This window comes from Lissotriton helveticus, chromosome 3_2 (genome assembly GCF_964261635.1).
Source record: "Lissotriton helveticus chromosome 3_2, aLisHel1.1, whole genome shotgun sequence".
NCBI classification, from domain to species: domain Eukaryota; kingdom Metazoa; phylum Chordata; class Amphibia; order Caudata; family Salamandridae; genus Lissotriton; species Lissotriton helveticus.
Genome location: NC_136062.1, coordinates 380,743,867 through 380,888,045, shown reverse-complemented (window position 1 = coordinate 380,888,045; position 144,179 = coordinate 380,743,867). Strand labels below are relative to the sequence as shown.

General features: G+C 46.3%; 1 protein-coding gene across 1 annotated transcript; it reads left to right on the top strand.

The window, feature by feature from the left end:
• The first annotated feature begins 39,262 nt into the window (after positions 1 to 39,262).
• LOC144826010 (catalase-like) lies at positions 39,263 to 140,817 on the top strand. Its single transcript, XM_078684249.1, has 13 exons — positions 39,263 to 39,409; positions 79,710 to 79,881; positions 87,560 to 87,670; positions 88,476 to 88,606; positions 107,504 to 107,608; positions 116,497 to 116,622; positions 118,078 to 118,269; positions 121,052 to 121,204; positions 124,439 to 124,577; positions 133,953 to 134,083; positions 136,346 to 136,453; positions 138,718 to 138,807; positions 139,982 to 140,817. The coding sequence occupies exons 1-13, from the start codon at positions 39,377 to 39,379 to the stop codon at positions 140,003 to 140,005; spliced, it is 1,515 nt and encodes a 504-aa protein (XP_078540375.1). The 5' UTR covers positions 39,263 to 39,376; the 3' UTR covers positions 140,006 to 140,817.
• The last annotated feature ends 3,362 nt before the right edge of the window (positions 140,818 to 144,179 follow it).

Here is a 144,179-nt window from a genome sequence, read left to right as displayed (position 1 = left end):
TACAAGCAGGAGGTAAAGTGTTTTTCAGAAGGAGATAGTGACATGTGGGCAGGTTCTAGAGGAAAAGTACAAGTAGAGGTACGAGGCTGCATTACAGGCAGATTGTCTTTCACAGCAATTGCAGTGGTCGCTCTTGTGCATGTCCGGGAAGCGTACAGGTACAGGGACAGCAAACTGGTTCCCAAGTTTAGCAGGCCCCTTGCTACTATCTCAGGCACGTGTATGTAGGGCAGGGTATAGCATAAGCATTGCAAATTTCAGGCCTGCCAGTCTTCTCTAGATTCAGACATGCCCATGCCACACTCGCTGGCGGAGGGCTAGCTATTTTGCGGCTGCAAGCGATCCGGAGAACAGTTGGTTTCACACCCAGGGTCACTTGGGCAGCAGGTCCGGGGAGCCTCTAACTAGGACAAGATAAGAGATGACCGCCGGCAATTGCCTGGGGCATGTCCTTTTGGCAGGTACTAGTGGGTAGTACGTGTATACAGTTGGCTAATTTCCTTAGCATAGGTACTAGCGGGCTATGGGATGCAGCCCTGTTAGGGCTGGTAGGAGTGCCACGCCACGATGTACTGCCTGTGTATCTGTGTTCAAGCTTTGCATGGCTAGGCTCTGCCATTGTCTTGCCCGTCAGGTGCTGGGGTTTAAGGCCGGGGCACAATATATTGCGCAAGTATACCATCCATGAATAGAAGCCCTCCTGTGCCATTCCAGGGGGGGGGGGCACTTCCTTTTCACCGCCTAGCGCTGCGGGGTACCCACCTCTCCCTTGATAACTTTTAACCTCACTGGGTGAGAAAGCCTGCCCGAACTTACTTATGTGTGGCAGGACCCGCACTGCTATTCCAGCAGTAAGTGCACCGGTGGTCCAGTTTCAGGTTGGTGGCTCCTGATGCGTGGCACAGTCTTTCCATTTCAGGCACAACACTGTCTGGCTTTTAGGACAGGGGGTCCCCCTTGCCAGCCTTTGCCTCTACCTGGCTAGGTATGCGGGCGCAGGCTGGTTGCCACCCGCTAAGTGCAGCGGCATCTTTCGGGCATCTAAGTTATATAAGAGTCTAACTGCATAAGCAGCATCCCTGTACCAGGTACCACGCTCTGCATTGTTTTAACATGTCTTTCTCTTTGTTATGTCAGTTGGGGAGGCAGACTAACGGCAGCCAACAGGCGGGTATGGGCTTCCGCTGCTGGGTCCCCCCTGGGGATCGACAAGGCTCCCTGGGGTAATTCCCAGGCCCATGCTACCTAGGGCGGACAGGCTCCTTGAAATTTAGAAGTGGTGTTCATGCTTAAGCTGATTGTGATGGGCACAATTTGGTCCTCTAAGCTGTGGTATGGCGGAGGCTAGAAGTGCGAGGTGAACGGTGTGCAATTTTTAGCCTATTTTTCCTATAGACCATGATGTAAGTAAGCAATGGTATCCGAACGTCAAGGACCAGCATCAGTCTGTCAACCGCCTTGCTGTAATGTGATGCAAAATAGGAATAATCTTGCATATGGTTATGTAATTTCCTTCGGTCTCCAACCATAACCTATTTAGTTATCAGAGAGATGGACAGATCTGGGTGGAGGCTCGCTCCTGATGATGGTATGTGACATTTAATCCATGGAGTAGCTGGGACAGCGAGCCCTGTAGCTTACCCCACAGCTTTTCATTCTTTTTTTTCATGCTGAGGGGCTCTGACAGTGGTGTTAATGTGTAGTCCGGACATAAATAGCACTAGGTGGATGATGCTTTGGGAGAGGTGTCTCTGTACCTATGAGGGGAGAGGTGTGGCGCCGCGGCCAGGGCGACTGATGTTGGAATCTGGGGATCACGGTTCGATCCCCAGCTCCGGCGGCAGGTTAGCCCAGCACAATGTGACTCTGGGCAATAACTTGCTTAATCTTCCCGACGGCCCCCAGCGCCTAGAGACCCTTACGGGTGGTTGTGCGCTTTCCAAAATGTGGATTAGGGCGCACGGGCAGAGCTCCGTTTACGGGTGCCTCAACTGAGTTTTAGTCAGAGGTTAGCAATCCGTGTAGTGCCCGTACTGCACAAGTAGCCTGACCCAGTTTGTGTGGGGAGTGCACGAGCACTTTAAACCACGGCACATTATGCACAAAAGGTACTTAGAGTTTAATTTGGAAGCGGCACTCAGTACTCAGGAAACACGCGCCGCCTTGTCTTCATATTTCAGAGATGTGTTCATTCTTAAGCATTAGTGATGGCACTTTTGTTCACCATGCAGTGGTAAGGCTGTATGCCAGAAGTGCAAAGTGAACAGTGTGCATGTGAGCCTATTACCTCAGGGACTAAGGAGTATGAGAGCAATGGCATCCTTACGATAAAGACCAGCTCCAGTCTGTCTACCTGCCATTCTGAATGGGCTGCAGAAATGGAATGTTTTCTTTGGAAAGTCCAGTTATCTACCTCTTTTTCCATCTTTATACTTATGGTACTTTTGAGAGTTGGAGCAGCCGGGACAGCGGGTCTTTAGCTTACCCCACACGTTTTCCTTCAGTAATAGCGAGGTGCTTTCTCTTATACTAGAACTTCCAACAGGATGCCCCCCCTCCTTTATGGGATGCTCACAATGCACTAATAATCAGCTAGATTTTACAGTCAAGTACTGGTCTAAGGCTGTGCCTCTTGTTTGCTATTGGGATGGCTGTGCGTAAGCAAGTTTAGGCTACAATAGTAGAAATTCGTGTTAGTATCCCTTATTAGGGACAATGCTAACTGAGAAAAAGTTAATGGCAAGACATGTTATGTTATGTTATGTTATGCGTTTTTATTTGGCGCACAGATGCTCCAGCTAAGGAGCGTCCTGGCGCCCGACAAGGCAGCTGCACAACACAACTAAACAAAAAAAGACAGTGGAAAAGGCTAAGGGAATAAAAAGGTTTTCACCGCACGGCGAAAGGAAATCAAATCCCTCATAGCACGAATCGCCGGGGGCAGGGAATTCCACAGGACCGCCGCTCGCACTCGAAAGGAGCGTCCTCCAGCTCTACTCCGCTTGAAACGCGGCACCACAGCCAGTTCTAGGTCTGCCGATCTTAAGGGTCGAGCTGGGGTATAGTGGGCGAGGAGGGCCATGAGAATCGTTGCTGGGGACCCCTTCAGAATTTTATAGGCGACACAGAGGACCTTAAACTGGATCCGCTGAGCCACTGGGAGCCAATGCAGTGACCGCAGCGTACCAGAAGTGGGACAAAATCTGGGGAGGCCTACCACCGCTCTAGCTGCGGCGTTCTGTATCCTTTGTAAGCGCCCGATCTCTGCCTGATTCAGACCAACCAGTAAGGAACTCGCATAATCCAGCCTTGAGATGACAGTGGCTTGGATCATGAGTTGTCTGGTGGAAGCATCGAAGAACTTAAGCACTGGACGGAGCCCGCGCAGGATGCCAAAGCAGCATGCTGCCGTGCGTTTGGTATGGCACACAAACGTAAGGGAAGGGTCCAGCCAGACCCCGAGGTTCTTAAGCTCGGCGACTGGGATGGGAGCAGGACCCAAATCCCCAGGCCACCATCTCTCTCCCCATAGGTCCGGCTGTCTGCCAAAAACCATGACCTCGGTCTTGCTGGCGTTCAGCTGGAGACAGTTGGACGTCATCCAGCTGGCGACCGCCCGCAGTCCTTGTTGAAACCTGGGAGCATCGACTTCGGCGTCCCCGCTGATCGTGACCGCTAGCTGGGTGTCATCGGCGTATGACACCATCGTCATACCCCATTGCCTGACAACCTCAGCTAGCGGCCTTACGTACAGATTAAACAACGTAGGGCTCAGCGAGGAGCCTTGGGGGACCCCCAGGTTCAACGGATGGAATTTGGACTGGTACGGTGGGACGGTCACGCTGAAGGCCCGGTTGGCTAAAAACGACCAGAACCACTGGAGAGCGATACCGGTGACACCAGCCTCCTCTAGGCGCCGCAGAAGGATCGGGTGCGAGACGGTATCAAAGGCAGCGCTCAGGTCTAATAGCACAAGCGCTGCCGTTTGACCCGCGTCAAGCACGGAGCGAAGATGCTCCACCATGTAAAGCAGAGCCGTCTCCGTGCTATGACCAGCCCTAAACCCATTCTGCGTAGCGTCGAGGAAATCTGCGCGGCGGAGATGTTCCGAGAGGACAACATTTACATGCGCCTCCGTAACCTTAGCTGGCCACGGCAAGAGTGAAATCGGCCGATAGCTCTCAGGCTTGCTGCCGTCCAGACTGGGTTTCTTAAGGATAGGCCGAACCATGGCTCGCTTCCACCTCAGTGGAACCTCGCCCGATGTTAATGACGAGTTGATCAAAGAGCATAGCGGAAAGATATCATGTACCGCCAGGTCCTTGAACACCTCTGGGCAAAGTGGATCCTCTGGGGACCCAGACTTCACTTGACGAGCCAATGCGACTAGACTATCAGATGTTAAAGTAGGCAAGGAATGCAATCCCTCAGATGGTAACGGCTTAGGAGATGGATTAGCCGAGGGAGTGGCCGAAGGAAAGGCCCGATAAATGGCATTCACCTTTTCCAGGAAGAACTCTGCCAATTTTTCACAGTGCTCAACAGAGCTCTGGTACGTCGTTGTTACCTTTTTGGCAGTAAGGTCTTTCAGTACCTTAAAGATAGCCTTAGCCGGGTTCGAGCTAATCCTGAATTGTGCAGCATAAAATGCGGCACGAGTTCTGCATACCGCCCGATGATACACTTTCACAGTAGACAGGTAGAGAGCCTTCTTCGTGCTATTGTAGGCTTTACGCCAGGCCCGCTCTGCACGCCTACAAGAGACCTTCAGTGCCCGCAATGAGTCGTCGTACCAGGGGCTGGCCTTACCGGCTCCAGATTTACAGCCTACCAAGGGGATAAGAGTGTCCAACGCCCTAGACACCCACTTACAAAACCTGTCATACACCTGATCAGGTGATCCCATGATGTCAAATGGGTCAGCCGATAGGAGGTGGAAAAACTCATCCAGCTTAAGTTTGTTCCAGCGGCGTCTTGGAATCGAGCACACTACTGGCTTGGGTTGAATAGCCGGAGTAGGGCAGTGGATCTGTATCAAGTGATGATCAGTCCATGCTAGAGGTGTGTAGCTGGTGATGCAGGCTTCCGTAAGATTAGTAAAAAACGGATCTAGGGTATGACCCCCTGAATGGGTGGGCTGTGTCACCAGCTGATTCAGCTGGAGCGCCTCAAGGTGTGGAAAAGTAAATTTTGCCATGTTCTGTGTCCCTACGCTTCATCCATCATAGGTTATGTGTGCATGACCAATATGCATATGTTATTCCCCATGTCTGATTAATGACGCAATTACAGTTGTGTCCACCTCTGGTATGTCAGTTTCCAGTCCTCGTGAATACTACGAATATCAGGCCTATGTAAAGTTATATTGCCACGTTTCTCAGTGTGCACGTTATTTCATTATAAAGTCCCCGTTTCTAGGCCTCAACAGGGCCCGGACCACAGATTCAGCTCCTGTCTCCTGAAAGCCTCGCTGAGGAGCGATACAGCCCCCCACCTGTATCCTCGACCCTTCACTTACTTCCTGCCTCGCAGTGCCCGGTGCAGCTTGGCTCTGCCTCTGAGTCTGCCAAGAGTATGTTATGATTCCAGCTATCAGTTCAGTCCTTCTTCTCTGCATTCCTAAGCTACTGAACTGCATCAATAGTTTCCGTCATTGTCTAGCCTATTCGGCTCCACGTTAGAGAAATACTGTATTAATGGTCATTTAATATTCTTCATCACGCACTACGTGTAGAATAATGCATGGTCCAGTCTTAGAATCAAGTTAGCTTTTCCCCTCATGACTTCTAGTTTATATCAACATGTTCCCTAAACATCAGATACCAGATAGGGTTCAGGCACATGTCGCTCCGACCCTCCAGACTCAAGTCTCTGCTCCTAGCACAGAGTTCGTAGCCCCCAGCTTCTCCTAGTAACACGTCATTGCCAGTTTACGCGCACCATTAGGTTAGAGGTCCCGGCTCCTTAGGTAGCCCCCTCCAATGATTCCGCCCATTCATGACATATTCTGTTACGTTTGCATCACATGTCCATGTATACTCCCAGTTACACCTACTTTTACTGTTATCTCTCGCGACTGCTACGCGTCACGCCTTCTGCTCCACCCACTGTTACGCCTACTGCAATGTAATGCTATGTGTTTGCGCTATGTATATAAGTTGATGTATTGTTATTAAAAGTTAGCGCGCTCATCCCAGACCCGGCCCCAGCAGCTGCTGGGTCATCCTATGCAGGTTGTCCCGATCCTGTCCTTATGCTGTAATAAACCTGCAGAAACTCCTACTACCTCGAATCTTGACTCTTATTTTATTGAGCTATCTGTTATTCATTCATACATTCAAAAATAGATCCGGTATTATTTATTTATATACCACATAATGGCGCCCGAACAGGGACTTGCCCTTTCCCCACGCGTCGGTGAAGCCACGCCGACCCCCTGACCCTCTGCAGCCGTGACGGAACCATACCGGCCACGTGCAGATATTTCTGCCTCAAGTATCCCTCAGGCCCACGGAGGAGACGGAGGAGGCGGTCCAGCATCCGAACGAGACGGTGGAGGAACGCGGCGAGTCCCGACCAGAGCCCAAGCCAAGAGTCCAAGGTCCGAGGTATCCGGAGGCCCATCCGTAACTGAAGTCCGAAGTTCGTCGTCCGTCGTCCAGTCCAGTCCGAGGCCTTTCCGTTCTTGCTGCCCGGTGAGTACCATTGCTGGGGTAGTATCTAGACAGGACCAATCTAAATTGACTCCTGGTCCGTGGGTTGGTGGTGCCCAGACTCACAAACGAAGTGTTCACCTAGGTGGATACGGGTCTTGATGCGTCCCTTTATGGGACCGGTATGTTCCGTACTGTTATAGCAGTGCATCCAGTAACTCTAGTCTGTTCCGTTCTCGAGAAATTCTGTTCTGTTTCTGTTCTCAGTATTCCAGGTAATATTCTGTTCGACCTGTCATTTATAATGTTGTTCAATGTATTTCCAATGTCGTGGTATGCCTGAATTGTTTTCCCAATTGTTATTGTTTTTCGTGTATTGTATTGTGTTCCGATTCAAGTTTACAATGCCGCTCTTTTCCAAGTTACGTCAGTTAAAAACTAGAAAGGGTTTATTAGAGGAAGCAGTTCCTGTCCCGCCCAGGGACAGTCCAGGTCATTTTATGTATCAGAAACATGGCATAAGCGCCATATTGTATCTAGATTTATGGGTAGAGTATACCAAACAGTTAGACGAAAAGTATAGATGGCCCGTATCGGGTACATGGGATGCCGAATGTATCATGCGAGTAGAAGAAGCATTATGGAAAAAGAAAGCCAGACAGTCACAGAAAGATGCCATCGAGTTATGGCGTAAGGAAGCCCATAGAAGGACTGAGAAAGAAGTCAGAAAGTCAGAGTTAAGTAGAGAATCCCAGGAACGAGCCCAAGAAAGAGAATTAATCGAGACAGGTGAACAAGTCAAAGCCGAACAGTCAGACAGACAGAGGCATGCCCTCATTAAGGGTATGTATCCTCTTCTTGCCGAAGGTTTGCCAAAAGCGACCCCAGAGGCATCTAGTAATTTCCCGCCACCATTAGTTCCGACCAAGCTACGTCACAAACCGACCGCAGCTGATATTTTTATTTCGTCCTATCTGGACGACACAGTCCCCGAATATGCAAATCCTGTTCGCGCTCCGCCAGTCCCTGTAAACCAGGTAGTTCATGCTCCTCCAGACACCGGAGTACCTGTTACGGTACCCCCGGTCCAGCCCGCCATACAAGTCCAGCCCACGTTACAATTACCGACCCTGCCAGGACGAAGAATGTCAGTCGACGATTCTAGTCTAGGGGCCGCAGGAGGAGGTCTTCCTCAAACCCCGCCGCCACACAAGCGTTTAACATTACTCGAATTACATGCTCAAGCGTTACAGCGCACGCCTAAACATCAGTCTGTTACAGAAATCAGGCAAACCCTTAACGAATGTGTCTATGATCCAGTTCCAGGCGAATATAATATGGTTTTATATTCCTTACGTGTAAGGAGAGTGACCGAGTATCTAGTCACATTACCGAATATGAAAGAAGATCTAGACAGAATATATCGTTTCATCCGTACAGGGGATGATCCAGAAAGTATTGGCGAGATTATGTCTCAAAGGAAAGCCGAGATCCAGCTCATGATATTAAAGTTCCTGATCAATTGTCTAATAAGAGAACAAGATTACCCGTCTAAAGATTCCGCCGAGATGAAAATCCTGACAAGGTGGAGTGATAATATAGCCGAGGGTAAGCACAAGACCGTCAGTGCTATGGAGAGTATGTACAAGAAAATCCGTAAAGAAATAATAAAGATACACGAACAGCGTAAAGCAGCACTAGTAAGCGAGAAAGAAAGTATCTCTGATCCTGAAGAGGAAGAGAACGAGAATCCCGCCAGAATAGCGTATGTAGGAAAATCTAGATTTCCAGATCGCCATTTACGTCTAGAACACAAGTCTATTGTTCATCATCCAGCACCAGAACAAGGTTCTCTAGAACAAGTATTCCAAGCTACCGATCACATTCTGAAATCACGAGTCGGTTACAGTGAATTAAGTACTATGCACGAACAAGAACTAGCCCGATCAGCAGTCCGATGGATTACTGATTCTACCACTTTTCCAGACGAAATAGTGGCACAAATGTTTCTGAAACTGCCCCCAGCCGAGCAACGACTGGTGGGTATGTATATGATCCAGTATCTCATTACTCTGTATGAGGGTCAACACTCTGATCCAGGTCCGTTACACGATATCCTGAACGAGTTACTCCAGTATAGATGGAGAGGTCTAGGTACCGATTTAGTTAGTGTCATTCTAGAACAGCGTCACAAGTATAGAACGTTTCTGAATCCGCATTTTGTTCATGTTTCACCCCCAGAAAGCAAATCATTCTACATAGACAGACAGAATCCGTTACGAGAAGTCCACCCAGTCCAAGGGGCGGGTGGCGAAATGCAACGAGTGTTTGTATACACTCCGATTTCAAAGATGGAACTTCTTGAAATGAAGAAATTAATTCCCTGTCATGACAAAGATCCAGCAGGGTTCCATAGAGAATTAAAAGACATGCTCCGTATGGGAGAATACACTTACCCAGATATCATTAAAATGTTAAAGGTCCTGTTACCCGCAGGGGTGTATGAAAAGCTAAAGGAAAAAGAATGGGAGGTGGGAGAGAAAAAGATCGATTGGACAGTTCTAGAAGCAGAAGACAAGGCACGAGTACCAGGTACCGGTCTTGGAGATAAATGTAAAGAGTTACCAGAATTATTGATTCAAGTTTTACCCAGATTATTGACAACGAGAAAAGAAGACTGGGATGCAATCTCAGCCTGTAAACAGAAACAAGATGAAGATATTAGTGATTTTTATTCTAGGTTTGAGAAATGTTTCAGTATTAACAGTGGTCTCAAGACAAGTAGTGAGTCATACCCTCACCTTTTCGTTACTAAATTAGTCGAGAATTCAAGTCCACAAATTAAAAACCGAGTTCTGAAAGTCGAAAGCACCTGGCAAGCAAACACCCCGTCCCAGATGCTCCAGATGCTCCAGTATCACCAGAATAGAATCAGGGAAGAGCAAGAACACGAAAGAAAACGTATGAAAGACACGAAAATGAAAGTGCTGGTTGCACAATCTATTCCTCAAGACAGTCAGAAGAGGGGTCCGAATCAAGCCAGTCATCCTGCAGCTCCCGTTAAAGGGAACTGCAATTATTGTAAACAGCCAGGTCATTTTATAAACGAGTGTGCAGTTCTGAAACATAACATAGCTACTGGTAAGACTAAAGAAAGACCACGTCCGCCTAGACAAGAACAAGTTTCACAGATTCTTCAGTCACAGAATGCACCACAGACAGTTACAGTACCGCAGCCTATTGCTGCAACACAGCACGTTACATCGCAGATGTACCAGTATGCACAGTCTGAGTATCCAGAGTACCAGCCATATTCATGAAACAGCCTAGAGAGGGAGGTAGGCTTGCCTCTCATCGAGATACCTGTAGATCAAGAAGGTCCCTATGTTCACAGTCAAGTATTAGGGAAAGACAGAAAGTTTTTGATTGATACAGGGGCAAGTAGGACCACAATTAGTCATGCCGAAGTTCCAGGGGCTCCGCTCTCAGGCTCAAGAAATGTTTCCCTTGGATTTTCAGGAAAACCTATCGTTAACGAGATATCAAAGCCAGTTACTCTAGAAGTAGGTCCATTGTCCCGTACTACTGATCTGTTACTTACTAAGTCATGTCCAGAAAATCTATTAGGCATTAAGACACTGAAAGAATTAGGTGCAGTTATTTGCTGTTCCCCAGAGGGAATACGTCTGTTCCTACGTGACTTCAAGGGTCACTATGTATTACGAGATTTTGATTCAAGATTGTCTAAAGTTCCGCAGCATTTATGGGCGCAAGGTCCAACTGATGTAGGTTACATGCAAATCACACCCCATCGTGTGACTCTCAAACCAGGTGTAGTGTTACCACGAATCAGACAGTACAGATTGCCACCTGAGGCTGTAGCAGCCTTATCCAAAATTATTGACGAGCTCATGGCTCAAGGAGTAGTTGTAGAAACTGACTCCAATGTATGCAATTCTCCGATCATTCCAGTCATGAAACGTACTGATCCTAATGCACCTCCAGTATATCGATTAGTGATTGATTTACGAGAGCTTAACAAATGTATTATTCCTCAGTACCCAGTTGTCCCAGACATTTCTTCCCTGTTAACAGCTATTGATTCCGAAGCCACGTTTTTCACTGTCATAGACCTCAAGAATGCATTTTTCAGTGTTCCAATTCATCCAGACAGCCAGTTTCTTTTCGGATTTTGTTTAAATGGAAGGAGCTATATGTTCACACGCGCTCCTCAAGGTTTCACAGAAAGCCCTAGTATTTACAGTCAAGCACTCAAGAGACAACTAGACAACATTCACATGCCAACTGACACTGCCCTACTCCAGTATGTCGATGATCTACTGATCACAGCCCGTTCTGAACGTGACTGCGAGCGAGCATCACTTACAGTTTTGTATTTTCTAGCCGAGATGGGGCACAAGGTGTCACCTTCGAAGCTTCAATTCTGTGTCCAGCAAGTGGTATACTTAGGACACTTGCTGTCCAAGAGGGGTAGGCAGTTGACACCAGACCGTATCCAGTTAATAGCGAGTCTTCCCCAGCCCAGAACCCAGAAGGAGGTACGTGCCTTTATTGGCCTTACTTCTTATTGTAGACAATGGATCCCCCAGTATGCATTTCTAGCCAAGCCACTGATACAGTTAACGACACAGGAGGCAGCCGTATCGACTGTCCTCCCTTGGACATCTGAACATACACTGAGTTTCAACGAGTTAAAGAAAGCTTTATGCCAAGCTCCAGTTCTAGCTACACCGAACTACAGTAAGCCTTTTACACTTTTTGTTACTGAACGCGAAGGTACAGCATTATCTGTTCTCACACAAGATCAAGCAGGACAATACAAGCCCTGTGCTTATTTTTCGAGCACATTAGATCCAGTCGCCCAGGCGTTGCCTGCGTGCCTCAAGTCAGTTGCAGCCACAGCACTAGCTATCAGACAAAGTGATTCCATAGTTTTAGGACATTCCCTGACAGTACAAGTTCCACACTCCGTAGAAGTTCTTTTGAACCGAACACAAACTCAGCACTTGACAATTGCACGTTTAACAGGTTATGAATTGACACTGTTCCAGCCACACATAGAAATTAGACGCTGCAACGTCCTGAATCCTGCTACACTGTTACCATCAGTTAATTCAAATCCAGCCACACATGACTGTGTGGAAGTAGTTAACATTACGACAAAGCCAAGACAAGACCTGACAGACATTCCGTTACCAGACCCCGACCTGACACTTTATGTGGATGGTTCATGTATGAGAACTAGTACAGGAGAACTAGTCGCCGCGTATGCAGTGACTACTGACACTGAAGTTATTGAAACACACCATATTGATACCCTGTCCGCTCAAGCAGCAGAGCTAGTCGCTCTGACACAAGCCTGTATACATGCCAAGAACCTGAAAGTTAATGTTTACACAGATTCACGTTACGCATTCGGAGTTGTACACGACTTCGGAGTGCTCTGGCAGGAGAGAGGTTTTATGACTTCTCATGGAACCAAGATTCAGCATGGTCTCCTTATTCAAGCCCTGTTAGATGCCATACATTTACCGACATCCATTGCCATCATGAAATGCAAAGCACATACGAAAGTTACTGACATTATTTCCCAAGGTAATGATCTAGCAGATCGCACAGCCAAGCTTACAGCACAGAATCCAGACATTCCAGTTAACATAATACATACTCCAGATCCGATTACATGCATGACAGTTAAGGACCCTACACAAGATGTCATAGATATCCAGTTACATGCTACTCCCGACGAAATCAAGAAATGGTCTGAACAAGGAGGGGTCCAGACAGATCAAGGATGGTTAACGAAGGGTAGAGCCACATGGTTTCTCCCCGATTCTATGGTTCAAGTCATTATCAATACCGCACATAGTCCAGCACATTTAGGAGAAAAAGCTATGTTAGACAGTATCCAGAACATTTGGTTCAACAAGCATTTACGAGCTGCAGCCAAGCAGAAAGTCCGTACCTGTATGATATGTTGTCAGTTTAATCCAGGTAAAAGTGTCCCGGTGGAACAAGGTGGTTTCCAGCCCCCTGACCACCCTTTTGAGGTCCTCCAGATGGATTATATTCAAATGGAGCGATGTCGAGGTTTCAAGTATGTCCTTGTAGTTGTATGCGCTTTGTCCAGGTGGACAGAAGCATATCCAGTCCCAGATTACACAGCCGCGACCACTGCCAAGCAGTTGGTTCGTGAATTCTTCCCTAGATACGGACTCCCTAGAGTCGTATATTCTGATAACGGCCAGCCATTCTCCTCTGAACTGATGAAGCACGTTTCCCTGTTGTTAGGGTACCAGTGGAAGTTTCATTGTGTACGCCACCCTGAAGCAGCCGGTCTAGTCGAGAGACATAATCAAACCCTGAAAATCCGTATTGCCAAAGTTTGTAAAGAAAAAGGTGTGGACTGGCTAGTAGCTCTGCCAGTTGCTTTGTTTTATATGCGCATGGTCGCACATTCCAGATCAGGTCTGTCCCCGTCTGAGGTCGTATTCGGCCGCCCCCCTAATATGTGGGGTACTCCTAGACCCCGAAGTATTACCGATGTTTCATGTAATATGCTGACAGATTACCTAGCTTCCTTGATGTCTGCCCTCAACTCATGTCGTTCACAGGTTGCTGCCGCATTTCCAGACAATACCGAGGTGGCACCGCATGAAATCGTTCCAGGTTCCCTAGTGATGGTCCGGAATTTTGACCGATCAAGTCCGCTGGAGCCTCGTTGGAAGGAGCCCCGTCAGGTCCTCCTCACCACCCGTACAGCCGTCAAGTTGGAAGGCAGAAAAGGATGGATCCACCTTTCTCATATTAAACTTTTTAAAGGATTGAAATCCGTTTCTAAAAACATTTCCCAGGATTCGAAAGACTGCCAAGACATTGTTTTAAAGGACTGTCCCGCAAAAGACATTGACACAACCCCTTCCCTGTTAGAGAAAACTCCGCAGCAGGAGTATAAGTTAAAGCTCAGGTCTAGTAAAATAAGTCAGTCAGTTTGATTGTATAAGTCCTCCCCTAGGTGAAACGGTTAGACTGTTTCTGACATGTATAAAATAGACCCCCATAGTGAGAGAGTCAGTCGAAGTTCAATTCAATGTATCGTTTTTCTGAGTTTCGTATTATTCATCAGCATCTTGATTTCCTGCACCAGCTATGCGTTCTATCTGTATTTTCCAGTTCCTCATGTAAATATGTCTGCTAATGCTACAGTAGAGCACACGTTTAGTGATCTGCCTCCTCACGAATATTCATACCGCCTCGCTATGCGCAACAACACATTTATCCGTATGTTACATTACTCACACCAGACCAGCAATGCCACTAATTGTTGGGTGTGTGGTCGACTCCCCCCTTTCCAGACACCGAAGGGAGTTCTGCCACTCTTTCCTTATCCATTCTCACATAATGGTTCGTGTGGAGCATGGTCCACGTTAACGCCATCCTCAACAGATATGTCTTTTCTTAACAGTACATGTTTTTCAGACAAGCAAGGTTTCCCCCACAGAACAGGTTTAGATCTAGAAAATGAAGTATATAATTTAGGTAATTATTCGTCGAATTTTATGGTCCTGAATGTTCAGTCTGATACTACTCCAGGCTTACCTGCTATTTCAGTACTACCTGTCAAAGGCGAATTATGTGTCCGTAGTTATGGTTCTGTACATGTAGGACATAGTGAATGTACTACTGTTATCCAGTATAGTGACAGTGGGAAATCTGTTTTCAAAGCTTCACGTCATTCTTATTTTATTTGTGGTCAGACCGCATATGTCCGTCTGCCCCTCGATTGGGAGGGAACCTGTTACATTGCCTTCCTACTGCCACCTGTTTTCCTAGCCCCATCTGATTATCACAGAAACACACATCTAGTACACATTAGACATAGAAGGGAGTCCCCAATTGTCGATTATACTGAAACTACTCTAGAACAGTATACAGATTTCAATAAAGGCTTCTTCTTCTTTGTAGGACCTGTCCAGAATAGTAAACTGATCCGTAGGTTAACAAAAACCCTTGAAGCTGTAGTAAATGAGACTGCCTCTGCTCTAGGTAACCTAACCGAAGAACAATCTGCTATGAGATTTGTCGTTTTGCAAAATCGTCTCGTCCTTGACGTCATACTGGCCGATAGGGGCGGGGCCTGTAGAGTCATCGGATCTAGTTGCTGCATTTTCATTCCAAATAACGCGCCGTCTGTTTATTCAGCTATAACCAGACTCCATAAAATTGCCCATCTGTTACACCAAGATCCAGGCACCTGGACATGGTCCGGTTGGTTCTGGAATATAATTTCCGCATGGGGATGGAAAGTCCTGTCCTTTCTAGGTATTGCAGTAGCGATCATATTCAGCTGCTGCCTCTGTATACAATGTGGCCCTGCGATTTGCAGCATGTGTGCTACCTCTTGTATTCCTAGTCCCAAGCCCCGTTCTAAATCCCGTTCCAAGACAATTCGAGACGAGCAAATGGTACTGTATGAAATGATAGATGGTATCATGAATATTGATGTTTCCTGATGGAAACGTAGTGACAAGGAGGGAATGTGGAAAAGTAAATTTTGCCATGTTCTGTGTCCCTACGCTTCATCCATCATAGGTTATGTGTGCATGACCAATATGCATATGTTATTCCCCATGTCTGATTAATGACGCAATTACAGTTGTGTCCACCTCTGGTATGTCAGTTTCCAGTCCTCGTGAATACTACGAATATCAGGCCTATGTAAAGTTATATTGCCACGTTTCTCAGTGTGCACGTTATTTCATTATAAAGTCCCCGTTTCTAGGCCTCAACAGGGCCCGGACCACAGATTCAGCTCCTGTCTCCTGAAAGCCTCGCTGAGGAGCGATACAGCCCCCCACCTGTATCCTCGACCCTTCACTTACTTCCTGCCTCGCAGTGCCCGGTGCAGCTTGGCTCTGCCTCTGAGTCTGCCAAGAGTATGTTATGATTCCAGCTATCAGTTCAGTCCTTCTTCTCTGCATTCCTAAGCTACTGAACTGCATCAATAGTTTCCGTCATTGTCTAGCCTATTCGGCTCCACGTTAGAGAAATACTGTATTAATGGTCATTTAATATTCTTCATCACGCACTACGTGTAGAATAATGCATGGTCCAGTCTTAGAATCAAGTTAGCTTTTCCCCTCATGACTTCTAGTTTATATCAACATGTTCCCTAAACATCAGATACCAGATAGGGTTCAGGCACATGTCGCTCCGACCCTCCAGACTCAAGTCTCTGCTCCTAGCACAGAGTTCGTAGCCCCCAGCTTCTCCTAGTAACACGTCATTGCCAGTTTACGCGCACCATTAGGTTAGAGGTCCCGGCTCCTTAGGTAGCCCCCTCCAATGATTCCGCCCATTCATGACATATTCTGTTACGTTTGCATCACATGTCCATGTATACTCCCAGTTACACCTACTTTTACTGTTATCTCTCGCGACTGCTACGCGTCACGCCTTCTGCTCCACCCACTGTTACGCCTACTGCAATGTAATGCTATGTGTTTGCGCTATGTATATAAGTTGATGTATTGTTATTAAAAGTTAGCGCGCTCATCCCAGACCCGGCCCCAGCAGCTGCTGGGTCATCCTATGCAGGTTGTCCCGATCCTGTCCTTATGCTGTAATAAACCTGCAGAAACTCCTACTACCTCGAATCTTGACTCTTATTTTATTGAGCTATCTGTTATTCATTCATACATTCAAAAATAGATCCGGTATTATTTATTTATATACCACAAAGGTCTGCCACAAAACTGGACACCGAGGGACTGGTAGAGTTGTCAAAGTGCAGATTTAATTTTCCAATGATAGAAAAATTGGAGCACCCTGTAGCCAGATTACTAATGGCATCAGGTAGCGCCGCTCTAAAGGCCACTTCGCTCCCCGGGGGCCGGTAAATCAATAGACCCGACAGGGTGAAGTTTGATGTAATAGCTACCTTGAACAATGCGCTTTCACAACCAGGGATTTTTTGCCCATGCCACGTACAAGAATAGCCGGATTTAACAGCGAGAGCTATTCCTCCGCCTCTAGAAGCTCGGTTTAAAGTGAATACCGAGTATTCCGACGGGAAGACCAGATTAACAATGGCCGTGTCGGCATCCTGCAGCCAGGTCTCCGTCACGCAGAATAGATCAGGCAACTCCTCATCTAGCAGATCGTGAATATCTAGATGATGCTTAACAAGCGACCTGGCATTTAGATTCCATAAGCTGATAAAAGGCTGTGGGCTAATGGCCACACGGGGGGCCTCCCTACAGTTCCTACTTACGGGGGCAGACAAGATGAAACATCCGCACCCACACGAAAACGGGCCGCATAAGGGATCAACCCGAGGTGCAGTACAGGTCGCCCAGGACCGATTGATGGCAACAAGACTGTCTCTGGTATAGCACAACATAATGTACAGGGGAACGACCAGGAGGGGGCCCAGAGTCCAACCATGTCCTGCGCGTCCTGTCGCGGACGGGCGCAGACGGGCAGGACTCTGGCACGTCTCCGGCCACGCGAGGACGCGCCCGCTCCGCGATCCCGCTACGGAAGGGAGGAGCATTTAGTAGGCGTCCCCTCGCTGACGCATGCGCAGTCAAGCGCTGGCGAAGGAAGTTGCTCTGCCCCTCTCCGCGATGGCGCCCACCCCGGGAACCAAGCCCGCCAAGCGGCGGTGGGGGACACAAATTACTGTGAGGGTAAGAGGGAGTTTTAAAAAAGCCCCGCTGTCTACACACAGCACAACATGGGGACAAAGGTTGCAGGTAGGAAGGAAGCTAAGTAGAGGGGGGCCCGGGCGGCGACGGTTGCCGCCGGCCGGGCTGTGGCGGAGTTACAGGGCAATCCGGAAGCAGAGAAGTTCAGCGCTGGACCTCAGCGGGCACATAGGGGTGCCAGAGCCTGAGACCTGGGGCCTCATGGGAGGTTACAGGAACGCGTGTCGGCACCCCATTTGTCCTTCGGGCGGTTGTGGGCCTGTGCAACCGGGGGTTTGCCTAGTACGCCCCGCAAGGGGCGTGAGTATTATGTTTACCATAAGGGGCAGCACATGGTGGTTCGACACGGTGCTGCCTGGCTCATCAGGCGGGCAGGTGGCGAGAATGCGGCGTGCCCTTGGATTGCCCATAAGATAACCCACTATGATTACATAACGTTGTATGTAATAAAATAAACCTGCGACAGTTTCTTCCCAATGTAACACTGGTGTCCAGTGTGTTATTTGCGGGATGCATGCTAAGTGTGGGGTGGGGGGGTCCTGTCGCCCTGAAGTATCTATGTGAGTGGGAACACGTAAACCACGTAAATAGTGGAGTGAATTGAGACCTCTGAGGTAGCATGATGAGAATCCCAAGGAAACCACCTGATAGTCTGATAACACAATCAATACAGAGAAGATGCTCAATTCTAAGACATGTTGATAACAAAAACTTCTTTCTCAGAATTCAATAGTAACCACCACAGAAACATGCTTAGTGACAAGTCTAACTTACGTCTTTATCCCTCACGTTTTTAGAGGCCATTACATAGAGGAAGCTGAAGATATAAGCACTGACAGTTTTGCAGGAGCTGCATTATAGCACTGCCAAACCACTTGTAGGCCAGAGAATTTGCCCTAGTCCAGTTTGCGTTATGTCTTTTTTTTTTTATATATATTTTAGCTTATGTAGTAAAACGACACATAAAAAACAGAAAAGGCAAACCCAGCAAGCCACCGACTGCACCACTAGGAAAACACCACGAGTCTGAGCTGTTACACCTCACCACAACTTGTAAAGAGTGAGCAAAAAGCATGAGTGTTACGTAAAGCCAGGCCTGATACTTAAAAATAGATAGCTACTGCTCAGGAAAAAAGCCATACAGATGCCGGGCTAATATTTTCAGACTCCATAAAGTTCTCCAGATCCCGAATGGGCAACCCAAAAGGTCACTTTTAAAACACTAGGCACCAGTGCAACTAAGGACAGGGCTGCCAGCCCACCACATCATATGTTAAACACCAGCGTGCAGAATAGATTACCTACAGGATAGACTACAAAGTACAGAGCTTAGTAACCTGTGGGTTGGAGATGGAAACTATACGATGGCAAGAAGAAGCTCTATCAGCTGCTGGTGATGAGAAAGGCTGCAGGCTATTTCACAGGTCAAGGTACCTGCTCTACTGCTGCAGGTTGCGCTGCTGCTGTGCTGCGCTGTCCATTTTAAAATCCCCGTTTTTTATCTTGGTTTAATTTTAATTTACTTTCCCCTGTTTTTAGGCGTCTTGCCTGGGAGTGTTTCCTCGCCCTCTTACCTGCACTTAAACGGTAGAACCACCGCTGTTTGGCGGGTCCTGGGTCCCGGGGTGGCTGGGTGGCCGCCATCTTGCCTTGGGCTTTCATTTCTTGCCACGGGCGCCATCTTGGAGCGTCTCGCGCTCGTTGTGCTCACCCGTGCGCCTACTTAAGGCGGACTCGTTCTCTGGAACCTGGTCAAGGTACCTGCTCTACTGCTGCAGGTTGCGCTGCTGCTGTGCTGCGCTGTCCATTTTAAAATCCCCGTTTTTTATCTTGGTTTAATTTAAATTTACTTTCCCCTGTTTTTAGGCGTCTTGCCTGGGAGTGTTTCCTCGCCCTCTTACCTGCACTTAAACGGTAGAACCACCGCTGTTTGGCGGGTCCTGGGTCACGGGGTGGCTGGGTGGCCCCCATCTTGCCTTGGGCTTTCATTTCTTGCCACGGGCGCCATCTTGGAGCGTCTCGCGCTCGTTGTGCTCACCGGTGCGCCTACTTAAAGTCGTCCTCTCCCGCGCAGCGGGATCGTGCAGTGGGACGCCGTCGCTTAGCCGGAGTCGTGCCTGAGTCCTGCCCGTCTGCGCCCGTCCGCGCTAAGGACGCGTTGGGCGCGGCGTGGCTCAGGTATTTGGGTTGTAGTACTGACCGCTTAGACCTACAGGATGATCATCTATTCTGCTACTACTTTGCAGCTCATAGGGCGGTCTCTCCCCAGATGCTCTTATGCACCTCTGCATCCGCTTTGTGGCCCTCATCAATGCCCTTGTGGCCAGTGGGCAGTGGACTCCCCGGCTAAAACTCGCAAGGAGGCTATACCATCTGCCCCGCGTACTCATCGTCGGTCCTCTACCTTACGCATCCTGAGCCTTAACGCTAGATCCCTAGTTCAACACCACCTAGCTGTTAGAGACCTGATGCGCGAAGAGGCCCCCGATATCGTGGCTATCACGGAGACGTGGTTGAAGGACGACGACGTGGCCATTATTAATCTGGCATTTCCCTCCGACTATTCGGTCTTCACTTTAAATCGATCGACTAGAGGGGGAGGCATCGCTCTTGCAGTTAGAGCCTGTTTTTCATGTCGCTGGTCCGCTTCTAACATCGCAGGCTGCGAGAGTGCTGCTTTCAAAATTACGGTTAACCCTCAGTTCTCCCTGTCAGGAATGGTAGTTTACCGTCCGCCGGGAAGTGAGGTGTCATTCAAGGCGGCCTTCCCGGATGCTGTTAGTTCATTGGCGATGGGATGTGCGAATTTCTCTATTCTGGGAGACTTAAATTTGCATTTTGAGAATCAGAGTATTCCCACGGTGCGTTGTATACTAGCCGACTTGGAGGCTCTTCAACTTCATCAATTAGTACAGCATCCTACGCACACTGGTGGCCATACGCTAGATCCGTTCTTTACTAACTTGTCCAAGGCCACAGTTACAGCTGTTACTCCGCTCGGCTGGACGGACCATTCTTTGGTGGTCATTGAGGTCCTCGTGCCAGGAACTTCGTCACCTGCGTCGGCAAGGATGGTCTCTGCACGACATTGGAGTAAATTGAGACTCGAGGACTTTCATAGAGTCCTCGCTGCAGTGCCGCTGGGACCGCTGGAGGATGCAGATGTTGGCTATGACCGGTTCTGCTCGTGGGTTACCACGGCTCTGGACTCCCTGATTCCTATTTCTACTAGGAAAATTAGTTCGCGGGAGTCCAGCCCCTGGTACGATAGTGCACTACGTGCACTCAAGGGCAGTTGTAGGCAAGCAGAGAGGGAATGGCGGAAGGTATATGACAGTGGTAGGAAGATTATCTACCTTGCGGCCGTAAAAACTTACCATCGTGCTATATGTAAGGCCCGGGCAGCGTTCTACGCTGCGGAATTTGGCAACAGCCCTAATCCAGCTAAAACCATCTTTAAGGTGGTAAAAGATCTGGCTGTGAAGCGGGCCTCGGCAATTACTCCAAGTTCTACGGCACACTGCGAGGCTCTTGCCATGTTCTTTCTGGAAAAGGTTCAGAACATCTACCTAACATTCCCTGAAGTCAGGCCACCGGTAGGTACCCCAGATTATATGGCTGGTGATTCCATGCTGTCTGTGGTGCCTCCGTTAACAACTAAGGGCTTTGACACTCTGGCCCAGCGGGTGAAATCCGGGTCGCCCGCTGATCCGCTTAAGCCTGCCCTTTTCAGAGACCAGCTTTTCATGGGTCGTACCTCGATCCTCTCTCTGTTGAACATCTCACTAGCCTCAGGCATGGTCCCTGCCAGCTGGAAGCGGGCTGTGGTTTCGCCCATTTTAAAGAAACCCTCTTTGGACCCGGAAAAGCCGGAAAGTTATCAGCCCATTTCCCTGCTCCCTTGGCCGACCAAAGTGTTGGAGGCCCATGTGAATAAGACTCTTTCCGACCACCTCTCCCGTCTGAACATCTTAGATCCCACCCAGAACGGTTTCCGTGCTGGACATAGCACAGAGACCGCCCTTCTCACCATGGCTGAACATCTTCGCACAGTGATGGATGGAGGACAGACGGCGGCGCTGGTATTACTCGATCTGAGCGCCGCCTTTGATACTGTCTCCCATCCAATCCTGCTGCAGCGCCTGGTGGAGATAGGAGTGTGTGGGTCTGCCCTCCAGTGGTTTCGGTCTTTCCTCGAGGATCGTTTCTTCAGCGTTGCAGTGCCACCGTTCCAGTCCAAATTCCATCCACTGAAGCAGGGAGTACCGCAGGGATCCTCGCTGAGCCCCACGTTGTTCAACCTTTACGTGAGACCGCTGGCTGAGGTTGTCAGGCAATGGGGTATGACCATGGTGTCGTATGCCGATGACACTCAGCTAGCGGTTACGATCAGCGGGGATGTAGACCTGGATGCTCCCAAGTTTCAGAGTGGACTTAGGGCGGTGGCAAGCTGGATGGAGACCAACTGCCTCCAGCTCAACGCGAAGAAAACCGAGGTTATGATCGTCGGCAGACGGGCGGACCTCTGGGGAGATAGGTGGTGGCCTCCGGAGCTTGGGCCGGCTCCCCTCCCGGTGACGGAACCAAAGAACCTGGGAGTGTGGATGGATCCCACTCTCAGTTTTGAAGGGCACACAAAGAAAACGGCGGCGTGCTGTTTTGAAATCCTCCGATCCTTGCGCCCAATTCTCAAGTTCTTTGATTCACGCACCCGACAGTTAGTTATACAGGCGACTGTTATATCACGCTTGGACTATGCCAGCTCGCTTCTGGCGGGTGCTAACCAGGCCGAACTTACCCGACTTCAGCGGGTGCAGAATGCCGCTGCAAGGGCTATCGTGGGTCTCCCCCGTTCCTGCCCTGTCTCTAGTACCTTGAAAGCTCTACACTGGCTGCCAGTTAGAGCCAGAATCCAATTTAAGGTACTTTGTTTAGCTTTTAAAATCTTAAAAGGTACGGCTCCTCAAACTTTACTGGACCTCCTGACCTGGTACGTCCCCACTCGGCACCTGAGATCTATGGGCCAAGCTCTCACCATTATCCCTAGATACAAGTTGTGCCGTGTTGGAGGCCGGTCTTTCCGGGTTAAAGCGGCCGAACTGTGGAATTCCCTTCCGGTGGGGATTCGGCTGTCGGAGGATCTTTTGTCCTTTCGTAGGGCGATTAAAACTTTCCTTTTTTAAATAAAAACCTGTCTGGATTTCTTTAGCTGTTGTGTTTCTGTGGTTGTTGCGTGGTTCCTTGCCGTGCGCCGGGACGCCCCTTAGCTGGGGCAGCTGTGCGCAGTACAAATCCACGTAAATAAACATAACAACATAACAGAGGTGAGAGGGGTGAAATGGTCCACGGTGCACAGTTGTCCACCTACATCTGGAGACCCACTGAAAATACCGAAGGGTTTCAAGACAGGCAGGAGATGAAAGAACTGATGCCTGGAATCTACAGTACAAACACACATTCTGAGCAGAGGACTAACAGGAATGCATAATGGAACACGGAAACAGAGCCACAAGGCCAGCAAACCATACTTTGCAGACACCAACCAGGGCCATAAGTGAGGAAAGGGGATGGGGAGCTGCAGGGCCTCGAGGAAGGAAGGAGGGTGTCGGGGTTACAGTCCGCAATGCACAGGGTTCAACAATACTTCAAATTAAAGGGCACACCACTCAGTGAAAGTGTTTGGGGACTATTCCCCACAGACTGTTAGTTAAGATGCAAACTGCCTGCCGTTGACAGCTGCTGATGGCCCTACGAAGTCAGCATTGCAGAACGACGCGTCCATTCACTATCGACCTACCTATCATTATATCATTATTAATTTTATGTAATTCTATTGGAGAAAACATGTGTATCACAGAAATGGCGCAACTACCCAACTTAGCAGACTAGTGTCCTGAACAGAACATATTTGCCAGTGGGTCTCTCTCTGTGGAAGTGGGTCTTCTTAAACCCTGTGTTCAGAATCCCGTTTTTTTCCAGCTGGTCAATGAGTGTTATTTGCGGCAATACCCAGCGGTAGCAGACGACCCTCTATCCATGCGTACTAGGGGTTATAACCTTGCAGATCTCATGGTGGTGAATATCATGGTTATACATCGAGGGTCAGATTTACAATAACTGGCGCATCCCTGCAGAGCAGCAGAGATGCGCCATTTATTTAGCATGACGTTAGGAACCCCTTACGCCACCATGGATGCGCCGCATTTACAATGCGGCGCACCATGGCGCAAGGAGAGACAGATGCTTGGCGCATCTGTCAGCCTATAGGTGACGCTGTGCTGGAGTCATGTTGCAAGCGTGACGCAGCTCCAGCACTGCTCAGGGGCATCCTATACTTGCAATGCTGCGTCACTCCTTACGCCTGCTTGTAGCAGGCGTAAGATTTTGACGCAGCATAGACGTAAAAGTGACTCCGTGAAATCTTGTAGATTTCACTGCATCACTTTTACAGGACTTCCTTGATACGGAACGCCCACCCTGAATACATTATACCTGACGCAGGTATAATGTAGCGCAGGGCTTTACAACGTGACACATCTCACTAGATATGTCACGTTGTAAATCTGTTGCATAGTGACGCATGGTTTACGACGCCGCTGCGTCACAGAAGTGACGCAACAGTGTCGAAAAGATGACGCAAGGGGCTTGTAAATCTGCCCCCTAGTCTTTATATGTGGGTGTAACTGTGCGGACTTACTATGGAGGAAGGTGCAGCTATTATCAAAGCCTTGTATTGCTAAGGATACTAGGTACTTTTCTTATTTTCTACCTCTTAATAGTCAGATCAAGCTTGCTAATGGAGCTTAAACAATTTAGTAGAGCAAGAGCACGAAGGGGCAGATTTATGATAACTGGCGCATCCCCAGGGATGCGCCAGTTATTTTGCGCCGCTGCTCTGCCACCCATGGTGCGCCGCATTTACAATGCGGCGCACCATGGGGCAAAAACGGCACAGATGCCTGACGCATCTGTGCCGTAAAGGTGGCGCATTGCTTGAGTTGCGTGGCAAGCGCGACACAGCTCCAGCAAGGCTCGGTTTGCCCCATCTTTACAATGCTGCGTCAAGACCTACGCCTGCTTCAAGCAGGCGCAGGGTTTTGACGCAGCATTGGCCTGAAAGTGACTGAGTGAAATCTTATAGATTTTACTCAACCACTTTTGCGAGGCGCACCTGCCCCGGAACGCTCACTCTGCGCCGGAACGCCCACAAGTGGCGCAGGGCTTTACAACGTGACGCATCTGCCTAGATGCGTCACGTTGTAAATGGGTCGTAGGGATACGCCACGTTTACGCCGCAGTTGCGTGACGCAAACGTGGTGCATTCCCAAGATAAATCTTCCCCGAAATGTATAATTTGTTGCAGGGATTGGTCACAGTAGCCTTTAGGAGAGTGTAGGGCAGCCTCTCATACATGAAACACCCAGACACCGGTGGTGGAGATCTAGCCACGAGGTATGTGCCTCGGTCACGGCGTCAAATGGGCTAAGCCAACTGACACAACATAGCATAGTGAACTGATGGAGAAACTACATTTAAGATGTGAGGATTTTTTGGGAGGAAGAAAAGTAACAATAACAAAAAGAGCATATTTTTCCCAAGCGGTACTTACAGATAACGTTAATATTAAGCATTGTGAAATTGGGTTATGTTTAATTTAGTGGAACTGTTTGTCTTTCTCTGTATTTGCACGTTAACTACACAACCTGTGTACACCAAAAAATAAAATAATTACATATAGTGAACTGGTGTTGCTTGAAGAAGCAGATAGTCTAGATCATTCAGCAGTGTCTAATTTCTGTGTGCTTACAAACATACACTTAAGTGCATCATAGCAGAAATCCCAAACACAAACTGCACCTGGGATCCTGCCCCCAACCAGGGAGCCGCGTCAAGTGGGAAGGGAGCAAGGTGGCCGAGGAGAAAGGATCTCGGTACCGTGTCAAGGATTGCACTAGTAACAATGACTAAAGGCAGGGTGGCAACTTCGTAAATTTGTGAAGTAAGTAATAGATGCAAGAGTCACAGGGGTGTGAAGGGAGATTCTGGCAGAGGTAAGATAGTAAAGGCACAGAGGCGGTACACAAAAGATAGATCGAGGGAGATAGTGCGCAGTGCGCTAGGGAGTTTTGAAAACTTCCAAGCTTGAGCTTGGGTTTCTACCTAGAATGTGTTTTACCGACATGACCGGTACTTTCATTTTAACCGTAAAGTAAATTAGTCACAACCGGTATTAGTACACACTTTAAAAAGCAGACTTAAAAAAATCACTTGCTGGGACGGTAGACATTAATGTTGTACTCGTAAAACATACACATGGACTATTGAAAAACAGATATATGGACCCTGAGGATGCGGTCCACTCTGTCCAGTATCCTGCGCACCTTTGCTTGCTGACTTATTTATATGGTAATTCATGTAGCAGTATTTGGGAACAAAGTTCCGCTGCTGTGCCCTGTGTTCCTTTGTCTGTTGCTCTCAAACCGGGGGCTTCTTCCTGCAGCCCGCAGTTCTTATTTTGTAATGTGTTGTTTTTGTTTAGTGCCTAAAATGTGTACTTATTGGAGAAAGTCCCCAAAGATGAGTTACCACTCAACAGATAGAACAAACAGCTCTCATGGTACATGGAAGTGTGGTGAGGTTTGCAGTCTTTGTCAGGCATGACGGCCTTAGATTTCAACTACATGCACCGTGGCAGAAAAATCCAAGCAATCGCTTCTCACAATTATGACTGTGCCACACCAAACCCCTTGAGTAAGGCGGTAATACATGTTGCAATGCAGACTGGGATAACCCCCCGCACTGTGCCCAGTCCAGTACACATGCAACACAAACCAACCAACCTTGTGTTCCCTAATAAACAGCCAACATGCATTGTCGTAATAGTGGTCGTTGTTGGCCGCAGTTCATTTGGATTATATACATATACTTTGGTCATAATTTGCCTGGACACGGGTCATAAATTATCATTTGCGTAATGACATATTTTGGAACCTAAATCATATACTCAGCATGTCATACATATTATTTTATGGTACATTTGATCTGGTCTCTGAATACACAGCAAATGTGAACAGATAACAAGCAGAGTATAACGTTCCAGCAACTCCGATCACAGCACAACAACTGGTCTTTTCTGGCTTGCTCAAATAAAATGCAAGCAGTTACACAGCACCCACAGTGTAACACTAGCTGGAAAGAAATAATAAAGTAGTCCCCAAACAAAGAGATAAAGATACCAAAGCGTAAAGATACAGAACTTAGGGGCATATCATCAAGGACTTACAATAGACTTATCGCTGCTTTTAGCGTCCGTTTTCGGGCGAAAAGCGGCGATAATTCTATCGCACTATTATCAAGCAAGTGCTGAACTGCTTTAGCGCTTGCTTGATAATGTTAGCAACCTTTTTCAATTATGCCTAGCATGTCATCACTAATGACATGCAAGGTAGGCGTTCCTGACTTAGAGTCCATGAAAGCGGTCGCTGACACAACATCGTCCTATTAACAATGCGGCCCGAATCCAGCGACGCGATAAAAAAATGTGCGCTAAGTGCGTTTATCGCATTTCCCGAATGCCTAAATGAAACATGACTTAGCCATACATTGCATGGGAGGTGGATAGTCAGGTTACGACCACGCTTGCCTATTAGAAAACTTTTTTTATCGCACTGGGTTTATCGCAGGATTTCTACCGCTAAAACCCGCTATCGCTGGCTTTCACTTCGTATCTTAGCGGCACCTTGATAATGATAATAGGCTGCTAATGATGCGAGGTGAACCAGCAATAGACGGCGATAAAAAAAAAAATGCGCTACACGCGCTTAGCGATATGTACGCATTTTTTTATGATATCCCCCACAGTCACTGCTCTGTGGGAGTAGAGCAGAAGGAGGGACAAAAACACAGGACTGATCACTAGCAAGCAAGGTTTTTTAAAGGCCACTGAAACAAACAAATGAAAAGCAGCCGGTTGGGTTTAAGCCCACAAATAAGTATACTAAAATATACACAAGGTCTGAAAAGCTAAACTTAAAAACAGCTTAGCACCGGCAAGGGAGGGCACTAAAAGAGTTTAAGCACCATGTAAAAAACTATAATATGCTTACAGATAAAAGACTAAGGGTGAAGTACTTCTCACCCGTGAAAGCAACTTTACTATTAGGACCCGTACCCTCCAGATCTGCCCCCGCCTCCCCCAAGACATGGACACAGACATGCATAATTCCCCACATCGCAATAACCAGGAGATTTTGTGGGGTAAAAAGGCCATGTTTAATCAGTACATTGAATAAACATGACAAGCAAATAAAATGCATATCTGATATTTATAAACACATTTTACAAGATTCATTATGATCCTCTTACGTTTCCAGCCCTAAGGGAGGAGCCCCATCTGGCTCGCATCTCGCACTGGGTAACCTACGCCAGGTGCCGTGCACCTGCCCCTTAAAGTGGTGGGCCCGCACCCCTGGTCCTTGTCCGGTATTACCAGGGCCCACCCCTCTACCACCCGGCTGCACTGGGACGCCCAGGAGGCTCGAATTCTGTCGCCCTAGCCTCCCCAGCCGGTGGTGACTTCCTCCCAGCGGAGAGCTTACCATATCCCCCCTCAGAGCTGGCCTATGGAGTCCGCCAATCGGCCTCCCCTCAATCACTGTTTACTGCTCGCAGGTCCCACTTCCGCCACAAGGGTGGCCAAGGCCCTCAGGTCTGCCACCCTCCCCACCTGCGATCGAAGTAAACAACCAAAGTTCTTTGCTAGAAGTATCTGTGCCTGAGTCCAACAGCTGTGCTGTATGTAGCGCAAGCGGCCCGTCACTGAGCACATCCTTGCCAGTTCTCCATTTAGCCGGCTTAGTGGCCGTTCCACGAACTGGGCCGCCTTCTGGGCCCCATGACCTGCCTGACGACATGCCTGTCCAGGCCAATCTAGTTGGTGAAAAATTATGCCCCAACCATGCAAATTCTGCCAGTAAGGCCTCCTTGACCGCCAGGTGTCCCCGGTCTACCACGGCCATCTTGCGCAGAGCACGACACGAGCGGCCCATTCACTGAGCACTGCCTGCCGCATTCTTCCCTGGGTCGCCTCACCATGTACGGTGACCGCACTCCATTCAGGTGATACCTCACCCCACCGGTGACCATCTGGTGCAGGATACAACACAGGCGGCCCGTCACTGAGCGCAACCTGGCCGTCCAGTCTCCCGGCTTCGCCGCTCGCTATAGTTGTATCGTATCGTAACGCACGAACGAGTGCCCCCAGCACTTCCACCGCAGTTGCGGGCCTTCCCCTGCACAGGAGAGAATAAAAGAATTAAAACGCTCGATGGCCACCCTGACAGCATTCCTGGCCCAAACATTCTTGTCAACAAGGAACGGATCTGATCAGCCTCCGAGAGAATCAGATTTTTTGGCAGAAACTATGTAACTCAACGTCCTTCTCACTTGGATAAATCTGCACATATTCCGACTAAGGAGGGAACGAGTTCCACGTGTGATTCCCCAGCGAACGTGGCCTGTGGCCTGAGGCCTCCCATCCCAGTCACCCCCCCAGTCAAGTCCAGATTCCTGGCTAATTCCTCTTCCAGCCAAGGGGGAGACCCGAGCTGCTGAAAGCGGGTTTCACTCTGAAACAGTCATTGATTCCCAGAACTTAGCGTAAATCGGGTAACGTTGTCTGTGGCTCTTTGACTATGAGGGTAAGATGCCCCTTTATGGGGGGGGGGGGAGGGGGGGGTCGGATGACCAGATGACTGCACTAAGGGGCCTGGATTCATTATTATCCAAAAGAATGCTTTCCTATCCCGAGGACCCCCCCATCTCGAATGGGCTAGCCTCCCACAGGTGAATTACCCCTCTGGCAGCTGTGCGGCGGTGACGCCCATCCTGTTTGACTGTCTGCTTCGACATTACTAATATCCCAGGGGAAGCCACACCGGAGGAAACTATGTACCGCTACTGTGGCAAATAGGTTAGGAAGGCCTGTCCGTTTTCAGAAACGACTGTACACATTGAAATGCTTTTGATATGTCTGCCTCGTGCGGTCACTCCGGGAGGCACCTTATATGCACTTACCAACCACACCCCGCCATCGGGAGCAGGATGTGAACAAACCATGGCCCTTAATTACATCCAGGTTTTGATGACCGAAATTCTCATAAATGCCGACACAACGGTCACCGTAATTCAGCCTGGGTCCATTAAAATTTTTTAAAGCACAGTTTTTGAAGAGATAACTAGTCACTCTTTGCCTTGCAACACCCATGCCTCCAAGATCCCCTCCTCCGAGGACATCGCTCGTTCGCCCCACCACAGAAATTTAATGCTGTAAATTATAACACCATACAATCATGTCTTTTTCTCTTGTTAATGTCAGAGGCGTGTTTAAATGTCCAAAATAGGCACCCTGTGGACAGGCCCAAAGAATATCTACATGCCTATGACTGATCTACTCCTGTTAGCAGGAGAGACTTCACGGTACAGATTGTTTACAAAACTGTAGTAAATGCGTTAGTTAAGAATGTGTAATGATGGGCTTCCTGGAATCTATGAAGCACGTTTCACCCGTGGGCAACCCAGGGTCAGTGTCTGGGAAGTGACAATGGAATCCCAAACCAACGGGGTGTAAAAAACCCTCCAGCTATACCTTTCAGGGATTTAAACACAAAATGCGGGGCAATGGTCACCCTTATGCGCCCAAAAGTTTTTGAGAAGGCGAACAAATCACCCCACTTAACATGGTGTGGGCGGGTGAGAGGGACATGACCCGGACATGTTAGGGAACCTACTTTGAAATGAAACTATTCTCAAGTGGATTTGAACTTGTGCACGTTACCTAACCGTAAATTGGAGTCTTTTCGAGCGTTCTCTTGCAAGGACTCTGCCACCTGCGGGTCTACTTGAGGCATTAATGAGAGTTTTGAACGCACGTACATACATTGCCTACATTGCCTGCACCACGCTGTTAGAGTAATGACTGTGTGCCCATTCAACCCCGGGCCTCTCGGCTGGAACTATCCCAGAACCTAGGTGCAGAGCAGTGTAAAGTGTGATGTTCAGGATCATATTTCAGTTATTAGGTACCTGGACAACTCAAAGTTGACCTTTGCGAAGGAAATGTGCATTAATTTCTATTTACTCATAGAGAGGAGAGTGGTACAGCCTACACTGCACAGGTGGGCCCGCCTCCTGGGCACCAGCCAGGCACATTGCTTTCGTGGGCCGGCCCAAAGACAGACATCACCATTTTTAATTAGCCGAAAGGCACCATGCAAGGAGTGTCCCTGCCGCCCCGTATTCACAACATACTCGGGGTGTCACCCTGCGTCTGCGCCCCATGGCACGCGCACCTGATGTACCCAGTTTCAGCACCGAGCCCTTCGTGTGTCTTAGCTATACATACAGGCCTTGCTGCTGCCGCCTTTGTCCTCCAAATGCCAGAGGCTGTATTTTTAAAGCCTGGACTGGTGAGTTCGTTTTTTCCCGCCCTGCGCCGCGGCGCCAAATACACAACTGATATCATATTTTTTCCTACGTCTGCGGTGAGTGCTCACTAAATCTGCTTCGAAGCAGAGCGCTCTTATCCGCTACTTTCTTAAAGTTTAAGTATTACTGCAACTGCATACACTGCAGCCGAAAACAGCACCTTGCATACATTTTTTAAAAACACCAGTGCACAATAACATTTCACCCAACTCTGAATAACATTTTAAGGGTTCTCTGTGCCCACTCTTGAACTGCCCTGCTGTGAACACTGGATTTGAAATCGCAACCTGCCCCACGTTAATGCAATTACCTGTTCGATGATTAACTCTTGAAGCATTTCATATTTGTTATGTTAATCTGCTTCCCCCTCAAACATGTATTTGGAAAACAAATTACCGCTCTTTCTGGAAACATTACAGCCCTTTCAAGCATATCCATTCCTTCAAACGGTTTACTTATTAGAATACCCCATTGTTTTATAACGCGCTACGGGATTTGAGGCACTGTAATTAACGCGCGATAAACTTCTTAACCATGACCAGGTTATCTTCGCTTCAGGATTCACCACGTGGCGCTGGCCTCAAATAACCACCCCAGCTTTCGCACAGAGTTATGTGTGACCCGTCTGCGCAGTTCAAACGCCCCGAATGCTCCTCCTTATGGGGCCCAGGTATACCAGAAGTGACCACAATCTCCATGCTCGAGCCCAGGTCTCGCCCCCCGAATCAAGGGTCCCCGGATGTCTGGACATTAACGAAAAAAGGGGGCTCGTAAACTTACATCGGTATATAAAGTGCCTTGAATGGGTCTATGCCAAAGGCTCGAACACCGGTCCCGAAATTAAGTCGGTAGATCCGACCGCTGAGCCATATCCTCCCCCTTTCAGGCGGGAAACGTGGCGGACGATTCAGAGCAGGGCAGGCCCACCCCGACTAACACCAGCCCGGCACAGCCAGTCTCGCGCCAATCTTACTGGAGATATGTCGTGTTGTTTCACGGGCCTTATCTACGCCCACCACACATTAGCAAGGCCAAATACTGTACCCGATCCCCATCAAGGGGCAGCGCCCCTCCGTCTTCCTTATGATGCCTGCTAAATAAGGGGTTCACATTCTCCTTTTAAATTTACATTTTTTCCTGTCCACCTATCTGGCCGGGGGAGTGATAGAGTGCACTCCCCGCACCCCTCAGCCCGCCCACGTCAACCAGGAAGGAGCCTGCAGGCCCAGGGCGGCCTGCCGGCAGCCGCAGACCAAAGGACCCCACTCAATACCGTCCCTCGTCCTGGACCCCCCTCCCGCAATCCGCGGCTGCACACAGGCCCCCCGGCACCCCCGACCCCTCACCTGGCGAGATGGACGGCTGCGACCGACGTGCTTCTCCTCCTCGTCATCTCCCACCATGCGCTCGGCAGTGCAGGACCTCCGGCCTCGCCCTCTTTACTCCGGACGAGGGGATTCAAGGAAGATTAAAGTGCAGAATGGTCCTGGAGCCCGAGGATCCACAGCGGCCAGTTAAATTCCAAGGCCGTGCCTCGTGGAGAAGGCAGTAACGGGGCAGCACGCAGTCTCGGAGTGGTGGAAGGAACAGAGACCCCGGTCTTGTTTTCGTCTGTCAGATTCCTTCTGACAGTGGTGAGTTTTTGGATACCGAGGCAGTAGCCTCATCACTCCACAATCATTTTGAATTTTTTAGTCGCTGTTTAGATTGTCTTATTGATGTGTGACGCTTTGTCACAGTTGAGGTTGCATCACATGGTCATCTCAGTGATGGGCCGCGGGTAGCGGTCGATTGAGTATGCAGAATTGTCAGCATGTTTCCTCAGAGGGTCTTGTCTTTGTCCATCAAGTTCCTTCTGATAGTGTTGAGTTTTGGTTGCTTGCCGAGGCTGTTATGCCATCTGGCAGCGGTGGGTTTTGTGTACCTGCCGGCGTTTGCCTTCAAGCAGTGCTGAGCTTTTGGATGCTGCGTTTCTGTTTCAGTTTCGCAAGGTTAGCGCTTCAATGGGACGCGGGTAGCGGTCAAATGGGTTCGTAGAGATGTCTGCGAGTTTCCTGATCAGTGGGTTTTCCTTTTGATCTAATCCTGTGTAGAATTTCCTGTTGAGTTTGAGGAGATGGTCGTCCAACATCTCAATCCCTAAGTCTCTGTGGAGGTCTGCTGTTCGTGTGAACATAGGTGCACCTGCTGCAATCCGTAAGGCCTTGTTCTGTACTTTCTGTAGGTCCATCCGAAGCTGTGGGCGGCAGCCACTCCAAACTGGTGAAGCGTATGTCATAGTTGGTCGAATTATTGCAGTGACTACTCGCACCTTGCTCTGCATGGGCATCGACTTAGTCTTCAGGAGTGGGTATAATGCAGCCAGTTTGGATGCTGCTTTCTGGCAGGTCTTCTCTATGTGGTTTCTCCAGCTGAGTTTAGAGTCCAGAGTCACCCCCAGGTAGGAGCTGCTGTTTTCCCATTTGACCTCGTCCCCGTTAAGGAGGATCTGTGGGTGTTTCCTGTTCTGCTTCCTGGTAAATAATGTTGCAGTGGTTTTGTCCGTGTTCAAGGTGATCTGCCAGTCGCTGTACCATTCGGAGAGTCTGCAGAGCGATGTCTCCAGGTTCTTAGCCACTTCCTTGTCGCTGAAGGATTGAGAGATGACCGCAACATCATCTGCGTAAAGGGCAAGATCAGTCTTCTTTAGGTCCGTGGGGATGTCGTTTGTGAATATGTTGAAGAGGAATGGTCCTAGGATTGATCCCTGAGGCACTCCAGCAAGAATTGGGCGTGGCGATGAGCATTCTTCTCGCACTGCCACGTGAAAGGTCCGTTTTGTCAGGTAGCTGGACAGTAGCTTGACCAGGTAGCTGGGAAACTGGAGCTTGATAAGTTTATAAAGCAGTCCCTCGTGCCATACTCGGTCGAATGCTTTGGCTACATCCAGAAAGACTACTCCAGTAGACTTGTTGATGTTGAAACCATGGCTGATGATGTCCACAACTCTGAGGAGTTGGTGATTGGTTGAGTGATCTTTCCGGAACCCAAACTGTTCTTTAGCAAGGAGGTTGTTGCTTGTCGCAAAGTCCACGAGACGGGCGTGGATGACTTTTTCAAAGAGTTTTGATAGGCCAGATAGCAGACTTATGGGGCGGTAATTTGCAGGGTCTCGCAGTGGTTTCCCAGCCTTGGGGAATACGACGACTCTTGCTTCTTTCCAGGTGTTTGGGAAATACTGGTGCTGCATGCATGCGTTAAATATCTCAGCAAGGTGATCCACTGCAGTATCTGGTAGCATCTTGATGGCTTGGTTGACTATTCTGTCCTTCCCTGGTGCCTTGCCGTTTTTTAGTGTTTTTGCCAGGGCCAGTAATTCGCCCATTGAGCATTCCTCAATGTGTGCAGTTTCTGTTTCTGGTGGGTGCTCCCGGTGATGCTTGGCGACCTCTTGCTCTACTTCTGTTGCCAGTTTGCTTGCCTGGTTGGGCCTGAATGATGCCTCCAGCGTGTCAGCGAAGACCTCAGCCTTATCCCTGCTGCTGCATGCCAGGTGAGTCGTCCCTTGTATCGGTGGGTTTGGTTCCTTCTTCCCAGTCAGGCGGCGGGTCATTCTCCATAGAGAGTTGTCTGAGTCCTTTAGGTTAGCTGTAGCTGCTTCCCATTTTTCGCCTCTGTGCTGGCTTATTTGCATCTTCAGCTGTCTTGTCAGTTCGTTATACTTCTTCAGCAGGTCGGGGGTGCGGTTCCTTTGCCACTCTCTGCGGGCTCTGTTCTTGGCAGCTATTGACTGCTTGATGCCCTTCGGGAGATCGTAGATAGAGCATCGTTGTAGTTTCTGCTCTGGAATGCTGCGCTCAATAGCTGTGTGGATTGAAGCTGTGAAGTGGTGAATCGCCTGGTCAATGTCTTCAGTGCTTCGCAGGGGACCTGGGACCAGTGTCTCCTCCAGGCATCTCTTGTATAGGCACCAGTCCGCCTTCTTGAAGTTGTGTCTGGTGCCCTGCTGCTGGTCTACAAGTACGTCTCCAACTGTGATCAACACTGGGTTGTGGTCGGATGTCAGCGCTGTTAGGGTTTCAAGCTCCATAGACTGGGAGAGATTCTTCATGACCACAATGTCCAGAATATCCGGTTTATGCAGTGCAAAGCCTGGATAGTGTGTTGGTTGAGTCGGGCCGGCCACTACAAAGTCCTCCTTCTTTGAGTGGGCAAGTAGGGCGTGTCCTTTGCTGTTTCCCGTCCGAGAGTTCCAGCATTTGTGCTTGGCATTAAGGTCACCTCCAATTAGTGTTGGGATGCTGGGGTCCAGTAGAGCATCCAGGTCCTTTGGGCTTAGCTTGCCTGGGGGTGAGTAGGCGGCGATCAGCCGCAGCGGGCCTGCAGATGTCTGGATCTGTATGCCAGTTGCTTCAATGCTCCCAACTGGTGGTAGAGAGATCTCATGGTGCTTCACTTTTGTGCTGACGATCACCGCTGTTCCTCCGCCCTTGGCTCCAGTGGTGCGATCTGTGCGGTATACCCTGTGGTTTGCTAGGGTAAGCTTCTGGCTTCCTTGGAGGTGGGTCTCGGAGATAAGCGCTATATCCATGTCCATGGTTTCCATCAGGTGCAGGAGTTCTGCAGTTTTCTTCTGAATGCCATTAGCATTCCACATCACGAAGAGGGAGTTTCTTTTAGATTTTGCTGCCATTGCTGGTGTTTTCTTCGCCCTGGAAAAGTCCGGCGATAAGATTCGCCACCATTGTCACCATCGGGTGGATGTTCATATCTGCAACTGTTTTTGCAATCTTCGCGATGAGTTCCTGCCAGTTGATGGCTGAGCCTATTTCACAGGATGGTCCCGGTGCAGTTGTTGGAGGTGGGCTGGTTGAGCCTGTTCCACAGGATGTTCCCGGTGCGGTTGCTGGAGGTGAGCTGACTTGTTTCGGTACCATGACGTCCGCGTATGTCCTTCCATCCACGTGTGCATCTGTACTGTTGACGGTTGCATTGGGGGTTGGGATCCTGTGTTCCAATGCAGGTCTGCGGTTGTAGGTCTTCCTGTGATGCTGGTCTGTTGCTGATGGTTGTTGGGAAGACCTTTGTGGTTGTGGGGGTGGCTTGCGGTGTTCAACCTTCTTTGCGTTCTGTAGGTAGGGACAGCCGCGATAGCTCGCTGGGTGGGGCCCTGCGCAGTTGGCACACTTTGCTGGTTCGGTTTCCCGGTTCCTTGTGCATTGGGTAGAGGTGTGTTCGCCTCCACAGCGTACACACTTTGGCTTCTGCTGGCAGAAAGCAGAGGTGTGCCCCAGGCGCTGGCAGTTGTAGCACATGACTGGTCCTCGTTTCCCTCTAGGTGCTTCTGTGGTTACGATGCAGCCGCAGAGACGTGTGACTAATGAGAGGTCTGCTGGTTTCCCGTCGTGGCTTGCTGACAGGGTTACGACAAAAAGGGGGAATTTCTTGCTCTTGTCTGCAGGAGAGGCAATATGTGCGATGTTTTTGACTGGAAGCCCGCGTTCAGCTAAGTCCCCAGTGATGAGCTCAAGTGATGCATTTGCTGGGAGCCCCCGTATTACAAAGCGCTGGGCTTTTGCAGTGGTCATTGGAAAGGTATAATACTCCATTTTCTGAACGGTAAGTGTGCTGGTCACGCTCTTGTAGTCCTCTGGGGTGGTGAGCATAATCTTGGCGTGGTCTTGCCTGGGCTTGATCGTGTAGGGGGAGTCGCAGTGTTCATCCAGCATCTCCACGAGGTCCTTGTGAGTGGCTAAGTTCTTCAGGATGATGGGGGGGATCCTTAGTCGCTTGGTGGGACCTGAGGAGGTCTCGGGTTCAGGAGCGGTGTGGTCTTGAGGGTGGGCATCAGCGTCCTGGGTAACTTGGAGAGCCAGGTAGCGGTTCGAGGTTGTTATTGCGCAGCTTGCGGGGGGAGGGCGGGCAAGCTTTTTTACTTTCTCTGGTGAATCTGGGCACGATTCGCGCCCCCTCTTCATTTTAATCAGCCATTCCATGTCGCCTTCGGCGGCGGTGCTAGGTTGAGCCATGGCGACTGCCTCCGTGGTCATGTGATGCAGCTGGATGGGGTGGGGGGGGGGCGGTTAAGGGGTTCGGGCTCTTTCTCCTTCCCCTCTTTGGCGCGCAGCCTGGCCCCGGTCAGGCCAGGGAGACGCAGGCCCAGCACCTTAGAGGAGCGGGAGAGAGGGCAGAGCGGGGTGGGCCGGGCTGGGCCGGGTGACGGCGTGCAAGATAAATCAAGCAAATTAATCAGGCAGCGGAAAAGATTCAACAAGCAGAGCGCAGGTGAGCGACTGGAATCTGAAAAGGAAAATCAAACAGGCAGCGGAAGCGATTCAACAGGCGGAGCGCAGGTGAGCAGCTGGAATCTGAAAAGTAAAATCAATCAGGCAGTGGAAACGGTTCAATGAGCAGAGCGCCGCAATTACCAGGTGCAAACTGTTACTAAAATCACGTTGCAGGAATTAATTGGGCACAGTGCAGCAATACAGGACACAGGAACAAGCTAAGGAATTTAGCCCGTCAAGCAGAATTCAGCAAGTCAATTTGCAATCAGTAGCAACAAGAAATACAATCAACAAAGCACTAAGCAGAGCAAGCAAGGTAAAAAGCTGATTAAGCAGTGAAAACAGTGAAAACAGGCCAATTCTACCACAAAGGACAGAAAATGGCGCCTACCTGGTGTCTGAGGTATCAGCTGATGCAGTCATCGGCTCCGGAAGCTCCACCGGGCAAATCGGGTCCTCTGGGGGCCGTCTCGATCAAAATCTGGAAGCAAATGGCGGCCAGGGCGCAGCTCCGACTCCGAGTCACCAACTCAGCTGATCATCCAGATGTCCGGCATTCCGGCTTGCAGCTCCGACGTGCGCCATCCGAGGTCGGTCAAAATGAAATCCCCATCGGGTCGAGAAATCAATCAGAGCGGGAATCAAATCCAATCAATCCATGGCGAGAAAGGTCTCTCTCGGCGAGGGAAAAGAATCAATGAATGAATCGTTGAATCAATAATCAATCAATCCAGAGACCCCGGTCACTGGTGCCTGACCCTAAATAGGCCAAAGGTCTCCGCCCCTCGCCACTCCGGATGTGCGACGCCGCCCGTGACCCGGAAGTCAAAAAGGGGGGAGGGGGGGCGCCCGGCCGCCGATTGGCCGCCCGGCCGCCCAACCATAACTGTGGGGCGGGGACCGGAGGTGCCGGGTCCTAAGTGCGCGCCTCGCGATACTCTGCGCTTGGCAATATCAGCTGTAAGGTGGAATTTCGAAAAAAAAGAAAAAAATACTTTCTCATTGTGCATAATATTCTCAAAGAAGCAGACAGAATATACTAGATTCTCCAGTCCTAAACATTTGATCATTTTTGGGACATCAGGTATCAGCTGACCTAAAGAACCGCAAAACATGGGATAAAACCATTAGTGACCTCCCATTGCAACTCTTGGCGCAAATCTCTGGTACACACAATTTTTAATCCCTTGTAAATTCATTTCTGTAAATAATCTCTTGTGAACCTACAAGTACCTTGTAAATACTGTCACTATTGTCTATTCTGCGCCATTCTTTACTGTGTCTCTTGTCACTTGCGCCGTTCACTTTGTGTTACACCAGCATTTAAGTGCACAAGTTTTTTCGGTTTGCGCGTACAACCAGTGTAATCAGTGGTGATACTTTGGTTTTCTAAATACAGAACGCTTCTAACATATCCTGTAAACCCTTTGTATCTCCCTGTTTTTCCTTTTTGCAACTATATGTGCATGCTATTTTGCCTGTCGAATATTATCTGTTGAGACATTGTTCTTGTAACATACATTAATCACCCAGGTCCCAACTGGGTACATGGGTGTACTCCAGTTGTCTGACCCCACATAAAAGAGAAGCACAAACTAAAAAAAATGCTTACAAATAAAAGACGAAGGGTTAAGTACTTCTCACCCGTAAAAGCAACGTTATTGTATATTAGGTGCAAGGTGGAATTTTCTCATCGATCATGATATTAGCAAAGAAGCAGAAAGAATACACTAGATTCTCCAGTCCTAAACATTTGATAATTTTTGGGACATCGGTATCAGCTGACCTAAAGAACCGCGAAACCCGGGATAGTGTTTGCATTGCTGCCGTGTAAAGGTTTTCAGTTATCAGTCAAATGAACCTGGGTCGTTGTTCTGTTACCCTACCCACCATCAGTACGGTTCCAAAAAATGAAATTTTTTAAGGTGAGAATGAAAATCACCATTGTCAGCAGAGGGTAGTTAGGCCAATGTGTATAGTCCGGGGTCAGGCGAGGACAGGTCTGCAGCCCTGGTCCGAACCCGCGTCCCCCGTGTCAGTGCTCATGTGCCAAGAAGGATTTGGCAGAGTAGAGCTGGGAGTGGCCGCGCCTCAGCAGGAGGAAGGGCCGGGCGAGGGTGGAGCAAGAAGCCCCGGTATATAACGGGCTGCTTGAGAGCCGCTTCCACCGCAGATTAACAACTTTTTGTGGTGAGATCGGGGTTGTTGCAAAACGCTGTGACAGGACCAAGCCTGCTGCGCCATGTCGGTGAAGATGTGCCAGAACGCCTCTGGGGTGAGTAGCACGCGCTGGCACCACGCGCTCCCCGCGCGCCCTTCGGGACGCCGCGTGGCCACCTCTCCGTGCCAGGCGCGCCCCGGGGCGCTCCGCGAGACCCCCGCGCGCTGCAAGTGAATGCTGTAACTACGCACGCGCTGCGCCACAAGTATACTGCTGCGCGTTGGGCTCAGGACCCCTCATCACCCCGTCCCTCGGCTCGCATACTTTGCATAGGTGCTCTCTTGGTGGGTGTGTCAGGTCTTCATGTTTCCCCTTGTTAAGTGCTGTAGACTCACTCACAGTGATGTTATTTCTTCACAGTTTGTAACTCTGCAATTAATGACAGGATGAGCCGGTTAAAAGTAGAGAAACTAGAGGAAACAAATCTTGGGCTGGGCGTGCCGATCAAACTTGAAATGGGGCAGTGGCGTCCCTAATGCAAGCAATGAAATGAGACTCCAACCCCCTTGTTTGGTACGAAAAAACTACCACTATTGGGGTCCAGTGGCACCCTTAGAACCCTGGGCCCCGGTGCCAATGCACCTGGTGCACTGCTAGTAGCGACGGCTCGGGACTAAGGGAATGTGACATTGGATCATCTCCGGTGCGAGCCTCACAAATTAAACACAGTCTCAATCTGGGCCACTCATCAATGCCTCCGTCCAGAATCCCTGCGGTGAGTAGAGTGGCCGGCGCCAGAAGCACTGAAGGGCCACGCACTCACGCAGTGGAAATGCTGCATGCACATACGTTTGGTCTGCTCCAATACACTGCAGTATTACTCGCTGCAACACGTCGTGTAGACTGAAAAGGATCTGCTTGACACACGGTCGTACTTGGCTGCTGTTGGGGCAGCGTGGGCGGAGGGTCCCTCAGCCCAGCCCCATCGTAAGACATCCATCCTGCCCCTAGACCTACTTGTATACTGCTGTGCCACATATGGCTAGACCAGGCCTGCCTCCCAGGCTAGGGCGTTCGACCTTGAATCGGGGGAACTGGGTTCGAGTCTCGGCAATGACGCTGGAAATTCTGGGCAAATCCCTTAATCTCCCCGTGCCTAACGAAAATGAATGTGTCCTCATGTAATGCAACTGGTGCTATGTAAAGCACTCTAATACCCAATTCGGGTCAAGTTCGCGCTATATAAAACTCTGTGTAAAAAATAAAAAAAAGTTATTCTGTGGATTTGTGTCTCACTCTCTTTCCAATCACTCAGCAGTGAATTATATTGGAGAGTATCTGACAAGGCTGCAACTGACATATTTTCAAGTGATGGTGAATTATATTGGGAAGATGTTGCCTATCGTCTCCAATGGCGTGTTTCCTGCATCAAGGAGTTTTGTTGAGTCCTTTACTATTTGTTTCCTATTTCTGGGGTGCACGCTCGTCCATCGCTCATTGTAAGGGGGCTGTGTAGTTTGTGTGTGTGTGACGATTATGTGGTTGTGACGCAATGTTGTGCTCAAGTGGGTGCACGTATGACCGATGTCTATTAGGATGGGTCACGATTTGCTTTTTATCATCCAGTCCTTATGAAAAATAATATTGCCGTCTATTAGCTGAAAAATCCTAGGTTGGCCTCAATAAAGAGAAGCATTTCATGCCCTGAAGGGTGGCAAACCTGAGCCCCTTCAACGAGGGATACCTTGTCTCCTCGCACTAACGTGTTGCTTTGTTTGTACTTTTATGAGAGGTACAGAGGGCCACAGTCGGATGGTTTTTAATGTTTGGGAAGTAGGTACCGGAGTGGGAATGACTGTTACAAAGACAAAACAACTAGTCTACGGAATGAAAGTCTTGGATAAGAAGGAGAACATTTAAAAGTTTAGGAATATAAAATTAGAGGCTGAATGTTAAGTTGGAATCCCCAGCTTGCCTCTTTGGAGCAGAACAAGTACAGCGAAGAGAATATAGAATAGTTCATGAGAGGCCTCAACTCAACACATCGGCCTGCGTCAGGAGCCAAAAAACACAAGCTGGTATGCTAGAATTTAGAAAATCCCCCTCCTCTTCAAGACTTGAAAACCGAATTTAGAAAAGCTCTAACCTTCCCATTAAAATTTAGATTTTTCCACCTGTAACTATAAATTACATTAAATATTTGTATTTATTTGTTTGAAAGTTACTACATCTATTTATTTGAAGTATACTTGTTTCTGCAGTTTTTATGTATTTTGAGGCTGAAATTATAGAAATTGTTTAAGCCGGAGGTCCCCCACTTACAGTAATAAGTCAGTGGGGGTGCCCAGATTCAAGTTATGATTCAGAGGGGGGCCACACAAGTCAAAATGTTCAGTACCCTATAGAACGTGTTCAGTAGCATTGCATCTCGCTCAGGGGACTTGAAAGTCTAAAATAGATGCAATTATATAGATTTGTATGAAGATCATTGTATGTCCTACAAACGTGGACATTTGCGATCTTTGGCAAATGGTGTAAATGTGAACAAAGAACTTTGCTCTTCCATTTGGTTTAACATTACACGTTCATCTATGATCCACGTACACATTCATATAGTTGAATACATTTAATTCAATGGCGGATTTGCCTCTCATTTTATTGTACGGTAGTCATGGCAGAAATGTGAGATGTTAAAATCCCCCCATTGAGAGTCATTTAAGGGCTCATATAGAGAACGTTGTAAGTACAATAAAATGTGTTAAATGCGTGATAAGCACTTTGCCACACATGTATAATATTTTCCTAGTTTAATTTAAAATATGACCATACCGTCTGACGCTGTGGGGCAAAACCTTGTTTTAAATTTGAACCTCTAACTGTATATTCCATTTCTGCACTGTATTTCCTCATGTAAAGCTAAACTGGTAATTCCAGGGGCCGACTGCACTAATGACTGACCCCTCCTGGGGGGCTGGACACAGGGCAGGGCTCCCGGCCTGGTTTACCACCAGCAGGGTGTCTCTCATGCCAGCGTGAAGCATGGGTGGGCATCCTGCAGAGGTTATGCAGTATTATCACACATTGTCCATCTTTCTCTAGTTCAGAGTTAGGCTCTCCTAGGTTGACAACAAAGTGATACTTTCCAGTAAGGAGCCAGCAACAACCCCGTCCTGGTGAAAAGTTGAGGTGATAGTATTGGCTTCTAACTAGTGGAAGCTGCCTTAACAAAAATGAAGTCAAATGCCCGGACTTTTTACAAATCATACAGTGCACCATCTAAGGCTCATTATATTCTAGTTAACAAAGATGGCCCTGGAAATGTGCAGTGTAAGGACAAATTAACTTTACGGTATGCGGCGGCCATATGGCACTCATCCCGATTTTTACACCATTCCTAAATGCTACATATTGTATCAAACTAATAATTTATAAATCATTTAATACCACCCGTTTTGATGTTTTTAAGCACTATTATTTGTCAGTTTATGGATATACTCAGGGCCAGACTAGGGGACAAAAAGCTGCCATGGGGAAAATGTTCAGACTAGCCTAGGATAGTAGTCCTCTACTCGTTCTCTCTGTCTCCCATCTCTCCTACCCTCAGATGGAGATCTGAACTTTCTCTCCTACATCCTTCTTCCTCCTTTTTTTCTCTCTTGTAGCACCCCTGATCCTTCTACAGTTTAGATGCCCTGGCAGCGGTTCTCGACTTTAAAAAATGGCCTTTAGTGAGTCCTGCCGGGGAAATGCCCGGTAGAATAAAAGGCCTGCACTCACTTAGGTTTGTTTCTCTACTGCTGCAACAGTTATTTGTTTTATGGATTATGAATTTGCTACATTGTATAAAAATAGGAAGCTAAGAGGGAGTAAGAAAATGAACACAGAAGCAAACGAAGGAAACCCTTATACCAAGCCATACATTGAAGACACTGAGACCCTCTGAATAGGCGACTGGGTGGGAAAGTAACTGAGCTGGTCCTGAACCAATAGCCTCCTTTTCGGCCGTTGTTATGAGGTGTTTTCTCGTTGTGAGGACATTAGGGACGGATTGAAATCTCGGCGGACGGGTTATTCCATCGCAGCAGTGACATATAAATCCCATTATATCCTATTTGATTTATATTTCAGAGGACAGGATGTTCGTCACCATTGTAACGAGTAACCTGTACGCTGAGATCTAAATAAGGCCCTTAGTTAATACATGCTCTGTGTATGTCCCTAGTGAGAGGGTGTTGTTTCTGTGTGCGCTGCATTCAGTTGCACCACAGTTAGGGTCCTCGTTGTATTGAGTGTCAGAGTGTGTATTGTCAGTGAGTGGGACTCTTTATCACTAAGTGTGGTACACTCCCATCATTTGTCTGACACATGAGCATTACTCTCCTATTAATATAAGACCCCTTTCTACAGATACAAGAAGTGTGATTCCTTCAATGTTGGCCTGACTGTCCCTTGTTGAAGGAGGTGGAGGTTCGCTGATACGTTTCGGTGTGAGCTAGAGGTGTGTGTGCCTATAGCAGGAGGGACTCTTTGATTAAGAGATGCATTGTAGTGCATCCACACTGAGTGTGACACGTTTCAGAGTTATTGAACGATGTGTACCCCAAGACAAGTCTCGAATACTCAGTCTGTCGCTTTTTATCTAGGAAAGGTATCAGCTTTGAAGCATTTCATGATATCCTTTGGAAAGTAACTAGTACTTTGTACTGGATAAGAACAGTGCTTGCTGTCCTTCCGTGTTTTCTTTATTGTACCTGCTCTGTGGCTGTCCATCCAGTCATTCCTCTCCTCCTGGTTACATTTCTTGTATGTTTGAGGTTATACTCTAGTGGTGCAACGAGGTGTTTTAACACCGATTAGTTTACGGTGCAGGAAACTGCAAACACGACGGAACATTTCAACATTTTCGCAGAGGATGGGTTTGTTCCTCTAACCTTGACAGCCTCATCTTTCAGCTACGTGTTGGGTTCAGCACTTCCTGTACAGAAGGCTTGTGCGTTACCAAATGTTGAGGGCGTCTGAGTAAACTGACAGCTCCAAACCGGGCTCCATATATTGCGGGCGAGCATCTACAATCTGAGTATCACTTCAGTACAGCTCATCAGCGCCTATACTGTTGACGGACGCGGCCTTGGCGCGGCCTTGGGAGGGGAAACGGCCACTACAACGAGGCCGTTTCAACGAAAACTTTAACCACGCATGCATTACAACGCATGCGTGGTTACAACGACAGCCTTTATGTTATGTTATGTTATATTATGTTATTGGTTTTTATTGTGCGCACAGCTACTCCAGCTAAGGAGCGTCCTGGCGCATGCTTTACCACGCATACTTTTACTACGAGGTACGTAGTAAAGGCATGTGTGGTAAAGGGTACATATAAAAAAGGGGGGTTGGGGGGGGCTTCCCCCCCCCCCCAAAAAAACTTACCTTTAGACGTGATGTGCAGGCAATCGGCATCGCAGAGGAAGGAAACGGACGTTTTTTTTATTTTACTTATGACGTCACCACGCTAAAATACGTGGAAAAAGATAGGCGTGTAAATAGCATTCCGTTGTAACGTATGCGTGGTAAAGGCATGCGTTACAACGGAGTTCGTTGAAAAAACATACAACCCCTTGGGAGCATCCTTAAGCTTTGTTTCTGTCTCAACTGTTGCAGAAGTTCCTTCTATTTATATTTTCCCTTTGGAATGAATGAATGTTCATAAAAATAAGATTATGACCAGCCTGTCACATGATGTACACAGGAGAATATTAAGAATGAGTCGAACTCAGAGGTGTGGCGCCGCTGCCAGGGCGACTGACTCCGGCATCTGGGGATCACGGTTCGATCCCCGGCTCAGGCAGCAGGTTAGCCCAGCACCATGTGACTCTGGGCAATAGCTCGCTTAATCTTCCCGACTGCCCCCAGCGCCTAGAGACCCTTATGGGTGATTGTGCACTTTACAAAAGTGGATTATTATTACTGTCTTTGCACCGAGGTACTACTTACTATGGTGTTTTGGCAACACTACTTCGCATTCCCAATAGAAATACCATCTGGTTAAGGTTAGGGAGACCACATCAGGTGACTATGGACACTGACTCTAAACCTGAACTTTTCACCAACAAATCATTCATTTTGGGTAATCTGAGTAGTTTAATGGGAGAAAAACTACACTAAAACAACCAGAACACATTGCACTATCACACAAGTCTACGACTGGAAACTGGGTCTGCAATGACCTGCAGGGAGCGGTTTACCCTAGCTGGGTCCCCCTTATATTACCGCTGCTGCTTTTACCTACTAATTGGCTGAATGCACCCATGACCAAAAAGTTACAAATGCACTCAGTGGGAACGTAAACAGAAAAGTAAGTGGTTTAGAGGAAGGAAGGAGCAACTTGAAGAGCCAATAATTATCTGTCCCTGTAATTATTTCTCATGAGACAGATGCAGAAAGATCCATAGTCTGTAACTGGTTTGTATATTTCAGCTAAGCAGGCTTACCGGTTTTGCTTTTGGATTTCTGCTGCAGCAGTGAGGAAGCAGGGTTCCAGTAGGTGGAGTTCATGAGGGCTGTAGACACGTTGGTGGGTAGGTCTGCCTTTATGAAGTGTGCTGTGCAGGCACCTCATACCGTCCCTGCCTTCCTGCCCCTAAATGCATAGGCTGCTCCTGTGTAACAAATACCCCAACTCCCTTGATGCTGGGACACCTCCTCGCCAATCCTCTCTTGGTGGTAGTGGGTTCTCCTGGACCTATTCTATCCTACTTTCAAGATTTTTAAAGTGCCTGGTTACCCAGAAGTGCCTCCCAGCACAAGAACTAGTCACTGGCCTCCTGTCAATGCACCAATTCAGACAGAGGAGCAGTAGCAGCTCCTCTGCTAAGGCAGGAGTGTCGCCCTGCTGCTTTTTAGCAGTGAAATAAAGATAAAATATAATGATAATAACTCGCGCTATCATTTTTTCTGCTACTTCCGCGGCTTTGCTTGAGAGGGCGGGGGTAGGGGAGGAGTGATGGCACCCTCCTAAGTGCGCATTACAGCCTGCATGGAGAACACATCCAGATTCCCAGCCAGCGTCTGAGCATCGAGACTCAGTGCTCAGACCAATCACAATGCTGGTAAGGCAGTATTGTGATTGGCTGACTGGGAGGCTGGGTGTGGTTCCTATTCAGGTCAGCGAGAGGACTACGGAGGTGTGGTAGTGATGAGTAGCTATGTGTTATTTTATTTTTTGCTGACCACTTCCCCCGCATCCTCCCATCCATCCCTCCCCCTCCCCCCACCTCCAATCCGTGCTGGCCACTTCTGCAGACTAGTTTATAGCAGTTTCTTACATTTTAATTCAGACTCAATTTGCCTCATCTGTAGCCATGGAGAGTTTCACAGATTTGGGGCAATGTATGCAAATGAACAGCACCCAGCTCTGGCATTCCTTATCTAACATTAGCCTACCTGCTTTTAGTAGCTAGCTTTAGGGAGCAGAGCTAAAAGGGCTGGCATGGCAGAGCTCTGCTCTTCAAGGGGTAGGACATTAGCCTGAAATGTATTAGCTGCAGATAGGTTTTCTGTCAAAGGAGTATTTCATGGTTGCAGAGATAGCAGTGGAGGGTTTGAGGAGTAGGCACTGTCACACCCTGTTTAGGGGCCAATGGTCAGACAGGGCTCTACTGTGTCCCAACCATAGTGCTTTTGGTCATTGGGACCTGGTGTCCTGAGATTCCCTTTGATAATCTCAAATCGGGCAGAGTCCTCCTGGCGTGTAGAGCATGATGGCTCTAGACAACATCACATGCTGCTACTACGCATGAGCTTTAAGGCTGAAGATGTAGAAGACCACTGTTTATCAATAGAGGATAAATGGGCAACTGGAAAATATAGTGATTTGATGTTGGTGACCATATCTCGTATGCAGTTATTCAATCTCTGGATAACAGAAATAAAATGATCAAATAAAGCCCTGAAGTCCGTAAGAATGAAACGCGTTGACTATGACCTGACACAAGGATTTTAAATAACTTATCAATAAAGGAGTTAATGAAGTAGGAGTCTGCAATATATGATAAATTGGTGTTCACAATCATCCATGCACTTTCAGCTTTAGTATTTCTTACTAATATTGAAAGTTATGCTGAGTCAATAGTATATATATATATATACATATATATATTCACTGAAAAAACCATAGGTTTCACACCAGTTATAGTTATCTGGAAATTTTACTCGCATAAAACCATTGAAATTCCCACGTTATAGTTAGTTGGACTCACTAACTTGCGCGTGCAATGCACTGCTGATGACGTCACATATTACATCACTCGTGACATGGTCAGTGACATCACTCATGACATCACTGATGACACCATCCAGTGAATTTGTCTTTCTGAAAAATAAGTAGGTTTTATATATGTATATGTAAAAGTTGATGGAAGAATACATGTTTAAAAAAGTGTCTAAATGACTGTTTTAAAAAAAATTATTGATTGGTTAACTGGCTTATTAAGTGCATCTTAGTGAATACATATATTAGTGAGTAATGTTTAAATATATGTATTAGTGTTTCACTTTGTGTATAAGTGGCTGCATGGGTTGGTGAGTAGCTACATGTGTATGCATATGGGTTATTAGATGTTTTTTTAGTATCAGTATGAGTGTTTGTATGGTTTGGTTGGGGGTATTACTTAGCACATAGATGCATGAATGACTGACTCGCTCTTTGTATGTGTTTTGAAGACAGCATATGTGCAGGACTGTATGGGTGGATGAGTGTATATGTGTGTGTTAGTGAGTGAATGACTGTTTCACTAGTGTCTTTATCAGTAACTACATATGTTTTAATCTAGTATATGTGAATATTGATGTATATAAGTGAGTACATGTGAGTAAGAGATTGTAAGAGTTCCTGTTTAAGTAAGTATGTGTTTCTATAAGTGATTGTTTAAGAGAGTAAGTATGTGTAAGTTTCCTTAGAAGTAAGGTGGTAGTGTATGTATAGCTGTATAAGCAAATAAATGGATGTTCAATAGTTTATTTGCATGTGTGAGTATGTGTGAGTATCTTTTGGATGACTGTCGGTGTGTAACAGGATGTATAGGTGTATCACTACATATGATGAGGGAGTATATGTATGAGTGACTATATAGAACTGTTGGTGAATGAGTGGATGTGTATATAGATGGTGGAATTATTGAATTGGTTGTTGTAACTGGTATGGGTATCCATTTTTTTGAAAATTTTTGTTTCTATTATTGAATGTGTTTCAAGGGTTACATTACAGTGAAAGGAGGTCTGTCACTCTGTCACAAGGATGGTGCCATCAGTGATGTCGTGAGTAATGTCACTGACCATGTCATGAGTGATGTAATATGTGACGTCATCAGCAGTGCATTGCACGCGCAAGTTATAGTGAGTCCAACTAACTATAACGTGGGAATTTCAATGGTTTTATGCGAGTAAAATTGCCAGCTAACTATAACTGGTGTGAAACCTATGGTTTTTTCAGTGAATTTAATAGGTTTTTTAAATGCTAATTCCTAACTATAACTGGTGTGAAACCAATGGTTTTTTTCAGTGAATTTCATAGGTTTTGTAAATGCTAATTCCTAACTATATATAGGGCCTCAAACCAATGTTTTTTTCAGTGAATTTCAAAGTTTTTTTATAGTAAATCTCTATAGGTATGAAATGTAATATTTTTCATAATGAATTTTATATTGTATATTTATGTAATACTATTTTTTTATGTGTATTTTTCGCTTTTTTTTTTTGCCTTGGTGCGCTCCCGGGGCGTGTACCGGTGAGCGCACGGGTAAGCGCAGTGTTACGGCGCGCCCCGGTGCGCGTACCGGTGAGCGCCCCGTTAGCGCTATTGCCGCGAACGAAAACATCATCGTGACGTATCGCGTAGCCGCGTAATGCGTCTTATGACGCACGGTGTAAGCGCACCCGGAAGCGCCCGAGCGCATACGATCGCACAACGTAAGTGCCGCCGGGCGCGCACCGGGGCGCGTAGCGTAAGCGCGTCGGGTCATGTGACCTGAAAATAACACTTTTCATTGGTTCAGAACAGTTTTGGTTTCCAAATGATGAAAGCCCGGGTCATGTGACCTGAAATTAACACTTTTCATTGGTTCAGAACAGTTTTGTTTTCCTCATTCTCACTTTGTTCTTTGAGTGAGGAAGACCTGTTTTCATTCATTAAGAAATGGCTACAGTAGCAGCAGCAGCAGGTGCATCTGCACGACCACCACCACCACCACAAGGACCATCACAACACCACATTGGTGGTGAAGAGGAGGAGGATGAGAGGAGGTTCCTGCCTGAAGACAGTCCCCCTTACAAACCGAGAGAGCACATTGTGTGGGAGTTTTTTAAATTCCCAAGAGGTCAGAAAAAAGTCAATGCAGCAAAAGTGACTTATCTGATCTGTGGCACTGAACTTTCCAGGGGGAACACTACAAAAAAATATTATTTTGGTAACTACACCATGATTCGCCACATGCAACGCAGGCGTCCTAACAACTATTCTGCGGCAGAGGTGAAAGAACTGTCCCGAAATCTTCCCCAATCTTCTTCAAGAAACTCAACAAGCAAAGAACCCACTCCATCAGGTCCAGAGACAAGGGAGATGGTCCCAAACATCCAGACCAAGTTTGGTGGATACAAAATCATTTGTATATTTTGTGGAAAAACAATTACCTATGGTGAGCAAAGTACTACACTCATCAACCATGCTGGTGATAACCACAAGTGCCCAAAGAAACCTTAATCTTTTCCTTTTTTTTTTTTTTTTTTTTTTGCTCCAGTTGAGCTGTTTACAATTCCCTGTTTTTTGTTTCTCCCCATAAAAAATATAAAATTGTTCATAAAAGCCAAAAAAAGTAAAAAATGTTCAAAAAAAACAATAAAAAAATATAAAACAAAGAATAAAAAAAACAGTTCTTTTCAGAACTACCTCCAATTTATAAAAAAAGCTAATTTTTAAAAAAACTCTGTCATTCTTTTTTCTCCATGGTACGCTCCCCGGTCCGCGTACTGGGCGCTCCCCCCGCGAAAATCGGAAAAAATAAATTCTTGCCTCGCGAAGCCCTTTTATGGCCCCCACATCAAACCTATGGGGTCAGGGGGGGGTCTACCCTGCCCCCTTTTGGTCATTTCCCCCTTTGTTTTTGCCACCTCTTGTGTCTCAATCCTACCGAGACACAAGATGGCGGCTGCTCCGGACTGTTTGGAATGTTGACAGACACCCGAGAGCCAATCAGCTTTCCGCTCGCGAACTCGCGTAGCGCGCTGGTACGCGCCCCGGTGCGCATACCGCGGCACGCTTATAGATATATATATTTTTTTGAACCTAAATTACTCAAAATCCACTGGAGCACATATCTTGAGACATAGCAAAGGCACATCGGGCTACCAGTCCCTACAATTTTGCCAAGTTTGGTGGAAATCCATTCAGCCGTTCGGGCTAAAAGTGAGTCCAACCGCCCTATGGAAATTAACATGGGGAAAACACGTTTTGGGACCCCCCTTTTATTTCGGCCCCCGCTTGAGGAATCCCCCCAAACTTTCAGGGAAGGAGCAGAGCGGAGCGGGCCATCTTCTTTGAGAAATTTGCGAAGATTCGTCCACCGGCGCCAAAGTTATTCCCAATAGAATGTTGCGGATTTCCTATGGAAAGTAGATCCTAACTAGAACTACCTACTGGCGACTGCCAGTAGGTTATATATATATATATATATATATACATATATATTCAAAACCACAAGTTGCCCTGTTTGGGAAGCCACACTCGGGAGGGTTAAAGCACAATTGCTGCCCGTGGCTCTGTGACAGTCTGCTCCACGCCAACCCCTTTGCTTGCCAGACGCGTTTCGGGCGTGGCTGTCGCCCTTTCTCAATGGCTGCACAAATGGAAAACAAGACTTCTCTTTACACACCTGCCTTTATTCAAAATTATTCAGTCCCGCCCATGTGGGCTGTTGCAAGGCATTCTGGTTGATGTAGTGCCTGCCCAAAAGACCATTGCAGGTGTAAGCCCCAGTGGGCGTCTCAAGGATTCCAACTTGTAAAAATGTTTACCCAAGTGGGTTGGAATGGCATGAAGAGGCGCTGACACAAGTCCAATATGTACAGGCAGCTCAGGCCCCTCTCGTTCGTTTCGCCGCTCTAGTTGCTGAGCAACGACGATCCGCCTTTCCAGCGGCGGGGCTTCCCAGCGACCGGACCAGCCGCTCAATTTATTCAAAACCACAAGTTGCCCTGTTTGGGAAGCCACACTCGGGAGGGTTAAAGCACAATTGCTGCCCGTGGCTCTGTGACAGTCTGCTCCACGCCAACCCCTTTGCTTGCCAGACGCGTTTCGGGCGTGGCTGTCGCCCTTTCTCAATGGCTGCACAAATGGAAAACAAGACTTCTCTTTACACACCTGCCTTTATTCAAAATTATTCAGTCCCGCCCATGTGGGCTGTTGCAAGGCATTCTGGTTGATGTAGTGCCTGCCCAAAAGACCATTGCAGGTGTAAGCCCCAGTGGGCGTCTCAAGGATTCCAACTTGTAAAAATGTTTACCCAAGTGGGTTGGAATGGCATGAAGAGGCGCTGACACAAGTCCAATATGTACAGGCAGCTCAGGCCCCTCTCGTTCGTTTCGCCGCTCTAGTTGCTGAGCAACGACGATCCGCCTTTCCAGCGGCGGGGCTTCCCAGCGACCGGACCAGCCGCTCAATTTATTCAAAACCACAAGTTGCCCTGTTTGGGAAGCCACACTCGGGAGGGTTAAAGCACAATTGCTGCCCGTGGCTCTGTGACAGTCTGCTCCACGCCAACCCCTTTGCTTGCCAGACGCGTTTCGGGCGTGGCTGTCGCCCTTTCTCAATGGCTGCACAAATGGAAAACAAGACTTCTCTTTACACACCTGCCTTTATTCAAAATTATTCAGTCCCGCCCATGTGGGCTGTTGCAAGGCATTCTGGTTGATGTAGTGCCTGCCCAAAAGACCATTGCAGGTGTAAGCCCCAGTGGGCGTCTCAAGGATTCCAACTTGTAAAAATGTTTACCCAAGTGGGTTGGAACGGCATGAAGAGGCGCTGACACAAGTCCAATATGTACAGGCAGCTCAGGCCCCTCTCGTTCGTTTCGCCGCTCTAGTTGCTGAGCAACGACGATCCGCCTTTCCAGCGGCGGGGCTTCCCAGCGACCGGACCAGCCGCTCAATTTATTCAAAACCACAAGTTGCCCTGTTTGGGAAGCCACACTCGGGAGGGTTAAAGCACAATTGCTGCCCGTGGCTCTGTGACAGTCTGCTCCACGCCAACCCCTTTGCTTGCCAGACGCGTTTCGGGCATGGCTGTCGCCCTTTCTCAATGGCTGCACAAATGGAAAACAAGACTTCTCTTTACACACCTGCCTTTATTCAAAAATATTCAGTCCCGCCCATGTGGGCTGTTGCAAGGCATTCTGGTTGATGTAGTGCCTGCCCAAAAGACCATTGCAGGTGTAAGCCCCAGTGGGCGTCTCAAGGATTCCAACTTGTAAAAATGTTTACCCAAGTGGGTTGGAATGGCATGAAGAGGCGCTGACAAAAGTCCAATATGTACAGGCAGCTCAGGCCCCTCTCGTTCGTTTCGCCGCTCTAGTTGCTGAGCAACGACGATCCGCCTTTCCAGCGGCGGGGCTTCCCAGCGACCGGACCAGCCGCTCAATTTATTCAAAACCACAAGTTGCCCTGTTTGGGAAGCCACACTCGGGAGGGTTAAAGCACAATTGCTGCCCGTGGCTCTGTGACAGTCTGCTCCACGCCAACCCCTTTGCTTGCCAGACGCGTTTCGGGCGTGGCTGTCGCCCTTTCTCAATGGCTGCACAAATGGAAAACAAGACTTCTCTTTACACACCTGCCTTTATTCAAAATTATTCAGTCCCGCCCATGTGGGCTGTTGCAAGGCATTCTGGTTGATGTAGTGCCTGCCCAAAAGACCATTGCAGGTGTAAGCCCCAGTGGGCGTCTCAAGGATTCCAACTTGTAAAAATGTTTACCCAAGTGGGTTGGAATGGCATGAAGAGGCGCTCACACAAGTCCAATATGTACAGGCAGCTCAGGCCCCTCTCGTTCGTTTCGCCGCTCTAGTTGCTGAGCAACGACGATCCGCCTTTCCAGCGGCGGGGCTTCCCAGCGACCGGACCAGCCGCTCAATTTATTCAAAACCACAAGTTGCCCTGTTTGGGAAGCCACACTCGGGAGGGTTAAAGCACAATTGCTGCCCGTGGCTCTGTGACAGTCTGCTCCACGCCAACCCCTTTGCTTGCCAGACGCGTTTCGGGCGTGGCTGTCGCCCTTTCTCAATGGCTGCACAAATGGAAAACAAGACTTCTCTTTACACACCTGCCTTTATTCAAAATTATTCAGTCCCGCCCATGTGGGCTGTTGCAAGGCATTCTGGTTGATGTAGTGCCTGCCCAAAAGACCATTGCAGGTGTAAGCCCCAGTGGGCGTCTCAAGGATTCCAACTTGTAAAAATGTTTACCCAAGTGGGTTGGAATGGCATGAAGAGGCGCTGACACAAGTCCAATATGTACAGGCAGCTCAGGCCCCTCTCGTTCGTTTCGCCGCTCTAGTTGCTGAGCAACGACGATCCGCCTTTCCAGCGGCGGGGCTTCCCAGCGACCGGACCAGCCGCTCAATTTATTCAAAACCACAAGTTGCCCTGTTTGGGAAGCCACACTCGGGAGGGTTAAAGCACAATTGCTGCCCGTGGCTCTGTGACAGTCTGCTCCACGCCAACCCCTTTGCTTGCCAGACGCGTTTCGGGCGTGGCTGTCGCCCTTTCTCAATGGCTGCACAAATGGAAAACAAGACTTCTCTTTACACACCTGCCTTTATTCAAAATTATTCAGTCCCGCCCATGTGGGCTGTTGCAAGGCATTCTGGTTGATGTAGTGCCTGCCCAAAAGACCATTGCAGGTGTAAGCCCCAGTGGGCGTCTCAAGGATTCCAAGTTGTAAAAATTGTGGTTTTGAATATACATATATATATATATATATATATATATATATATATATATATATATATATATATATATATATATATATATATATATATATATATATATATATATATATATATATATATATATATATTTTTTTTTTTTTGGGAGAGCGCACGTTAAATATTAATTGTGCCTGAACTTACCTGGTGTGCCGTTTTTTCCTTGATACCGAATTTGGAGGTGAAGGAGGAATCATTGGTGAAATAAAGTGTGGCGACTGCGGCCACCTACGGCGCCAGCGTTGCTAGGCTGAGGATCGTTGAAGCAGTACTGTTTGGGAGATATATATATATATATATATATAACCTTTGTTTTGAAAATGATATCCGGCCAGTTCCGGTTGGGAGGGCTGCACCGTCACACAATTGTGGATTGTAGCACTAAGACTGTCTATGTGCCAACAAAGGAACAGTCTTTTGGAATGTAATGTGACTGGAGGTGGTTTGTTCGGAGACTCACTGGAGAGTTTTAAAAAAATTGCACAAACGATGTTGTGAGGTGGAACCTACTCAAGGACATCAATTAAAGCGAAGGTACTACGAGTCCCAGAATGCTGGACTTAATGTGAGGCCCACCAGAGGGTGAAAAAAGACTGAAACCATCGCTTATCTCTGCCTCATTTTTATGCAAATGCCCGTGAACAAGGAGAATGGACTCCGAAACGCATAGGGTTTTCTGTTAATTATCTGGACACTGCATCGGTTTCCTGAAATAAAGAGCGCTGCATGTAAATGTGGTACTTGCCTGATTCCGGAGTGCGTCCTCGCAGGTGGGTAACCTTTGCTTTGAATACATATATGTATACGCTTACACGTCAACTGTACATTGTGTTTTTCTGACTATACATGATGGTTCTGCAAGGATGGATCGGAATGAAATTTGGGCACAACAGTGTGTTAGAGTCCTTATTTTACTGTGAGAAATATACTTGAGTTGATTTTGGTGTAAGGAAATGTTTAATTTATGTTGGGACTTAAGGATGGAGACGGGTACAGAACTCATTGCATTCCCTTCTGGGCTTCCTGGGTAAGTAACACTAATGCTGATATGCAGACCACAGCATCAAGACTATAAAGTTGAAGTCACAATAGTAGAATCTTGATCACTACCCATCTGGGGCCGTATTACTCATACATTGCATTTTTCCTTGTGCCGGGCGCACCATTTAAAAGGTGTGCCCAGTGCACTCAAGAGAAATGCGCCGCATCATGGGGAATGCGCCGCCTTGTGGGACAGCGTGAACTTATTATTGTGAAAAACAGAGCGGTTGCTGTGTATCCACTCTGTGTTTTCACAGTGCAGACGGCAACCCACCTGCACTCAAATGGGATTGGAGCTCCCCTTGCAGGTGGGCGAAGTGAGCGACTGAACCTTCCTGCACAGGGTTGTCTGGCCGATCTATGGGACCCTCTTTTTCTCTCCACAGGGATGCGGTCAGGGGGCGCACTGACAGTACGCCACCTTAAAGGGTGCGCACTGTCATTGCGCCTCCTGAGAGCTGCTTTGCCTCTGTGCGCACATTTGCAATACAGCATGGACACAATGTCAAAGGTATTTCCTCATTTGCATTAGGCCACTCCCCCATTCAAATGAGGGTACCGCCAATGAAGATAGTGCTGGTGCTTTATCATTTTATTTTCAAGTGTCTGTGCCCCCTTCTATAATGCCAAAGTGCCCCGCAAGCACGCAAAGCGGGCACAAATGCCCGTAGCACCCCTGAGGCACATCTATAATTCGGCCCCTGGTGTGTCTTGCCTGCTTGAGGACAGAAGACAGCGTCAGGTAGTTTCCCTAAACTCTTCATTATTTCTAAGAATTACATCTCTACTTCATTTGTACTGCTATGATGTGGCAGCTTGTCTATACACATGCTGTTCCTATGTTTTCCTATTCTAGAATTCCCTGCTCCTCCCCACACTTCCTGTAGGCCTGGGAGAACTGTGCCCTGCAGGGTCCTAGTGTCCTCACAACATGACATCATCCGACTGGCAACCGCCACAATTGATATGAGTACTTACTCCGCACATCTGTGGAAAAAATGAGAACTATAGCAAACACTCAATTAGTGCCAAATCTCTCCTCTAAAAGTAAAACACAAATGCGACTATAAATCACATATATGGAATCAGTTTTTTTGTATATAAAAAACATTTTTATTTCATACTGATATTTTGTTTTAGATTACTTTCATTGACCTATTCAATTTTTTTTTTTTTTTTGTTAACTCATTGTTCAAAAAGTGTTTGTTTCAAAATCATATATAAAGAAACATATATAAAAACTTTTTGGACAATGAGTTAAAAACAAAAAAAAATAAATGTCAATGAAAGTAATCTAAAACAAAATATCAGTATGAAATAAAAATGTTTTTGTATACAAAAAACTCTGATTCCATATGTGATTTATAGTCGCATTTGTGTTTCTCTGTTAGAGGAGAGATTTGGCACTTATTAATTGAGTTTGCTATATTCATTTTTTCCAAAGATATTATTTCCCTACAAATAGCAAACTAAGTACTTGTGGGGGTCCCCTGTTATCCAAATAATACTTACTCAGCACATACATTATAAGAAGCTTTTGTTGACTTTAAATTCTGCTCAGAAGGCACTTGAGGACAGTGAGAACTATTCCAAGATGCAACTGCAAGTCTATTTAGCGTCGAATATCTGCAAACAATTTAGTTGAAATTCTCCATCTGTGTTGGCATAGGTTGTGTTCCAGCTAAAATGGCCACACCCTCCTAACAGTTACATTCTTTTCTAAAACAAATGGTTGATGCTTTCAGACAGATGCTCAGAAAACGAGAAAATCTACTAATTGAGAAAGGGTTCAGCTGCACTCCATAAAATATGGAGCAGAGTTTGAGGGTTTTTACTTCCCTATCTGTAAGCTTACTCCATCTGTTTTCCGGCCAAAAGCTTAGTAAGGAGATAAAATGGAAAAGTAATTGGAAATATTTGTAAATACCCAAAAAGCTATTACTCTGTGGTGTTTCTTGACATTTCTAATAGCTTTCTTTGGGGATACTCATTTTCTCCTACTACATTTACTAATATTACTATAGTGTACATGTTCACCAGTCTACTGAATATTCTGCACTAACTAGTAAGTACAATTTGTGGTTAAAAAATTCCACAAATCCGAATTCTCTGGAATTAGGCATTGCCACTGCTAATTTCACTTTTTGTAGTTGTAGTTTGCACTTAGGACCACAAAAATCTTAGTGAATCAAGCCCTGGGTTTGTTTTGGTGTTGAATTCGACCACCCCACTGCACTGGATTACCCATATAAGATGAAGTGCTGTACCACAGCACTCCAAGCATCTCTTGGGTCAGGAGCTCAGCTCTCCCAACAGCGCCAATAATTTCATCAATACACCTATTGATTAATATTCAGAAGCTGCTTCCCTGTGGCCATCTTGTGGGTTTACAGCAATCAGCAGTTCCTTTGCCCATCTGACCTTGTCCTAGAAGTCCTGGCAGGGTTTTCATTTTAATTGGGGTTAGAATTTTTGGAATGTTGAGAGCTCCATTGATGAGGAAGGAGTGGCTCAGGGAAAACAATGGCAGATATAGCTGGTCTGCTCCATTTTGTCAAAGTTTGTCTTTCTGTTTCTCACGTTTTAATTAAGAACATTCTACACTTAAAGTCTAATTGTCTTATAGCCCTTCTGCCTCAGGCTATACAGGTAATGTAAGGCCCTCTCCTGCTGTTTAGGTGTTTTAGTAACAGCTGGTAAAGTAATTAGTAGTGGGCTATAATGCTAATAGTAAAGTGTGAACGAGAGGATAGATGGCCCTGAGCAAGGGAATAGCCAAAAAATGGAAATACCCCCTACTTTGAACCAAAGCTCTTATGGCACTAATGTAGCAAAGCAAGTCATCTCAACACTTCCCAGAAGACCTCTCTGGTCTCTTTCATCCAAGCACCCATCCATTTATCCTCCCATCCAATCTCTTATAATCACCATTTCACCTTTAATTCCTATCATCCATTAATTTTATTCTTTCAACCATCCTTCAGTTTTCAACAAAATGGTGAAATACCTCTCATCCATCTCCAAACCTCTCATCCATCCATCAACCTTTTCACTCTTAAATTAATCTACCACCCCTTTCACTCATATACCCATTATTTCACTCATCTATCCTTACACCCATCCTATCACTCATTCTTCTATTCATTTATCCATCCACCCTTTCACTCACCAATCTATCCACCCTTTCACTCACACAACCCTCCTACCTTTCACTTACTAACTCACTCACTCACCAACTCACCTTTTCACATTAATCATAAGCCTTTGTCTGCCGAGTTGCATCCATTTCCAAACCTACCTACCATTTCGCTGCTCCAGCACCTGCAAAGATGCTGGAAACCCATCTTAACCAGCATCTTGCAGCCTTTCTGGAAACCTCTGGCCTCTTGGATCTCTCGCAGCATGGATTTCGGAGAGCGCATAGCACGGAGTCGGCCCTTACAATTGTGCTTGACAACATCCGCACAAGAGTAGATAAGGGTCACACCACTCTCCTTATCCTGCTAGATCTTACGGCTGCGTTTGATACCCTGTCTCCCTCAGTGTTAACATCTCGACTGAGGGAGATAGGGGTGCAGGGGCCCGCACTTAGATTGCTGGCCTCCTTTCTCGACCAGAGGGAACAGAGAGTTAAGCTGGGGGAGTTCCTATCTCCATCCCTTCCTGTGCATTGTGGGGTCCCCCAGGGGTCGGCATTAAGTCCGTCCCTTTTCAACATCTACGTGACCCCACTTGCTAGGCTTATTAGATCTCATGGGATGGAGGTAGTCTCCTATGCCGACGATACCCAGATATTGATGTCTCTCGCCCAACCCACCAGCTCTGCTGCCTCCAATTTTAGACATTGTATGGAGGCAGTTGCTCAATGGATGATTTGCAATTCATTGAAGCTTAATGGCGAAAAGACTGAAATTCTGGTGTTCGGAGGAAAGGAGGACTTTTGGTCGGCAGAATGGTGGCCTACATCGTTGGGCGTGTGTCCGACACCCACTACCCTGGCCAGGAACTTAGGAGTCATGGTTGACCCTACCCTGGGTATGTGTCAGCAAGTAAAGAGGACCATTTCCACATGTTGGGGCATAATAAACATCCTGCGGAAGATCAAACATTATCTGTCCCCTCAAGCCAGAAAGCAAATTGTAATTGCATTAATTGGCTCAAGACTTGATTATTGTAATGCCTTATATTTAGGCATTAACAAGGGTCTGTTAATGCGACTTCACGAATGCCGCCGCCAAGTTTGTATTGGATCTACCTAAGCGGGCTTCTGCCTCGGCTGCCAGAAAGTCACTGCATTGGCTTCCAATCGAGGCCAGGATCTCTTTTGTCCCTATGTCTGATCTATGGGGCTTTGGCTACAAATAGATCTGGAGGCCTTAGGGACCTGTTGGCTCCTTATGCTCCTTCCAGAACTCTGCGCTCCGCCAATAAATCTTTACTCTCAGTCCCCCGTGTCCGTAGAGCCAAGTGGGGTGGCAGAGCTTTTTCAACGCTGGCTCCAAAGCTGTGGAATACTCTGCCAATTGAGATGAAATCCCTCACCTCCAAGCAAGCCTTTAGGAGGGCTCTTAAGACGTGGCTATTTGCCAAGGCCTACTCTTAGTTCTGGATTTGCCTTTTATGATTTTTTTGGTTAGGCGCCTTGATGCCTTTGGGCTTAGTCGCGCGTTTATAAATTTTATTTCATTCATTCATTCATACCTATCTATACATCAATCCATCCATCTTTTCACACATCCATTCTTATTTCCATCATTTCACTTTGATCCAGCCATGCAACCTTTCACCCACCATCCACCCTTTCACTCAGTCATCCATCCTTGCACTCATCCATCCACCCTTGAAGCCATTCATCCATCCACTCTTTCGCCCATCTGTCCATCCACTCAGCTATCCATTCGCCCTTGCACTTATCCATCCACCTAGTCACTCAACAGTTCACTCATCCATCCATAAATCCAACCATCCATTTCTCCATCCATCTACTCATCTAACCACCTTTTACTCAACCATCTACCCTTTCAGCTACCCACCCATCCATCCATGCATTCTTTCACTCATCCACCGATCCATCCATCCATCCATCCATCCATCCATCCATCCATCCATCCAGTGACTCACGCACCCACCCACCTTTTCACATTGACTAGGAGTCTGTCTGCCTATCTGTAGATAGAAGAGGCCCACCAAGCACCCCACCCCCGCTCTCGCTTCTTAAGGAGGGGGTTCGCGGCGCCTCTGGCCCTGTGCCCTCTCTGGAGGACCAGACCCGATGAATATCCATTACCATAATGTGCACAGATTGACCGCGAGATGTGGTTCAAGTCAACTGCTACTTGGTTTGGCGAGGGAAAGTGTCTTCTGAATGCACAGTATCTGTAAAGTACTGTCTAGGAGAATAATTTTAATAGCAATGACCATGCAGATAACACAAAATAACATGTTTTTGGCGCTTGAAAATCAACATTAATTACTACCAAACGTTATCACATTCATTTTACTATCCACAGAAGAAGGAACGCGTGGGTGGTCCTGCAGGGAATCTGTTCGTACGCCCGGAGTATCTATTGCCAGTTTTGGCAGCTGCTACATTACCGACTGAGCTACTTTAACAGACTTTATCAACTGACCGATCAGAGCACCGTTAACTCTGCAACAAATTCTAGACCTTACTATGCGCTGTGCAGCTGACTTGTTAACCTCCTGAGCTATTTCGTCTGTACAGGAAAGCGACGCCTGCTTAAAACACCCCTAACTCCACCTATCATTGTAACCTAGCGGTCCATTTTCCTACTGATACACTTATCTAGCAGATATGGCTGGTTAGATATCTCAGCGGGCTGTGCCCCTACTGTGTACGTCAGTATAACGCTTGCTTGTTACAGGTTCAGACTTTGTTGTGGCCATGCCAGGTTTTCGTCCTTCTCACAACCATTAAGTTGCGTCCTAACACTTAATTGTTAGGGTGACACCCAACTACAGAATTCTGGGAACAAATGGAATGTAAAACATGAGGTCGCATTGTGAGCGAGTGCCCACCTCTGCCCATGTTCAGTGTGAGAAATGCGGTATACTGGTGTCAGCTAAGACCTGTTCCTCTGTAAAAAGTTAGGGACTCAGCATGACCCTGCCAGATGTGTAATTGATACGGGTCCAACTTAGCTACATTCCCGCCTTTGTGTCTCCACCAGGAAAAACATTGCTGCTTATGGCTCCCAAGCCACGTTTACTCCCCCCCCCCCCCCCCCCCTCACTCATAAGCAGCACACACTCTGTGGAAGAGTATTGACCGTTTGGCAGAGCTATGCACCTACTTAGGTCCCACCCATTCCCTCTTTGGCACCGCCATCCAATTGGTCCGCATCCAGTTGAGCTGACAAAAGAAATGTGAGAAAAGGCGAGATTGTTTTTCGACTCAGCCTTTTCTTGGCTCCATGTCGCACCCTTTCATACTAATATTTCTACTTTCAAATATTGTCCTTTTGAGATGGCCGGTGGCTTCACCTCATTTGGTCCCTGGTGATAGGTAAGCAGACTAGAGCTTCGTAATGTAAAGCTTGTTTTACGAATCCTGCCACCATGACTTAAAGAACCCGAACTAGCCACAGGCAGAAGGACACGAGGAGAGCAGAGTGGAATTTACAAGGAGCATAATGTGCACTGCCACGTCTTTAATGCATACTACCATCTGGAGAAACACCATCTGTGATAGGTGGGAGGAGATACACCTCCTATGATAGCTGGACAGTGGAGAAACACCTCCCATAATTGGTGGACAGAGGAGATACTCCTCCTATGATAGCTGGACAGTGGAGAAACACCTCCCGTGATTGGTGGACAGTGGAGATACACCTCCTGTGATAGATGGACAGAGGAGATACACCTCTCGTGATAGCTGGACAGAGGAGATACATCTCTCGTGATAGCTGGACAGAGGAGATACACCTCTCGTGATAGCTGGACAGAGGAGATACACCTCTCGTGATAGCTGGACAGAGGAGATACACCTCTCGTGATAGCTGGACAGAGGAGATACACCTCTCGTGATAGCTGGACAGAGGAGATACACCTCTCGTGATAGCTGGACAGAGGAGATACACCTCTCGTGATAGCTGGACAGAGGAGATACACCTTTCCTGATAGCTGGACAGGAGATATACCTCCCGTGAGAGGTGGACAGTAGAGATACACCACCCGTAATAGATGGAGAGTGGAGACACACCACCCGTGATAGATGGACAGCTGAAATACATCACTTGTGATAGGTGGATAGTGGAGATGCACCTCCTGTGATAGGTGGACAGTGGAGATGCACCTCCTGTGATAGGTGGACAGTGGAGATGCACCTCCTGTGATAGGTGGACAGTGGAGATTCACCTCCTGTGATAGGTGGATAGTGGAGATTCACCTCCTGTAATAGGTGGCACATCTGGTAGAATCCTTCGCCTGAACAGATGTGGGCCGTGGTCTTGGATCTCCTGTTATTATTCCTGACCCCAAATTCAACACCTTATGCACAAGTGAGTAGCCGGTCACTGCTCACACCTCAGATTGGCTACTGTTTTTCATATGTGTCTTGTGTAACAGGCGAGTATTAAATCTGGATCAACTGGCACTAAGCATGCCTTTGGGTCACAAACTGTGGGAGTCTCTTTGAGACCGTCCACTTATATTACAGTCTTTGTGGTCCCCACACCAGCTCAGCGCCTAGAGTGAGGCCCATGGACGTGTTGACTACCACAGTCTCTCATGTCCAACCACCCCCTAATTAACACGCCCTGTCATTACACTAAGTGCTGTTTAGTGGCCAAGGAGTGCCTCATTCTTGCTATCCTTCAGCAGAATTGTGCTGAGTGGCACCAAAGGTGGACGAGTACCTCACACGTTGTAAAATACAATTATGTGAACTTTTTAAAGCCCTGTTTACAACGGATTCTATTTTTTGATAGAAAGATCACCAACACAGAGTGGATTGGTAATTACTGTATATATGCCTGCGAAGATGCTTATTCCAGAAACATGAACGTGTTATCGGACAATCTGTTCGTGTTTTTTATCCAGTGGAAGTCTCTCTTGCACCTGGACATTTTGGAGAATGTCGTACCTTCGTTAGGAGCAAGACATCCCTACTCATAGAAAACGTTCTTAAAATATAAATTTAGTTTTTCATTTGGGGTGATTCTCTGTATGCGTTGCAGCCTGTGGCTGGTTGGGATGCCTTTTATCATACAGGTCCTTCGGCCATGGTGTGACTGCCATGCTCTCGTTGGCTCACTTGGCAGCACCTTCAGTAACTCCACTGGGTAAGTGATAAGAATGATATTTTGGTTAGAGAGGTGAGAAAATTTAGGAAAGGATAATAAAAATAATAACGTAGCTACTTCAAATGACGTGTCCCAGGGCTACGATCTAGACCTTCACAAGCCAAGAACACAGCAGGCAACTCAAAGTCATCCAGATCTAAATAGCCACCTTAAGTTTTTCCTGAAAGATTCCGACAGGGCCTGATGGACTGCAAGGGGAGAGAGTTCCAAAGTTTGGGCGCTAAGTATCTGTAAGAGCTGCCACGAATGCAAGCGGCCTTCACTCTGGGAACACTAGCCAACAAGGCCCCTGCAGAGCTAGAATTCCTAAATGGTACATAGGGTTTATTAAAGGCTTGGCGGTACCGAGGGCCTTTGTTGGCAAATCCCTCATAGTAATCGCACAGGGCTTTAAAAGAGGGTCTCAGCCAGTGCAGTATCTTGAGCACAGCCCTGACAGAGGCATGCTTTGGCATTCCGCAGCGTTCTGCACGCCTTGGAGTCTATTTACACAGGACTGCAGATCAGATCAGTACAGTAGCCAAGCCTGGAAGTAATCCAGGCATGAACTACAGTGTTTTTGCCAACTCTGGCGAAAAACAAAACCTTTTCTTAAGAGCTATGAGCAGTCAAACATTTTCCTTTAAGTGCGATGATTTGGTTGCCCAACAAAAGATTCTCATCAAACCAAATGCCCAAATTCTTGACCTTAGGGTTAGGAAGGGGTATTGGGCCCAAAATGTTTGGCCACCAAGCAGAGGTACAGATAACCGGTTGATTGCCTAAGGTGAGTACCTTGGTCTACCCAGCATTTACCTTGAGATAGTACGAATCCACTCACCTGGCGAGCTCTGCGAGACAATGGCATAGAGAGGAGGCCATATGGGAAGACTTCTGTGAAAGAGTAATGATGCCCTGAGTGTCATCCCCATAGGAGATGATCGTGAGCCCATAGCGTTCGATCTCCTCAGCCAAGCGGTGCATGTAAAATTTTGAAAGGCTTGGGCTCAAGGAGGAGTCCAGCGGCACTCCTAGCTGCAAAGGGAGCACTTTTGACTGAAAAGGTGTTTGAGAGACCCGATAGGTGTGCTCCTGCAGGAAAGAAGCGACTCACCTCAGGGCTTTATGGCTGATGCCGTAGTTCCAAAGTCTTTCAATCAGGATGTTATGGCACACAGAGTGGAATGCAGCACTGAGATCCAACAATAGTAGTGCTGCAGATTCACCAGCATCCAAAATTTAGTAGATTGACTCTGTAGCTAGCAGCAAGGCTGACTCAGTTGGGTTTTCACCCCCTATTATAGTACTGAGTCCAATGAAGCAGATCAATAAAGCTAGAGAGCTGCTCTTCACATGCTTCCTGATGTTCTAAGAGAAAAGTGGTAGCAGTGAGATAGGCCGATATTTTTTGGGCTCTGTAGAGTCTGGCAAAGGCTTTGTAAGGAGGGGGACCACCATGGCATGCTTCCATGCCAGATCACCCGGCCTGAGGCTAGTGAGCCGTTGAGAAGCTCAGGAAGATACTGGGTGGACTACCTCCAAGCCCCACTCCAAAATAAAGGGGGATGCTGGATCAAGTGGGGAGACAGACTTAACTTTAGCGAGGAGCAACGCCAGCCCGCAGGTACGCTGGTCTAGAGCTGCCATCAGGGGGGTCGAACCAAGTGCTTAGGCAAGGAGGCATAAATATTTGCCTTCCTTTCAAGGAAAAAATTTACTGAGGCATTACAGCCCTCCTCTGCTGGTGGAGTAGAGGTAAAGATTAGAAACAGCGAAGAGAGCGACTAGACAATGGTGAAAAATGTGCGGGAATAATTCTGTGTGGACTGAATTTTATTGGAATAGAAGTCATGACGAGATTGCTTGATACAACAGTGACTTAACTGCTGCCATATAGTCTGCTTTACACTCTGGATCATAGGCTTTGCGTCAAAGACACTCAAGGCGCTTATACTTCTTTTTTATGCTAAAAGTTAATTGTTAAACTAGTCAGCCCATGGTTTTTGTTAATGAAAAGCTTGGTCAACTAAGGAAGCTATTTGATCCAATGCCTCGCTGATCCAGTTGTGAGTTGGCCATATCAACACAGCTGTCAAAAATGGGCCGGCTTGTGACTAGCACATGTCTGAGTTTAGAAGGGGTCATTTTGGCACACTTGTATACCCGTACAACAAAAGCTGGTACACGACTGACGGGTGACATGTTGTGGGGAATAGAAAACGGGATAGCATAATAGTCAGTCTAGGTAAGCGGGAGGGAAGGGCCCGTCACTAGACTGGCAAGATTTGTAAAATAGGATTGAGGGTGTGTCCATGTCTGTGTGTAAGGGGGGGGGGGGAACATGTTGAAGGCAGCCACTGCCGGTGGAAGGTGTAACTGCAGGGCGGTGACGTAGGGAGGGGGAGGGGCAGGGTGGGGGGTTGTAATGTATGGATTATGGACTTTAATTTCGTTGCGCACACTGCATTGCACTGCAACACCAAATGGTGTTGCAGTGCACACAAAGAAATTCGTTTTACTTATTTATATGTTTACTTACCTGTTAAAGTCCGTAACCCATACATTACAACCCCCCACCCTGCCCTCCACTGTTCCCTCCAAGCTGCGCGGATGCGCCGCCGCGCACATCTATCGCCTGGAGCGCGCATTGTAAATTACTAAGCGCGCACAGGCAGCTGAGGAACTCCGCGCCGCCGATTTTAAAATGCGTGCGGCCGCGGCGCGAAAACGGTCAGATTGTCCCTTTGTGTAACTAATCATGTAAATCGCGGCGCCTGTCAAGCGCTGCGATTAACATGATTAGTTTAACAAAGGCACACAATCTGCCCGGCTGTTCAGTGTTGTGCCCTATTAACAAATGAAAGGAAGCATGTCTACAACCACGTCGTGTTTCTAGACTTGCTGCCTTTCATTTGTGTGCCGCGTGTTACGTTACATGTTAGGTACAGCTTTAGATGGAAACGAATCGCCAGCCACAATTGTGGCCGAATTGTGCGTCTGAGTCCAGTGTTGTTTTTGACGACCTAAACTAGAAGGTAAAACTAGAGTTTGATGTATTAATGGTCTACGTCAGTACCCAAGCTAGTGCTGGGTGTTAAATCCGGAAGAATGGAAGAAATTGCGAGATACGTTAATGTTATGTTTGTGATGAACACAATTTCGAAACAAAACGTTATTTGCTCATCATTACATTAACGGATCCCTTCCCGGTATCTGTCTTTACGTGTAGCATGTTATTGGAATTGCTGTAATTCCTCTGAATGAATTCAACGTTGCAATTGTATTTATATAGCGCTTGCCTCAGTAAAGCTGGTTCTTGTAGCTGCAAATACTCAAGTGGCAGGGTTTAGAAGACGCTGGAGGGCCCTGTAGAATGACAAGACCTGAGGAGATGACCAGACTGCATACATAAACCCAAAGAAGATTTTAACTGCTGTAAAGCACCAGTAATGGAAGGGCACGATCAGGCACTTGTGTGTCAAGTTCAGTAGGTCGAAGACAGGCATCGGGCTTCCTGTAATTTAACTCAACCAGCGCTGAGCTGCAGCAGCAATTACTGGGGGCCTGGTTTATCGAGAGCAGCATTGTTACAGCAATGTGATGTAACACTAAAATCTCACGCTGCCCAGTGAAGATTTACATTGGCATTGCCACAGTGTCCGCTGTAAGCAGATGTCTGGGCTGTATTTCTTTCTGACATTTGACTTCTATTGGGTGGGTGGGGGCACAAATTACAGCTTTCCAAACTCTGCCTGTATGTGACAGTCACTCCGTTTTTTTCTACCCCCTTTTGTGTTGCGTACAGCTGGACAGGGCCCTGCAGCCTGCTCTTTATAAAGTGCTTGACAGGTGCATATGGATATACGCTGGGTTAGGGGCAACTAAGGCAGCTGGAGTGAAGCAAAGTGGCGTTACGTATCCACACCCTGAGGGTAAACGTCCCCATCAACTAAAAAAACTTCCAACTGAATAATTTTTACCTCAATTGGGGTCCCAATCATTGTATTCTCTCAAGCACACTGGCAATATCATCTTGCTTGATTTAATCCAATTGGCTATCAAAAGAAACCTGCGAAGATTAGGCAATTATGGTGCAGGTATGTTTTTGTATTGCAAAACCAAAGGTTCAAAGAGGTTTATCATATAATTTGCAAGTGGGACATGAAAAACTAGAGGTTGTAGATGACGGTGTCTATTTAAGCAGAAGCTTTTTGATCACCATGTTCATCAGGTGCACTTTACAAATCTAAGGAATAAAGCCTTGGCCCATGAAGGTGCTCTTCAAAATGTATATAAATCAATGGAAAGAAAACATTTTAACCATTTATTACATGTTTATAAAAACAAAGATACCACATACTCTTATCAATACTCTGGAATATACTCCTAGTTTTAACTGGTATTTTTTAAATCTATCAGACGGAACGATCTTACGAAAATGTTGTAGCTTTAGCTCTGCTATATGGTTACAAATTGTTAGCCTAGAACTTGGGCTCTCTAGCTTCTTCGTGCAAGCACTGACAAATATAATCCACTGGCCAATAATTTAGCTCCTGTGCCCCCTGAACAGAGAGGGCCGCCTGGACAGGTCTGAGCACCATCATGCTTTATACATCGTGCTTTTGGACTTGCTGCCCTTACTTTTAGGTAACACATAAGTTTGAAATCGTTGCTTAGCTTGTGTGCCGCCCGGCTGGTGTTTTGCTGCTTCTTTCTGTCTCTGCATCCAGATATAAAATACAAGTAACATTACACCTACAGCAGTAAAATCTTATGACGGTACCACTGTTGGTGTCTTATGCTCTTCTAAACCCGAAGTGTTCTTGCCTGTGTGACAAATTCATGTCATGGTGTATGTATCCGACTTGCAAACCTGCCTTAAGAGCCTTAACGTGGCGCTGTATGTGTGAAAATGCGTTTTTTTCACTTTTTTAAGCAAAAGTTTAGAGTAATGTTTGGCGCTGCTCCTCCACGGTCGGTCTGGTTCCTGGCGCACATAGTCTTCCCTGCAGCGCACATAGACCTTACACTGCCGCCCACAGAGGGAAAAAATTAGAGGGAACATTGCCCATGACCAATGTACATTGTTAAGGGGTGATTAAAAGCGGAAAAAACATGGCCGCAGAGTGCACTTGTATTTCTGCCCTTCGAGTGTGCTGACTCTGCCCTTGGTTTTGGATGAGCGGTATATACCATGCTTGGGTAAAAGTCACGTAGATCCCAGACGGATATTGGGCCAACACCTTCACGGGGGTACAAAGTTCGCAGGTAGGGAACGACTGAGCAGCTTCTGAATTTTATTAAGACCAGATCACCCTCAACGTCTTTTTTTAGGTGGCCTAACCAGCCCACCCTTCTAACAGACATGATGGTACCGTCCAAACCTAGGGGCAGGGGCCTGTTTTTAGTTAACCAGTGCGTGGCTTTGTTAAGTAAGTCTTGTTCCGGGGGCGCTAGGTGGCGCACTGGTGAATGGAAGCCTCCTTGTAAGGCTCCCACATCCTGACGACCGATATCCTGCCATTGATCCTTTTATCGGCATCCAATCGGGCTGAAATTGCCCTCGCCTGTTCAGGGACATCTGCGGCGGCTCCGGTGCAAGTTTGAGGCGGATCGGACGTTGCACGCCGCCAGTGGAGCCGTTTTGCTGAGCGGCGGGGATTGCCGCCGGAGACACCAGCGCACTGGGACGGCCTGCCTGGCGACGCAAGACCGGGGCTCTGTGGGCGCCAACTAGGCCCTGAAGGGCGCGAAAACGCCGGAGAACTGCGGAGAAGGGCAACGGACCCGGTTTCTCGTTCACGGAGGCGCACTGCCGGCAGAGCAGGTACTGTCCTGTCCCTCTTGCTCCCGGGTGGCGGCTGCAGACCCTCTGCCTGTCTCTGCGGACCCCGGTGCGGCGCGTCTCTGTGTGGCGCGCATCTCGCCTCTGCCATCTCCCCCCCAGGGCTGCCGGCTGCGTCTGGGTGACTTTCCTGATACCGCCGGGCCCTCTGGAGCCCCAGCTTCTTGATTCTTGGTGCGCGGCCACCCCCACTGGGCATCTACACTGCCTGTGACTGGCGACTCCCAGACTCATCACCGCCGACGGACATCACCACCGCTCCGGCCACTGCGCCACTTCCTTGTCCTGCGACGGAACAGTGGGATGTGAGGACTGCTGGCTGGGGTCTGTGGTTGGAACATCCTACTACACCATAACCCCCTGCCCTGGCATTGTAAGGGCCTTACGCACACCTCACGGATTACTTTGGGAGTGCTAATCTATTACCCTCTACAACGTGTGTGCTTGGGACATACTTGATCGCAGCACACAGTGGCGGTGCCACTCCCACGCTCCCTGACACTCTGGGCCTGCACCTCCATACATCTGCTTCTTCCTCCTGCCTGGCACATACTCCTGCACGACTTCCACCTGTCCTGCGACGGCTCACTTCTTTTACTGTTGTGTCTGGCTCCTGAAGGTCGCACGGAGGGACGGCTGCACCGTTGTGCTTCCGGAAGACTGCTGACTTTTACGCCTGGGGAGCGTGTTGTGTCCTAAGACGACGACCATTGCCAACACATATTTGCGGCCTGTGACTCCCCCTTCCTTACCACGTGCGAAGGTGTTGCTACAAATCTGAAGGCGACTGGTGAGTAGGGGCTTCACGACCTAATCTGCCGACCCACGGGATTGTCGAGACGGTGAGACTTCTGCTGCCATCCGACTCACGGCTTCCCCCGCCATTGCTGAACAGCTAGGATGGGACGACCTGATACGAGGCAACCGAAGCTTACTTTTGATGCAGCCAAAAAACTGAATCGCAACAGCCCGGACTCTCAGAAACGAATGGAGACCAACAATCCCTCTGCTAATCAGGCGTCCACCTCCACGGATACCCAAGAACTTCTTCGTGAAATGCGCCAGGGCTTCGCGACCATCGCGGACAAGGTGGACAGGATGTCGTCTCGTATGGATGCTGTAGTCCACAAATTGGAGGTCCATGAGGGGAGGCTGACGGAGGTGGAACAGCGAGTGTCGGACGTCGAGGACACCTCTGGGCAACATACGACACGTCTAGCTCGAATGGATAACTTATTGCGCACCATAGCGGCTAAGAATGAGGACTTAGAAGCGAGAAGCCGGCGTAATAATATACGCGTCGTTGGAATTCCGGAATCCACCAATGTGGGTAGAATGGAGGAATACGTGGAACACCTGTTGAGGACAGCAGTGGGACCGGAAGCATTCTCTCCCCAGTTCATAGTGGAGAGGGCACATAGATCCCTGGGGCCGGTGCCCAAGCCGGGCATGAAACCAAGACCCATCATAGCTCGGCTGCTAAACTACAGGGACAGAGATGCAGCTCTCCGAGCGGCTCGCTCTTCCAAAAAACTAGTGTGTGATGGTAACGAATTCACGCTTTATCCTGACTTCACACCCGTGGTCCAGGAAGAGCGGCGCAAGTTTTTGGACGTTAAGGCGAAGCTTCGTGCCCTACAAATTGATTACGCGTTACTCTATCCGGCTAGACTGCGGGTCACCTACCAGGCGCGCCAAAAGTTCTTCACGAATCCGCAGCAGGTTGAAGACTTTATTAAACAGGTAAAACGTTCGGCTCGCCAGCGCCAGGGGGAGGCGGAGGACTCTGCTCGCGAGGATGACCAGCTTGAAGATGATGAACACTGACCCCGCTGCATCTACACCATTGGATGTTGTGGGGTATCCTATTTGTGAGTACTGTCATAGAATAAAGAAAAACCAAAGGTGATGATGGACGGAGCGTTGACAATACAAACACTCACCCCCAGTCAACTGATCTGGGTTTAATCCATCACCGTTCTTTAGCTCACTTCGCCACCCCAGTTCAGACATGGCCATATGCAAATCAGTCTGACCCTGTGCCTGATGGGAACAGTCCAGCCCGAACTGCCAAGCCATGTCTTCCCTGGACCGGAATCAAGCTTCCCAGGACCGGTTTCTGGCATTACAGCCGTCTTCAGCCGGGCTTGCTTGACTCCAGTGGCAAAGTGAGCAAGGGACTCACGTCTGAGCATACCCTGCCAACTTAGGGCGAACAAAGAAAAACCAAAGGTGATGATGGACGGAGCGTTGACAATACAAACACTCACCCCCAGTCAACTGATCTGGGTTTAATCCATCACCGTTCTTTAGCTCACTTCGCCACCCCAGTTCAGACATGGCCATATGCAAATCAGTCTGACCCTGTGCCTGATGGGAACAGTCCAGCCCGAACTGCCAAGCCATGTCTTCCCTGGACCGGAATCAAGCTTCCCAGGACCGGTTTCTGGCATTACAGCCGTCTTCAGCCGGGCTTGCTTGACTCCAGTGGCAAAGTGAGCAAGGGACTCACGTCTGAGCATACCCTGCCAACTTAGGGCGAACAAAGAAAAACCAAAGGTGATGATGGACGGAGCGTTGACAATACAAACACTCACCCCCAGTCAACTGATCTGGGTTTAATCCATCACCGTTCTTTAGCTCACTTCGCCACCCCAGTTCAGACATGGCCATATGAAGGGATAGTTGATGAGGGGGGGCTGATCGATAGTTGGAGACACTTACACCCTGATTTGCTGGAGGGCACACACTTTACGTCTTACACGGGCACGTGGGCAAGGCTAGATTACATCTTTGTGTCCCGGGGCTTGGCCCCGAACATTCTCGCCACTCGACATTTACCTAGAACACACTCCGATCACTGCCCTGTTTTCCTGTCTTTGGATCTGCCTGGCTTTCACAAACCCCGTCCACCCTGGCGACTCCATCCCAGCATCCTGATTGACACTGTCTTCTGCGAAGAACTTAGGACTGACATAGCAGATTTCTTCCCCCGGAACAAAGACACGGTGGACAGTGTGGAAACGGTGTGGGAAGCTTTTAAAGTCACGGTGCGGGGGTGGTGTATAGCTAAGAGCTCAGGGGTGCTCAAAGATATACAACGAACACTGCGTAGATTGGAGGAAGAGCTTCGAACTTTAGAAACTCGTATGGTGCAGGGGTTAGATGGGGAGACGCACAGTGCGTTCAGAGCGAAACTATCAGAGTACGAAGCGGAGGCACAGAGGGAAGTGCACTTTAAGGGAAAACACTGGCGAGCCCGTGCTTATGAGGGAGGGAGACCGGGTAAAGCATTGGCCATGGCAGTGAGACTGGCGCGAGGTTCGAATACTATCTTGGAGTTAGCTGCAGCGGATGGGAAGGTACACAGAGACAACGATGGCATACTCAACACACTCCAGGCACACTACGAACAGTTGTACACCTCACGGGCAGCTGGGGAATTTGACCTGGACGGCTATCTGGGGGATATAGCACTTTGCTGGATTAGCGATGTCCACAGACGGTTTCTGGGGGCGCCACTCGAGTTGGAAGAGGTACGAGATGCCATCATGTCCCTGAGCAACGGGAAGGCGCCGGGTCATGATGGTCTCCCCGCGGAGTTTTATAAATGCTACGTGGAGATTATGGCTCCGGTGCTCCGTGAAGTATTCAATGATGCCATGGAAGTAGGGGTACTCCCGAGGTCGATGCGAGAAGTCATTATTACATCTTTACTTAAACCTGGGAAGCTTGCCACCCAGTGTGACTCATATCGCCCTCTATCGTTATTGAACTGCGACGCCAAAATTCTCGCGAAGGTCCTTGCGACCAGGCTTTCCTTACTTATGACCACGATCATTTTGCCAGATCAGTCCGGCTTTGTCCCCACGAGATCCACGTCACATAACCTCCGCACGGTATTCTCCCTCATTCAAACTGTTCATCCGGAGATTCCCCTTGCTGGGGTTTTTTTGGATGCCTCAAAGGCATTCGACTCTGTGGAATGGGGATTTCTATTCGCAATCCTGCGGAAGATGGGATTCCCCCCTGTTTTTGTGGCCTGGGTACGGTTGCTCTATACCTCTCCAATGGCGAGAGTATTTGCGAATGGACAACTTACTGCCGCTTTCGCGATCACGAGAGGGACTCGACAGGGGTGCCCCCTTTCCCCGTTACTTTTCGCGATTGCTATTGAACCACTGGCCTGTCGCATCCGACAGCTCCACAAGCCCAGCGCCTTCAATTGTTTTCAACGCCAACTCTCAATATCATTGTATGCCGATGATGTCACACTTTACGTTAAGGACCCCCAGGCTAATCTTAACTCGCTGTTGCGGGAGTTTGTTACCTTCGGATGCCTTTCAGGTGTCTCTATCAACTGGAGCAAATCCCAGCTCTTCCCGCTGACACCGGCGGTTACCGAATTCCCGCTAGATTACCCGCTCGAGTGGTGCACTTCGGAACTCCGCTACCTGGGGATCCAGATCTCCAGAGACAAAGAGGAGACATTGCGGATGAATTACGGAGTGGCCATATCCAAATTGACGGACTCGGTGACACGGTGGATTAAACTGCCCTTGTCTATGGCGGCGAGAATCTCCCTAGTCAAGATAGTGGTACTACCGCGATTCTTGTATATGTTCCTCAATATTCCCTATCACCCTGGCGCATATTTTTTTAAAACCTTACGCTCGGAGCTTATCCGACTGGTGTGGGGGGGGAGGCAGGCTAGGCTCCGCTGGGCAATATTGACACAACCCTATGGAGCGGGGGGCTTCGATGTCCCAGACTTCGAGACATACTATTTAAGTGCACAGGCTCACTACCTCTATCATTGGCTACGCCCAACTGCTTTCATGCCACAGGTGGCAGCGGAGGACTGGATTGCGCACCCGCTGCCACTGGAGGGAGTGGTGCACGCCCCCACAGCCACGCTGGAGATGCATTCCAACACTGTGTCCTGTACAATAGAGGCGTGGCGCAAGATAGGGACGAGATTGCAAACCCCGTTGCTGTATTCGACTCGTATGCCACTATCCTACCACCCACAGGTGACCCTCTTGCGGGAGGTAGGATTCCGCCGAATGTGCAAGAGGTTGGGGGTTGGGGTGTGGGGGGACCTATTCCGGGATGGGAAGTTCCGATCTCGAGATGACTTCTTTGGAGATGGCGAACATACCCCACTGGAACTCTTCTACTACCTACGACTCAGGGAAGGCCTGAAAGCCTTATTACCTGATTATCCTCATGAACCCCCCAGCTTAGCCCCGCTCACTGTGGTGTTGAGCAGCCCTGATGGCGCACACCTGGTTTCTAAATTGTACAAATGCATTCGAGAGGAATTACCAGTAGTAACAAGTGCGGCTAGAGGGCACTGGGCAGGTGATTTTGGAAGGGATATCACTGATGCCCAATGGCAGTACTGCTGCGAATTGTCAGGAGAAGTGATGTCTAGCTGCCGCTTTAAAATCATCCATTACAAATTCCTCCATAGGATGTACTACACACCGGCTCGGAAATTCCGGTTCGGGCTTGCCGATTCAGACAGATGTGAGAGATGTGGTCGGGAAGGAGCGGACTTCTTCCATTTATCATGGACCTGCCCGCAAATACAGGACTACTGGACACGGGTCTGTGAGGGCCTGTCCCACATGATAGGTACTGCGTTGACCCCTGACCCGATGTTATTCCTTCTGGGCCATACAGCGCAGATAGCACGGACGGTTAGGAAGTTCACTAATGTAGCGCTACTGTTGGCACGGAGACACTTAGCATGTAGATGGGGCCGAGGTCGCGCTCCTAAGTTTAAGGCTTGGCTGCATGATATGATATACTGTCAGGAACAGTACAGTGTGTTTTCAGAACTGGTACCTTTGCGCTCGAGACCAGCGGACATTTGGGGTCCCCTGCAGGCCTACCTTATCGCTGACACATCACAGGGGGGGGAGGACGCTGAAAATATTGACACAACACACGCACAGACTATTTGAATTACCTGTTCTCGTTTCACACCATTTGACCTGTGCAGGGAAGGATCTATTGGAGGTCTGTTACAATGTTTGGGACGTACCCGATATAGAACCCCCTCTCCAAAAAGCTATATATTTCTTGTCTGCTGCATTGCCTTTGAAATGTTGGTAGCATGTCTTGCATCGATGTTCTCCCTCCACAGGTACTGTCTGGCGCCACTGCATGGACTTTGCCTCCCTGACTACTCTACTATTCTACCTACCTGCATCCCAGCCTCTGATGGAACTGCATTGTTCTTTCACTAATATGTAATGCCTCTATCCCCCTACATTCCAGACTACGGCTGTACTCTCCCGATTCTGTTCTATCCTATTACGCATGCTTGATTGTATATTATCCTCATTTACCCCCCTAAGGTACTGGTCTGAGATTAATGTCTTTTATCTTGTGTGTATTAGCTATTGATTGACCTTCACTACACTCCCTGGATATGGGAGTTCAATGCCTCTGATTGCCCTACTACAGGTGTATCGCTGCCGGCCTTGTATGGTTGTAGGCGCACTGCTGTGTATGAATGCCTGGATGTTAATAAAAGTTTATAATCCCAAAAAAAAAAAAAAAAAAGTAAGTCTTGTTCCCGCTCAGTTTTTCCACGTTTGAGTGCTGGGACTCCCGCAAGAACACAAACAAAGGGTACAGCCTCCGGGGGTAGCTGTATGTGTGTTGTATTGCTAGGCTCTACTCTTGTAGAGATATATTTTAAGGGGCTGGATTTGGGATTAACTTTAGGGGCATTAGGGGGTGGAAGGGTAAGGACTGGGAGGTGAGTTTGATTGTTACTGCTTGGACCAGATGGGTTGGGACAAATTGTTGTTACAGACTTTTCAGTACGAATTTGATTGGCCTTTATACATTTCTCATTCCCAACAACCTATCCTGTAGGGTGGAAATTTTGACAATCAGGGGGGAAATGAGTGAGCTAACCAATTGTTCGATGTGGGACTAAAGGTCTGAATTAAGGGATGTTACCAATTGGTCTATTTTTTCTTCCAGTTGTGTAAAGGGGTTAGTAGCAGTGAGTGGGGAGCTAAAACACAGTTTTTGTTGTTTTGATTTATTCCCTGTGGGCTTGACCCCATCCCACTTCCTTTTATTAACTGAGGACTGGGGAAAAACTGTGTTTGGTGTGTTAACAATGAATTGGGGAAGATGTACCAGAGGGTTAGCGATTGGAGTTGACAAACTGGTTCTTTTAGCGGGGCAAAGGGAGGGACTTTTAGTTACATTTCTAGGTTCCACAGAGACATACCTTGTTTTACAAAGGGAGTTTAACTCGTCCAACAGCGAGAGTTGTTGCGCTATACCATTGGTTGGATCGGACGGTTGGTTGGTGGATATGCTGATCTTACCATGTTTATTCGTTAGGGCGGTGGACGGAGATGGCCTACAAAGAACCGGTGACCCTGAGTGCAAATCTCTCCGAGATTGATTTATTTGTCACTCCATTGTGATTCATTGTGGGATGTACAATGTTAAGCTGTAACACGACCGCAAGAAATTATGAGGTTAATATTAGTTTTAAATCCTGTCGGTAATCCTTTGCTGAAATGTCAGGGAGATAAAGTTTTTACCTTGGCAGTATGATGGAGTCAAGGGGGGTGGCCCCGTCCCGTCCTCCTCCGGCGTATGAGGGCCACAGAGGGCCCGCCCTTTGCCCGGGCTTAGCCCGGCGCAGACCCACGCGCGATTCTGCGAGGCGGGGGCAGTTCTCCCTCTTATGCGCCTCCTGGCGCTGGAAGTATGGGCGTCGTCGGCTTCCGCCGCTGTGCAGGCTGGGACTTGTGGTCTGTGTCCCTGGTCCCCCTCTGCTCGGCGGCCGCTCAGGCGTGGTGGTGCGGCAGCGGGAGGGAGACGAGCAGGCAGGACTGGCGAGCAAGGAAACAAAATGCAGGGTCTCTCGGGGAAAGATCAGCAACCCCCCTTTCTTGCAGTTAACCCCTCGCTCCACAGGGGCAGTTCTCCCTCTTATGCGCCTCCTGGCGCTGGAAGTATGGGCGTCGTCGGCTTCTGCCGCTGTGCAGGCTGGGACTTGTGGTCTGTGTCCCTGGTCCCCCTCCGCTCGGCGGCCGCTCAGGCGTGGTGGTGCGGCAGCGGGAGGGAGACGAGCAGACAGGCAGGACTGGCGAGCAAGGAAACAAAATGCAGGGTCTCTCGGGGAAAGATCAGCAACCCCCCTTTCTTGCAGGTAACATTTTATTTTTCGCTCCCCTCCCGAACCGAGGGTCAGGATGGGGCGGGGCCTACACAGTGACAGCAGCAGGGAGAAGGGTGGACTGCCTTGTGCACTTTTCAAAGTGCGCATGTCCCTTTGGCCGGCCGTCTTGTGACGGACAGCCAGACATGCGCACTGTGAAAGCTCTCGCCCAACTGCCTTCTGTCTCATGACAGCTGAGTTAGAGCAAGTGGAGAGCTGCAGTGTCCCTGGGTGCGGTAAGAGAGGCCACACCCTCCAATCCTGGCGCTTCTCTCATGCTATTAGAGCAGCGCCAGGATTGGTTAAGGCAGTTGGCTGGCGCCCGCGTCAGACTGCAGCAGCGGGAGTAAGATGACATACTTAGCAGAGGATGCCATGTTTAAGGTAAGTGATTATATTACTTTTACTCACCACCCTTTTGTCCGCCCAACCACTCCCCATGGATGCCAGCCGCGACTGATTTCAAGGTGCTTCTGCCTAATCCTGTTACCCTTATACCTAATCCGGTGGCCTCTTGTCATTGCAGTACACGACATGTGCATTGACTGGTTTTGTTCCACATTGTTTGCTTGCAATTTGAGCTTTAGGGTTTTCTGTGAGGGCATTTTTGCTGGTTAATTTGGACACCATCTCTGCTTGCTTTCTCCTTTTTCTGTGATATCCACTGAGTGAAAAACGTCATCTCTCAGCCAGTTTGACCTGAGCCTAGTAGGAGTGAGGTCGTCTAGAATGTGGAAGAATTTCGCAGGTTTTGCCAAGAGAGAATTTGATGCTCTGCTAATTGGCAATAAAACAGCATGTGTACAAATTCTCTTGCAACAGTGCCCCTGCGCCAGTCTCTTCTCTTAGTATGTACTCTGTGCCTCATTGTAAAAAAGTGCACCTCACCCTCTTGCAGTACCAGAGTGGCATGATCTGCCCTTCAGAGGCAAGTGCCTGCCCAGGGAATCTTCAAATATTGGATATCTTTAGACTTTTGTCTTTTTTTTTTTTAGTCCTATTCACCATGTTCCACACCACCTATTCCAAATGAAACATTTTAGAAAGAAAAAGAATCTGACATCTTTTTTTTCATAATTATTCGATAAAGCTAAGCAGAAGTATATAAAAACGTGTTGAACATGAGTGGACAAATCTTGGATTCTGACCAATTGTACTTAAAGGTGCGCTAGATTGTGTCGTGTGTGTGTGTGTGTGTGTGCTTGTTGGTTCTTGTTTGTCTGTGAAGCATTGGTGTCTAGGGTGGTGGGCTGAGGGGCGGTGGCGTCCTTGGGATGGCCATGGCTGGTGAGAGCTGCATGCTGGCTAGCAGTTGTGATGAGTCAGCATGTCCAGTGTTCAAGGGCAATGAAATAAAACCTGAAAATGATTAGAGTTCAACAACCCAGAGAGGTTGGCAGTCAGAGCTGACTGGGCCGTTCTCTATATTGCAAAAAGTCAATAACCGCGCCAGCAGCACGTTGATGGAAACTTGAAACCAAGACTGGCCAAGTAAAGGAACTATTCGCTAGGTCGGTTTTTTGAGGTTACGTGTTTTATTCTCACCTTGTGTAGCTAAGTCATGCACATCTGTCTCTTGAGATAGAACAGGGATACCTCTGCCCCGGGCATGTACTTCATTATGCCGGATTTTATGTCATATGCTAGGAGGTGTAAGAAATGTATATTTACTAAACTAATTTATCTCACACGAATAGAGACTTGTTTGATACTACCACATGTGTAACAAGAAGCTACTAGCTCGAACTTTCAAATCATTGTTACATAGTTTAGCACAATTCTAGTAATAGGCAAGACATGATTCAGACAGTATGGATTTGTACATCTTTTTTTCTCCAATCGTACCAAGTCTAACATAATCTCTAAGTGTCAGGCCTGGTCCACACAGAGCCACAACAGCCAGTGTTTTTAAAAAAAATAGACTCCTGTTTATGCTATTGTTTACATCAGTTACAATGCTCCATTACATTTATTTGTCTTTTTTTATTGATGCAGAAACCTTCGGTCCTGACCACGGGAAGCGGGAACCCTGTATGTGATAAGAATAATATTCTGTCGGTGGGACACCGAGGACCGCTTCTGGTTGAAGATGTGGTCTTCACAGATGAGATGGGGCACTTCGACCGGGAGAGGATCCCCGAGAGGGTGGTCCACGCCAAAGGGGCAGGTGAGTCCTCTGAGAGGAGGGACGAGTGCCCTCTGGAGACAGGCAGTGATGGTGCTGCTGCAGGTGGTGAAAATAGGAACATTAGCTTTATCTTTAGTTTTTATTTTTATTTCATTGGAGGTGGTTTTTCCTACCTATGGAGAGAAACAACAAACTTTACTTGTGCCAGGGCATTATAATCACACAGGGTGCAGGTTACAGAAGCACAAATAATAGACGTAAGCAGTGCGGAGCACATAACCTAAGCCCTGGGAGGATTGTCCACAAACCTTGCACGAGTAGCGTAGGAGTGGTAGCTTGATAGGGCATTATCTATGTGTCCCAATGAAAGAGACCCTTTACTGCTTGCCTTGGCACATAGTAGAAAGACATGTGTTGGATGCCACTCCAGTGAACGAGCTCTTATAATGTGACATTTCATTAACATGCAAAAGCAAACGAACGAATGAATTTGACTAAGTGAAAACCATTGCCATAAAGTAGCGACTAGTTCACATTGGCACATTTAGTTTGTGCCAGCATCCCCTAATGCTTCAACCAGAGGGCTTCACTTTTTAACAGAATTCGAATCTTATTCATTAATGATTGAAACAGTAACTGGGAGCATAGGTGCCATTTATAAAGTCAACAAGTAAATTTCTAAGAGTTCAGCAGAACTCTGCCAGAAAAGTGTCCGTGTTGCTAAGGAAAGCCACATCAAGTTTCTTCTTTAATCTGAAAAGAAAAAAACAATCCATGTTAATGTGTAATACGGAAACAGCCATTACAACGCAACTAAAACAACGCACTACCATTACAATGAAACTTTTACAATGCATGATCCATTACAACGCATGCCATTACAACGCAGCTGCTATTACAACGCATGCCATTACAACGTAAGTATGGTTAAGTATTTAATTAAATTTTAACCCCTACACCATCCAACACTTATCCTACTATTACGCCCCCCTGGAGTTAGAATAGTAATTTTAACCCCTACACTTTCCAAAACTTACCCTACTATTACACCCCCCTAGAGTTAGAATAGTAATTTTTACCCCTACACTATCCCACAATTACAGTACTATTACATTCCCATTAATTGAAAAAAAAAATACTTACCCATACTTACGTTGTATGGCATGCGTTGTAATAGCAGCTGCGTTGTAATGGCATGCGTTGTAATAGACCCTGCGTTGTAAAAGTTGTGTTGTAATGGTATGCATTGTGAATGTATGCGTTGTTACGTCATACATCTGTAATATTCATCTAAAGGCACATGACCTTAGCTACTACCGCCAATGGGAGGTAAGGCATGCAGGATTTGATATAATTCCTTTTTATACCCCTCATGAAGACCTACGGAGTAAAGTATTTAAAAAAATAAAAATAAACAAGTTGCCTTTATCCCTGTGTGTCATCCATCAATGAAAAGCCTATGATGAGGAACGTCCTTGCTGCCTGCTTGTCCTAGCTACTCTTCCATTTTGGGAAGCAGAGATAGTTCCACTGGAATATATGCTGACACTCCAAATCCTAAACTTCCTACTACACAAGATTCAGACTCTCTTTGGGTGACATCAACAAGTCATCTGAGGCCTGGGTGAGTAACAGAAGTATATGTCCAAGCTCATTGTCGCAATCTTGCGTGCGGAGACCATACACAACAATTGAAAAGGAGGCTCTATCTGTTACAACTACAGCTTGTAACTAGGGTGAACATGCCTTGTAATCCACTCTGACTGGGCAGGCAACGCACTACGTATTTAAGGCCTCGCAAGCAGTCTTGGGTGAGGAGATGATGCCTTTGTTCTCAGATCAGGATATTATTATTATTATTATTGCACTTATAACGCACAGCAGCTACCCACAAAGGGTTTCCCGGCGCAAATTTGTGGAGTTGTGTAAGTAGGGTTAGGTAAAGAGGAGTGTCTAGATGTTAAACTTGCTGCAGGACAGACTGATAGATTTAGCGGCTGAGAGTTGGCTGGAAACCTTTCTGGTCACAAGATTAAGACTATATTGTGTTGAGTGATTAACTCTTGAGTAGGTTGTTGTTCCTCCTTAGAGCTAGTAAGGTGCTATCGTACAAAACATGAACACCTGACTCATGTGAAGTATCCAGATGGTAGCATTTTGAATGGTCGAATCGAAAGTTACGAAAACAAGTTGTGTACTATTACATCTCATATTTGTATTAGCCTGTGAGAAGTTGGCCTGATGTGCAGTGCTCACTATTCTAGTGATCACTATATATCAGTCCAAACAACCCTTATTGATGATTGGTTGTAAGTCAACCTTATAGACCAGCTATCCTAGTAGCATGGATACGAGCAGTCTAAGGCTAAGACTCTAGAGAGCGTGTTAAGCCAGCTGTTTTACCATCACATTACCCCTTGAACACCAAGTGAAAGGACACCACACAAGTTGTTATGAAAATAAACAGTGTATTTATGTATAACAAGACTACCCTGGCTCTTTATGAGACAGGGAGCTAAGCACACAACAAAACTCTTACGAAAATACTTTAAGTTGCACAATTTACACAAATGCCCGAGGGGCACGAAAAACCATATACTCTAAAAGTGGAATGCGAATTACTAGCAGGTAAGTAACGATTCTCAGAGGCTTTAGAAACGCTAGGCCTACAATACTGAACACTCAGGTTAGGAGCAGGAGGCCTAGGGACACCACGTGCAGAGTGGGAACTCTCACGCGTAAGGCGGGAAAAAGCCTATGGAAGCTAGAATTCACAAAGTTAGTGTTCTCGGGCGAACCCGACTAGGTAGGTCAAAAACGAAAGTGGATCTGGACCCTTGGATAGTGAGGCTATGCTGAGGCACCGAAATGCCGAGTTTACCTAGCCCAGGGGCTGCGGCTGCATAGGTCTGAAAAGACGTCGGGATTCTTCGTTGACGAACCAGGAGCCTGAAGGAGAAGTTGCTGGCAGGCGGCCAGTGAAGAAAAGTTCGAAGAGATCCAAGCCTGGATCAGGGAAGAGGAAAACCTGAAAGCAGAGGGGACCAAGTTCTTGAATCACTAGCCAGTGATTAAGTGGGCACCAGGATGGCACCGGGCGAAGTCACCGCAGTCAGGTGAGTGGGCGCTGCTGGGCTCTGCAGTCTCTCGGACCAGGAGGCGTTGTCGGCGACCAGGATGGTGGTGCGAGCTGTCCCACGAAGGTTCTTGCTGTCGACGTCGCTGGACCCAGGATTGGGGCAACAAGTCTTGGCAAATGCAAGGCCCACGCGGTGGACCTAAAATGGCGTCTTGAGTGGACCAGGAGGGTCCAGGGTGCCTCTCTGAAGAAGGGAAGCAAGGGCCAGTCTGGAGCAACCAGACCAGCAGCAGTGATGTCGTCGGGCGTCGTTAAGAAGGCCACAAGCCAGCGGGCTAGTAGCCAAACAACGCGGTGAGCAGCAAAAAGCAGAAGGGCCCCACGCAGATCGTGGAGATGCTGGGAGGCTGAACTTCGGTGCTGGGGCTGCTCAGGGTCGGGGCTTCTCGGACCCCAAAGCACTCACCAGAGGATCCCTCGGCGGTCGTGCTGGAAAGAAGTCGTGCAGTCTTGAAGATGGCCGGTCCCTCGAGGTCTCGTCGCACCCACGGTTCTCAGCTTAGCTGTAGAGGTGGGTAGAGGTCAGAGGTGCCAGGGAAGCCGGTTCTCGTCGAGCTGGGCAGTCGGATTCCGGAGGAAGGACTTGCTGCAGACCGCAGTGTTCTTAAGATGGTGCCTGCGGATGCAGGGTGACTACTCCTTAGTCACAAGGGAGAATCTTGAAGAAGAAATCTTGAAGTCCTTTCGTAGAAAGTCGTGTCTTGATTCCAAAGATGATCTAATATGGAAGGGGGCCTGCTCCTACCTTTATCTGGGAAAAGGGGGCTGGCACGCGACTAAGTCCTGCCCTATGGGTGGGACCAGGAGGGGGGTGGTTACACCCCTCTCCTTTGGCGGGCTTTCCCCAGCTCAGGGTCCGGTGTGCCCCTGGAACTGGTTCAAGCCGGCCTATGCACAGTGAGCACCGGGGTGCCACTTGCAGTCACCTTACTCTGAAGCCCTGCCTACCTAGAATACACAAAACCCTGTCTGGGACGGTGCTGGCACCGCCCCTGGCAGGAAACACTTTGTCCTTGCCTCCTGCTCTGGGAGGACTCCCAGCAGCCGGAGGGCAGACTTGTGTCTCGGTGGCAGCATCCATTTTGTGGAGCTAAGGCTCTGTCTGACTTTAACCGGGGTTACAGGCTACATACATGTCGTGTCCCTCTAGAAGGGTGGAATGCTAACCCCGTCGCCAGAATTGGCGAGGGGTTAGTATTCCAATTCGTATGACACCTTACTCGACATGTTTTGATAAAGCGATACCAGAGTTGGCATATAACCGCGAGGATTATAATGCACTTAAGAGTATATGGTATGCGATATCATGGAAACGGCTAAGGGATAGATCCCGAAAGCCGCAAACAGGCTCAGCTCATGCCAGAGCACCATCTCACATGATTCCAAGCACTCTGCCTTCAGGATTGTCAAGGCCTGCCATAGGAGTGACAGATAGGAGATGTGTGCCCATTTAGGTTTAGATATAGGTATACTATATCTAAAGCAAAGGGTGATTACACCACCTTGCCCCAGCTGTCAAGCAGCCAGTTGTGTCAGATTTGGATGGCCAGCCAGGGGTGGCATAATACATGCTGCAGCCCCTGGTAGGCCCTGGGTACACCTATGCCCTGGGTACCTAAGGTACACTGTACAGGGACTAATAAGGTGACTCAGTATCCAATTGGATATGTACCTAGGGTACATGGAATCCATTTTAACAGAGAGAGCAGTGGGCCTGAGGTCCTGAATAGCAGGGCCTCAGGTCAACTAAGTCAGAAAACCAGCAAAACACCAGGCAAAAAGTTGGGGGCAACCATAGTCAGGGATCTACCTTCCTACATAGCCTTTATCCAAAAGAGAGCCTACATATCAGGTGGTAGGAGTTGGTCCGATTAGAGTACAGAAAGATAAAGAATCAGTGAAATATAAATTGCAGAGCAGTGGACCATAAGGTGTAAAAAATGATGCAAATGTTAGTGTAGGTTAAATTTGCATCGTTTCACAAATGAGGGCTACGTATATTTAAAGTTGAGTCATTTGAGTGTTTGTAAGACATGCTCACTTCTACTCTGCCTTGTGCCTAGGATCAAGTATTAAGATGTTCTTCTAGAGGGGAGGTTGTAGATTTCCAGTCCATGATAGTTGCTCATTTTCTCATTTAGCTTTGCACCTGCTGTAGACCTTCTACCTTCTAGGTGTTGTATGTAAGCAAAATTCAGTGGATCCATTAGTACCAATGATTAAGCTAATCCCAGTGGCACTTTGTTGCAAAAATGCTTGTTCTGCTGTCATTTAGAGTTCTTATGCAACTTGATGGGTTTTTGCCTCACCTCCTTAAAAGATCTAATCACCCTAGATTTGGTATGTCAATTTCCCAATTTTTAAGTGGCGCATCTGCTGTGATGGTAGCATGCAGGACACAGAGCTTTATTAAAGGACTTGGGTAGTACAAGACATTCTCCTTTCTTGTCATTATCTTCAACCTTACTTTTGTCCGCATCAAAAGATCAGCATTTCATGGTCAATCAATCAACTTGGATTTATAGAGCAAAGCTACGGAATCCAGGCACTAGGTTCTTGATGGGATCAGTAAAAAAGCCAGATCTTGAGTCTTAATTCCGGCAGATATAGGATGATGTTCGGAGGTGAAGGGGAAGGTTGTTCCAGGACTTGGCGGCAAGGTAGCAAAGAATCGCCCTTCACTGTAGTTTCGGCAGATGCGGGTAATGTGCGCAAGGGCAAGGTAGGTGGAGTGCAGGTGGCTGGATAGTTGGTAGTAGTCCAGCTGGTGGGTGATGTATGCTCGTCCTTGGCTGCAGGGGTCTTGTAGGCGTGAATAAGCACATTGAAGTGGCATCTTGTTTTGCTCCTCATTTTACTCTTCAGTTGATTTACAAGATTTCAGATAAAACCTGGCAAATCCGCTCTTAGCCAATAGCAGGCCATCCCACAGTTTACACTGCTCGCAAACCTAGTATGAGGTACGAAACAGGAGTATATTCAAGGGGAAGGCAGTAATCCATGGTTTATGCTCATTATCTTCACCAGGGAAGCATTAAGAGAATCTCTTGTGCTTCTACTGTTCATGTTTGAGATCTCTCATGTCAATGAAATGTGATGCTCACACCTGCCAAGGTGTGCAGAAGAAGATGAAATGGATACGTGTTGGACCGTGCCAGGATCCACAGTGGGAAGTAATGCTACGGGTTCAACGAATCCGGTTCTGTATGTTGAACCATCATGCTGCTACTTCTGCCCAAGATGTAGGGCTGCCACTGATGGCCTAATTAGTTGCATCGCAAAATAGATATTTGCAGGGAGTCTCGGAGGCTCCTAATTCATTAATATGAATGAGGAGACACTCAATACCTGCAAACATAGAGATGGAGGCCTGTGCAGTCAAGTAAACCTTCGGCCCTGTGGTTGCTTTCCCTGTATGTCATCCTTTTTCATAAAATTAGAATGTGCCCCATAAAGAAAACAATATAGACACCCAAGGAGGACTCCCCAGATAACATGCCATTGGACCACTGTCTGTCCCCTAAAGATCAGTGCTGTGAATGTTTTCTATGAATGTTAGAGAGCTTTTTCATCAAATTGTCCTTTTTTAGCTTGTTTGTGTTGAACCCACGAGTGTTTTGCAAGACACATCAAGACCTTCTCTTTGTTGCCATACATCAAGATCATTCTGTCTCCCATAGATGTTGTGGCATCCTAGACCCGCTAAGGTCACAACCATTCCTTTCCAATTTGTGTCTAACTTATATTCTCAAAAGCTTGCCTACAGAAACCCATGAAAATGAAATAAAGAGGAATTCGAACTGGATATACCAAGCTTTTTAAAAGGAGTGTTAACAGCGATACACTTTTAGTTCAAAGAACTTAGGGGCATATTACCAAGTGTCTTATCGACACTTTAGCGGCACTTTTTGCCGCTAAAGTGGCAATATTTTTATCGCCTTATCAGCAAGCTGTCGCTAACAGCAGTTAGCGACAGCTTTCTGACAAAAGCGACCGGTTTGGGTGCCGCTTTGCATGTCAGCGATATTTATCGCTAATGACGTGCAAAGTAGGCATTCACGACCAACAGACCTGAGAAACAGCCGCTAATGGCCTATCGCCTATTAGCAAGGAGGTCCTGGCCCCAGTTAGTGACGTAAAAAGTCGCGCTAACCGGGGTCATTGCCAGTTTTGTGACACCTGCTAATATCGGGAGTTAGCAGTACCTAACATGGGGGGGTGGATTATGCTGATACGACCACAGGGTTGTATCAGCAAGGTTTTCCACCTTCCCCATGCAACATCACTGTTTTTCTCCCGATGTTGGCCCTTCCCTCCCGCTATCGCTGGAATATATATCACCATGGCCCTAATTGTTGCTAATACAGCGTTAGCGTGGTGATATATTCCAGCGATAGCTGGCGATAGAAATATTTGTTATTTTTCGCAGCTTCTTGCTAATATGCCCCATTTATTTAATTATGGAGATAAAGGCAACAGAAGGGAGCTATTGTAATTATAGTGTGTATGCAACGTCAGCTGATGAAACGACATGCATTGGGCCTCCAAATATACCCATGCCAGTTTCTTTTATTTCAGGAGCGTTTGGCTATTTTGAAGTGACGCACGACATCACAAAGTACACAAACGCCAAGGTGTTTGAGTGCATTGGGAAAAGGACACCAATTGCTGTTCGCTTCTCCACCGTGGGTAAGGCTAAAAAGTGAATAAATGGTTTGTTGTCTCTTTTTACTTGCATTTCCTTCTTGCACTTAAATATTGCCTTTAATTACACGTGTTGTATCAGATGTATTCTGTTATGTTACGTTAAGTTAAGTGCAATATCACCCGCGAGAGTATCCTGGCGCTGACCATTCTCAGATGTTTCTGTGGGCCACCATTATTCAAGAGGGCAGAGGTGTGATCAAAGTGGGATGGTAGGTGGTGGTTTCGTAGGCTATAGTTAGCTAATCAAACAGGTTAGGAACTGTGTTTTGAAAGCTTGAAGTGGAGTAACTGCCTTGATCTAGCGGTGGTTGTGCCAGCCCCCTCCACGCTGTACCTCAGTCATTGACGTGGAGATCTTCCTTGGTGGAGTAACTGCCTTGATCTAGCGGTGGTCGTGCCAGCCCCCTCCACGCTGTACCTCAGTCATTGACGTGGAGATCTTCCTTGGTGGGTGTGACGTCAAGGCACTCTTTTCCTTCCACTGTCGACCAGTGCTCACTCTATTAACATCCTGTTGCAATGTTGCTAGTTAGTGATGCCTCTAGTTGTCATACAGGTGATTGTTGGGGCTAAAGCCGATTGGGGGAGAGCTGGACAGGTGCTCTAAGGTGATGGTGACAGGTTGATGGTCAGAACCTGAGCACTCTTAGACTGTTACCGGCTGGGAACAGGCTGCCCCAGGATGCTTTGGTGATCTCATGAGCTACCTTTGCTTTGTGGTGGTCCTGTCCAGGTTTTGGGGGTACCTGTGCTCTTCTCTGTGTGCTGATTCTTTTTGTTTTCCTAGCTGGAGAGCGGGGCTCCGCCGACACCGTCCGAGACCCCCGCGGGTTCGCCGTGAAGTTCTATACCGAAGATGGAAACTGGGATCTGACTGGAAACAACACCCCCATCTTCTTCATCAGGGATGCGATGCTGGTCAGTATGGGATCTCTGCACATATGAGTGGTATCAGGTGTGCTAATTGTCTCTTTAATAGGATTTTGTTATACTGGTATAGGTTTGGGCCCTAATTATGGGTGCTGTAGAAGGTGTCGTGATCTTTATGGCACCCAGAAAACGTTTGTACTCCAGAAATGCTGTAATTTTTCCTCTAATAAGGGACTCCCAGACCTGTGTTTCAGTTTGTGCTTCTAAACAGCACAATTTCTATTCTACTGAAGCGGGTTGCCATTCAGACTTCTTTCTGTGTGATTTTCGGACCTAGCTGGGTGGCATTAACGCACCTGAGTACAGTCCATAAGGTGGTTTTGTGCGAATCAGCTGACGCCTCTGTGATGTGCACTAACTTCTTTCGTATGATGTCACCTGTTTTGTCGTTCAGCAAAAGCACCACTAACATGCAATTACTGGCTTTCTGTGATCTCAGATGATGTGATGTCCGGCAGCAGTCTCCTGGGTGTGTATTTAGTGGCTTTGTGACATCTGATGGTTTGCAACTCAGAAGAAACATCACACAACTATTTTCTAGGTATGGCTTGACAGCAAAGCTGTTTGCGGATCTTGTATGATCATCAGAAAAAGAGCTTTAAGAACTAGTCCTGAGAGAGAGGATTAGGCGCTGACTACATGAGAATCTCCCACTCTGCAATCTTTTGATTGGGCGAAAGGCGTGTGCTGAATTAGAGTGTTTGGGTTACATTTTTTGCTTTGTTTAAAAGTTTACACTACATCAATACATAAGGCCTAAATAGGTCTTTGGTGAAATGCCAGTGACCAAGACTAAACTGTGTGAGAAATATAATGAAAAAGGTAATATGCTTGACTTGTTTACTGTGAACACATATGTTAAATGCAATGGGCATTTATTGGCGGCTCACTATTACACTGTGCTAAATCCTGGTATTTCATAACATGGAGACCTACAAATGGCTACAGTAGGGGAGGGTTTTGGTGTTGGTTACTCCCTCTGGCAAACTCTGAGAGTAGAATATTTTCACTGTGGCCATATATATATGTTAATATAATATATTGATTAGTCAGCTTTAATTTTGCACATATTTGTAATTTTGTGGCTAATTATCTGATGTTTTTGTTGTGGGTGAGTATGCATATGGGTTAGTAATGGTAACAAGCTAATGATAAAGGCACTAGCCCTGATGGTTTAATTGAGAAAAATATGTCAGTTGCCCAATCTGGTTATTTTGTAAAGTTACGACACAGGCAGAAGGCCTCACTTATCGTTAAAGACATATATTAAAATCAAAGGGCTTTTACAGGTAAATTCTTATTACACTATGTTAAAGCCTGTCTGATGCCGGCTTCATGATTCATCCAGCCACGCGACTAGCCTTCTCTCAAGTCTCCTGACTAGCAGCTGTGGTTTCCTGCTTTTCCATACATGCGACTCTGCACGCCATTGTGATCGTCTTGGGCCTGCTACTTGTCCCTGGTTTCCAACGACCTTGCGCCCAACCACCCCGAACTTCTGACGGTGGACCCCAGACCACTGTCAAATTATGGTAACCTGGCTCTGATGATGGCCTAACACCACTACAGGCCGAAACGCCGTCGACTTTAACAGTGGAATTCTCGGCGCCCCCCTCAAGGATATGCTACGTGATTACTTTGTATTCATAATCATTTATTGCTTGGCTATCCTTATCTGTATAATTCTAAAACTCACTTGTTCTTTGTTGTGCTCTTCACCGTCGCTGTAAATACTACACAGGCGCGCAACACCCATTGGACTCAAAGGGCTTCAGCCCCCCCGTCGTGTGTGGCAGCCCGGGATGAGACAGCTTCCCGGGCACACACACAGCTGCATCTGAGCACTTCACAGGTCTTTAAATGACCATTTGTATGTTAATGAGGCCTTGCTGTTTCACCCATTCTAAGAGCCCCTGCAGCTCCACTTTGCCTATTGAGTAAAGATGTAGCCCCCCTGAATTTTTTTCTTAGCCCCCCCCCCGAAATTTGGCTCTAGTTGCACCTCTGATACTATCTCACGTGTCACTTGCGCCGTCACAGTCCTTCTCGAGCACTTGTGCACAGTATCCAAGGGGTTACATGTCATTCAGTGTAACGCAGTGCAACTCTGTTTGTTTGATCATATGAAACTGAATATGTCAAATGTGTAACTGCACCAATACAATTTGTTTCACAAGGAACCTCGTCTCCCTGGTTTTCTCCCCTTCTTGATTTATCTCTTAATTGTGCTAATTGTAATTGACCTCCTATTGACACCCTTTTGAGACATTGTTGTTTGTTACAAAAGCCTTTAGACAGGCATTTATTTACATAAAAGCTCACAGATTGCCATGGCAGGCATGGATTTTGGTGTTGGTTACAATTGTTATCCACTCCACCAAACCCCAGTGATAGATGATTTGCTCTGTTAGTCCCTAGAATGCGGGGTAGTTAATTGTTTTTTCTTTTGTTTGGGCTTGCTTATGTGTGGTAAAATGACAGAGGGGGGCTGTGAGAATAGAATGGTTTGGGCCATCCATAGTTCCCCGGGTTGGCATCAATGTAGATAATGTGCTTGTAAGGTGAAAGGTTTTTCCTGAATTCTTGTAAAAAACAAACACATTTTTACCTGGAAAAATGAACTTTTTGTTCCACGTGTTTTCTATGGTTGTTTGAACTATAGTTGTAAAGAGTACACCCCTGCGATTTAAACATTGAAGAGGAGGTTTCGTTTAGTCTTGAGAAGAAAAATATGTTGTGCCATTTCCTGCAAAATCAGGGACTGCAGTCAGGGCGCAGTGCCCACACGAATATTGTGAGGGTGTTTACACCATAAGTGTAGTGACATTTTGCCTTTCATACTAATCGTCTGATGCTCTCTTGCTGGTGTCATTCAAACTAGTAACCTGACAGTAACACTGCCTAATATTTGCAAGACCTCGATTACCGATATAACCGTAAGCTTAGTTCCTCAACTCTCAGGCCCTGATATTGGTGCACTGTGATGGGTCCGAGTAATTACTGATGACATCTACTTACCAGGACAAGATAGAAAACTATCTGAATTGCGTATTACATGCAGCAAACTACACCCAGAAAAAAGATATGTCTAAATGCTTTGATGTTATATTTGCATCTAAGGAATCGCCTCCTAGTAGAAATCCCAAAAATGGTACAGCTAAGTTTGTCTTAGTGTCTAAGCTTGCCTAGATGAAAACATTGATTACGTCTGATCACATCATATTTCACTTTCAGTTCAAAATACTTTATTTCGGTCAGAATGCCCTAAAAAATGCAAACAACTGCAGCCAATCATTTCTAGAATTATATCATACAAGCAATCACAATTAACTTTACTTTGTCAAACCCACTCAGGTCAGTTCAGTCACAAGTGTCGTGAGTTTGAGTGAGTCGTAGCGGTGCCCTTTTTATCAATTCAACTTTGTGCCCATCATTTCTGCTTCCATTTACTACTAAAAACCTGGCTATCTTCTTCATGGTGTGTGGAATGGCGCGTGCTTGTCTTGTACCCAAGAGCGCTGCTTGTTTGTCGTTGACTTTCCAACTCTATGTAATGCTTTGGGGTGAGCGCGGACTCTTTAAAACATACAACTAAACTGCACAAGCAGTCTCATTTAGACCCCGGTGGGTGACACTCCTGGTCGGTGGAGTTGGAATCTATGCTTCTTCGGAGGTTCCGCTGATGCGGGGGCTATTCTGATGGTAGAAGTATTAGTTGGGCGGGCGCCATTTTACTTTGACCCCACCCCTTCTTTTAACAGCAAACTCCCAATGGCCCTGCAGCCCAGGCATTCATTTTGTTACGCATCATAGTTTGATTTTCATGATCGTGACTGACTGACATACCCGGCATCTCAGTCCCGAGTAGGGAAAACTAGTGACAGTTGTCCTAACCTAAACAGGGTGGGCCACTGCCATGATTATCAGATGGCCGGGTAGCAGACAGCCTGTACAGTTAGCAGGGCGGGTGAACGAATAATTTACGTTAGTTCTCTGCCTCTACTAACATACACATGTCCGCCTGAGTGTTCTCCATATCACTGTGGTTCTCTTTGTAGTTTGCATGTAGTGTAATTCTGGCACTGATTTTGGCTCCCAGCAAAGAGGGGGATGATGCTGTGAATTATTCTAAATATTAAGGTCTTGCCTGCCTCCTGATCACGTGGCACAGCGCAATGCCGCCATTTTCAATTCCAGTCCTTTAATGGTGCTTCTACACATTTATATACAGCAACCCTACTTTTATCTTGGTACCTGCTTGGCACAAGTACTCTCTACGGTTTGTCAGTTGCAGTGCACTCCAGGTCCGAGAGTCTTAGTACTCATAGCTGAACAGTTAATCCTACAGCATCTTTTCTTGCCAAAACTGTCTGGCCTTGTTGGCTTTTTGAAGTGCTTTGACCCTGTGAGGGTTAGAGTAAACAAATAAAAGTGTTTTCTAATTTGTCAAAAGTGATTGAAGGACAATCCCACAGCTCAGCACAACAGTTTTGGCCCCTTGCCATGGAACTTGCATTTCCAGTTCAGATCCTAAGTGTACATTTGATTCAAACCATTTGCTCTGGTTGTGAATCAAATATTTGTTTAATTTAAAATGCTCTGGTTGACTTGAAAACCCAGGTGTGTGTGGGCAGGGCACGGTCTCACGCCAGCAATTGCAGGAATGCTGGCCGAAGCACAATTGTCTCTTTTATCGCTTTTACACTGCTTTGAAACTTGCCCACCAAGATAGTATTCTCGTAGATTATTCAGACCGCCACGAACCAGCGTCTTCCTCCTATAACTGCAGTAGATTTCTGTCTTCCGCTGCTTCTCAAACATCCCCAAGAAATCTCTGTAAATCGAGATTCCCGTGGGTGCCCCTCCTCTGCAGCATCACTTCAAAGAAGTATCCTTGCTCTTGCAGGCATAATACAATGTGAGATGTGAAGTGTCACAGGAATATTTCTTTTTCAATTTCTTTCTCTATAAACTATAAAGAAAATATTTTGATTTGCCAAGGAACTGCTGGGCATATTACCAACAAGTAGCGATATTTATCGCTAAATAGGCTTAGCAACGATTTGTTTATCGCTGCCTATCGCTGGATATGTTAGCGGAGAAAACATGCTATTAGCAAAGTTTTTCTCCATTGTGCTAAAATATCCAGCGATAGCGGCGAAATGCGTGAATATCGCTGAGAATACAGCGATATTCACGCATTAGCGACGAAATGCTCTTAGCCATGTTATCCACCTCCCATTGGTTAACATGGCTAAGAACTGGTCTGAGCAGGCGTTCGTTTTTGGCGATAGCGGGTATATTTCCATCGCTATGCCTGCCTTGCTAATAGACGAAAGCGACGTTAGCAACTGCTTTCAGTCGTTAACAGGTTGGGTACGCCCACTTTGCATGTCATTAGCGATAAATATCGCTGACGTGCAAAGCGGGCCCCAAACCGCTTGCTATCGCCTAAAAGCTGTCGCTAACATTAGTTAGCGACAGCTTGCTAATAGAGTGATAGAATTATCGCCGCTTAGCGGCCGAAAACTGCCGCAAAACCATCGCCACCCTTGGTAATATGCCCCTGCTTTCCTTTGCTGAAAAAAGAGCGCATGCTTGCAACTTTCCACGTACCATTTACATACTTTTCAGGGACAAAATGCAATGTGTGAGTGGGATGGGAAGAGCGTTGGAGGAGGTTGTTAACAACTACAGAGTTAGGATTTTGTGGGTGTCTCTAAACCTTCCAGTAGCCATGCCTTGGCCGCCCTAAAGATGTTTTTCGTACTGAAGATGAATCTAGGTGTTCATGAAAGATTAGACTAGAAATTCAAATTCTTATCCCATCATAAGGGGGACTTTGGTAGTGTCAGCCATCACATGGCCTGCCTCTGCAGCTGCAGCACTTGCTGGGGTCTATATTGGGGCGGACACACATTGCTACCTACCTGGTCACACAGCCCCACGACCACATGGTTCAACCTGGATCCAAACTCAGCTTCTTCAATGCTCAAGCCAGCCCCACTCTCCACCTCACTGTCTCTCCTTCAATCAATCCCTCTCTTCTCCCACTCCGATCTATTCCTACTCTCTCCTCCACCCATCTCTCCCTCTGCATCTATCTCCCTCTCCTGCTGTTGTAGCTCTCAGGGAGCTGGAGAAAGTGGTGCCAGGAGCTGCTCTGAGCCTTCAGAAACCACCCTCCTGCTCCAGCCCTCCAGGTAAATGCCTGAAGGAATAGATGGCCAGTTCGGCCCTGCATGTCATTCCTACTAGAGTGATAATTCCCTCCGGAGCTGAGCATGTGCCTGGAGCAGCCTCGGACTGGCGAGGTGGGCAATTGGCCATCGGCCGATGGGCTCCGGCTGAGGCTAGTTCGTAGGCTTCTTATTTGTCTACCAAGTACTCCGCCCCTGGTGCGCAACATGAAAGGCTGGTTAGTCTTAACAAACCCATACTCGGCGGACCCTATGCACATGAAGTCAGGCCAGTGGGTTATGCCAGAGGCAGAATGACAATGGCTGCTCCATCTATCACAGCAAGAGGTGTGGCTGCCCTCTGCTCCCTCCAGGTGTGACAGCTGCCTCAAGGTGCTGCTGAGGGGCAGCCATTAGCACCTGCTCTGCAGGGCACTGGGCAGGAGAGAGGACTAGAGGGGTGGTGGGGGTTGGTGTGGGCCCGTGAGGGAGCTCCACAGTTTATTTGTTGTCCCCCTCCACTCCATGCAACAGGCGGAGATAACCCAGTGTCTTCTATTCGAATTTGTCTGCCAGATATCATTACTGCAGTCATTCGGGACAGGTTGTGTGTCCTTTAAAACTGGGAAACCAGTTTCAAGTCCCCGCTTCAGATCAACATCCTGTGATTCTGGGCAAACCACTTAATCTACATGAACCTAAAAAAAATATGACTCTCTGTAATGTTATCTTGTGCTCAGCAAAGGGCTCCATTGCCTCTGGGCCAAGGTTCTGCTGTTCTTACTATCATCATTCCCTTTTTGAGAACATACACGTGATGCTACCCAAAAGCAAAACAAAAAAAAAATACAATTTTTAGCAGTCCCTAGGTTTTGGAGGGCCTCTCTTCAGTACTGTAAAAAATAAAATAAATATCGAAAAAGCCCAGGGTGAGTCTTAAAGGCAGTCTAGTTGTATCCGAACATTAATCAAAGCATCCACAGGAAATGTATGGATAAAAAAGCAATTAAAAGTAAGTTCCTGGTATTTTTGATAATTTTGTACTTCCCAAGTATATTTTTTGCATCGGGATCATAATTTACTATTTAGGTGCTGGCCCAATAACCTTGGAAATACTTGTATTACTGCCAATAGTTGCCATGATTTAGCTCCCTGATCCTTACCTAGCAGTGTACTGCAAAAAGTTGTGACCTTTGAATGCAGACCACTATGTGTTGGCTGCCCGGGCACCATTGTGGCCCCCAATACAACCCTAGCCTATGCCTGGGTTCACCTTGCGCCGGGATCTATGATAATATCAAATCCCACTATCCGTGAAGGGTAACATATATATCACCTAAAAGTAACCAAAACAACTCTGACCAAGAATGACGTGTACCCTGTAGCAGAAATGCGAATGTATCTGTATGAAAACTCAGTAAAATACTTTGAAATCAAAACCATGATCAGTTTGTTTTTTTAATGTCAGCATTCATTTATTTTTATTTATTTAAAGAGTTTTATATAGCGCTGGCTAGACCTGGAGGTATCAGAGCGCTTTACATGAGAATCAACAATGCAACATAAAAAGTTCAACAATTACACAATAAATCCCAAATAGGCAATACAATTAGGAGAGGAGAGAATGGGTCATAGTGGTGGCTTTTACATTGAACAAATCCAAGTTGTTACAGATTTCTCTGGGTTTATCCCCTTCGCCGCGGGGCTAATTCCCCCAGTGTGGAGGGGTTAGGGGGGCCGCGCGCGGTGGCGCTGAGCTCGTCATGACCACGCCCGTTTTCGTAGAACACTCAGCACAGCAGGGATTTATCCCCGCGTGGGAGCGCCACAGCGGTCATGACAAGCTCACCTCGTCATGAGCACAGCGCCACTGTGCCTCATGACGAGCTGCGCTCGTCATGAGCACCGAAGGTGTTATAGTACTGTAGATGAACAAAGAAAGTGAAATCAACAAGAATCAACATTGCACAACCCGGCAGCATCGTATGCGCAGTAAGAAAAGAGTTACGAGGCTTGGGGGCAACGCAGGACAGCTCCGCCTGAGCATCGGCTTTCTTTAAGTACCCTCCTTCTTTTCCTGGGTCCCTGTAGCGGGTTAGGCTGTTTTTAGGTCTCGCCTGTCGATGCGCATGCGCATCGAGCTTGCGAGCCTATTGCGGCTTAAACAAGCTTTAACTAAGAAGCAAGGAATCGTGGCGATTCCTTGCAGTGCCCGTGACTTTTAAGCTCAATGCGCATGTGCATTGAGCTTAAAAGCGCGTGCACAGCCGCCCGCATTCCTCCGACACCTTTGAAGTGAAGCTTAGCTTCACTTCAAAGGCCCGGCTTCTTCACACCCACATGCCGCTCTGCCCCGCTCCGCCCCCTCTCCTGAGTCATCCTGCCTGCCCAGACTTCTCCTCCCCCCTAATTACATCCCGCTTTCACTTGTTTTTTGTTCCGACTCGACGTGCACAGCTACCCTCCCCCCGCCCCCTCCCGCCACGCAATGCCGAGAGCTTGTTTGGAGCTGCAAACAATCTTGTCATCTGTTTTGTTTTGATGGGTCCCCGTCTAGGCTGGCGTTTCTAAAAGGCTGACTTGGTTTTTATTTTCCTTCGGTTAATAAACAAAATAAAGGTAGAACTACCTCCATGCTGCTTATGCTGCCTCTTACATAAGGTCTAGCTGCTAGGGCTCCTGCTTTTAGCCTCTACCCTCTTCTAAATAGTGCCTCTTAGAGCGTGTCATAGGGGCTCGCTCCCTCTGACAGCATTCCTTGCATCTCTTAAAGGGGCAGAGACAGCTAGCGTCTTGCAACCCGATTCGTTCCGCGGACGGGACTCCAGCGGAGCTAAATAACTCCCTAGTGCCAGTTCAATTCACAGTTGCGTCACATCATTCATCACATCATTCATAGAAAGACTTGTCTTGGAAAACAAATGCGTCATATCATTCACAGAGACATGTTTTGGAGAAAAAAATGAACCATTTCTAAAAGTTTACCAACTGCTTTATCCCGCTTTCACTTGTTTTTTGTTCCGACTCGACGTGCACAGCTACCCTCCCCCCGCCCCCTCCCGCCACGCAATGCCGAGAGCTTGTTTGGAGCTGCAAACAATCTTGTCATCTGTTTTGTTTTGATGGGTCCCCGTCTAGGCTGGCGTTTCTAAAAGGCTGACTTGGTTTTTATTTTCCTTCGGTTAATAAACAAAATAAAAGTAGAACTACCTCCATGCTGCTTATGCTGCCTCTTAAATAAGGTCTAGCTGCTAGGGCTTCTGCTTTCAGCCTCTACCCTCTTCTAAATAGTGCCTCTTAGAGCGTGTCATACGGGCTCGCTCCCTCTGACAGCATTCCTTGCATCTCTTAAAGGGGCAGAGACAGCTAGCGTCTTGCAACCCGATTCGTTCCGCGGACGGGACTCCAGCGGAGCTAAATAACTCCCTAGTGCCAGTTCAATTCACAGTTGCGTCACATCATTCATCACATCATTCATAGAAAGACTTGTCTTGGAAAACAAATGCGTCATATCATTCACAGAAAGACATGTTTTGGAGAAAAAAATGAACCATTTCTAAAAGTTTACCAACTGCTTTGCTTGTGGCATGCCCAGTTAAGTTTCAACGGAAAAGAGAGCGAGTGCGTGTGAACTGAGCTTCCGAACGCGCGCTAGTGATCGTATTCTCGAGTCATTTATTTATTTATTTTTGCGGCTTTATGAAGCGTGAGCATTGCCAAAAGGCGTTAACATGCTTTACAAAGAAGAGAAATAAATTATAATGAGTGATAATAGATGAGCGATAAGGAGGTGTCGAAAATGAATCTAAGGCAATAATCAGTTTTACATTTAAAAGTAGTTAAATATATGGGTGCAGATTTCATTGAAGCTTAAATGAACTGTTGGTTCTAATCGCAATTCACATATCAACAAAACAATAAATGGTAGATGGCGATAACAAGATGACAATTTGAGGGAAGTTAAGCATTTTAATGTAATCTCTTCAATCAAGCCACTTCGTCTAATTCATGACATTGCTGATTTAGGTCAATGACGACTTAACGTCAGTTTTTTTTTCTCCCCCAAAAGATATTTCACAAATCAGCAGCGAGTTGTTAGGGGTACAAAGGAAATCTTCACACTCTTTTTATACACTTCACTTTTGTGCTAGAAATGCCTGGATTTGACAGACACCTTCCATGGTTTCGTGTAGTGTTTGCTGTAGTGTTATATTATGTTGTTATATATTTATACAGCGGGATCACCAATTCCTTGGCGTCTTGGCGCTCTGTTCAAACCCCAGTCTGCAGCTGTGATTCATCCATCACAGTTCCTGCATTGCAGATTTTGTTGCACGGCCACATTGCTGTGGATAGGTGATTTGGCATAATAAAATCATGTTTTAAAAATATTATTTTATTCTGTGCCAATTGATTGTAGTTTGCACTCGCCACAGGCAGCACAGTCACACACCCAATGCCACTCACACACGCAACGCCACTCACACACGCAACGCCACTCACACACGCAACGCCACTCACACACGCAACTCATCCACGCAACCCCACTCATCCACGCAACCCCACTCACCCACGCAACCCCACTCACACACGCAACGCCACTCACACACGCAACGCCACTCACACACGCAACGCCACTCACACACGCAACGCCACTCACACACGCAACGCCACTCACACACGCAACGCCACTCACACACGCAACGCCACTCACACACGCAACGCCACTCACACACGCAACGCCACTCACACACGCAACGCCACTCACACACGCAACGCCACTCACACACGCAACGCCACTCACACACGCAACGCCACTCACACACGCAACGCCACTCACACACGCAACGCCACTCACACACGCAACGCCACTCACACACGCAACGCCACTCACACACGCAACGCCACTCACACACGCAACGCCACTCACACGCAACGCCACTCACACACACAACGCCACTCACACACGCAACGCCACTCACACACGCAACGCCACTCACACACGCAACGCCACTCACACACGCAACGCCACTCATCCATGCAACGCCACTCATCCATGCAACGCCACTCATCCATGCAACGCCACTCATCCATGCAACGCCACTCACACACGCAACGCCACTCACACACGCAACGCCACTCATCCACGCAACGCCACTCATCCACACAACGCCACTCACACACGCAACGCCACTCACACACGCAACGCCACTCACACACGCAACGCCACTCACACATGCAACGCCACTCACACATGCAACGCCACTCACCCATGCAACGCCACTCATCCATGCAACGCCACTCATCCATGCAACGCCACTCATCCACGCAACGCCACTCATCGACGCAACGGCACTCACACACGCAACGCCACTCACACACGCAACGCCACTCACCCACGCAACGCCACTCACCCACGCAACGCCACTCACCCACGCAACGCCACTCATCCACGCAACGCCACTCATCCACGCAACGCCACTCATCCACGCAACGCCACTCATCCACGCAACGCCACTCATCCACGCAACGCCACTCATCCACGCAACGCCACTCATCCACGCAACGCCACTCATCCACGCAACGCCACTCATCCACGCAACGCCACTCATCCACGCAACGCCACTCATCCATTTGCAAAACGAAAAAAGTTAAACTCTTCTATTGCGAGACCTATTGCATTTTCAATGCTTGTTTTTGTTGCATTTATGAAACAAGCCGAGCTCTGGGCTCTTTTCATAACAGTGGTGGTTTGATTTCGGTAATCACATGCGAATCAAGTGCTAGTGACATGTCATCACATAAGTAGTTTTTGTTTAGTTCTCTGTTCATTTTATTGAGACAGTGCTTGTTCACAAGAACTCATTTTATGTTGCGCCTCTGGCGGTAGGTCAAACACAAGGCTATTTGTTATGAAAATGGAGATTCATAAAGCTGGCGAGGCGATGAACAAATAATCATTATAACTTCTGGCTCAGTTTCTAAAACCGCAGTATTCATTGGGAGGCAGTTCTCGCAGCATGCACAGCTACTCAGCTGTCAATCATTAAAGTGCGTGCAGAAGACCAGATCACTTCTATTCTTGAAGTTAAATATTTTGTCACATATGTAATTCGCAGGTCTGGAATGATTGACAGGTGATCTCTGGACAGTTAGTGATGTGAGCAGATGAGGGCCACGCTTTCCATTTCGAAGCAGACGGTCCAGCTGCCGAATTACTTGAAGTTCCTAATGCTATGGTCTTACTCCACTTCTGAAACTCTACTTCCAGCCAGACTTACTTCTGCACTTCACGGAGTGTTACTGCAGGTGGCCCTTAGCCGAGTGCAGGATGTCGAGCCTTGTTGCTTTGTTCCCATGTTTTCACCACAAAGTCTCCCTGTGGCTCCAAGGTGCCTGGCACTGGCTGTTCTTTAATGCACCATGGGGGTGTCGCACGGGCAGCCGAGAAGTCAGGAAAGAGAGTGCTGACTGTGGAACAACACCATTGCCTCTCCTGTGACGTGGTACACTGCAGACCCTGCTTCACAAGTTGTTAAAACAAAGCTGTGCATGGGTTGGACACCCACAACTTTCATGTGCTTTCCTAGCATCCTGCACACCTAAGGTCCAGATTGATGGTGCCACAGCTGGGCCCTCGATCTAGGGTCTATCCCCCAGTAGCATCAAGCATCCATTTTGCGATTCCTTAATAGCGAAAAATAACGATTCGCTATTAATGAATAGCAAAATGCAATGCATGAAGAAATCACTAAAAAAATAGCGATTTCTTAAAATTCCTTAATAGGGAATCGCAAATTGCGAGTCGCAATTAAGGAATACCTCCCCATTCATTCCTATGGGCCTAAAGGCCCATAGGAATGAATGGGAAGACATTCTCAATTTGCGAATCGAAATTAACTAATCGCAAATTGAGAATGCGATTTCAAGGGTGCAGGGGTGTCCAAAGGACACCCTGTTACACCCCTGAAATTGATCTGTGCACATATGTTGCGCACACACACGCCCTTAGGGCATGTGTGTGCGCAACATGAGAATTTGAAAAATGCACTTTAGTGCATTTTTCAAAGTTTTTGCAAATTACCATGAAGTTGTACTTCATGGTAATTTGCAAGCCCTATTAGCGAAATCGCTATTTTTTTAACTTTAATGCATTGCATTTAAGGAATCTCAATTTGAGATTCCTTAAATGCAAGTAATTGCAATTTTGCGATTTCTTAATTTGCGATTTTTGCATTTGGGATGATGCATCCCAAATGCAAAAATATCGGTCGCAAAGGGGCAGATTCTGAGAATCTGCCCCTTTGCGAGCGGATTTTACCTTGATGAATCTATGCCTATGAGTTTTGTTGACCATGAGGACAAACTAGACAATTAGGCTAAAAGCTGGCGGAACAGGCAAATTGATCATATCTCGGTTTTTCATGCCGCGCTGGGCTTCATTCCAAGACTATCGGGCGCAGATTTCTTCTGGGATCGCTCCTATTTGGTGAGCATCAAAGATGAGCGAACTTTTCAGGTCATGAACTATGTCTGAGCATGTTTTGGCTTGAAGCCTCTGGCTAGGATGTAATTGGCTCTGCCCTGCACTGAGATCTGAGAATCCATCTTAGGTACCAAGCGGGGGCCTGCAATACCCCATCAGCAGAAGCACCTGGCTATCAGCCTCATCAGACATGAACCTTTTTCAGCAGACAGCTGTAATGTCAGATATCGAAGTCATGGTGGGATATGAATCCTGTCAGACTCTCCTCTGAACTCTGCTGTGGTCAGAGAACCTGTGACGTCATTTACTTGCCCAGATTCCGTCTAATTGTAGAATGGCTTTTGCTATCCTGCCCTTTGCACTTGAACATTGTTTTGCCTCTTGAATGTTCTTACTCCTCAGTGCTTGGTCACTATATCACCCTCACAATTGACGTTCCCATGCTTTAAAGTGCTTACATGTGTGACACATACTTTGTCATCCAAACACCGACAACAAAAGGCAGTGAGGAACCGAAACCCCTTCATATGCCGATGTCTTCTGAGTTGCATCCGTGGGCAGACAGATGAGTCCCCTTGCAGGATGGGTCGGCAACGAGAACACGAGTCCTGCTGATACGTGGTAGCATCACTGCCAGTTGGCACCACCACCCCACCACTTGTCACCCTCTGCAGTCACCATGCTGTATCACCCTACTGTCATCAATGGAGCAGAGGGTGGTGCTTGAGAGGTTTTGTGTCACCCTACTTGTATAGTAAAGGATCCCTGCTCACCAGGTAGTGCTACTCTACTCTTGGTAAACCAAAGGGTCAGACTGATTTGCATATGGCCATGTCAGGGGTGGTTGAGCGAGCTAAAAAATGGTGATGGATTAAACCCAGATCAGTTGACTGGGGGTGAGTGTTTGATTTGCTCAAACGCTCCGTCCATCATCCCCTTTTGTATCGCTCTACTCTTGGTGGCACTGCTAGCTGTGCACACTTGTATACAGCTTTGCCCCGCGTGTGACTTTGCTTCACCTTATAGGGTTTTTTGCGCCTGAAGCATACATGCACTTTTATTCACACTGAGGCTAACATCTCTTCAAGGCTGTCAGCTGCTAAGATAGCCTTTTCTCAGAGATGGTCTTACACAGGTTATGGAAGAGGTGTTAGGGTGGAGCTCTTAAATTAGAGTAACTATAAGACATGTACCCGAGAGAACAGCAACAAAGCAGGTCTTTTTCGCTTGTGACTAAGAAAAGTTCAAGCCTCATTTAGAGATTGGGGGGGAGGGAGGAGTCAGTGTATGCCATAACAAGCATGGCGGAGTACCTTGTCTGTAAAAATGACTCCCACTAAAAGACCCCCATTACCCTGAAGAAAAGCTAACAAAAGGGCATATAGATTTTTTTTACTCCAAAAACAAACTTCTGTATTGAGCTTGTTTTTGTAAAACAAAATTTTGCTGAGTGACCTCATGAAACATGTGGCCGCTCTGCAAACTTTCAGTGCCTTCGGCCGCTACTATGAAGACGCAGAGATCTCTTCGGGGCAGGCAGATATCTCTGAATGTTGGGGCTGTAGTACTAGCTGTAGTGCAGCACAGTACATGCTTCCTCTGCCCTGGTTGCACAGAATGTTGCCTGCAGGCTCTTGATGCAGCCTTCCATCTTCTGCGCTACATCTGTGGACAGCGGTGCATTTCTAGAGTAATACGGGTTGAGTTTCGAATCTGGGGGAGAGCCACGTGTTGCTGGGGTGGCTGGGGCATCCCACCAGACTCCTGGTGGTACCCCTTGTTCTAAGGGCTGAAATGTCAACATTTTATTCTTTTATGTAACAACTTCCCCACCCTCACTTCCCCTCCAGCCTCGGCTGTGAGGACACAATCCATTGTGATGCAATTGCAGCGTGATGGTGTTGCATGATTTCGCAAAAGTGGAGTTGTGACACGGTGGCGAGGGTGGTTGACACAAGTTGACCAGCTCAGAAAGCAGCAATTCATGCTGCAACAGGCCATTTGTCATGAGGTATCAGAATGTGCCTACTCATTGCACTGCAAGTAAAGTTAGCCAAAACATCTGTGAAAAATATCTAAAAGCAGCATATTTTCAAGTAACGTATTCGATATTCACTTTTCTGATATGCTGTTTCATGCCTTTTAATTGAAAGAGAACATGCAAATGCATTGAAGACACGTGAGTGCATTGGTTTTCAGTCTTGCTTCTCAGCTGTGTCCTATGGCCACAATTAATTAACAAGCATTGGCAAAGTCAGCAGGTTTGGCTGCCAAACTTTTGGTTTTGTCAGTGCTTGTTTTGTCATGGTTTTGCTTGTTATATATCACTGAGAAGCCCTTTTAGCGGTCATGCACTTTATAAATAAATAAGAGTAACTCAACCTCAACTTCCTTCACACCGGTGTGATTACCACAGCTACATTGTTCGCTTTCTTTTCAATGGATTTTCCAGTGCCCTGTCTCTTCCAAGAAGAAGAACAGAAAAGGATGAGAATGAGATTTGAGAAACATACACTGTGATTAAGAAGATCTATCGCTAGCAATTATAATCTATATAGCTATTCCATACAAGGATTTAAATAAAAACAATACATTTGAAATAAAAAATGCAAGTAGTGTTCTCATGGTCCTTTTGGTATTTTTCTCTGTTATAAAAATGTACACAACAGTTAAAAATAGGATTGCAGTGCTATCCCATCCTCTTTTCCTCAAGACAAAAGGAAAACAAATCGGTTTAATTTTGTGTCCTGTTCATTCCTGGGTCACTAACTTACTAGTCATGGTGACATATTGTGCTTCCAAATCTGAAAATTATGCAAAACATTAGGACATGAGGATGCAAAATAAGGATTTGCCTAGGTAGGGACACTTTTGGATACAAGATGCTTCTTCACTCTGCTGCCTACCCCTTTCCTGCAAAAGACATGTCTAGGATGATGGCTACCTCCCTCCTTCAGGTGACCTTTCAAGGATGGTGGCCACCCCCTTCCTTCAGAAGACCTCGTAAGGATGGTGGCCACCCCCTTCCTTCAAAAGACCTCCATTAGGATGGTGGCCATCCCCTTCCTTCAGAAGACCTCGTAAGGATGGTGGCCACCCCCTTCCTTCAAAAGACCTCATTAGGATGGTGGCCATCCCCTTCCTTCTGAAGACCTCGTTAGGATGGTGGCCATCCCTTTCCTTCAGAAGACCTCGTTAGGATGGTGGCCACCCCCTTCCTTCAGAAGACCTCGTTAGGATGGTGGCCACCCCCTTCCTTCAGAAGACCTCGTAAGGATGGTGGCCACCCCCTTCCTTCAGAAGACCTCGTAAGGATGGTGGCCACCCCCTTCCTTCAGAAGACCTCGTAAGGATGGTGGCCATCCCCTCCCTTCAGAAGACCTCAAGGGGAGGGTGGCCATCCCCTTCCTTCAGAAGACCTCGTTAGGAGGGTGGCCATCCCCTTCCTTCAGAAGACCTCGTTAGGATGGTGGCCACCCCCTTCCTTCAGAAGACCTTGTTAGGATGGTGGCCATCCCCTTCCTTCAGAAGACCTCGTTAGGATGGTGGCCAACCTTGAGATGACCGCCTGAGGATATTGTAGTCTGTATAGTGCTTGAACCCACTATGTGGACCTCTTCTCAGGTTTACACTTTGTTCACTGCAATATATAATTTTTCAGAAACCTCTCAAGCGGTGACTCCTTCCTTCATTTCTCCCGCTCTAATTAGTTTTTGGGTGATGGAGTTGGTGCCATATGTTATATGGTGTTCAGTACCCATATACCCTCTGTGGTATTAGTGCGTGCTCACTAAGATTGTACCTAGTCTACCTTTGTTTCTAATTACAATTAAATATTACAGCATACTTGGCCAATCATTTCCCTGCCAAACTACTAGGTAAAGTATGTCCCACACTTTCAGTAATATTATAAAAAGAAATTCAGTGACCATTCTCCTGTTCACAAAAAGGAAGTTAAGTTATATTGTCAGTGTGAGCGCGACCTCTTCCCAATCAGGTTTCTTGAATCACTAGTCAGTTCAAAAAAATCTGATGAACCTTTTTTCCATCCACTAGCTCACTTCTCAAAACAGAATTCGCATACAAATGGCCTCATTGTGGAGGTTTATGATCTAATAAATTGGGGAGGGGATGTAACTAGAGCAGTCATCCTCGAAGCTGGGGTACCAGGTTCGAGTCTCGGCAATGGCGCTCAACAGCCTGTGATTCTGAGCAAATCACTTAATCTCCCCGTCCCTAATAAAAATGAATGTGTCCATTTGTAACGATACTGGTGCTCATGTAAAGCCCTCTGATACCTGATGTTGTGGGTCTAGTGCGCGCTATATAAAACTAAAAAAAAATAATAATAAAAGTAAGATGTAGGTTTTAAAGGTAAGATGGATTTTTTCAAGAGAAACTGCTAGTAATTTGAACTAATCTGGACCTTTGTGATGCCTGTACTTTCTGCCATTCAAGGCCTGATTCACAAAGGTAAACTGACACTTTTATATAAGTTCACTCTTTTTCGGTATTCATAAACTACGATTTAACAGTAACTTTATGATTGCAGAGACTCCATAGTCAGGCAGAGAAATATCCCACAGTCAGGACATACACATTAAAAGAGAGGCCGGTCCTATATTCTTATTTGAAGTGTTCTCCGCCCCGACTGTGGAGTCTCCACAGGCGTAAAGTTAGTTACTATTAGATCATAGTTTGTGAACAACCGAAACAGTAAGCCTACACAAGTCTCAGTGTGCCCTTGTGAATCTAAGCCTGAGTATTTCCATGGGGTGACCCTTAAATGGTGGATTGGCTATATGCAGTCTATTCAGAGGATGCCTTTTGTTGTACCACCACGGGTTCTCCATCCTAAAGGTCTCAACACTCTTGAATAAGGGCAATGGGAGTCCTGCTTTTTTCTCAAACTACTCACAGCAGGAGGGCTGGTCAGATCCTAATATTGTCAGGTCTTTCCTCATCTAGTTGTGATTTATGTATGTTTTTCTTTACTTGGTTGAAATATTGTCTTCACCTGCTATATTTATGTTTTTGGAATAAATACAAATGTTTGTTTTTGCAGCATTCTACAACAAATATATGGCTTGAGTCCTGTATACATAAGTGAATATAACTTTTTCTTGCAGAAGACCATCACAGACCTTTAAGTGTCCTTCACTTATTTGGGGTTGAAGTACTAATTTCCCTCCTGTTATCTCTTTTGTTTTGCTGCTTTAGTTCCCGTCCTTTATCCATTCACAGAAGAGAAACCCTCAGACAAATTTGAGAGATCCTGATATGATGTGGGACTTCTGGACTCTTCGCCCTGAGACTCTGCATCAGGTTGGTCAACTAATTACAATTATTTTTTACTTTATTCTAAGGAAATGGCTCTGGAAATATAATTTTTTCAACATAGCTTAAACTGCTTGGATGATTCAAACATGTATAGAATTAGATGTGTAAAATATGCAATGCAGAATTTGTGCATATGGGCTTGTGTATGTGGTTCATCATTTTAACTTATTGAAGTACATCCTTTTTTGGCTCGTGTGCATACTTATGTATAATGTTTGGGCACAGCGGGGTCTAATGTGCATGTATATCAATGTAATACATGAAGTGTGTAAAATACACATTTGTAGGATTAGAAATAGTACCTCTACCTACACACATCCTGAAAAACGTACTTTTGGTTTCTTTCAATTTCATTTGGCAAATTGTAGAGTGCAGATAAATTGCCGAAGATTACAAGGCACGAATACAGTTAGTCTGTGGGAGGAGAAAAGTTGCATTGTCCCAGTCCTAAGAGGAGGCATTACAAGAAAGTGCCAACTCTTCAGAGCCTTACTGAAAGGAAGCTGGGATTGCATACGAGACATAGATTAAGGGAGTTTTCCAGTGCTTTGCTGTAGCCACAGAAAAGGCTCTCCCTCCCCATCTGGCCTTTCGGAACTTAGGAACAACCATCCCATTTTCCCTTGCAGAACTCAGCTGTCTCAACAGCATGTATTGTTGGATAGCGGAGACCTCTACCATAGGGGTAGCTGCTGGTGGTGGTATTAGGTAACAAAAAAGCCTCCTGGTTCAATGACGACCTCAAGAACTCCAAAGAGAACTGCCACACCCTCGAGAAAGCCTGGCGAAGAAACCCAACCACAGACAACATGACCGCCCTCAAGGACGCCACCCGCAAACACCATCAGCTGATCCGATCCACCAAGAAATCAGCATTCAAGGATCGACTCGACGACAACGCCCACAACAGCAAGGAACTCTTCAGCATCGTCAAAGAGCTCACCAATCCCAGCGCCGGCACCAACGACATCACTCCCTCTCGTCCTCTGCGACTCTCTCGCCTCGTTCTTCCACAGCAAAATCACTGACATACATAACAGCTTTGGCGACCAGTCCACCCCCTTAACACCGAACTGAAGCACCCCACCACCACCCTTTGCGCCTGGAACCCGATCAGCACCGAAGACACCACCCGCTTGATGAACTCTATTCGCTCCGGATCACCAACCGACCCCTGCCCCCACCACATCTTCAACAAGGCCGACTCTACCATCGTACCCCATCTCCGGGATATCATCAACTGCTCCCTCAACACCGCTACCTTCCCGGAAAGCTGGGAACATGCCGAACTCAGTGCCCTCCTGAGGAAACCTACAGCAGACCCCACTGAACTTAAGAACTACCGCCCCATCTCGCTCCTCCCTTTCCCTGCCAAAGTCATAGAGAAGGCCGTCAACAGTCAGCTCGCCGTCTTCCTCGAATCTAACGGCTCCCTCGACCCCTCACAGTCCGGCTTCCGTGCCAAACACAGCACCGAGACCGCCCTCATCGCAGCCACAGACGACATCTGAACACTACTCGACAACGGGGAAACAGCCGCCCTCATCCTCCTGGACCTCTACGCAGCGTTTGACACGGTTTGCCATAGCACCCTTATACAACGCCTCAGCAACGTCGGGGTAAAAGGAAAAGCACTGGATTGGATCATATCGTTCCTCGCCGGAAGAACACAGAGTCCGCCTCCCCCTTTCAGATCAGAGGCCACCGAAGTCATCTGCGGCGTACCACAAGGATCATCGCTCAGCCCCACCCTCTTCAACGTCTACATGAGCCCCCTTGTATCCATCGCACGCCAACACAACCTCAACATCATCTCCTACGCCAACGACACACAGCTGATCCTCTCCCTCACCAAAGACCCAAACACCGCCAAAACCAACCTACACGAAGGGATAAAAGACGTAGCCGAGTGGATGAAGAACAGCCGCTTAAAACTGAATTCAGACAAGACGGTAGTCCTCATCCTAGGGTCATCCCCCTCCGCATGGGACGACTCATGGTGGCCACCGGCCCTAGGCAGCGCGCCCAAACCAATGGACCATGCTCGCAACCTGGGATTTATTCTAGACTCCTCTCTCTCGATGACCAGACAAGTCAACGCCATCTCATCATCATGCTTTAACATCTTACGCATGCTCAAAAAGATCTTCCGATGGATCCCCACCGAAACAAGAAAGACGGTCACCCAAGCACTTGTCACAAGCCGTCTGGACTACGGAAACACCCTCTACGCCGGAACCACAGCCAAATTACAGAAAAAACTCCAACGCATTCAGAACGCCTCCGCCAGACTCATCCTAGACATACCCCGCCACAATCACATATCCGGTCACCTGAGAGACCTTCATTGGCTCCCCGTCAACAAGAGAATAACATTCCGCCTCCTCACCCACGCACACAAAGCCCTCTACGACCTAGGACCCAAATACCTCAACACGCGCCTGACCTTCTACACCCCACCCGCCAACTACGATCGTCCAATCAAGCCCTCGCCGCGATTCCACACATCCGAAGAACCACCATGGGAGGAAGATCTTTCTCCTACTTAGCGGCCAAAACCTGGAACTCTCTCCCCACCCACCTCCGCCTTACACAGAACCACCTCTCATTCAGAAAACAACTCAAAACTTGGCTATTTGATAAGTAAGGAACCCCCCCCCCCCCGTCAAGCGCCTTGAGACCCTCCGGGTGAGTAGTGCGCTATACAAATCTTGACTTGACTTGACTGGGGTAGCATTGTCCAAAATATTATTTACCACTTCCTCTGTACCTGCTGATCTAATGATCAGAGATTTCCTAATGTAGGGTTTTGAGCCCCAATAAATTTTGGAGTGACAGCTTATGCCACAGTACTCTGGCTTTCAGCCATCTATGTTCTGTCAGTAATCGATTGTAGCACTGGTGCATGTCTGTGCTCTCCGTGCTAATACCCATAGAAGCCACTTAGCGTGCATGCAGAATAAGGGGCATCAGTTCTATCAGATGTTCCATTTGATCATCAGGAGGAAGGATATAGATAGAGGGCTTTGGCTATTGAGAACTGATCTGATAACCCTTTCCCATATGGATGTCACCCTTACCAGCCTTGCGCAAGTAACACTCAGTTACCGTCACAACTCTTGTAATATGTTTAAAAGAATAAAAAGGTTAAAACTCCCTTCGCCATGAAAGGGGAGAGGCAGTAAGAAACTCGCTTTTGGCAGAGTAGTTGTAAGAAGACATGAACTGGACTCTCTGAGTTACAGCATGGCAGAGCATTGCAGAGGCACGCTACGACTCGCTGTCACGACGGAAGAACATAGGGCAGTGAGTATTGAAGAACGGAGAACGAATTCTATGGTAGGTTAGTGCGTCAATAGCTTGATGAAGCCTACCCAGTAGGAGAGGACGTTTCACTGTAACTATACCACAGGGAAACCAGGAACCGTACCAGAGAACTGGAGATGAGATGCACACTTCTCTATCTGAAGGTAGAATCGGAGTTACCAAACAAAAAAGAGGAAATCCGTAGACCGGTACAACAGCATGTTTTTAGTCGTCTAATCCATTTTGCAATAGGAAGGCAGGAGTTGGTGCAAACCTATAGTTGAGTTGAAAACCAAGGTCAGTCCAAGACAGCAAGGGCCAGTATAAGTAGTAGATAAAAGAGGAACCAAGAAGCTGATAAATGGAAAAAAAGGTGACTGACTGGACATACAAGTGTAAACTATAGTGTCAAACAAGAGTACAAACAACTGATGTTGCCAGACAGTCTTCAGCGTCCACTAATTTGGTAGTCATATCCTGGTCCTCAGGTCGCTGTAACAGTGTGTTTGGGACGCAACGCTGAAAGATGTTGCCCTCCATTTCTGCAGAATCCCGCTCCCCGTTTTTCTTCTCCTCCATGTCGTTTGTTTCCTGACTATCTTCCTGAGAGTTATGGCAAAACCTAACAGGTAGCTGATAGTACTTGGTTCCAAGAACAATTTTCAAAAGTACAAGACAACCTTTTTGAACTCCATCCAGTTGTCCTGGTCCAGGGAAGGGGTATCAAGCTTATAAGAGATAAGAGCCCTGACCCTCTCTTGCAAACTTCCTTGTCTGTTCATGGAGATCCCAAGACGCCAACAGATTACTTCTGTACCTGCTTCTGTGAGCTGTTTAACAAGCCTTCTGTAGTGAGAGTACAAGCGATCACCTGTGGGTGAAAACTAGGACACTGAATATTCCTTTATTGTACTGTGTTTGTAGACTTGTACCATGGAGTCAGGCCCTTCTTCTGGACTTTTTCTACATCCTAGCTTGACCAGGCAGATCCCTTTCATGAATTTTATTATGGTTGAGCCCAGCAGCTCTGGCACAGTGCCAGTGTTAGCCAAGAGTGGGAGCAACATAGAGTCACTGGGGTAACAATCGCCCCTGCAGCCCCCACTATGCGGGGGCGGGGGCAGCTGCAGAAGGACCACTCACTATGAACAGGTGGTGGGACTCTTGCATAGGAGTTCCCGACTGGGACCTGAGCGTGGGGGGCCCCATCCAGGTAACTTGCATGGGGGCACTCATATTTCATTCGCCACTACATAGTCACGCCACAAGAAAAAAGTCAAGAGAATTCTGCCCTAGTGTTCGGGCACATTATTGGTATCCTGCTCCAAAACAGAAGTCACTCAAGAAAAGTCATAGGCATGGAGATGCCTAGCTAGCATCTAAGAATATCCAACCCTTGCAGTCTTGGTGTGAGGTAACTCCAACACTGAAGACAAGTGACATCCATGTGTATGTAGCAACAGAAAAAGATGATGGATGGAATGCTTACCATTGTTAAACATTCACCCCTAGTCACAGATCTGGATTAAATCCATTGTGTTTGCTCATTATGCCACCCCAGTTTGAATCCAGCCGTATGCAAATCAGTCTTGACCATGCTGCCCGTGGGAACAATCCAGCCCGATCTACCTGGCCAGGTCCTCCTTGGATCTGAAAACATGCATTCTGGGACCTGTTTCAGTGTATCACCCCATATCCATTAGGTGAGCTTGAATCCAGTGGCATACTGAGCGAACATATGTATGTACCACCTACCAATCTCTACTGAAACAAGTTCTGAAGTAGCAAGATTAAGGTTTGTAATCCCAAGTGGTGCTGTCTGGGCTCTCAATAGGCTCTCTTGGTCCAAGCAGTCCACCTCTTCAGGATGCAGACTCATCTGGAGTTTCCTTTTCCTATACCCCCTCAGTTGCCAAACTTCCTCAATTTCCCCTTAGACCTGAGTGCAGGTTTTGCCACAATGCCTTTAAATTTCAAGTCAGATATCTTGGATACCCTGAGGGCAACTGAAGGCTAGGCAGTCTGTCTTTTCTATCAGCCCTCATTACCAGGGCATTTCCTGCCTATGTTTGTGCAACTTCCACCAATGCAGGTGAAGCTGCCATCCTGAAGGTTCAATCACAGGCACAGCTCTCTAACGCAACTGGTACTAGAAGACGTGGCCGTTGTGCCAGTCCCAGGTTAAGGCAAGTTGGCCCTTTTACCGGGCGTCCTGCGCTGAGAGATTTGGGTGCGTTACTACAGAGGAACTGATCAAGTGCTTTAAATTAAATTACAATATCACTAGCGACATATATGTACAGACTGGCAAGTGAATATCCACCCCTAAATGCGCTGGGCGATTACTGCATTTTTTCGTGATTGGACAAACATGACCACGTCGAATAAGTAAAAACTTTTTCGATTAAGGAGAATTTTTTCAGATCAGTCTACTCTCACTGAGGATCCGGTAGGATTCTAGTTGTGGATAATACTTGCTAACTAACAATTCACCAAAAACAGTCTTATATTTTCTGTCCCCTGGTAGCTGAGAGTTTGATGTGGGTATCTGGAAAGGTCCTGAGGAAGGTGGTCTAATCTTCTTTACTCCACCGAAACGCGCGTCAACCTTGTGCTGAGCCTCGTGCTTTGAATTTTAAGATCTATTTCTTCACAGAGGTTCTTTTGTTACACAAACCTCTACTGTGTACAGATGCTGGGTGTATGAAGGTTTGTGTGATAATGTATGCTTGTGTGGCTGTGGTATGGTTGTATTGAAGTCAATCCAGGGGTGTTTGATTTTCTTTTGCACTTTTTGTGAATAAGATTTGTGTTAATAAGAATGGTATTTAATGATCATGTAAATGTTCTATGAATTTTGTACAATTTGTCTCATGAAGAAGAAATATATATAAAAAAAATAAGAAAATAGAAATGATAAAAGAAATTAAGTTTTTGATACAATAAAATAATGGAAAATTCCAATGTTTTGTGTTACTGTTGTATCTACATGTTTGATACATTTTATATGAACAATGTTCTAATGTAAAGAATCGACAGGCTACGAGGGAGCTTATTTAGTGTTGTGTAGTTTTTCTATCCCCTCTTTTCCCTAGCCTTAAATAATTGATTGAGGGGGTCCCCTATTTTTGCAGTGGCCCTTTCACCCCAAATCACCAGCAACAGCTTCCTCTTCACTTGGAAGTAACCAGCAGTCACAGAGGAAATGAGTCAGAGGAAATGAGAAAACGACACGTCCGTTCCAACAGAGATAAATAACTCACTACTCGCTTAGTCCCTGTCTTAGGGTACTGCCTCCACACCACTCGGGTCTAGCGTTTCTCTCTCTGCTACCATTACTGGATCCAACAAACCACCATTACAAGGCACCTTGAAGCAATCAAGAATACCTTTGATCTATAACATCTATGCCCACCTCCATCTAGGCAAGCGTTGCCTATGGCATCCTAAAACATCTGCAGTAGGAAGAAAGCATCCTCCATTTCACAGCAGAAGAGCAGGTGCTGGCCACAGAAAAGGAGTACTGATGCTACTGCCAATGAGAATTCTAAGACTTCCTGCAACACGTGATCCGCATTACAGGACACAATGCATATGAGCACCTTTACGCATTACAGACACAATGCATATGAGCACCTTTACGCATTACAGGACACAATGCATATGAGCACCTTTACGCAATACAGGACACAATGCATATGAGTACCTTTACGCATTACAGGACACAATGCTTATGAGCTCCTTTACGCATTACAGGACACAATGCATACCTTACAGACAACTCGGAGAACTCTGCGACTCACGAATTAGCCTCATATCAGAGGAATGATCATGGTAGGTGCTGAGATTATTATTACAGCCCCTGGCACTGAAGCCTCCTTCCACTGTGGCACCACTGTAATATTTACCCACATAAGTAAGTAGTGCATTGTGTCCTGAAGAAATCTCCAGTTGTTTGCAACATATCAGCCATACGTCAAAGTTGGCGAGTGAAAAAGATCCACCAGTTTCAGTTTTGCATGAGTTGAGCTACACAAAGAATACTTGTTCAATCAATCAGTAATCTTATAAAGCACAACTAATCACCTGTGACTGACTTACGGTTCTGAGTTGGGGTGGGGGATGTAGGGAGGGGGTCTGCGTTTTAGTTGAAGAGCCATGTCTTAAGGTCCTTCTTGAATTGCGGCAGCAATGGTGATTGCCGGCGGTGCAAAGGCAGGTAGCTCCCTCCAGGTCTTCGCATCAGTTAGGAATGCGGGCTATCACACAACTCACATAATTTTTGCTTCCACCAACCACAACTCTCTTCATTCTCCTTTTGTTTTTAAATATGGCACAGATGATGCCAAGAGTGTCTGTTTAGTTGTGGGATCCAGCAAAACCTGTGTGTTCTTGTGAGGTGCAAGCTGCCTGTTCCTCAGGTTAGGGAGGTAACTTACAGACTTCCAGTGATGTTATTATTGCTTGACTTCTCATTTGTGGCACAACTGTATACATATAATGTGGGAGAAGAAAATATAGGTACTGTAAAAATTGTGGTCACCACAAAACTTTGCACGCCCGCTTTCTGGACGTATGCATGACTTTTAAACAGAATGATGCCGACAAAGAGGGTGCTGAGGCTACCACTGCTTGACAGATTACTTCTTGTATACCCTCGTCCTCTTTCTGTATGGAGTCCTGTTGGGTACCACAACAGACTCCGTTGTGCTTATAGTACCATTGGCGTCCTATAGGAATGTACCCGCCATTAATTCTGGGTAGTTATACGGGATACCTTGCATGCGTGTGTCTGACAGTATTCGAGCCTCGGGCTGGAGTCCACATCCTGTGATTCTGGGCAAATCACTTAATCTCCCTGTGCCTGAATGTGTAATGTAAATACGGTGCTCATGTAAAGCGCTCCAATACCTTCGGGTTGAGTGCGCGCTATGTAAATATGCAAACAAAAAGTATACTCATGCGAATTCCTATAGTAGTGATACACAACTTTGTCAGGAAGATCTGCATGACTTTTCTGCTTAGACCCAAGCTATCAAATGCTGCCTTTACCCCCTCCCTATAACACTGCTGTCAGCGGTGGTGCTGAGAATGCGAAAATGATAGGACATACAGGTAGGATACAGTTGCCTTCTTCTGGGCTCACTTACTGTTAAAATGGATATGTCCTTGTTTAATATAACTGGCAGTCATGTACAGTGCTCCATTACTTTCGGGTTGAATTCCAGTTACATAACACTGTAAAAAAAGATAAATGAAGGGCGATCGATGAGTGTGAAGCGTGTAAGAAGTGTGACAAGAACGACAAGTGTTTTGTACAAAGAGCCATAGGAAGAAGAACCATCTTTAGTTCATCCTTGCTTGGTGGAAGTGTACCCCACAGCATACATCTTAGAGTAAGTGTCACCAGGATAATAAAATTATAAATTTTTCATTACTATACTATTCTAAATGAGGCCCTTGGTTACGAAAAAAGTGCAATATAAGCCATTTAGGGAGAGTTCACCAAGCATCAAATATTTGCTCATCAACCATTCTCCTGTGTGACCCACGCCTCTTTATTTCAGTTGACCTTCATGTTCACTGATCGCGGAATTCCTGATGGCCATCGCCACATGAATGGATATGGGTCTCACACCTTTAAGCTGGTAAACGCCAAAGGAGAATCCATCTACTGCAAATTTCATTACAAGGTATGTATGGATTGCAAGCAGTACCTGTGTTATACAGAGCCTAAATATATATATTCTACCAGTAGCATGACAGGAAGCGATTTAAAATTTAGTGGAGGCCATATTTACATGTACTGTTCTGTTGTTCAGCACAGGTGCAAACAATTTCCAACAATTTCACATTGAATTGAAAGCGTACACAAAATATAGGTATTTTATTCTTCTAATGCAGTTGTGGGACATTGTGGCTATCACATGTCAACGTGGGAGAAAATCAAGGGGCCCGATTCACAGAAATAACTTAGGACAAAATCCTAAACCCACTACTTTTGGTATTCACAGAAGTAAGGATTTTGTCTTAAGTTTATCCTAAGACAAACTTAAGACAGACTTAAGTTAGGATTTTGTCCTAAGTCTGTCTCAAGACAAAATCCTATACCAAAAGTAGTAAGTTTAGTATTTTGTCTTAAGTTAGTCCTGTGAATCGAGCCCAAGGTAATTAACCCATAAGTGTGTGTGCGTCTGTGTGTACACATTTCATTGGGCCCGCGGTCAAAAACGTTACACCCCTATAGCTTTTAGAAATACCTAGGGGCGTGGGATAAAGATGGAAAGTAAGCATTTCTTAAAAGATTGAATGCCATGAAACAGATTTATTTCGGAATCGTTAAATGTCAAAGAACATACAATTTAATTTTGGGGGTGTGGCACATAGCTTTGCAGTATTTTGAGGGCAGCGGAAGGCGGTGTCCCCAGCTGTACAGGTGAAGTTGGCTCCTTCAGGGGGAATACCATTTGGCAGCAGGTATGCCAGCACAACGCTGTTGAGTGGACTAGGCACACAGTTTAGGGTGGGCAGCCTAACTCAATTTTTTCTGGTGCTTTTTCTATATGGAACTGCCATAGGATTATTGCATGTGGGTACTAAACAAATACTTTCTGGTTGGGGGTACAACGAAATGGTTGCCCTTACACCACAGACCTTTCTGCACACTCAAGCAAGAAACACTTTTCAAGGTGACAGGAAACTCTTGATTTGGTGTACCATCTACACCAACAGCTTGGCTCGCAGGACCCAAGACTTTGGCTATGTACAACTGATAGTTTATCGCTACTGTTTACGTATCATTATGGTTGATTGTATTTGCCTTTCCAGAAGTTGATTGCATGCTTTCTGCGTTTTTGTGGTCACACAAGATTTTAATACCTTAGGTATCTGTAATGCAAGTTAATATCCTGTCTCAGTTACATTTATTTTGAGGGTATCGGTGTGTGATCTGTTTTCAGAAGACACTATATCAGTTCAGCCCTGAATGTGAAATTAATGCAAGTAGTTCTACAGTTGTCCTGACTGGTGTGCAAATGTACTCACGGTTTTCAACCACACGAGGAAAGAGCTTGTTCCAGGTTTTCAAAACCCTGTGGTATGATAGGGAATTTATTTTTCTAAGTGTTGCTCTTTCTAATTCTTTTCAGACTGATCAAGGTATCAAAAACCTTCCTGTTGAAGAAGCAGACAGACTAGTTGTCACTGATCCTGATTATGGAGTACGTGACCTTTTTGACGCAATTGCTAGCGGAAACTTTCCTACCTGGACTTTTTACATCCAGGTCATGACATTCGAGCAGGCAGAGAAATTTCCATTTAATCCATTTGACCTCACCAAAGTAAGTACTGTTCTGTTTGCTTTCCTATTTGGTTATGGCTTTTCAATTTGGGGTTTAGAACTTTCTTGGGCACTCGAATGACATCTTTGTGGTCATAAAGTAATAATATGTCTTCTTTCTGTCAAACAGAAAACAAGGGAACCCTACTCACTACTGAACCAGGGTGATTAAGCAGTGTAAGAAACAGTGGTTCCTTTGGAGCTAAAATGCGCAATCGCGATACAAGGGTTAGGGTGATGTCAGAAAGAAAGAACCACATACACCAATGGTTTTGTTGAACACATATTTACAAGGTTTCAAGTATTCTTTCTACAGAAAGCGACCATTTCTAAATTTATACAAAATCTACAGCAACTATATACAATATTATGTGCTGAATCAGTGGTTCGCTTTCATCTTTACTGTCAAAGGTGTTTCGTCCCTTTATAGAGTGTAGTGTTTCATCAGGACATATTACTATAGGGACATCTGGGAAAGGAAAAATAAAACCATGTGAGGTCAGCATATGGCCCATATACTGGCACAAATGCGATAGACTGGATCATGTAGGCAAGAGGAATTCATAAGGGGTACCTGAATTTTCAATTGCTCAGCTGCTTGGGGGAGTGTGCCAAACGTGGGTAATGGTGAAAAAGGAGAAGGTACTCACAGAGAACCAGCTGGGTTTTGTTCTGGTCATGTGAGGATTAAAGAGAAAAAAGAAGGAAAACCAGGTTAGACAAGGTAGACCATATCTCATGTCAAAGGGCTCATCAGTGGGGAAACTACAGGTGTAGTGCAAGTGGAAAGACTTACCCCTGGTGAGGGTGTAGGCTGGCAATCCAAGGATAATACAGCGCTGATACTGATGTTACACCTCGGGTTGTGTGGGCAGGTATCGGTATGGTAACGCTGGGGGAAAGGTAAAAGATCAAGACCTGTGGGCAGAGGGTACATGTGGTTGTACTAAAATGAGGATTACCCCTAGCGGTAATGAATTCTAGGCCAACCCGGTCTACAGATCCATGATAGAAATCTTACCCAAACGTGGCTTGTGGTCCACAGACGATTTAGTATTACGAGCAGATCTGTAGCAGACCGTCCGCATCATTTTGGGCTTGTGCGGAAATTCCTATGTAATGAGGAATCGGAGAATTAGTTTTGGGCTTGACTAACAATGTGGTAAAAGGTATGCGGGTGCTCGAGGCGCCAGGCATATGTCTAACCGTAATGGGGATAAAGTTGCATGAGGCATGTGACAGTGCTACCTGCTGTCAGCAAGACCGCATCCGTCTGCTTTCTATAGGTCAATGACACGGAGTGTGCGCTCGCTCGCACCCTTGTATTGCGATTGCGCATTTTAGCACCCACATATGACTATGTCTACTTTCCGTACATGCTTTCAAAGCACAAGGTCAAGCAATATAGTAGCATTAAGTCAGCACTTGAAATCGGGCATAACATTAGATATTATGGACTGCGGAGTGTATTATAGAGAAGTTTTAGCTGCAGCACCGTGTGCCAGCACTGATTGTAAATCTCTGGACAACTTATGTCTGAATATGTCTTTGCACTACGCAGTCCTATAGTAGGACAGTGTTCGAAATAGCAACTGGACTGGGAAGATGTTGAGAGGAACACACCTTGATGGATGAGACATACAACGGGACATAGACACTAGGACAGGAAATCACTAATAAACTGTGATTGGGAGTTAGACACAGCGGGACAGACAGAGACAGACACATTGACTTGCGTAATCAAGCTCTGAACACAAAGGTTCTGGAACAGGGATACGTAAGAACAATGGTACGTGGACTAAGACACAGAATGGAACGAACCGATCCACTGGGAGAGATTTATACTAGGAGACGGAGGCACTGCCACTGGGACAGGAAGACGACTCTGCCACTGGGATAGGAAACGGATACTAAGACTTGCACACAAACACTCGATTTGGAAGACATTAGTACAGTGCGAAATATAAACAATGAGACAGGCGTACATTGATCAATGAGACAGGCGTACATTGATCAATGAGACAGGCGTACATTGATCAATGAGACAGGCGTACATTGATCAATGAGACAGGTGTACATTGATCAATGAGACAGGCGTACATTGATCACTAGACAGGTATACATGGATACTTGCACAAGAACACACATGGACATGGAGAATTGAAAGCTGATCCCTTAAAGATATCTGACTGTAACCAATGAGAATCACAGACAGATGGAGACCGGATGTGTGAGCATGAACTCTCTGAGGCAAAGATACTCTTACTGGACATATACACTTTTGGAAACACTGCCTTCAGACTGTAGAATAGAGATACACACCCACTATGACAAGGAGATAATGATACAAGGAAACACTTGGCCATAGAAGCTTGGACACTGACCATCACACTTCATCACAGGTATGTAGGCACAGAGAAACACCAAGATGAGGTAAACAAGGACATGGGAGACAGGGAATCAGACACAGGGAAGGATAGAACCCGGATCAGACAAACATAAAGACTGTAGTAATGGTGGTGGCACGCTACAAACCAGACTCCGGTCCCTAGGTCCCTGCTAGGGAGATCTCAGAACTCAGAAATAAAGAACCACATACACCAGTGGTTTTGTTGAACACATGTATGTATTACTCAAATAATTAACTGAAATAGGCGTTCTGCGAAGTGTCCATAGTGAAAGAAGAACCTACAAAAAATTTCAAATATGTCATGGAGGCCATGACAATGGGTAACATAGCGTAGGCAAATAGTAGTATCTTAACAAATGTGTTTGTTTCATAGGTTTGGCCACACAAAGATTATCCTCTCATCCCAGTGGGCAAAATGGTTCTCGACAGGAACCCTGTAAACTATTTTGCAGAGGTGGAGCAGATGGCATTTGATCCAAGCAACATGCCCCCCGGCATCGAGCCCAGCCCTGATAAAATGCTGCAGGTAAGAGCGAGCTCTTAATCCACTACCCCATATGTAGTTCACGGTCCAAACAATAAACTTGTACATAATCAATATTTAGAATGTAATATTCCTTCCAGATATTAAATGTTATCCCACTACTGTGGTATCATTCACTTTTAAGCATTTATCATCCATTCAGGAGTTCAAAGATGCGGGGAGTCTTTCTTCTAGGTCCTAAATACCCAAAAGGGGAGCAGAAGTTGCACCTTAGTAAGCTGAAGTAGGGGAAAACAAAGAACAGTACAACATGGAGTCAGAGCAAGAAGACAATGTGGAGCACGATTATAGCAAAAAGCGATTCTTAAGGTCGGCTCACTGACTTCTCTTTCAAAAGATGAAATAAGCTTACGCCACAACTTAGTATTGAACCCACTGGGCTGTGGGCCACACCGAACAGGTGGACCAAATATCTAGCTCTGTTTATTGCACAGTCGAAGAGAGCATTTTGTCATCCTCACCCTTGTTGAGATGACCAATAGGAGACTGGTTGTAAAGTGAGTCCAAGCGGCCTTAGATCTGCTGGTAATATTAGGATATTCCATAGGTACACACACAATAGTATTTTCTCAGATTAAGGCATGAGCATCTTAGAAACACACTTCAGCGGTAACAGGTAAGTGGTAGCAGCCTGGGAAGAAAAAGCACAAGATCTATGCAACCATGACTACACAATTCAGAACAAACTTAATTTTTACAGTATGGACAGTTAGTCCTATCCGACTGGTACCTCAGTACAGACTGAATTAGAAGTATCCACCCCAAATTAGACATTTTGATTAGGAAGATAATGGAACAGGATTCTGTTGGCTTCCTAATTCACAATAGAATTGTGGTGACGAGGAAATTACCAAATCTAGTTTCTCTTTGAGGAGCTTCAATAGCAGTTGCATCACTTAATGTCTGCATAGCCCACCTGGGAGGTCTGAGGCAACAGTTATTGGATAGAGGAAGATAAATTCTTGCATTTAATTGTACTGGAACTAACAGCAGTAGTGCTGGGACTGCAGCCCATATATGCATCTTGAAGTAAGTTAGAGCTGTCTCGGATACTAGTACTATAATGTTTCCTAAAATGTTCTGTGTTTAAATCCTGATGGAAGCAGATGACTCTACCATGTTTCAAATGCACGCACAGCTCTCCACATTAAACGCGAAGTAGTGACCATGTACTATAATGTGAACAAGCTGGTTCTGACTATAGCTAAATCTAAAATAAAATCACAATTAAAGAAGATAGATTATCATCCTCGCATCCTGAATAAGATAAAACTGTATGGAGTGGAATTGTTTCCCTCTCGTGAGATTTACACCATCACTTAGTAGTCAGCTGTCTATCCTCATCATACCTTTCTTTATTTTATTTCTTTTCCCTCTGAGTTTTCCTGATAGGGTTTTTTCTCTCGAATACTTAATTATTCACAGCCTGTTTTACTTTCTTTACATCAACTGATACTGAATGTTTGAAAAATGTAAAACTCCACTAAACTACTCCATGGACCTAAGCAGTAAAGCAACACCACTCCTGTTACTTAGGCACATATTTTGCACCTCAAAACTGTGTGGAGATGAGGACACCCCAGAGTACAGATCCCAGAGCATCATGATACCCTGGTGAGACATGAGGTCCTACCCTGCCGGTGTAGCGTCTGTGATAGAGCTGTTTGAATTAGGGAATAATGGGATCAAAATCTCTGGATAGACTTCAGTGAGATGCCAGGGATTAAGGGATGCTTAGTGCTTTGCCCCATAAAGTCCTTTGCGCAGCCCAAACTATTTTTTTTCTAAACTTGATCTTTTAATATACTGGGAGCATGTGGAGCAATTTGTGGCAGGGTGATATGGTTGAAGATCTTCAGTTCATCCCGAAACTGACTGCTTGATTCCCCATCTTGTGCAGTTTTTCCATTGGTTTGTTCCTCTTTTTGTGTGCACTTGTACACCTTATAGTATTAGCCCAAACAGGACATCTATAATCTGTTGATCTTCACTCCTTTCTCCAAGTAGGGTAAATGAACGGTGTGGAATAAAACAATGACACAAAGATTTGGTGTTTGTTTGGCCTTTGAGCGGTATACGTCTCTCTGTTCCCTAACAATAAGGCCCGGTGACACACAGGTGTATAGTAGGTCAAGGGAGAGGGTCAAGGAAGTGGGAAGTAGTTTTAGCTGCAAACACATTATGTTTTGACTACAGATGTGCAGTGGTCCACTGAGAACCACTTAGACCCCTATAGAATTTCAATGTGGCTTGTTTTTTAAAACTATATCTTTACAGCAGCAAATCAGCAGCTTGACCAAATAATTCTTCTTAATAATAAGGCAGAAGAAAACAAATCAAAAAAATGAAACCCCCACAATTATAGCTCCTAATGACATTGAAGTTCTAAGTCTCCAGTGTGTCTTCTTAAACTTTCGGATGTCTTTATGCATTTACGACTGCCCCACGACATGAGGTTGCTCCACCTATTTTAGGACTTCAAATATTCCAGTCTCATTTCAAGAGAGCATTGGGTAATTTTTTTGTTATGGATATACAATATTATCAAGCCAGTTGTCAGGTTTCTAATCATGCTTAAAATCACTCAATTCAGTTGGTCTTACTGATTCATGATGGTAGATTGAATCCCCTCAGCCTCCCTGTGGATAAAGATTTATGTGACTTCGTCCTGAACACCAGGCAGAGAATCGCAGACAGTGAAAGGACATTAGCAGTCCTCGTGTAGTAGGTAGGCTTTGCTGGCACGACACAGACAGTGCTCGCATCTGCCTTATGTTCTGTATGAACCCATGAGGATATTGATTTGTTCTAAATGAACTGCCAGAAAATTCAAGGGTGTGCAAGCTGGATCCCAGAGGCTGGGACTGGTGCCAGGTTTTCAGGCTTGACCCTAACATTGAAGATGGGTTCAATTAAGTTCACTTGTATGCCATTTTATCTAGTCTGATTATCCTAAAAATCAGTTGGATACAGAGATATGTTTGACACAACTACATACTTCAATTGATTGTGATTGGTAAGAATTGTAAAACAATCCTTCCAGAGTGCAGAATTAAAGAACTTGAAAAGATCACTTGGGTGAGTTAAATCTATAAGTCTGCCCTTGATTTTTCTTTAGTTTAAAACTTGGTGTGGTTGGTGATGCAAACCTTTTTATTATAGCAATGAAGCTACTGAAAAAAATCTCATGCTGGGAATAACCTGCTTTGTTTTCAGGGTCGTCTTTTCGCATATCCAGATACCCACAGACACCGCCTGGGCGCCAATTATCTTCACCTTCCAGTGAACCGTCCCAAAAATTGCCAGGTTTCCAATTATTTGAGAGATGGACCCATGTGCATGTTCGACAACCAAGGTAACGTGACACCACTTTTAAGTTTGGCTTAATCCAGTGCTTATTGTATTCTTTAGCGTTGTATTCTGTAGGCCATAATACTATTCGACCCTTAGTGGCTGACTACTTAGTTGAGAACTGTGGCACCATTAAGATTGGCAATCACTTAGGCTTTCTTCAGGCCTCATATGTTCTGAAGAATATTTTGAGCAGTGATTCTCTTTACTCTTTTAAGATAGATGTTTTTACACTTTTTCTAGTGTGATTTGTCAGTGATCTTTATTACATTCAGAAAAAAAGTGGCATGCTCTTAGGACCCACTGGTAGAGAGTAGAGGTACTTTACACTATCAGAAACAGAATAGACAAACTTAGCCTAAAGACAATTGCGACTCGACAGGGTACTGTGCCAACTTTCATTCTAAGACCATGTAAGGAGAAAACCGATTCGTTCAGGAATATCTTGTGAGTGACTTGATGCCCCACAGTCCTTTAGATTGCTGTCACTGGACAAGATTGTGAAAATAATTATACAACAAACATATTTCACAAAAAACACACGTCACTCGTAGAATCTTTTATCCTTATGCATTGACCCCACATGCTACGTAGTACATCCCATGCCACCTGGCAGCCATGCAGCCTTAGAAATAAAAGTGAAAGATGGATTCATTGTATCCTCAATCTCCACCGATGCCAGACACCCAGGCTGCACAGCGCCTGTTGCAGCTTAGCCTGTAGACACCCACACCCAGGTATTCACTGCGATCACTGTATCAGCACAGGTCATCCTGCAATTGGTCACTGAGGAGGATCAAAGAGAGGGAGAACAGCAGCAATATGCACCTTGTTATGTTATGTTACTGCGACTTATAGAGCACTACACCTGCCCCGGCAAAGGGGCGTCCCGGCGCTAATACCAAGAAAGACTGACATGAGCAGATGGAGCTGACACGGACTATGGTGCGGGAAAAGATGAGTGTTGATGGCCTTCCTGAATTCTAAATAGTTGCTAAGGCCACGAATATGCACAGCAAGTGCGTTCGAAAGGATGGCCGCTCTACTACGGAAAGAGTGGCCTGAAGACCAATCGACAATGGGTTTGGCTGCATAGCATTGTTGGAGTCACAGACAGCAAGTCCTGGAAAGGGGCTGAGGAACACCTCTGATGCAGGCACTCTAGCCATTTGTCTTTCTTCTCCAACACTCCATTAACACACCAGCCTCGTACACCCACTGTGACAACCACACTCCTCTGGAAAGGATAGAACCAAAGAAGCTGGGGTGTAACTCCACCCTGACTGGATAGAAGAGCTTCCCTGCCCATTCCAGACCAGGACAGGCTGGAAGATATCTGCAGCCATCTGATTTAGGCAGGCAATGAGGCTACCGAGTGCACACTTGAGCCATTCCAAACCCTAACCACAGATCTGTTTCAGGCGGGTGCCACAACTTTTTTCAATCATCCTCTATTTACTCATTTATTTTTATGCAGTAGTCTCACATGTGGAATGACTGCATGTGTTACTATTGCTTTTGACAATTCTGCATATAGAATAACCAGTAATACATCACCATATCCTCTGATATAGTGTAGATGCAAAATCTGACTCTGCAGACCAACACCATACACTGCCCAGGTCATGTGAAATTAATGAAGTACTGTTGGCCAAGAATTGGCTTGCTTTGACTCTACAGATTGCAAGAAAAAAGATAAAGGAGGCGTTGTACTCTCCCCTTCATTCTATTTTATAGAGAGTAGAAGTAAAAACATGTTATCAAGGTATTTGGCTCAGGCCTGGTCAAACTCTGAACCAGCACTCATAACCGGCAGATGGACTACTGGAAAACCATCTACACCGGAATCAACAAATCTCTATGCCTCAAACTCCAGACCATCTACAACGCCACAGCCAGACTTGTCCTTGGCATTTCATGACAAAACCACATCACTCAGCAACTTTGAGACCTCCACTGGCTCCCTAGTGACCTACAAGCTGCTCACTCACGCTTACAAATCCCTCCAACAGTGGCGCCCAATACCTCCGTGAAAGAATCTCCTTCTACACACCCAAGAGAACTTCGGCTCTGCCGACCTTGCCCTGGCTAAAATCCCACACATCTGCAGAGCCAGAACAGGAGGAAAAGCCTTCTCCTATATCGTGGCCAAGACCTGGAATGAACTCCCACTCCGCATCAGACGAACCCCCACAATGCATGCATTCAGGAACCACCTCAGGGCCTGGCTCTTTGGATGAGCCAGAGCTGCTCTAATCCCCCATCCCCTTGAGACCCTCATGGGTGATTAATGACATTCACAAATCCCTGATCGATTGACTGATTGAAAAACACTGTACAGGCTCCTGTATACAAGCAACTGAGGTTGTTGGAGGACCTAAACGGTAGTGATGTTAGTATTGTGGAAATAGTTCAGCAGGACCGGGATCTAACGGTCTGTAAGTGCCTAGATTTCACGGAAGGATTTGATCAGCACTGTGTACCCTTGCTGATAGTGAACAAAATGGATGTAGCTTGAAATATCTTTTTCAGAGATTTGACTGAGAAATAGTAAACATCTCATGTGATCGAGTGTTGCCACCTAACTGGTACCAGAGACATTATAACACCACAAGTCATGCAGCACCTCAGAAGTGTTCTTTGAGACATTTGACTGCCGTGAAAGCATGACTACTCCTTCAGACATGAGTGTGCTTGTTTACAACAATGGCACAGAGGAGAACCTGAAACAAACATGGAGATCTTCCCATGCACAGTTGACCTTCTTCGACCTTGTTGCCTGGCCAGTATTGCCTCTGACTTATTCATTGATGCCCACAAGTAAAGTTTCATGAGAACAGATACATGCTATTTGTTTAGGTAATAAAGGAGGGGATGACATAATTTCGCTATACAGGCCGAGGTACATGCAACGGGTTTACGGGTGCCCTTTAGTGGTTAGCAGGGGGCCAGCTTTTCTTGAACTGTGCAGTTTCATCAGATAGTCAACTCCAGTAGAGCTCAGAGCACCAGCAATAGTATTAAAAGTCATCATGCCAAACATCACCCAGGTGTAAAGTAAAAATCCAAGGAGACGGGGTGTTGAACCCTTGTCAACATATGGGGTCATGTGCTAGCTTTAATGCTTCTACATATCTATGTAGAGCTAACCTAGCACATGGTAAGGAAAAATATAGCAAAAACTGGGCATAGGCCCCTTGCCTCGGAATAAGTTTGATTCTCTCCCCATCCTGTTCAAGGCTCTCTGAACCAGTAGGGGCTAAGGAAGGAATGCTGTGCAATATGCCTTCCAACACTTCATTCATAGATTGTTCAAATAATCTATCAAGAGTGTTAACATTTTATAACCACCCAAAGTGACTATAGTGTACCTACCAAATCTGCCCACTCAAAGTCTAGTCTTTAGTTGCAGATTAAACTTTAACATAGTTTGACATTAAGGACAGTCTGGCCAAATAAAGTTCACCCATTACTGTGTGCAGTCAGCAACTTTCTTAGGCGGTCATGTGAAAAGGTTATACTGCTAGCCTTTCTGAAAATATTCTTGAACTACAAAACCAGAAAGTGACATTTCTAAACCACGTATTTGAAATTCTCCTGTAAGCTGTTAACATCATCAATAAATGAAACTGCTAGTGCAATTGTATATTCCAAAAATGTATATTAGGGATAATTAATCCAGGCTTTAACCGCTCCTCTCTTGATATAACTGACAAATTAAATGTTGGAAATGGCATCTGTCTTCATGGCCATTGTACAAGGGCCTTCATTCCCAGGTCTGCTCTCAACCTTTTACGATTCTGTGCATGGGCTCTTTGCTACTCTGTGCCATCTAAAGGGCTGTGTATACAGAATAGAAAGCCACAAGCTAGATTTAAATCCAAAAGCCAGCATCCAGGTATTTCCACAAATAGAGATTAGGGAAAAAGGAAGCATACATTTATCAAACTATATAGGGACAAACCTGAAAGGCCTTTATGGGTACCTGACATGTGCAACAGGAGTACTACTTTACCTATGTAGAAGTACCTTGGTGAATTGGCCCAAAGCCTCTGCCTTCCTATTAGAAAATGAGCCAAAATGGCCCAATCTCTACAATTTGTACTCGTTCACATTTGCATTGACAACAATTCACAAAGGCATTTAAGAGTACAGAAAAGAGTACTTCAGGAGAATTATTTTGCATACTCTAAATTACCTTTTGTACAGAAGTCCAAAATTGTTCAAGCCTTGGTCTTATTGATCGAGGATGGGTCGGGTTCGATGTTTCCATTGAGGAAGTGTTAAGCGGCCAGAAGGTCCTACTCCAGTGTATTACTGGGGAAACAACCTTTACAACGCAACTTTTACAACGCACTACCATTACAACGAAACTTTTACAATGCAACATCCATTACAACGCAGTCATTACAACGCAGTCATTACAACGCATGACACTACAACGCATGACACTACAACGCATGACACTACAACGCATGACACTACAACGCATGACACTACAACGCATGACACTACAACGCATGACACTACAACGCATGACACTACAACGCATGACACTACAACGCATACCATTACAACGCAAAACTTACCATCCAATACTTACCCTACTGTTGCACCCCCTGGAGTTAGAATAGTAATTTTAACCCCTACACTATCCAATATTTTCCCTACTGTTGCACCCCCTGGAGTTAGAATAGTAATTTTAACCCCTACACTATCCAACACTTACCTTATTTGTAATGTAATGGTATGCGTTGTAAATGTAGTATGCGTTGTAGTGGAATGCGTTGTAAAGGTATTTTTTAAGAATTCGTTGTAATGGTATGCGTTGTAAAAGTGTGCGTTGTAATGGATAATGCGGTGTAAAAAATACGTTGTAAAGGTATGCGTTGTAAAAGTGTGCGTTGTAACGTCATACATCCGTATTACTAGGGTACACTAAGGCCTTGTACTTAACACTGCCAATTTTTGCAAAGCTATGAAAGACCAACTATAGGGTCCAGGAAGTGCAATTATAGGAGTGGAAGAGAAATCGTAGTGTTTGTATCTAGTAGTCTTGCCAAAGTCCAAAGATAGAGACTGACAAGGCATGTGAGGAAGTCGCTCATCAAAAAGTATGCATTCAAGTGTGTCAACAATTTGGAATCAAGAATGGAGATGCTCGATAACCGCAGAAGAAGTATCCAGTTTAGAGCTCTGAGGGCTCCATCGTGAGTCTCAGCTGAGTCGCTAAGATCTGAATTGGAAGAGGTGAGGGCGATTTACCTTTAGGTACATGACTGGTCTGGGTATCAGTTGAAAAAGTAAGTAGGGTTTGGAAACCTCTGCTGTGAAAATTGTTGTGCAAATATGATTTTAGTTTTCCTATTTCAAGTACCAAGCTGAACAAAGAGTCGCACTGTAGCTAAGTGTTTTCTGTATGTGTGTAATGTGTGATGGTTGCTTTCAGGTGATTTGTGTCACCATGGGCATTGGCAGACTGTGGTTTTTGTACAGATCTTAGTATGGGTGACCAGCAGGAGGTTAGCAGCTTCTTAGAGTTTTACTGGGAGATTGTTTTGATCTCCTAAATGTATGTTTAGAGGGGATGGCTTGTCTTGTGGGCGGGAATGGTGTACAGGCGAACTCTGTATGTAAGCTGGTTGCAATACAAGTGGTTTTAGTCTGTTGCCATGATGACATTCTTTGACCACAATGTGTTATTTTGTGTGCAGGCAATGAGGTTTTATAGAGGCCATTGATGGAGGAGGTTGGATGGTAATTTATTTGTGGTTGTAAGGTGATGTTTGTGAGAGAGTGCTATTGTGAGGGTGCAAACTAGAGTTGTCCATTGGACCGCTCTGTAAACACTTGGTTAATTGTCCTCTTCGTTGAGTGTTGAATTTCAATTGTGAGTTTTTGCCTGGTTGTTGGTTGGCTTTGTTGTGGTAGCGGTGATTTGCTGTGTCTTAGAGTGCTGCATGTCTGAGCTGTGTGAGGATGCTTCATCTCTTGCTGTAGAGTGTAGGGAATTTATCTGCTGTGAGTGTGCTATCCTAGGGAGTGATTTGTAGTGTCTGTGGAGATGGCTGAGCGGGTAAGACATGGAGCTCCTAGTGTGGTGGGTATCTGACTCAACGATACCTGTAATGTATGCTGGAGAATACTGTAGTCTGCGTTCCATTCACATGAGCATGAACATCCTTCAAAGCAGTGGTTGAATCACTGGATCAGGGTTGCAATCATGTGCTCTAGCCTTAACGACCCTATATTAGTTGCGGAATGTGGGGCCTGGTAACATAATGTATTATTTGTTAGATGGAAACAGTTAAAATAACCCTTTTCATACACAGTGCCTGAGGGAACAGGTTACTGATGTCTGCAAATAAGTTTTGCTTAGTCATATGCTGTCTGCTTCTTAGTTTCAGAGATTGGGCAAATGTCACATGGTCTGGTGGATTTTGGACCATTTCTTTACTATCCAAGCCAAGTCTGTCAATATGTGCCTTGCATAATGTGTATTTTTTCAATTTTAGCTAGTAGTCTGAACAGAAGACAGCTGGCTGAAAATAGTTTAATCGTTGCACATTTGCAAAATTAAAACCTTTGAGCTGTGGCACTGAGCCACAGTAAAGCATTTTAACTAGAGCAGAGGGTGTGCTATCACAAAGTGAGTTTCGCAAGTTGCGATAACTCGAAGGGGCGAGCACTGATAAGAGATTGTAACTGGTATTAGTTACTTTGTGGTAAGCAGAAGCAAAAACAACGTTTTTACGGGACCTACTTCCATCTACCATGGAGAAAAATAAAACCAAGAAATATCAAGCTTCTCACGACTGCTGCAACAGTACTGGCTAACTAGCGGGCAGTTTGTCTCTGCGCAGTCCACAGTTATTCTGACTGGTTACCATTACCTATTTGGCCTAACACAGGGGCCTATTCGGATTGGTAAAAAGAGTGGTCATTGAGATCTGAAATAACAACAATCTGATTGTCCACATTTCCAACCAATGAAAATAGGTCTAACATTAGGAAGATCATCCTGATTGGTTACTAGTATACAATCAGAAGTGCTTTGAGTAGTCTGCATTTCCTAGCGCTAAGTGCTGAGGTATGGGTCGGCGAGGCAGCATAGAGACAAGTAGGCACATACTTCACTCCTTCCTTTAGTTCACCTGTGGAGTGGATTTTTCCAAATTTGCAAAACAAGTTTTATTTCTTGAAGTGGACAACAAAATAGTGTCAATTTTACTTTTTGCTGTCATTTTCTATTCCCTCTTAATCGCTACCCATTTCTGAAGTACATTTGAAGAGATCCCAGTTCACAGACGAACAATGCACTGCTGAAGGAAAAATTGTGCAAAATGAACATACAATGTAATAAAATAATGCTTTTTATTAATAACAATTTACCAACCATTAGATTTTCTAACCAAAAATTCATAATCAGTTTTGTGTACTGTGTTTAACCAGTGAAATGAGAATGACATTTAAGGTGGACCTGTAACCCATCCTGCAGGTGAATCACCATACATTTCCCATCATCGACTGCACCCACCTCTCTCCAGCTATCCCATGTCCAGCAGACTCCATGAAATGGGTTCTATGGCCAACTAATGAGAATAGAAGCCCCCTGTTGCACGCTTTTGATTACCCAACATACATTAAATACGTTGACACGTACTATTCTACGCAGTCAAAAATTTGCAATTTAATTAGTATTCTTTAAACTGAACTTCTTCATTAGTATTCTAGTTGGCCTCCGAAATTATTCCACTGTCCTTGTAGACAAGATTCTTAACTTCTCCTCTGAGACGTTATAGAATCTAGCAAGATGAGTACTCACGTCACCATATTGCCTCTGAGCCAGATGACTCACAGCCAAGAGCAGGACCTTACACAAACTGTTGATACATGTACACAGAAGAATAGAAGCCGAGGCCCATGGCTACCTCTCATTCTTAGATCTGCTCTGACCAGGAGAAGACCATGTCTGGATGCAGCAAAGGACAAAAGGTCAGGCAAAGGGGGCGCCAAGAGGCACAGGAAGGTGCTTCGGTACAACATCCAGGGCATCACCAAGCCTGGTTCTGCCACCTACCGCACCGTGGAGGGGAGAAGCGCATCTCAGGCCTCATCTTTGGGGAGACGTGCATTGTTTTGCCGGAGAACGTGATACGAGACACCATCACATACACCGAGCACGCCAAGAGGAAGGCCGTCACCTTCAGGGATGTAGTGTAAGCCCTTAATGCTAGTGGTCTTTAGACGAAATATCATGTGGATAAGATATTGTGTCAAGAATATCGACAACAAAAATATTGTGAAGATATGTTTCTATACATAAGCAAACTTGTACTATATCTAATTCCACATATATGTACTTTGGCGATATTTATATCTCTTTAAGGTACGTAGATGTGGAGTTAAGAATAGTAAATCTATACTTACCTATTTGCACTTACCTTCTCGGTATATTGGTCCTCGATATTATTGACACGATATTCTGTCTACACAATATTTTTTCTTCCGCTATTGTGTTAGTGATTTAATGCTACTGCGCTACATAAGTAAATCTATCTAAAAGAATTGGCAGTACTGGGTCAGGATAAACGGATTCGACTTTCTTGAGTTTGAATAAACATTTCAATCCTTTAACACAGCAATTAAAAAAAACATTTTAAGGGGTAAACTCCTGTTACAAGGCTAATGATGGGGCGTAACCTAAGTGGCGAGGGGAAGAAATCACAAAGCGCAGATACTGATCAGACAAAGAGACAGATGTCTTGAAACGATCCAAATGTTTTGATAATTTATACATCTGTACTAAAATTCCCAACGATTAGATATGAGATCATTGTGATTGTAAAGTAAGAGAGACACAGATGGCTGAATGCACAGCAACCAAGTAGGAAAATAAGAAAACCTATATCTATTTGGATCATTGCGAATCGAGGCTACACCTGTTTCCTATAACTCTTTAATACTGCATGGTGCTTCCTGACGTCCTGATATCATTCTTGTTTGATTGGTTGGAGTTAGTCCACAAATTTGGGAATAGCTTGATCCTTTAAAGAAGGTCTAAAATAAGATAAAAACAGATAAACCACACCTTATTAAAAGAAAAGAAACTATGGGCTGCCTTAAACATGCTTGTTGACTTCTAATGAGTTATTCCTGTTTCAGTAGAACTGTGGGAGTGGTGACCAGTAGATCCCTACACGTTGACGTTTTCTTACTTTTAACACATAGCTGCTTGGGGTAAAAAGGGCCCCTGAGATGTCTGAAGAAGCACCCTACCATTTCTCCGAAAGGCATAATGTTTGATAAATTTCACACTTTTCCAGCTCCTAGCATTTTAAGCTGACCACACTTGTTTTTGTTGTTTTTTTTTTTTTAGGTAGTGCGCCTAACTATTATCCGAACAGCTTCAGTGGACCCGCGGAACAACCACACGTGAAGATGTGCGTGTACAAAGCCTCAGGAGATGTCAATCGCCACGAGTCAGTAAATGAGGATAACATCACCCAGGTAACTAGGAGAGGTGGGACAGCAAACTCTGAGTAGCTGTCTCATGCTTGTAGTGAAACCACTGCCTCTGGAAAAAAAGACAGGAAAGCGAACCAAGCATCTGAGAAGTTATAGGGACTTTCTGGCTGTGCAATCCATGCATGGAACAGAAATGAGCACACTGTGAGAAAACATCTGGATCTGTTGTAGTTTCTTGTGGGTAGGTGTCTAGTTCTTCTCTAGAATAATCTGACTCAGGATAATATGCAGAGAATGGAGAAATTCGTTTTACCGTGAACGCCTCATCCTGCATATGTTGTGCTAGCCCTATTTTAATTTTCACTTTGTAAGACATTCGTGTCAATTTGGTAGACGTATGCACTTGCAAAAGTACAGGGCCCTGTACATATTGGTACACCATCTTTATAGATACAGTTAAAAAGCACATTAGGGCACATGAAGCCAAATGTACAAACACATTTTCCCATAGACACAGACTTTGATACATCTGGCAAGGTACTTGGTAAAGCAAGGCTCACCGATGTCATTATATGCAGATTGACGTGACCTCTCTGTCAATGGCTCGTGTAATACTATGAATGATGTGATCTTGTGCAAGTGATACCTTTCTGGAATTCTGGTCACAGACCATAGATACCTCTCGTGCCAAATCGCAGTTTGGAAGAGATGCCCTCACCACGCCACTTTGAAAGTAAAGGTTGGATAGACATTGGGAAACCCATTTTAGTAGTCTGTAAACATTAGGGGACTCGTAAAATGGGTATCCTATCTTGGAAACAACTTTTTACAGTAACATTGATTCAGAGTGCGTGCAGCTGCAAAAAGGTTTCTTGCATCTGGCCCTCTGTTACTCTTAATTGCCCTCTAGATTTGCTGCTTTCCATTATGTGGCGCTTCGACTGCTCCTGCGGTGTTGTACTTGAGCTGTGTGTATGAGGGAAGCTGGCACTGCTGCGGTCAGTCCTGAATGTGGGCTTTGCGTGCGACGGGAAATTGGGCTGTGTCAAGGAAGATTTTCGCACTGCTGTCCATACTGTATGGTTCTCTGTGCACGTGGGAAGCTTGGAGTAATTCTGTTTCTGTTATTTGCCATGCTGAGAGAGCATGTGTGCGTGTCTTTGTATTTGTTTGTGTTTGTGTATACTTGTAAAAAGGTATTAGTGCTCCACAAATTCTGTGCCCATTTTGTCAATATAAGGAAGCTTGCTCTGTAGCTGTCCATGCTGTTATTGTTCTGTTTGAGGGAAGTATTGGGAGGGAGCTTGCACTGCAGTTGAATTATTATAGGGTCTTGTATAAAACAATACTACCCACAAGAGTTTCCCAACAGTGAATGAATGAATGAAATCAATTTGGAAGGAATGCAACTACCTAGCAGCACCCTGGTGGTATAGAAACCTCCGTATCCAGGACGATTGGGGGTTACAGCTTGAGCTGGAACAGCTAAGTTTTGATATTTTTCCTGAACGAATTGTGGCATAGAATTCTACCTTTTGAAGGCGAAGTAAGAAAAGGAGCTGCTTCCTATTCTGTTTCTTCTAATTTTGGGATCAAGGAAAATACGCATCTTAGGCCCGCACGCTGCGCCTGTTTTTGTGTGCACGTACAAGTTGGTATGCCATGTTGTGTGTGGGTGATACTTTAACGCTTGGCATGCTTGTCGCTGCACTATAAGTAAAGTTTGCACTGCTTATGCCTGTTCTGTACCTGTCCTGTGTGGGTATTGGCTCCTGTAGGACCAGGTCCTTACTAAGCCGCAGAGGCACTGTCTAGTCTCACAATCTCCCAATAGACGAGAATCAAGACCCTATTCTCATGCTGGTATTACACATATTGATAGAGCGCCAGAATTGGGTAGAGCGGGCTGGTTTCATGATTTCAAGCAGGGAGTGGGAGCCTGTGCTCCTGAGCCATGCTGATATCTCCAAGAAACAGCCTGGAGATAGCCAAGTGCGCATGATGATTTGGCCATCCTAAGACGGCCGGCCAAACCGACATGCGCACTGGCAGTGCTCTGAGCACACCACTCCTCCTGCTGCTGATGGCCCCACCCTCAAGACTTGGCTGCGAATCGTACAAGGAAAATAAAATGATGATAACGCAGTTTTATTGCTTTATTATCATTTTTTCTTACATGTTTTGATCTGCTGGTACCAGCAGTGATGCGATGCTCCTCCGCCATAAAGGAGGCGCTGCCCTGGTGCGTTGGTGATGGAGTGGGATTTCATCCTCATTCTATTTTGCTTTCCTTTCACTCTGTAGGTGCGGAATTTCCTTATGAATGTACTGAAGGAGGACGAACGTAAGCGTCTGTACGCCAACATCGCTGGACACCTGAAGGATGCTCAGCCTTTCATCCAGAAACGAGCTGTAAGTAACGGAGACCTTTTAGCTATGCTCACTCGTCTAGCTAAAACGGACCATGCAAACATCCTGTGGTGCTATGCTTGGGATTAGGAGATGTGAGAGTGAGAGATTTAAAAATTGCAGTGGGGAGAAGGGGTGTAATGTGATCCTACTTTGGGAGCTGTAGGATCCCTAGGTGGAGGAGAGGGTAGGGCAGCATGCAGGGGCTAGAAGGACATTGGCCCTGCAGAGGGCTTGAGTGCACTAAGTGCTGTACAGAATGCACACATAATGGCTGCTGGGCAGATGGAGCGGCTGCAGTGGTGGGCCAGGTCTGTGCGCTGAGCCAGTGAGGTCAGTACACAGGGAGGCGGGGATACACAGAGGGTCTGCAGTGGTGGGCTGGGTCTGTGCGCTGAGTAGTGGGGATTGAGGTGTGGTAGGTAAGAGCAGCACACAGGGAGGCGGGGATACAGTGCTTAATTTGTAAAATATTAAGTGCCAGGGCTCTGACCAGGAGGCCACTGCAGCTTGCACTACCCATCGCCCCTGTCATCGCTGCCAAAACAACTACTAACTATCTCACTCACATGTAAATGCGACGGTTCAGATTATTCTAGGTCCCCAAATCTAAAGGAATGGCTGGGGAGGCAGGTAATTAGCAATTTTAATGTATATTGTTTTCCTAAACAACCACTGTTCAGCTCATCTCTAAATTAGATGAGCAGGGCCACCATGTGGTAGACTGATCTATATAGGGTGTTGACAATTATGTGCAGGTGCTGAGCACCGCAAACCAATTAAGTGCTGCCAGTGCTTAGCACTTGAAAGCACCGGCTCAAATTAAGCACTGGGTTACACACAGGTTCTGCAGTGGGTGTGGTGTACATAGAGGCAAAGCGAGGCAGACGGATGGTCTGTGGGGGCACAAAGGTGAAAGGGCAGAGGAGCTACAGTGGGTAAGGCTGGATGGCACGCAGTGAGGCTGAAGGGGGTGTGGAGCACATGGATTTGGCTGCAGAGCAGGAGGCAGAGGGATCCATAGACAGCCAGGTATGGTATGTCATGTTAATGTTATTTATAAAGGTCAACGATTGCCTGTAGGTGTCTTGGCGCTAAGCACGAGCAAAACCTGCCTCAGCAGTGTCAAAGCCTAGAAGATGTGATTCATGGAGTTAAAAAGCCAGGTTTTCATCGCTTTCCTGAAAGCCAAGAGATTGTTCATATTTATTTTTATGTGTTGAGAAGGCATTCACTGTGCGAGATGCGCTGTGAACGGTGCTTCCCCCTCCCCAGGTGAAGAGTCTAAATTTTGGAACCATTATATTGCTGGTTGTGGAGTACCTTAAGGTTGCAGATCTGAGCCCTTGCCACGTGGCTCTGCAATGTCTCCTCTCTCGAGTGCACGACGAATAAAACATGAAAGATCTAACTGTGAATGGGGGGGGGCTATGTATCGGTCTGAGTATGTTGATTCATTACATTGTGCCTTTAAACATTATTTATGGGCATACATATTGCACGGTCATAAGCATTGCCTTTAGTGTGCAAGTTATCGTTTGCCTGGAAGTTCTGCAAGTATGACTTGTGGTACTAGCGAGTCTGTGAATTTCAGTGGTTTTCCAGTTTAATTCTTAACCATAACTACACTTTAGTTGTGATCTTTGTCTGTAAATTCCCGAGGTTTTCCAAAACATATGAATAGTTATGTCCAAAGCTAACTGAAACGTCAATTGAATGTTTAGTTTTGCAAGTGAATCTGTTTATTTATATTGATAATGTACCATATAAAACAGCCATATTCCACTGTGCGCAGGCTACGTTCAGGCTTTGCACCCAACCCACCATGAACGTTAATCATAGGTTAACATGCTATTGCTCTCACAAACCTGCTTATTTGGGTTGTACTTTTGTGACCTCATTGTAAACAAGCCCGGAGCGCGTATAATTGTATATGTCCAGCTCTTTTCCATGTAAAATGTTTCCAGCTCCTAGTCAGTGAAACAGTTAAGCAACAATCTCTCATAAGCTGCTTATGATCGTGGTAACCTAGCTTTACTCTCGAGCATTACTTTAAATGTATGACTGAATACACTGAATGCAAATAGCGAACTTTTATTGGGTGCTCTTATTTTAATTGGCATGCTATCAATAATCAGATATTGCTACACATCTCGTGGTCTAGCCCATGGGCTGTGCCATTTGTGTTGCACTGAATGTTAACTTTAGATATTCGGTCTGTGATCTTCTTTGTAACATTTTAACGTCTCTCATGTGGTGTTTCTCAGGTGAAATTGTTCATGGATATTCACCCAGACTACGGCAACGGTGTCCAGACCCTGCTGGAGAAACTCAATGCCGAGGGCGGCAAGAAAAAGGTGAACAGAGGAAGATTTTGTTCTCATAGTGCTTTTCTGCTCGGTCATGTAACATGCAGTCATCGGTTCTTCTGTCCCATGACTTTTTCCTCTCCTCTGCGCCCTCCTTGTGTGGTGCCCAGAGAGTCACGAGACGCCTCGCGTGTTACAGCCGCATGCGTTGCACCCATGACCGTCCACTTCTTTTTTTCTATTCGCATAGAGTGGGGTCTAGAGAGATATGAATCTATATTCCCTGAAGCTGAAAATCTGCTCATTCATGACATCAGCTCATGAAAGGGTTGGGGGGAGTCACATCCCCTGGGACGCAAAGGGACCTAGTTTTAACCACATGACCATCTATATCAATACCACTGGGAAAGCCACAAAAAATATTTTAGACGAGTCACATTATAATCCTAATAATATTTCATGGGAAAGTCGGATAGGATAGCTGCTCACCCCCCCCCCCCTTAATTCGCCATTACATTGTGTGTGAATACAACAGGGCAGTTTACAAGTCCCTTACGCTGCCAGTACGTCACTTTTTGTGACTCACAGGCGATGCATTACACTGCTCTATATTTACAAGGACAAATTCACCCTGCGTGGCTTTTCCTGTCCTTGTAAATATGGCTTCTTTACACTCAGCACTTTGCGTGAAACAGGAGTTCCATGGGTGTTGCTGTGGGTGTTCCCATACAACACCCATGGAACCAGACACATTTCCAGATGTATGAGGAGTGGTAAACCTGAAAATACGAGAAATATTACCATTTCTCCTCGTTTTTTTCCTCTATCAATGTGTTCTGCATTCTGCAGCACACGTTGAAAGAGGAAAATGCCTGTAGTGATTGTCTTTGGGCTGGAAGGTGCCCCTTTTTGCACAAAAATCTGCCCATGACGCAGCCAACCTTACACCATGGTGAAAGGGTGCCTGCGCTGGAGCAAGGGAGCTGTTTGTGCGCCAGGAGCACAGGAATGCGACATATCATTGTAAATATATCGCATTCCTGTGCTGCAGCGTGCCACAGCCAAAGGGCCTACGGTACCGCGCTGCGGCACTTTCTTGTAGATATGCCCCAATGTTTCTAGCGAATTTGTTGAAAGGTGTGCGGATGCATTTGATTCTCTCGGTAATCATGTAGGCTGCATTGGGAAAGCCAATAACTTGTTGTTTTCCTCCCCCGTTTAGGCTGCCTGCCACCACAAGAAGTAAACACTTTGTCAAGAGGACCCGCAGGAGCTGTCCCTGAATTGTATGCAGAGGGTCAAAAACCCTGCAAAAGCTTGCACAGATACTCACTACTACACATTTCAGACTAATTATAGGGAATATATTTTACTGTCTAAATGTATGGAGCTGTTTTTGTGGACTACCAGAAGGATGCAAAAGCTGGCAAAGACTAAATTGTCTGCACATTTCAGTAACACCTGAAGTGACTTTATAGTTTTGGCGCAGTGCATAGAGATGGGCTTAACAGTGTTGATGCATACGTTGGAAGATAATTTCTACTGCAGATTTCAGTTAGTCATGTAGATGCTTGTTATTGCAATGTTAGTGGAAGACAAAGCAAATATATCATTTGAATTCAGTCTCGGCAATACATATCCTGTGCGCTCACCCAGTGGGTAGACCGCTGGGATTCTATCAACTATTTTTATAATTAAAGATTTAGCCTTTTTCTGATTGAGCATTTTTACTGTTGCTATGTCTTTCGCTGCCACAGTTTCTTACTATCTTCCTGTGCGAATAGGTGCACTAAATCTTGTACCCACGGCATTTAGGCAGACAATTCTAAAATTGTACTGGATTAGTAAAACCTTTTACTTGTAAAAGTGTTTTTGTTCTAATGTTACCAATAGCGTATAGTTTCCCAGCTTTTACATTATTGTCAACAGAGTTTTAACCTTCAAATCTCTTTTATAGTCTGCCTTCTCCGCGTCCAGCATCTAAAAGTCATGATTCAGAGAGAAACTAAGTGAAGCATTTAAAATTGTATTCATTAGCAATAAAATGATCAAATCGAACTTGTTGGTGCCCATTTTTCTGATTGCTGTGGTGTTTTATTTTATTGGTTGAAAAAAATATTTTGTGTGCCTCTGAGCTAGTTCAGTTCTGTTTCCACACATTAGCCCTATAGATGTACATTGTTGATTCTCAGTGTGAGCCTCTGCGTGCCGGTGCCTATACATGCACCTATTCAGCCTCCCTGCTTATGTGATGGAGTAACCTCCGCTTAGCTGCCAAGTTTTCAGGCAGCTTATGTGACATTTTAATGGTTTTTGTGTATGTACGAGTGACTTTCTACTGACAAATGTGTGACACTGAGTGGTAAATCAATGACAATTGGTGAAAGGGGACATCAAGTGGGTCAAGGAATCCTATAAGTCAGTGGCCTGCATGGTTAGAGAAGAAAGAGCTGGTTAAGCCGACTGTAAGGGCTCACCAATTGTTAAAAACATCAAGTGCCATCGAGCCATACCTGAATGTTGTCACTAACCCAAATCATCGCTTTTTATTACTCCGATTCAGGTTGAACCAATTTCATTTTCTCCTTGCTGGATCTTTGGGGTGGAAAAGGAAGGAAGATTTGGGGATCTGCTCTTGTGATGGCTTTTCTACTAAAGAAACAATACACTTTCCCCCACATGCATCAAGCATTTTTGTAGTCGCAAACGGTGCGATTCCTTAAAATCGGCCGTTTGCGAATGCAAAAGTGCTTTTTGGGATGCATGAAGCAATTTTAGAATTCGTAACATGTTTGCGAGTTCTAAAATTGCGGGTGCTTTTAAGAAGTCGCAGATGTGCGATTTCTTAAAAGCAATGCATCATTATTTTTAAAAGTGAAAATTCGCAAATAGGGTGCCAAATTTACCGAGTGGTTGAACCACTCGGTAAATTTGGAAAAAGTGTTTAAAAAGCTGAAAATGTTTTTTTTTCAACATTCATGTTTCACACACACATGTCCTTAGGACATGTGTGTGTGAAACATGATGCGAAAAATACATTTCAGGGGTGCATGGGGGGGTCCTTTGGACCCCCCCTGCACCCATGAAATTTTTTAAGTGCCACTCGCAATTTGCATTGACTCCTATGGGCCTCTTGGCCCATAGGAATCAATGGGAATTGCGAAAATTAACTTAAGAATTCGGTATTTCTTTGGGATTCGGTAAATTGCGATTTTTTTACCGAATCACAAATGAATACCGAAAATAATGATGCATAGCATTTTGCACTTCTTAATTTGCGATTCCTTATTTTTCGCAAATTAAGAAGTGCAAAATGTCACAATGATGCATGTGGGGGTTTATCTTTTTCTGTGAGCACTTTCTTATTCGGAAACGTTTTATTATTCCTATTTTAAAAGACAAAGGCTTTATGCAAGTTAAACCAGCTCTCCATTATTTGCAGCTGCTCTCGAATGTGTGGGAGATTTTTAATATTGCTAACTTCCTCACTGCGGCAATAAGATTAAAGAACAAAATCAGATGGGAATAGTAATGGTTATGAATTAGCCTAAATTAATTGTAGCCGAGGATGTTTTTAAATGGTAACACGGTTATTTAGGATTTATTTTATATGAAATGATAATAGGTACTGTATGTATTTTTAGCTTGTATATCTTTGTTGTACTTTTATGGCTTTTGTTAAAAACCTTTTCTTGACATGAAATGTTTAGTATACTTTTATGGTTTTTGATAAGAACCGAATACGTATTTTGACTGATTAACTGACTTAATAGTATTTGTGCGCCTCTCAGTGAGTTGTCTGCTATTGTATCCAGATAGATGACACAACAATGAGCATACACCAAATATAAGCCAGACCGTTTGGTGTTGCAAGTACTTGTTAGCAAGGTGAGCTAATAGAAAATAACAATGATTTTATTGTGAACACGTGTAACTGGAAATGTTACAGTTCTGAAAATGTTGCACTTTGAATTAAACATTAATAAGGTCTGTGGAACAGGTATTCATCTTCGATGTTCGAACAACTTTTCCTCTGCAGGGTCTCCGTGTTAGTCACCTGCACCCTTTTTCTCCTCACTCCTTTCTAAAATCCTCCATCTGCAGATCTCATGTCTTCTCCTTCCTTTTTATCCTTCTGCATCTACATTCCTGTGCTGGCTCCTTCACCGCACACCCACCCACTCCCTCCTTCTCTCTCTCCTCACCTGTAAACGCACCATTTTCATTCTCTTTTGCATTCAAATGTGTTAACAACCATGTAAGTCTTTAAAACACTTTCATGGAAAATGGTAAATACAATTGGCACATATGCAACCATCATTCTGTTCTTTTGCAGAGAGGTCAAGGACTGGATGTGCATATAGTCTGAGTACTTTTAGAGCCCAGTACCTGGCACTGTGAGAGACTTGCACTGCCTTTAGTGTCAGCTCCAGAGCTCAGTCATGCTCACCCTCTGCCTGAGCTCTCCCAGACACCGGTGGTCTGCCCAGAATAGATGACATGGTGTCAGGTCTAGGGTTTGAGCTGCTCTTTGACATTACAAGAATGAGGCGTAGGCCACAATGCAAGACCAGCTGCCGGTTGCGCTCTTGGGGGCATATTTATGAGAGTTTTGCGTCAAGCTAGCACCATACAATGTGCTACATGCATGACACAAACCTCTAAGGCAGATTTATGAAGCCACGCAAGGCCACTCTGCATGGCCATTAATGGCTCAAAAAAATCTAGAGTTGGGTAACGCAGCTCAAATCACTGCGTTGCCTTACTATGCGCAAGGGAGGGGTTTTTAGGGTGTTGCGGCGGGTTTACCCACACAACTCCCATGGTTTTTGATGCAGGTTCAGATTTACAAGGACTGGTGAACGTGAGAATACATCAAAAAGATATGTCTCCCAGGAGAGGCAGAACAAGGAGAATTATCTTTATTTCTCCTATGTTTTTTCCTCTTTCTATGTATGCTGCATTCTGCAACATTCTGCAACACACATAGTGTTTTGTGCCCCTTCCTGCACACAAACAATCCTGCCTGCAACATAGGCATCCTTGCATCCTTGCATCATGGTACAAGGGTGCCTGTGTTGGCTCTAGGCTACCAAAACGGACAGGGGTTACGGACAGGATTGGGCCGTATTGGAAAAATATGCCACATTCTTGCTCTTTTCCTGTGACGCAGGTCAGCACAGCCAGGTGATTTGCTATGCTGCCCTGCTCCACATAATTCATAAATATGCCCTTACTTTGCAAAATAAATGTTTATGATTAAGGGCAAGCAGGAATGGGGGGGATAACTGCAGCAGTGGGTACCAGACTATAAAGCGTTATTTAACAGAGATGGGATCTGTTTTTCAATCGGTGTTCCTAAAGGTTTGTAGATGAACTGGTTTTGTGGGGAAGTGGAAATAGAAATTCTAATTTTGTGT

What these genes read in the sequence shown, in the direction of transcription:
- LOC144826010 (XM_078684249.1), top strand. Translation starts at nt 39,377, where the DNA reads ATGTCGGTGAAGATGTGCCAGAACGCCTCTGGG. An exon ending in ACTGCAAATTTCATTACAAG is followed by an intron (nt 116,623 to 118,077) that starts GTATGTATGGAT and finishes AATTCTTTTCAG; the next exon opens with ACTGATCAAGGTATCAAAAA. An exon ending in GCCCTGATAAAATGCTGCAG is followed by an intron (nt 121,205 to 124,438) that starts GTAAGAGCGAGC and finishes CTTTGTTTTCAG; the next exon opens with GGTCGTCTTTTCGCATATCC.